Source organism: Nannobrachium achirus (genome assembly GCF_963921795.1).
Source record: "Nannobrachium achirus genome assembly, chromosome: 14".
Classification (NCBI taxonomy): domain Eukaryota; kingdom Metazoa; phylum Chordata; class Actinopteri; order Myctophiformes; family Myctophidae; genus Nannobrachium; species Nannobrachium achirus.
In genome coordinates, this window is record NC_137821.1 from 3765440 (window position 1) to 3907574 (window position 142135).

Consider the following 142135-nt stretch of genomic DNA (forward strand, 5'->3'; position numbering starts at 1 on the left):
GCCGGTTTGTCAATATACAATGTCCATGTATTTGGCAGATAATCACAGTGTTTACTTATTTTATCCATAATAATACATGTTTCCCTTAAAAACCTGCACCATCCACACCTTTCACACAGATTTAATTGCTTTACTAAATAGTTACTATATCGATTTTAAATCATTGAATCAAATCGTATTGTATCACCATGAATGAACCAATATCGTCCATGTATCGTATCGTCGTCCATGCATCGTGATATGTATCGAATCGCTATTAAAATGTATCGTTACACCCCTAGTGTCCAGTATTCTACATCCTGAAAGCATCAACAATCCTTACAAAACGAGTTCAATATTTCAATCATAAACACAAAGCTGATCATTGATCTACAGTATGTAATAATGATAAACATTCATATCTTACAGTCATAACATATCATTGATCTACAGCAGGGGTCTTCAACAGGGGGTCCGGGACCCCTAGGGGGTCCTCAGAGTTACTACAGGGGGGCCGCCAAATCTTTGGTGTGATAGGAACCTTTTTTCTTTCTTTTTTTACATTAACCCTAGCGTCCCTATTCCGAGGATAACTTTAGACAAAAATAGACAATAGACGTTGTGAGCTTGTAGATCGGCTATTTTAGGCAAAAAGGTTTGGTGTAGAGGGGAAAACGAGAACAGACAAAGTAAACAGTGAAAGTTTACCAAGTATTGACGGTTTAAAAGGTTGGATGTCTGAAAATACTGCTTAACACGAATACAACGTGACAGTGCTGTCAAACAAGTCTATATGAAACTATCCATGAAATCTATGTCAAAGTTTAACCCATTTAGGCCTAACCTATAGAATAGGGCTAAATCAGAAATTAGCCTACAAAACAAATATGTTGCTACATACTGTACATGTACTGTAAGCCCCTCCCAAACAGCAAAATGTGTTCCCGGCCTGAATGGGTTCAGCAAAACAATATTATATACACTAGTATACAGCATATAGTGGGGGTCCCTGCTTCATCTCTCTCTCAGCTTAGGGGTCCTTATAGAGCCCAACCGATGCCATATTTTTTGACCGATGCCGATGTTTGCAGATGGTGAGTGCTAGACCACAGATTGCCCATGTTTAACCGCTGTTTTGTAATAATATAAAATAATAATAAATAGCCTAAATTTCAAAAACTTCTTACCTTCAAAACCTTTTTTCCTTTTTTTAACCAATGATCCGGGGACCACCAGTGGTCCTTGAGGGGTTTCCAGGTGGTCCCCAGCAAAATGACGGAGATTTGGTAACCAAATAAACCCTTTATAAGATCTTTATCTCATGAATGTAAAATGAAACCCAATGGATCCTTACGGCCAACGACAATATATTCTAAGTTTTGGGTCTGAGTGGCTAAATGTCATCAAATACAGTCATAGAACACATCATCAGTGTCAGGTGGAAACCTTGTATGTCCAAAACCGTTGCTTTTCAGGAGAAGGGAAAAATAAAGGCTTCAAATGGATCCAATGTGGTTGTTAATTAATTCGTCTAGTGGAGATCTGGTTACTATTTTTCATTGATTCAACATTCAAGTCTGACTCACTTAACCAATTCAACTTTAACTCCAAAACATTTTTCAGAAACAGCGAGAATAGCCGATCTACAAGCTCACAACGCGCTGCGATGCGACGCGTTGTGAGCTTGTAGATCTGCTATTTCCGCTACTCTTTTGTTTCAGTGCAGCATGTGAGGAGGTAGAGCAGGGGTCTTCAACGTTTTCAGGCCAAGGACCCCTTAGTTGAGAGAGACATGAAGCAGGGACCCCCACAACCTGTTCATAGATTCCATATAGTTTCATCGTTTGACAGCAGAATCATCAGCGTATTTTGGATTCATGTCAATTCGTGTTTTCAGATATTTAACCACTTGAACTATCAATACTTATATAATAAAACTTGACCTTTCACTCTGTACTTAGTCTGCTCTTTTTCCCCTCTACACCAAAGCTCTTTGCCGAAAATAGCTCGCGCTGCGAGGCGTTTTGAGCTTGTAGATCTGCTATTTTTGGCTAAAGTTCTCAGAATATGGACACTAGGGTTCAAATGGTTAATATAAAAAAGGAGAAAAAAAAAGGTTTCTAGCACACAAAGATTTGGAGGACTCCCTGTAGTAGCTCTGTCTCTGAGGACCCCCTAGGGGTCCCGGACCCCCTGTTGAAGACCCCTGAAGTAGAGCATTAATTAAACAATGTTAAAGGTGTAAATATGGAGAGGTGAGGTTTGTGCCCGACAACAACAATATAACAGTATAAAATAAACATTCTTCCATGTCAAATCAAAGAGTTTGATGATTAGTCCACACGTATCAGGGTTCAACACACACACACACACACACACACACACACACACACACACACACACACACACACACACACACACACACACACAGGTGTGTCCCTACGTGCATGTCAGCATGGACAGTTGCTGAGTCATCTCATCATATAATGAATGAGGACAGACTGTATGAAGAGAGGGTTGAAAATGTCTGGAGTGCTCCTTTAACTTCAGCTGGGTTCACCTGTCAAAATGTCTGCTGGGAGAAGATGCATGTTGTTGATTGATTTCACATCAGACTGCAATAATGTACAGCCGTTGTTGTTGTTGTGTTTGTTTGGGTGCCCTTGTTGTTTCCATCTGACCCCCTGACCTCCCAAAGGTCTGTGTCTGATTACATCCCAGAGAGACGCGTCTCTACTGGACAGATTTTGATATCAGTGGTTTCAGCATCACCAGCCCTTCCAATAGAGAAATACGGGTAGAGTTTGTCAGTGAAAGTGTCTTTATGAGTGTAGATGTGAGTCATGTCTTCAGGGTCGTAGAAGGACACCTCCCCCCTGTCATAGTCCAGCTGGACTCTGATCCTCTCAGGGTTCCTCTGCAGTGGGATGGTTCCACCATGCCCATTAATATAGACACCATCCTTCTGCCTTAAACACCAGATTCCATATTCTGGTGAGGCATACGTCTTTCCCTTCCTGTCAACAGATTCTTTAGCCACACCTATAACCCAGCTAGGATAGTCTCCAACCAGCACTTCCCAGCTGTGTTTTCCTGAACTGAAAACTTCTGAACCCAGAATATCAGCAGTATCAGTGAACCTCTCTGGGTTGTCAGGAAGCTGCTGCCTTGTGTCTGCACGTCTCACACTGGTCAGGTCTTCAGACAGACAGAGACAATCAGCTGCTGTGTTTGGGTCCAGAATGACAGGAGTGAACATGACCTTCTCCTTCATCTTCTCCCAGACTGTGGAGGTCAGGTTTCCCAGGTGTTTGGCCACGTCTATCAGAGCTCCAGAGTCCAGCTGTGGATCTGACAGCGTACACTGGACTCTGGCGCTGGTCTGAGTGTGTTTATAACTGCTGAGAAATGACACGCTGTGTTTCTGCAGCTCTCGTTCTACAGCAGAGATGCTGTCTGAGAGAGAGGAGATCTGCTCCTGGATGATCTGAATGATCTGCTCCTTCTGCTCCTCTTCCTCCCTCAGAGCTGCCAGTCTGGCCTCCTCTTCGTCTGTCAGGATCTGGTGGAGTTTTTTAAACTCTGCTCTGATCTGCTTCTCTGCGGCCAAAACCTGCCTCTTGTTGTGTTGAACCACTTCATTATTGTGTCTAGTTTTAAAGTGTTTGTATTTGGTCCTCTTGTCCCTTAGAGTCCTGAGGTCAGACTTCAGTTGGTCCTTCAGGTTGTTGACTGCTTGTTCTATAGGAAGCAGCTTGTGACCAGGGTGGTGAGAGGAGTCACAGATACGACACACAGCTCTCTGTTCCTCCTCACAGAAACCTTTGTCCTTCTCTGGATGTTCACAACTCAACACCTTGACTTCCTCCTCAGATGACTGTGTGGATGGAGGGTTGTACCATGGCATTGTCTTCAGAGCAGGAAACTCGTCTGTTAGTTTTGTGTCTTGTAGCAGACGCAGGAACGAGCCGCACGTTGTTTCACCCTTGGAGATCATTTTGTCCACAAGTTCAGAGGCTGCCTTGGATGGCGGAGAGATGCTTTTCAGGTCGTTGTACTCACGGAGCGTCACTAGATGTTTTTCAAAAACACACTCACTGACATAGTTAATGTTTGGCATTAGAATAAGTTGAAGTTTTGTCTTGTTCTGTGTGATGATGTCTGTAGCCTCCATGTTGATCCCTGGAAGAGAAGAAGGAACATTGTCTGTGAACCATTTCCCCCCTTTTGTAATTCTTAACCACTATTTTCAACGTCCCCATTTTGGATATCGTCACTGTCTGGCCAAAACCTCTTAACTCCATTTTTGTGTTTGAGATGTTTTGGCATAAATCAGGGCTATTGAACACCCTTTACATCTGATTGTTGGTTCAAATAATATTGAACCATGGAAAGTAGCTAAAAAGTGCTTGGGACAAAACCTCCTAACTCCACATTTTCTGCCAAACCAGCAAACTCCACCCAATTGGCCCTCTCAATTTTTTCATAAATATGTGCTATTGAACACCCTTTACGTCTGTGTGTTGGTTAAAATAATATTGATCCAATGAAAAGTAGTCGAAAACCCTTTGGTCAAAACCTCCTAACTCCACTTGAGCTCATTTTCCTGAAAATGAACATTTTGGAGTTAGGTTTCGGCCCGACAGCAGAGATATGCTAGGCATGATAAGAAAATATTCCAAATTTTAAAAAAGGCCAGTAAGCACCACAGATTGTCTCATCTTAGCGCACTGTGAGATTGTAAATGTTTTTTTTTTTTTTTTATAAAAATTTCTATTGTCACATGACAAAGTAGCCTACTTAGGGATGGTTAAGAGTTACCAAACATTGTATAATATAATATAATATAATATAGTATAGTATAGTATATAGTATAATATAATATAATATAATATAGTATAGTATAGTATAGTATAGTATAGTATAGTATAATATAATATAATATAGTATAGTATAGTATAGTATAGTATAGTATAGTATAATATAATATAATATAGTATAGTATAGTATAGTATAGTATAGTATAGTATAATATAATATAATATAATATAATATAAGGGGAAAGCGGGATAAACTGAGACACCGGGTAAACTGAGACACCCCCTGTATCTTGGCAATGGAACACATTTGTGGTCATGTGACCATTATATTTTCAAGCCCATTGAACTTGCCCCTTGCCATGAAGAGAGTGCTGTAGAAAACATGCTTTTTTCACAAAAATATGTTTTTTTGCATGTAAAAGTATGTTTTCTTGCTGTCAACATAATCAGCTGTTGGGTCAAAGCAAATTGATGCAGGGAGAACATTTTATATCATACCAACTTATAAATCCATGTGATTGATGCTAGCTGAAGATTAACCTGAATTGATAAAAGATGTCCTTTTTTCCCAAAATGTGTCTGTGGGGCAAAGTGAGACAATTGCTTCGGGGTAAAGTGAGACACTATCTCAGGCCTAATAAAAAAAAACTTTGGGTTCCGGTTGGCTGTCATTTTAGGGCTGAGTAGGTAGGGAATTTATTTTATTTTATTTTTTATTTTTATTTTTTTGTGGGCATGATGGGTAGCAAGGAATTTTATTTTATTTCCTCATGGGAAGGATGGGTAGGTAGTTTTTTTTTTTTTTTTTTTTTATTTGGATTTTTAATTTACAGTTTTAATGAATTATACAAATGAAAACATATTTCAATGTCTTCAGCCATACTCTTATTCTGAAGAGATTAAGAAGTCGACCACCGTCTGGAAGTATAATTGCATTACGAAACGACCACCATCTGGAAGTCTTATTGCTGCTAGGCAACATATCTTATTCTGAAGAGATCGGCCACCGGAAGTGTTAGATTTTCCAGCTTAGATTCGACAAAGGAACACAGCTTGGCGAGCGAGCGAGCAGTGATAGTCGCAGACGCACCGTAACCCAGGCAGAGAGACACATGGGGGTCCGCAACACAAGCACTGTTGCCGCGCAGTCTTTCAGAGGAATGCCACGCTGTCATAAATGTTTAGTCTCCATATCACGTCTCTCTGTGGCTGTGCAGGGCTGAGCTGTACTGGTGTCTGAGCTGCTAATGTTGTTAGCATCGCTAACACTGAGTGGCACTCAGTCTGCCCCCCGATTGTGTGTGCGCGTGTGTGTCTGTGTGTGTTTGGAGGAATACACGTTGTCACGTAAACTCGCGTTAGTTTAGCCTCGGTAACCGGGGGCAGGTAAACTTTGCGAATGTGGTCGCACCAAATATATTTTTTGTAAGACGTTTTTGATCGACTCGGTCGGATTTTGACTTAATTGTATTTATTTTTTTATTTTCACTCCAAATGCCAATAAAATCATCTGGGTCGCACGTATTTAATAGGGTCGGTCGCCAACCGGAACCCAACGTATTTTTTTGTTAGGCCTCACATTACCCCAACATGACAGAAAATGTAAAAAGTGTCTCAGTTTACCCCGCTCTCCCCAATATACATTAAATGTGTTGTATTTACTTTGAATCCTAAGTAGGCTATACATTGTTCCATTTCGTAGTGGAATCAAACAGTGTTCAGTCTCTTACAACAGAAGCTGTGAGACAGGAAGTGCTAACGTCGTCGTCTGTGAACACAGGAAATATTTAAACATCATAGATGAGATTATAAAAACCACTTCCTTTGGAATGTAAAGAATGTTTAAATATCAACACTCACCAATTCACTTTAAAGTTTAAACTCCAACTCTCTGTTGATGATAATCCTGTCTATGTATCGCTCTGTACGGAGAAACAACACCCTGTAATGGAGACACAACGGCTTTCAACTGTCAAAATGTACTTTCAGTTCCCCTTTAAGTTTCAGAGAGAGTGGGTGTCAAGGAGTATATTGAAGAAGGAGAGGTCACAGTGTAATTAATCATAAATCTTCCTTGACCGTTTTATTTTCAATAAACTAAATTAAAGCTGTACTGTGGAAGCTGCTCAACTAGTGGTCAGTAGCGGTATTGCTTTTTTCGGCCGGAGTCGCCGCGGACCACCGGAACGGGGGTCCGTGGACCACCGCGGCCGTCGCGAGCACCTCCGCCTCGCCGATACGATTCCGTAGAGCCGCCCATCATTTTTAGACCAGGATTGAGGGAGTAGCAAGCAATATTCCTTCACCAATGTAAACACAGTTGCTGAGGGAAGCTACTTCCTTTAGAGACAGCAAGACTCGCTGTGATTGGCCGGTGGTGTATGATCGGCACTGTGATTGGCCGGTAGTGTATCATGTGGGAGATGACATCATTTTGCCGGGAAATTCTCCCCCCCTCACAACTCATAGAAAACATTTAAAGAGAAGGCTTTAGAAGCTGAAAATAACAGAGTGGGTGTTCTAAAACTTTAGCGATTTAACAGTTAGGACAATTTTAAGATTTGTTTTATAAAAGAAGTTACATGGTATAACTTTAAATATTGTTTCTGATAAACACTTGTCCATGTGGTTCTGGTTGTTTTCAATGGATTCCATGATTTCCATCAAACCTCCCAGTGCAGTTTAGAACGACGACAACATGTCTGCTCCTTCTTCACACCTCCTTCTGTAAATTAATTAAACACGGAACTGAACGTTCCTATGATTGGCCGCTGGTTGTGCTGTTCTGCTACCAGAAGCAACATGTTCTCCATAGGATTGCATTCATTTCCCCCCAACTTTTACATTTGATTTTCTTACCTTAATAAACATTGTCATGAATACTCTATGGTTCCCGTCGCTATAGTTTAAAGCCTCGTTTCAATCACCATGATATGCGTTTTGTGAGAATATGGTCCAATCTATGTTATAATTGATGTTAAAGCAGGGTATGCTGTAGGGCAGGGGTGGGCAACTTTGATGATGGTGAGGGCCACTATATTTCCACCTTCACTCCAGAGGACCACTATATTTCCACCTTCACTCCAGAGGGCCACTATATTTCCACCTTCACTCCAGAGGGCCACTATATTTCCACCTTCACTCCAGAGGGCCACTATATTTCCACCTTCACTCCAGAGGACCACTATATTTCCACCTTCACTCCAGAGGGCCACTATATTTCCACCTTCACTCCAGAGGGCCACTATATTTCCACCTTCACTCCAGAGGGCCACTATATTTCCACCTTCACTCCAGAGGGCCACTATATTTCCACCTTCACTCCAGAGGGCCACTATATTTCCACCTTCACTCCAGAGGGCCACTATATTTCCACCTTCACTCCAGAGGGCCACTATATTTCCACCTTCACTCCAGAGGGCCACTATATTTCCACCTTCACTCCAGAGGGCCACTATATTTCCACCTTCACTCCAGAGGGCCACTATATTTCCACCTTCACTCCAGAGGGCCACTATATTTCCACCTTCACTCCAGAGGGCCACTATATTTCCACCTTCACTCCAGAGGGCCACTATATTTCCACCTTCACTCCAGAGGGGCACTATATTTCCACCTTCACTCCAGAGGGCCACTATATTTCCACCTTCACTCCAGAGGGCCACTATATTTCCACCTTCACTCCAGAGGGCCACTATATTTCCACCTTCACTCCAGAGGGCCACTATATTTCCACCTTCACTCCAGAGGGCCACTATATTTCCACCTTCACTCCAGAGGGCCACTATATTTCCACCTTCACTCCAGAGGGCCACTATATTTCCACCTTCACTCCAGAGGGCCACTATATTTCCACCTTCACTCCAGAGGGCCACTATATTTCCACCTTCACTCCAGAGGGCCACTATATTTCCACCTTCACTCCAGAGGGCCACTATATTTCCACCTCCACTCCAGAGGGCCACTATATTTCCACCTTCACTCCAGAGGGCCACTATATTTCCACCTTCACTCCAGAGGGCCACTATATTTCCACCTTCACTCCAGAGGGCAACTATATTTCCACCTTCACTCCAGAGGGCCACTATATTTCCACCTTCACTCCAGAGGGCCACATTGCATATTGCTACGTCCTACTTTGTCATTCTAGTATCTCATACAAAAGAAGCAAAAATAGCAGATCTACAAGCTCAAAACGCATCACGCTGCATACGTTTTGAACTTGTAGATCGTCTATTATTGTTTCTTTTAAATTGGAATCCAGATTTTTTTTTTCTTTTTTTAATTGGAATCCTCAAATATAACATTTTGATTTAATGTCATTGTAGTTATATACACACGTTAACTTTATGAACCTAAATACAAAAACAATGGACATAAAAAATTCATTTTAATACTACTATACTAGTCATTAAGCTACTAATATAGACTGACCGAATTAAAGCAGATCATGGTTGTAATTGTAACAGCTGAAATCAATAATATATCAGTATTCTGGTATTAACCTGCGGGCCGCATTAAGTGAAGGTGGGGGCCGCATGTGCCAGTTGCCCATGTATGCTCTAGTCTAGGAGGAATACAGGTCACGTCGCCAAAATTCCAAGTCGCCAAATCAACTTTCTAGGACACCTTGCCAACTTGCGTGGACACGCTTTTTTAGAAAAGCACGTTTTTTTTAGAAACCTTTTTTTTTTCTTTACGGATTATATTGTTTTTTCTAGATAGATATTCAATTGCATTTGTTGTATTGCTGTTGATGTACTGACATTTAATCTTGTTTATTATTGGGATGTTTTATCTGCTTATTGTAAGTCGCTTTGGATTAAAAGCGTCTGCTAAATGCCAAATGGGTTAGGACGACTAGCCAAATGCTCCAAAGTCAGGTCGCCAACCAACTTGGACGGCTCTCCCCTAAACCACGGACTGTGATGTAAACTAATTATAATCAGGCTACATACGACTGAATATCCGCTCAGGGACATCAGCATTATTATAACCATTAGTCTACTTACTATTATAGCATACTACACCACTACCAAACGTCCCCAACTCACATGTCTGTCCCAAAATATTATAGCCTACCTCGCTTCTAGCCGGCTACATATAGGCTGTATAGGCCTAATATCATTACATGTTGTTATGGCCAGTGTTGAGAGGAGGTGGTTTGAACAGTTTATTTATTTGTACTTTACTTGAGTATTTTCTTGAGTATTGTACTTTTACTTTTATGATTAGAACACTTTAGTTTCTTTGCAGATATAAATTATAATATTGTAAAACCACTTTAGCCCTATTTTATACCTAACAAGCTCATTGCATTGATGGTGCATTTATTATAAGACCAAATGAATAGATAGGCCTGTGTGTGTCTAATGTGTTTGGCGACTCGTCCAGCGAATTTTGCTAGATGTCCACGACTGGTTGGCGACCTGACTTTTGCGAGTTGTCCGACTTTGAAATTTAGCGAGTCGACCTGATACCTGTAAGAGGGGCTTGTGATCATGGTAGCCAGATAAGACGACCTCTTTTCAAGTCGACCTTAGTCGCAGAAAAGTCACTCGGGAAGTGTCGACCCCCAGTCTAGGAAATCACGACCTAAAAAAATGGAAGTGTCACCCCCAGTATAGGGAATCCCCGACCTCAAGAAAATCAAGAAAATTGGAAATCTCATCCCCCATTATGAAATCCCGACCGGTTATAATATTTTCTCTTTCAACAGAGAACGCCTAAACTCCTGTGTCTCTCTCCCCCTCTCTGTCCGCGGGGGGGGGGGGCAGAACGCATTCCCACCTAAACGATCAGATGCTTATTCAACGTAATCATGCAGCTATGAGCTTTTACCTGTGGTCAAAGTGCGTGGAAACTAACCTTGGAGGTGCCTAAATGTATTTCCTTTCAAGCAGGCAAAAATGATGACAATGATGAGTCCACGTAGGATATTCCTCTATAAATGCACCATGCGTTTGGGTGTCTCTCTCTTTCTGCACAAATAGCCTCGAGCAGCTGCGATCACTTCTCTAACGACCTATTTGTCGACGTGCAGGGGTGTTGCGCAATGAATGTATGTGATGTTGCCTACTGGCAGCAGAGAAGATCTATAGATCATATCTATCTATCTATATGTATATATATATTTGTTTTTCTTTTTTTTATCATAGATGCCTATGTCTTGTATAAGGCAGTCTCTCTTTGAGTTCCAGTAACATTGTTTAACTATGAATTTCTCAAATTAGCCTTTCATTATGTTCTGGCCTGCCAGATCATGGCTAAGAAACAAATTGGCCCGAGGCCAAATCTAATTGCAGACCCCTGGCCTATGTTACTATCAGTGGTTCTCAAACCTTTTCATGTCAAGGACCCCCAGATTGATATGTATGGAATAATCAAAAGTATTCAAAAATATGGTTAAAAATATAACAAAGTTTGTTCATTTTGGGGAGCCATGAACTTTAGTTCAAAATGTGGAATTATGAACTATGAATATAGTGATTGATGGCAAGATTATGTTGATTTGAGCAGCTGTAGTGACTACTGTGTATTTCAGTACAAACAATTCTGATAGTATCAAAAATGTAACCACATGAACACATTTAGGCACCTCCAAGGTTAGTTTCCACGCACTTTGACCACAGGTAAAAGCTCATAGCTGCATGATTACGTTGAATAAGCATCTGATCGTTTGGGGGAGCCCGGGATCCAACTGAGAACCCTTCAGGAACCCTCCGTGTTCTAATGACGGTTTCTCTACCCCTGAGCCACTGCCGCCCCTGTTGTTGTTCTTATTATAGCGTCTCTTCATCAACGGTAGGCTCCAAACGTTACCACAAGTAAACTAACTCTTAGCATAAATTGGCGTGCAGACTTTTATTTTCCTATTTGTACTTTTGTCCAGCACCCAGCCTGTACTGGCCTTGGATGTGCTTGCCTTTTGGCTGTTTTGCAGTCTAGCCCATTTTCCACTGGCCCAACTCCACATCACTCCACACCACACCGCCCACTTGTGCCAGGTTTTCCACTACAAGGACCTGGGTAGAGTGGTGTGAAAGTGGTACTAAACAGGGTACTAAAAAGTATCCACTCTAGAGTAGGTCTGAGCTAGGCCAAACAGGGCCAAACACTTCATAATGACTGATCACTCACTGACTTTTCATTTAGACCACCAGGATATAGTTGTTACACATGATAATAGATTCTATTGTGTTATAACCACTATTATAATCTGTTATAGTGTATTTTCATTATCATGGTAATACATTAATACTTTATAATGTATTATAATCACAGTTATAATCCATTACAGTGCATTATAATTAGGATAGTTGTAATACAAATTTATATTGTATTATAATCACAGTTAAAGGGGTCAATTTGTTTCTTATCGATAGGGGTACTTTTTTGTAATGGAAAATGTAGATATTTTTATGTGGTGTGGTGCGGTGTGGTGTGGTGTGGTGTGGTGCTAAAACTGCAGTCGAAAATGGGCTTTTGTTGTTATTCTTATTATTACATGCAGTCTCTTTGTTATGTTATTCTTATTATTACATGCATTCTCTTTGTTATGTTGTTCTTATTATTACATGCAGTCTCTTTGTTATGTTGTTCTTATTATTACATGCAGTCTCTTTGTTATGTTGTTCTTATTATTACATGCAGTCTCTTTGTTATGTTATTCTTATTATTACATGCAGTCTCTTTGTTATGTTATTCTTATTATTACATGCAGTCTCTTTGTTATGTTGTTCTTATTATTACATGCAGTCTCTTTGTTATGTTGTTCTTATTATTACCCGCAGTCTCTTTGTTATGTTGTTCTTATTATTACATGCAGTCTCTTTGTTATGTTATTCTTATTATTACATGCAGTCTCTTTGTTATGTTATTCTTATTATTACATGCAGTCTCTTTGTTATGTTATTCTTATTATTACATGCAGTCTCTTTGTTATGTTATTCTTATTATTACATGCAGTCTCTTTGTTATGTTATTCTTATTATTACATGCAGTCTCTTTGTTATGTTGTTCTTATTATTACATGCAGTCTCTTTGTTATGTTATTCTTATTATTACATGCAGTCTCTTTGTTATGTTATTCTTATTATTACATGCAGTCTCTTTGTTATGTTGTTCTTATTATTACATGCAGTCTCTTTGTTATGTTATTCTTATTATTACATGCAGTCTCTTTGTTATGTTATTCTTATTATTACATGCAGTCTCTTTGTTATGTTGTTCTTATTATTACATGCAGTCTCTTTGTTATGTTATTCTTATTATTACATGCAGTCTCTTTGTTATGTTGTTCTTATTATTACATGCAGTCTCTTTGTTATGTTATTCTTATTATTACATGCAGTCTCTTTGTTATGTTATTCTTATTATTACATGCAGTCTCTTTGTTATGTTATTCTTATTATTACATGCAGTCTCTTTGTTATGTTATTCTTATTATTACATGCAGTCTCTTTGTTATGTTATTCTTATTATTACATGCAGTCTCTTTGTTATGTTATTCTTATTATTACATGCAGTCTCTTTGTTATGTTATTCTTATTTTTACATGCATTTGCTATGTTTTTTTGTGTGCAGGCAAAAGCAGCACTGGCGCCGCTAAAGAAGAAAGCAGACAGTAAGTGTTGTTGTACTTTATTGTCCCAAGGGGGGAAATCAGTTGCCCAGAGGCAGCACAGCAGTTTTAAGGTTACAAGTTACAACCAAGTAAGAAAAAAGAAGAACTACTGTTGTGAACAGTCCAAAAAAAGTAAGGAACAATACAAAAAGAATATATACATAAAGTGTTAAAAAAGCTATCATAATAAAAGAAGAGTATATACATAAAGTGTCCAAAGTGTCCACACAAAATGCAATACTTGCAGCGCCTAAAACAAAATATATTTTAGTATTCCAGCATTTTGCATCATCAGTGATGCGTTTTGCATGATGCAAAAAGCATCACTAGTACAGTACATGCTGAAATACTAAAATATCTCAAAAAAACAGATTGAACACAAAAAAATAACTCAGGATTGTGTTGATCGTGTCCCAAACAACAATAAAATAAGATAGGGTTGTCCCAGAGGTGAAATGGCCCTTTAATACTACCAACACAACCCGATAGTGCAGAGCCAAACAATAAAGCCCGTATCAGAGTGTACGGTGGAGAGCTATTCACCGCAAATTTGTGGTGGAAAGCTTTCCACCTCAAGTCAGAAAATAAGTGCAGGACATCATAGTCACTCACGGTGGAGTCCTGTACACCGTGACTGACTGGTCTAGATCGACCAATCAGTGAACGGGGTGTAGAGCCTGTCTGTCTGATAGTAAAAACAGAGAGATGTGTTGGGACTTGCGGTGTAAAGCTCTCCACCGCGAGGAATGATGTAACGTTGTAGTTTCATGACTCAAAAAGACTCGAAAAGACTACACCGCCTTCCACCGCCCAGGCGACTATGATGCCGGCTTAAGTGTCCATAGTCAGTGCAAATAAATCAAGAATAAAAAAAAGCAAGAAAGACTGACACAGCAAGACACCACAAGCAACCCTCCCTGGGAGACAGGGCATCCGTGAGTGACAGTTATTTCAGGCTCTTAACCCATTCAGAACGGGTACACATTATTGTGTATCATTATTTTATGCTTTAACTATTGAAAAATAGCAGATATACAAGCTCACAGCGCGGCAATCGGTGCCGCGCTGTGAGCTGGTAGATATGCTATTTTTTGACCCGATTCTATAAGTGTCTTTTGAATCCTTATAAGGTTTTTTTTGAAAAACCCTATGTTTCTATGTCAGCAATCTGGCCAGCCATCGTCAAAGAAAAGGTCCTTTTCACTTCAACTGGAGCTCAGTTAGTCTGTTCTTGAGAGACTACTATGTCAGTGGGTTCTCAAACCTTTTCATGTGAAGGACCCCCAAAATGATATTTATTTGGCCACGGACCCCCATCTCAAAATACCGTATCTAGTTCCAGGGACCACTTATTCACTCTCGCAGGCACAAACATTTCTCTTGCACTGCACCGTCTTGACCTTTTGCTATGTTTACATGTTGGAGAATGAGAGGTACAGTAGGCCAATTATTGTACAGAATGACTCGTATACGGGCATGAAAAGGATGTCACGTGACATCACTTCCTGTACTGACAGTCAGACAAGCTACAAGATTTTTCAGGATATAAAAGTCCATTATATGGTCATTCCCAGAAAAAGAAAAAAAAAACTTTTATGCCCATACATGGAGATTTCTGATGACGTACGTTTTATGCCCATATATGGAGATTACAATATTGTCAATATTAAGGATATTATGTTATCAATATTAAGGACAGTTTTGAGTTTGCATGTTCTCCCTGTCTCCTAGGGTTGATACCCTCACAAAAACATGAAAAACTCCCCCCAGAATGACAACAACTAGAATCGTCAGAGAAACGCTGTGGTTGGCCAGATGGCCAAGAATTGGCGCGACCTCGCCCTAAGCATGTCACCCTGAGGTGTCTTAAGCCCTTATCAGAGTCTGCAGTGAAGAGCCTATCACCGCAGATTTTAGGTGATCAGCTTTCCACCTAAAGTGAGAAAACAAGTCACGGTCAGTGGTGCTTTGGGATTTTTTTTTCGGGCGGACGGTCATTTATTGACGTCACGTGCACGCGCGTGCACGCGCCTCTAGAGGCTATTTAGATAGAAAGGATGTCAGCAGATCTAATGGTGGGAAAACAATAGTTTTCTAGTCTTAATTAGATTTGCATTGTTACTTAAGATTTTATGTTCTACTTTCTTTAAATTCATTTAGAAAATACAGCGCTGCAGGATAGAGAAACAAAGTTTGCCTTGAACGAATCTCAAACACTAAATACCACAGTAATGGATGAGGACACACACACATCGACACATGCACATGCAGTCACAGCTGGAAACCTAAGTAGGCTATATATCCATATGAATAGAGGCTTGAGGACGCTCACACATTCACCACTAGAAACCTGTTATGCATAGTAGTAGCCACTGATTAAAGTATTGCTTGTAGTTATCGCGGATTTGCGGGGTGGGGGGTTGTCGCGGCTCTCGCGGGGGGGTATGCACGCATTAACACGGTTGTGCACCGTTCGGTGCCGTCCGTGCGCGTGCATGTTGGGAAATATTTCCGGCCACACGGCGTCCGGTCGCTTCCGGCCCCTAAAGCACTACTGGTCACGGTGAAGTCCTATCACTATGACTGACTGGTCTAGATCAACCAATCAGTGAACAGGGTGATGGGTCGATCTGTGTCGGGGTTCGCGGTGGAAAGCTCTTCACCGCAAGTAATGACGTAATGTTGTAGTTTTATGACTTAAAAAGACTACACCGCAGTGGACAGCTTATCACTGCGGTGCCTACTATGATAGGGGCTTTACTAGTTAATAAACCATTTAATATGACTGTCTGTCTCTCTCTCTCTCTCTCTCTCTCTCTCTCTCTCTCTCTCTCTCTCTCTCTCTCTCTCTCAGAGCGGTGATGGTGGTGGGGGGAGGGGGTGCTTCTCACAGGAAGATGTCAACACAACCAAACCAAACACGGATGTACAGATGCTGCTTTTATTCTGACACACCTGTCTCCATTCATACTTTTATTCTGACACACCCTGTCTCCATTCATACTTTTATTCTGACACACCCTGTCTCCATTCATACTTTTATTCTGACACACCCTGTCTCCATTCATACTTTTACTCTGACACATTCTGTCTTCATTCCATTCATTGAAAGGATCATTGGCTAATAATCCATATATGCCTTAATTCAATTTTCAATTCAAAGGAGCTTTATTGGCATGAGAAAACATACGTTTACATTGCCAAAGCGAGTGTCACAAATAGAAATAAAAACAGTTGAAAATGGGGAACATAATATACAGTTGGAGGGGGTACAGCATTGTGCCCCCTCATTATAACGGTCCTATGCAACTAAAATTTAAATGAAAAACAACTTAGATATTTGATTTATTTTTAAAATAGTTTAGTCTTTCACTCAATAGGGACCGCTCCTGTCGCAAGTTTATGATGTCCATGTGTGGCCTGTAATAATGATAATGGATGCATTTACTGTATATAGCGTTTTTCTAAGAAGGTTGTGAACTCAAAGCGCTTTACATTGGTCCATTCATTTATACATGGGTCCATTCATTTATACATGGGTCCATTCATTTATACATGGGTCCATTCATTTATACATGGGTCCATTCATTTATACATGGGTCCATTCATTTATACATGGGTCCATTCATTTATACATGGGTCCATTCATTTATACATGGGTCCATTCATTTATACATGGGTCCATTCATTTATACATGGGTCCATTCATTCATACATGGGTCCATTCATTTATACATGGGTCCATTCATTTATACATGGGTCCATTCATTTATACATGGGTCCATTCATTTATACATGGGTCCATTCATTTATACATGGGTCCATTCATTTATACATGGGTCCATTCATTCATACATCATTTATACATGGGTCCATTCATTTATACATGGGTCCATTCATTTATACATGGGTCCATTCATTTATACATGGGTCCATTCATTTATACATGGGTCCATTCATTTATACATGGGTCCATTCATTTATACATGGGTCCATTCATTTATACATGGGTCCATTCATTTATACATGGGTCCATTCATTTATACATGGGTCCATTCATTTATACATGGGTCCATTCATTTATACATGGGTCCATTCATTTATACATGGGTCCATTCATTTATACATGGGTCCATTCATTTATACATGGGTCCATTCATTCATACATGGGTCCATTCATTTATACATGGGTCCATTCATTTATACATGGGTCCATTCATTTATACATGGGTCCATTCATTCATACATGGGTCCATTCATTCATACATGGGTCCATTCATTCATACATGGGTCCATTCATTTATACATGGGTCCATTCATTTATACATGGGTCCATTCATTTATACATGGGTCCATTCATTTATACATGGGTCCATTCATTTATACATGGGTCCATTCATTTATACATGGGTCCATTCATTTATACATGGGTCCATTCATTTATACATGGGTCCATTCATTTATACATGGGTCCATTCATTTATACATGGGTCCATTCATTTATACATGGGTCCATTCATTTATACATGGGTCCATTCTGCCTTACAGTGTATGGAATGCATGTGCAAAAAAAAATCTCTGTGTGCCCTTTGATGCGTTGTACAGTAAACTATACCGTACTGTAGCTACTGTACTGTAGCTACCGTACTGTAGCTACTGTACTGTAGCTACCGTACTGTAGCTACTGTACTGTAGCTACTGTACTAGGCTACCGCTGTGACGAAAAACATTTCCCATAATGCTGAGCGCGACCGGGAAGTGCTGTCTCCCTAATAGACATGCATGCACGCTGCTGCAGAAAAGGCCGTTACAAAAGCACTGTGGGCCCGCGATTGTTTAAAAACGGTCCTGACTGAAAGAAAATACTATCGAGATAAACAGGACATACTTGGATTGAATTTACTCTGATTACTTTTTTGCCAGTACCTCAAAGGTAGGTAAAATGGCAGGTTGCCATGGGCACCTGCCGATTAAATGTTACATTATCCTGGGCACCCGATGTGTTAAATAGGCTACTTTTTATCACCACATGCATTCCATGCGTTCCATATGGCTGGAACAAAATGACATCATCAACTTGTGACGGGAGTTGTCCCTATGGAGCAAATGATGAACTATTTATCACATAAATAAAATATTCAAGGTGTTTTTTTATTTCAACCCACTTGGATCTGAGGCCGATTTAAAAAAAAAAAAATCCTTCTAAATCCTGACCTAAGTTTTCTGGAAAAACTTTTATTTATATGTATTCAAAAATAACAAAAATAAAATGTGTTGATTTATACTGTGCATAGCAGTAAGAAGAACCCCAAAAGGGGTTCCTGTCTTGAAAGTTAGTAGAGTTACAAAAAGAAAAGGTGTAAATGGGTTCAATGTTATAGATAGCAATTGTGATGTATTAAGGCATAAGGCTTATTGTCCATGAATCCTTTTAACACGTTTTTTTAACTCTCAAATACTTGGAATGCACCCGAGTCGCGTTAGATTTTAACCACTTTAACCATTATTTTATGCTTTAACTTTAGAAAAATAGCAGATATACAAGCTCACAGCGCGGCACCGAGTGCCGCGCTGCGAGCTTGTAGATCTGCTATTTTTGAAAAATCTTGATAATGTGTACAAGTCTTTGAATAATCTTTGACCCGATCTTTGACCCGACTTCTAAATCCTTCTTCTAAATCAGTGGTTCTCAAACTTTTTCATGTCAAGGACCCCCAAAATTACAGGTATTTGGCCACGGACCCCCATCTCAAAATATGTTGTTCCAGGGACCGCCCAGAAGCAAATATTGTAGTTACAAATGTTCGCTTTCAAATAGATATATTCAAAGACTTTAAAAGAAAAATCATGATTTTTCAAAAATAGCAGATCTACAAGCTCGCGGCGCGGCACTCGGTGCCGCGCTGTGAGCTTGTATATCTGCTATTTTTCACTGGTTAAAGCATTCAATAATCCTAGGCCTGAATGGGTTAAACCCGTATCTCCTTTAGTTTATTGTACCAAGTTCAGTGGTGGACAAGGTAAACTACAAGTAGGGCTGTCACCATTATGACATTTTACATGACCATTAATTGTCACTCAAATAATTGCGACTAACGATTTAATTGTGTTTCTGTCGTTGACAATTACATTTCTGTTTGGCTTGTAGGCTTTGAAGTTGCACATGGCAGATATGACACATGACCTAAATATACAAAGAAATGAAGGACAACTTTAAAAAGAACATTGATAGTGGAAATAGCTGATCTACAAGCTCGTTGTGAGCTTGTAGATCTGCTATTTCCACTATTTTTTTAAATGTTTGAACATATATAAACATTTTTCAACATGTAAACGATTATCCCGAAATAATTGTGATTATGTCAAATAATTGCAATTAGACGATTATGTAATAATTGTGACTAACTATAAGTATTCAAAATACAAATTAGTGGAAAAATAGCAGATCTACAAGCTCACAGCGGGTCACAGTTGCTGATAATCCTGCAAAGATGAAGTGTAGAAACAAGACAGGCTTCTAACAGACACCGTCCATGTGACGTCTCAGACGTCATCGTGGCACTTGTGACAAGTATTCACAAGTACAGATTACTTCTCCAGGACCCCAGGTGGGCCACTTTATAGAACATCTGATTTAACGTAACGTTTGGGACCTCCGGTTCGGTGGTCCTCCAGTTCGGGGGTCCTCCGGTTCGGTGGTCCGCAGCATGATCCAATTCCTTCTAAATTCCTGATCGACGAGACAATATTTAGGGTCGATTCCACAAATGTCTTCGAAAATCAGGGGTTCTCAAACTTTTTTCGTGCCAAGTAAAGTTAGAACCCCAAAAAACGATAGGTATTTGGATGCGCGCACGCAGTGCATACATGTTGTGAGCTTGCAGATCTGCCATTTTCAAACAATCTTTTTTTATTTTACATTTTTTTATTCCTGAAACATTTTATCGACTCTAATCTATGGGGGTCCCTGGCACTACAGGTATTTCAGACGGGGGTGTTTCGCAGCCAAACATATTAATTTGAGGACCACCTATTTATACGATAAACTAATGGAGATATGGTTTCAAAGTATACCTTTAACATACCACCACCATCTTGCAGCTTGTTTTTATGTGTCGTTTTTATTTGGCTATTTAAAAAGAAAATGAGTTCTTATTGATATGACGACCAGGTATTTATATATATATATAAAACAGTTTATAATGATGATTAAAATATTAAATATTTTATGAGTCCAGCCCTGTGTTGTGTTGTGTTGTGTTGTGTTGTACTGTATGTGCTGCAATGTTGTTTTTTACATCAAATTTTGATTTAGTTTTAGTCCTAGTCTTTTGAATAAAGTGTCATTTAGTTTTAGTCCTAGTCTTTTGAATAAAGTGTCATTTAGTTTTAGTCCTAGTCTTTTGAATAAAGTGTCATTTAGTTTTAGTCCTAGTCTTTTGAATAAAGTGTCATTTAGTTTTAGTCCTAGTCTTTTGAATAAAGTGTCATTTAGTTTTAGTCCTAGTCTTTTGAATAAAGTGTCATTTAGTTTTAGTCATAATTTAGTCACCTGAAAAGTATTAGTTTTAGTCTAATTTTAGTCGACTATCATAAGTTTTTTATGCCCATATATGGAGATCCCTGATGTCATCAATATTAAGCCCATATCTAACAGGACTTCATATGGGAATGCCCATATATATGGAGGAAGACAGCCCATATCTGTGTGGCTGGTTCAGACAGGGATCTCCATGTACAGTATGGGCATAAAAGGGATGTAATACAGTACATGGATCTCCATATATGGGTAACTGGTCCGATGTACATCACTGGCCAGATGTCCAAGAATTGGCGCTCGCATGTAAATATGATCTATGACCTCACACTGACAGCACAGCAGAACAGAAACACGTGGAAATCATTAAACGTTTAATAAAATAAAACATGAAATGACAACAATTATGGCACATGAATTATTATACATCAATAGCATGTTAACTATTGAATCATTATTTGTGTCATCTTGGTTGTCAGGTATGTTTGTACAAATACACATTAAATGTTTATAGGTTGTAGGGGTGCAACAATACTGACCCGAACCGGTAGAACGAACCGAATGGCCCTGTCCCGAACCCAACAGCCCATACCCAATGAACCGAATGGCCCTGTCCCGAACAGAACAGCCCATACCCAATGAACCGAATGGCCCTGTCCCGAACCCAACAGCCCATACCCAATGAACCGAATGGCCCTGTCCCGAACAGAACAGCCCATACCCAATGAACCGAATGGCCCTGTCCCGAACAGAACAGCCCATACCCAATGAACCGAATGGCCCTGTCCCGAACAGAACAGCCCATACCCAATGAACCGAATGGCCCTGTCCCGAACCGCACAGCCCATACCCAATGAACCGAATGGCCCTGTCCCGAACCGCACAGCCCATACCCAATGAACCGAATGGCCCTGTCCCGAACCCAACAGCCCATATACCCAATGAACCGAATGGCCCTGTCCCGAACAGAACAGCCCATACCCAATGAACCGAATTTCTTTATTTTTTTTAGGGTGTGCTCACATAAAAACATAATTTTAACTCTTTCTGTACACTTTTTTTCTTCCTAGTTTAATCATAATACCTGATTATCATGTTTTAGGGTGGGGGGGGGGGCAACACACACACACACACACACACACACACACACACACACACACACACACACTCAGGTGTGTCCCTACGTGCATGTCAGCATGGACAGTTGCTGAGTCATCTCATCATAATGAATGAGGACAGACTGTATGAAGAGAGGGTTGCAAATGGGTGGAGTGCTCCTTTAACTTCAGCTGGGTTCACCTGTCAAAATGTCTGCTGGGAGAAGATGCACGTTGTTGATTGATTTCACATCAGACTACATTTGTTCACAGGCTGTTGTGTTTGTTTGGGTGCCCTTGTTGTTTCCATCTGACCCCCTGACCTCCCAACAGTCTGTGCCTGATCTGGACAGATTTTGATATCAGTGGTTTCAGCATCACCAGCATTTCCAATAGAGAAAAACGGGTAGAGTTTGTCAGTGAAAGTGTCTTTATGAGTGTAGATGTGAGTCATGTCTTCAGCGTCGTAGAAGGACACCTCCCCCCTGTCATAGTCCAGCTGGACTCTGATCCTCTCAGGGTTCCTCTGCAGTGGGATGGTTTCACCACTCCCATTACTATAGCGACCATCCTTCTGACATAAACACCAGATTCCATAGTCTGGTGAGGCATGTATCTTTCCCTTCCTGTCAACAGATTCTTTAGCCACACCTATAGTCCACCCAGGATGGTCTCCAACCTGCACTTCCCAGCTGTGTTTTCCTGAACTGTAACCCTCTGAACCCAGGACACTAGCATCATTAGTGAACCTCTCTGGGTTGTCAGGAAGCTGCTGCAATGTGTCTGTGTCTCTCACACTGGTCAGGTCTTCAGACAGACAGAGATAGGGGTGTGCTGTGTTTGGGTCCAGAATGACAGGAGTGAACGTGACCTTCTCCTTCATCTTCTCCCAGACTGTGGAGGTCAGGTCTCCCAGGTGTTTGGCCACGTCTATCAGAGCTCCAGAGTCCAGCTGTGGATCTGACAGCGTACACTGGACTCTGGCGCTGGTCTGAGTGTGTTTATAACTGCTGAGAAATGACACGCTGTGTTTCTGCAGCTCTCGTTCTACAGCAGAGATGCTGTCTGAGAGAGAGGAGATCTGCTCCTGGATGATCTGAATGATCTCCTCCTTCTGCTCCTCTTCCTCCCTCAGAGCTGCCAGTCTGGCCTCCTCTTCGTCTGTCAGGATCTGGTGGAGTTTTCTAAACTCTGCTCTGATCATCTTCTCTGCGGCCAAAACCTGCTTCTTGTTGTGTGGAATAACATCCTTATTGTGTCTATTTTTCATGTGTTTGTATTTGGTCTTCTTGTCCCTTAGAGTCCTGAGGTCAGACTTCAGTTGGTCCTTCAGGTTGTTGACTGCTTGTTCTATAGGAAGCAGCTTGTGACCAGTGTGGTGAGAGGAGTCACAGATACGACACACAGCTCTCTGTTCCTCCTCACAGAAACCTTTATCCTTCTCTGGATGTTCACAACTCAACACCTTGACTTCCTCCTCAGATGACTGTGTGGATGGAGGGTTGTACCATGGCATTGTCTTCAGAGCAGGAAACTCGTCTGTTAGTCTTGTGTCTTGTAGCAGACGCAGGAACGAGCCGCACGTTGTTTCACCCTTGAAGATCATTTTGTCCACAAGTTCAGAGGCTGCCTTGGATGGCGGAGAGACGCTTTTCAGGTCGGCGTACTCACGGCCCGTCACTAGCTTTTCTTCAAAAACACACTCACGGGCAAAGTGAATGTTTGGCATTAGAATGTGTTGGAGTTTTGTCTTGTTCTGCGTGATAATGTCTGTAGCCTCCATGTTGATCCCTGGAAGAGAAGAAGGAACATTGTCTGTGAACCATTTCCTCCCTTTTGTAATTCTTAACCACTATTTTCAACGTCCCCATTTTGGATATCGTCACTGTCTGGCCAAAACCTACATTTTTTTTGTTTCGATTTTCTGGCATGAATCCATCTGACATCTTACATCTGGTTGTTGGTTAAAATAATATTGAACCAATGGAAAGTAGTAAAAAGTGGTTGGGACAAAACCTCCTAACTCCACATTTTCTGCCAAACCAGCTAACTCCACCCGATTGGCCCTCTCTTTTTTTCATAAACATGTGCTATTGAACACCCTTTACGTCTGTGTGTTGGTTAAAATAATATTGATCCAATGAAAAGTAGTCGAAAACCCTTCGGTCAAAACCTTCTAACCATTTTGGAGTTAGGAGGTTTCGGCCCGACAGCAGAGATATGCTAGGCATGATAAGAAAATATTCCAATTTTTAAAAAAAAGCCAATCTACAAGCACCACAGAGTGTCTCATCTTAGCGCACTGTGAGATTGTAAATGTTTTTTTTTTTCCAATAGAAATGTCTATTGTCACATGACAAAGTAGCCTACTTAGGGATGGTTAAGAGTTACCAAACATTGTATAATATAATATAATATAATATAATATAGTATAGTATAGTATAGTATAATATAATATAATATAATATAATATAATATAATATAATATTATTATATTATATTATAAGGGGAAAGCGGGGTAAACTGAGACAACGGGTAAACTGAGACACCCCCTGTATCTTGGCAATGGAACACATTTGTGGTCATGTGACCATTACATTTTCAAGCCCCTTGAATTTCCCCCTTGCCATGAAGAGAGAGACCTGATAGTGCTGTGGAAAACATGCTTTTTTCACAAAAATACTTTTTTTTGCATGTAAAAGTAAGTTTTCTTGCTGTCAACATAATCAGCTGTTGGGTCAGAGCAAATTGATGCAGGGAGAACATTTTTTATCATACATGTTGATGAACTACCAACGTATAAATCCATGTGATAGATGCTAGCTGAAGATTAACCTGAATTGATAAAAGATGTCCTTTTTTCCCAAAATGTGGCTGTGGGGCAAAGTGAGACAATTGCTCCGGGGTAAAGTGAGACACTATCTCACATTACCCCAACATGACAGAACATGTAAAAAGTGTCTCAGTTTACCCCGCTCTCCCCAATATACATTAAAGACCCAATGAAATGACTATTTTGGGTATTTTATTTTGAAGTTTCAGTTTGAAAAGGAAGCCTGTGTGTTTCTTAACCTATCCGAGGGGACCAGCCCTTCAGGCGATGGGATTTAAAATCTGAGTAATGGGAGTAATGGGAGCCAGCAATGGGAAACAAACAGGTGAATGTAATCGAGGGTTCATTTATATTCAAAAACTCTATCTATGTCATCACTTTTTGAATTTCTGTTCACAGGAAGTAATTAAGAATGCTGAGGAAGGCCGAAGGGCCGAAACGCGTCCGTACACTGTCCATTGAGGTAAATAAAATCATGTAAAAAGGATATTCCTTGAGTGCTGGCGACTACTTCTTTCTCAGTAATTAAGAATGGCCTATTTAGGGACCTTTGATATATAATATACACAAAAATTGTTTGCCATCTAGTGTTTAGGTATGGCCATATTATCACTACAGATATGCTCTAAAAGTGTAATGTGTTGTATTTACTTTGAATCCTAAGTAGGCTATAAATTGTTCCATTTCGTAGTGGAATCAAACAGAGTTCAGTCTCTTACAACAGAAGCTGTGAGACAGGAAGTGCTAACGTCTGTGAACAGGAAAACATTGACAGGAAACATTTAAACATTACAGATGAGATTATAAAAACCACTTCCTTTGGAATGTAAAGAATGTTTAAATATCAACACTCACCAATTCACTTTAAAGTTTAAACTCCAACTCTCTGTTGATGATAATCCTGTCTATGTATCGCTCTGTACGGAGAAACAACACCCTGTAATGGAGACACAACGGTTTTCAACTGTCAAAATGTACTTTCAGTTTTAGAGTTTTTCAAGGAGTATATTAAAGAAGGAGAGGTCACAGTGTAATTAATCACAAATCTTCCTGGACCGTTTTATTTTCAATAAACTAAATTGAATATAGTTTCAGTAACACTTGTCCATGTGGCTCTCGTTGTTTTCAATGGATTCCATCAAACCTCCCAGTGCAGTTTAGAACGATGACAACATGTCTGCTCCTTCTTCACCCAGCCTTGAGAGGAGGAGACTAGACTGGAGCAGAGTCGTCTAATCAGAGAGTCCTGCCACTGCGGGGTCAGAAACAGCGCTGGTCACGTGGTTCATTGTCACTTTACACCTCATATACTTCAATGCATTTTGTAAACTTCCGGTTCGCCGTTTGTCACTATACTCCAATAGATGTGTGCGTAGAAGACCTGGCCCCATGAAGTGAACGGGAGTGACGCAACTCTCCGTAGGTAGAAGCAGAGTGTATATAAGAGAGTTACGTCACGCTTTGAACTCGCCGCAGACCGGAAGTGGCGTCGCATGGAGCCTGTTCTCATTCTTATCGAGGCTCTGCTGCTCTCCTGCCCGTCCGCCCCCACTATAGCCGAGGTATTTTCAATCACTGGTAAGTAGACGAAATCACGTCTTTTTCACCCTTTTAACGCATTCACGGGCCTCTCGTGAATGTGTGAATGCGTGAATGCGTTAAAAGGGTGAAAAAGACGTGATTTCGTCTACTTACCAGTGATTGAAAATACCTCGGCTATAGTGGGGGCGGACGGGCTGAAGAGCAGCAGAGGCTAGCTAGGAATGAGAACAGGCTCCATGCGTGCGCAAGTGCGCATGCGTAAGCTTCCCACCATAGAGTAAATAGGCTTTCCACGCTTACTATGGGAGTCGACGTAAGTGACGTAACTCTCTTATATACACTCTGGGTAGAAGGCTCTGGACTGGAGTAAATTCAATCAGGAGTTTGCATATCCGGTTCAGAGCGGATACGGAAAAGGATGGTGTTTGTTTATGTAATTGCGTGGTGGAAATGAACGGATACAACAGTAGGCGGGCTCTAGACAGGATTAAGAAGTGATCTACAAACTCACTGACTGATGTTGTTAGTTTGTAGATCACTTCTAGTCGGTAAGACACTGTCATACTGCAAAGTATAAATGCAGGGCTGGTATTTAAGTAAAACTACTCTTGATACTTTAATGAACAAATTGACCCTTTTAACTGTGATTATAATACAATATAAATTTGTATTGCAACTATCCTAAATTATAATACACTATAATGGATTAATGTATCACTATGATAATTATAACACTATAATAGATTATAATAGTGGTTATAACACAATAGAATCTATTATCATGTATTACAACTATATCCTGGTGGTCTAAATGGAAAGTCAGTGAGTGATCAGTCATGAAGTGTTTGACCCTGTTTGGCCTAGCTCAGACCTACTCTAGATTGGATACTTTTTAGTACCACGTTTAGTACCACTTTCACACCACTCTACCCAGGTCCTTGTAGTGGAAAACCTGTCACAAGTGGGCGGTGTGGTGTGGTGTGGTGTGGTGTTGGGCCAGTGGAAAGGGGGCTATAGTAGACCTTGTATCTGAACTGTACTGTACTTTTCCTATGTGAACTGCTAATAAAGTAATCAATCAAATAGACCCCACATTGATTGATAACAGAATTCTAGAAGTGTTTATACCTTAACACTATGGGGTTTATTTAGATTAAATTACATTATATTTATCACATAATTCTATAACTGACTATACTTACTGTAACACTATGAGATTTATTTGTATTAAATTACATCATATTTATCACATAATTCTACAGATTCTTCAGCTGGGGAGATTTTCTGCTGACTACTAATTCTTATCAGTGGTGTAAGAAGAAGGATTATTAATCAAGCAGCCTGAATAGAAATCTCACAATATAGAAATACTCTGTTACAAGTTAAAGTACTGTATTCACAACCTTACTTGTGTGAAAGTACAAAAACATTGCTATCACAATACAGACTATACTTAAAAAACACCAGATATAAAAGTACTTTCAGACATTTTACAAAACTGACTATTTCCAAGCTCACAATGTGACAATAATAACCACATTATAAAATAAGGTTTTAGATTTGTAATAAACTCTTCTTCTTCTATCCCATAACCCCGGAGGGTCGTTGAGGCACCACAGACGATCTGTTGACCAGCTCTCTCCATCCCTCTCTGTCCTCGGCAGCTCTCATTGCCTCACTGAGTTTCAAGTGAGTCCATTCTCCGATGTTATCTTCCCATCTTTTCTTTTGCCTCCCTCGTCTCCTGCCACCTTGTACGGTGCCTTGCAGGATGGTCTTTGCAAGGCCTGAGGATCTGGTGATGTGTCCGTACCACCTCAGTTTCCTCTTTATGACAGTGGAGTGTAATAAACTATCTCTACAAAGTACATATCTTGTGACTAAACTTTTAAAATAATTGTAGGTTTTGGAAAGCCTGGTCAGATTTGGCATCACAGTTTGGTTTGGTAATCTCTCAGTGCAACTGAGGTCCAAACTGCTCAGATTGGTTCAGACTGCAGGGAAGATCATAGGAGCAAGACAGCTCCCCTCTCTGCAGTCCATTTATGAGCAGACCACACTAAGACAGGCTCAAAGAATAGTTAGCGATGCTACCCATGTTTTACATGGAGAATGTGTACTCCTGCCCTCTGGCAGAAGTTATAGTGAGCCTACATGGAACTATGTTAGGTTTAAAAAATACTTTGTACCAGCATCAACTCAAATGTTGAACGAGGCTCTGAAACAGCATTGATAGTGAGATTAGATCAACTACCATGTTGTGCACTGTGTAATGTTGTGTCCCCTCTGTATGTATTTCTATTATGTCTTTTGTCATTGATGTTTTATGTGTGGCTGCAGCAGGGTGAAAGCCAAAGCAACATTTCCCTTGTGGACAATAAAGTTGACCTTACCTTTAATACCTTAAAAAAAAAGAAGTACACTATTTATTACTGTACCTCTGAGATGTAGTGGAGTAGAAGTATTAATGTTTAAAGGAGTAGTTCACCCACAAAATTACTTTTTTTTTCTTCTATTGATTACTCACGCCAGTTCAATAATTGAGTTCAATAATATTTTTTTGCATTCCTAAGACAAAAACATATGTAGTAAATTTGCCCCAATTGATTCCAGATACCATCCGGAACCGATGGGGTAAATTTACTATAATCGATTTTTTGTCTTATGTGACAGATACCAAACAATATCGATGAATTCAATTCTCCATGGCGTGAGTAATCAATAGAAAAAAATACATTTTTAAGTACTACTCTTTTAAGTAAAGTAGTTGAGTAAATATACTCTTTCTTATAGGTTATGTCACTGGGTCAAAGGTGTAGCCAGTGAAATTAAATTAAATGATATTATAAATTAAATTAAATTATATTATAAAATAAATGTAATGATATTATAAATGATACACAAACTAAACTGTATTAAATATGATCTATGACCTCACACTGACAGCACAGCAGAACAGAAACACGTGGAAATCATTAAACGTTTAATAAAATAATAAAACATGAAATCAAATGTCCACACTGTATTCTCCCAGTGTTCAAATGACAACAATTATGATACAATTATACATCAATATCATGTTACCACGGTAACAATACAATTATACAGCAATAGCATGTTACCATTGATTGATTGATTGATTGATTGATTGAAGAATGTATTAGAAGTTTGCAATAGAAAGAATTACAGTTTCATGACAGTACAAATCACTGATACACATCAACGGTCAACTAAAAGGAGATCCTAGAAAGTCGAGGCTTATTTCCACAGGAACCACCCTTTAAGTATCTCATATAACATTGAAAGACAGACGGATAGAACATAGTACTTCATCTAGGATAATATCAATTTCAAAAGCAGAAAAAAGCATAACATCAAATACAAAGGCAGAAAAAAGGGGTGGGGGGATTATGGGGGCTTAGTCTATTTACAAGTCACGGGTAGCAGCTGCCTGAAGGTGACTTTTCATACCGATTTTGAAGGAGGCTGGGGATTTGCTCTCCTTTAAGGCTTGTGGGAGGGCCATGGTAACTATAACATCATTATTTGTGTCATCTTGGTTGACAGGTATGTTTGTACAAATACACATTAAATGTTTATAGGTTGTAAGGCATGTACTGTATGTAAAGACATCAACATTAAATCATAATTTGTGTCATTTAAGGCTGTTCAAGTATTCAACATCCTCACCAACAATCCTTACACAACGAGTTCCATTCCAGATCAATATTTCAATCATAAACACAAAGCTGATCATTGATCAGTATATAATAATGATAAACATTCATATCTTACAGTCATAACATATCATTGATCTACAGCAGGGGTCTTCAACAGGGGGTCCGGGACCCCTAGGGGGTCCTCAGAGTTACTACAGGGGGGCCGCCAAATCTTTGGTGTGATTGGAACCTTTTTTTCTTTTTTTTTTACATTAACTTTAGCACCCCTATTTTGAGAAGAACTTTAGACAAAAATAGCAGATCTACAAGCTCACAACGCCTCGCGTTTGCGAGGCGTTGTGAGCTTGTAGATCGGCTATTTTCGGCAAAGAGGTTTGGTGTAGAGGGGAAAACGAGAGCAGATTAAGTAAACAGTGAAAGTTTACCAAGTATTGACGGTTTAAAAGGTTCGATGTCTGAAAATACTGCTTAACACGAATACAACGTGACAGTGCTGTCAAACAAGTCTATATGAAACTATCCATGAAATCTATGTCAAAGTTTAATCAGCAAAACAATATTATACACTAGTATACAGTATATAGTGGGGGGTCCCTGCTTCATCTCTCTCTCAGCTTAGGGGTCCTTGGCCTGAAAAACGTTGAGGACCCCTGGTCTACAGTACATATAGAATGATGGAGGACATTAATATCTTATACAGTCATAGAACACATCATCAGTGTCAGGTGGAAACCTTGTATGTCCAAAACCGTTGCTTTTCAGGAGAAGGGAAAAATAAAGGCTTCAAATGGATCCAATGTGTATGAATTAATTAGTCTAGTGGAGATCTGGTTGATACTTTCATTGATTCAAGTTTGACTCACTTAACCAATTCAACTTTAACTACAAAACATTTTTCAGAAATAGCGAGAATAGCCGATCTACAAGCTCACAACGCACCGCGATGCGACGCGTTGTGAGCTTGTAGATCTGCTATTTCCGCTACTCTTGTGTTACAGTGCAGCATGTGAGGAAGTAGAGCATTAATTAATTAAACAATGTTAAAGGTGTAAATATGGAGACATGAGGTTTCTGCCAGACAACAACAATATGTATAAAATAAACATTCTTCCATGTCAAATCAAAGAGAGTTTGATGATTAGTCCACACGTATCAGGGTACAACAGCAACGCACACACGCGCGCGCACGCACACACACACAGGTGTGTCCCTACGTGCATGTCAGCATGGACAGTTGCTGTGTGTGTGTGTCATCTCTTTAGCGACTTTAACCTCGACGATTTTCAGGGCGGCAACGCCAGGCGGAGTACGGCTGCTATGACGTAATCACCATGGCGGTCAGAATCGTTGGGTCCCACCCCTTTTACTGAACGCTTTGGTTCCCATGGCGACGCGTCTACGCAGCAGACGTTGTAGACGCTACGTGGGAAGGGAGCTTCTGGCGTTGTAGAGACGGCTGCGATGGCGGCAGGTTGATCTATCGAGCGATGATCATTTCCGGTTAGCGTTGTCATCTGCCGTAGCCGTCCATTGCTTAAAATCTCTAATATATAATGAATGAGGACAGACTGTATGAAGAGAGGGTTGAAAATGGCTGGAGTGCTCCTTTAACTTCAGCTGGGTTCACCTGTCAAAATGTCTGCTGGGAGAAGATGCATGTTGTTGATTGATTTCACATCTGCCTACATTTTTGTTTTGTTTGGGGACCGACATTTGTTTTTTCATCTGACCCCCTGACCTCCCAACAGTCTGTGCACGATTACATCCCAGAGAGACTTGTCTCTACTGGACAGATTTGGATATCAGTGGTTTCAGCATCACCAGCCTTTCCAATATAGAAATACGGGTAGAGTTTGTCAGTGAAAGTGTCTTTATGAGTGTAGATGTGAGTCATGTCTTCAGGGTCGTAGAAGGACACCTCCCCCCTGTCATAGTCCAGCTGGACTCTGATCCTCTCAGGGTACCTCTGCAGTGGGATGGTTTCATTACACCCATTAGTATAGCGACCATCCTTCTGCCATAAACACCAGATTCCATATTCTGGTGAGGCAAGTTTCTTTCCCTTCCTGTCAACAGATTCTTTAGCCACACCTATAGTCCAGCTAGGTTGGTCTCCAACCAGCACTTCCCAGCTGTGTTTTCCTGAACTGTAACCCTCTGAACCCAGAACATTAGCAGCATTAGTGAACCTCTCTGGGTTGTCAGGAAGCTGCTGCTTTGTGTCTGTATTTCTCACACTGGTCAGGTCTTCAGACAGACAGAGCCAGGGCCATGCTGTGTTTGGGTCCAGAATGACAGGAGTGAACGTGACCTTCTCCTTCATCTTCTCCCAGACTGTGGAGGTCAGGTTTCCCAGGTGTTTGGCCACGTCTATCAGAGCTCCAGAGTCCAGCTGTGGATCTGACCGCGTACACTGGACTCTGGCTCTGGTCTGAGTGTGTTTATAACTGCTGAGAAATGACACGCTGTGTTTCTGCAGCTCTCGTTCTACAGCAGAGATGCTGTCTGAGAGAGAGGAGATCTGCTCCTGGATGATCTGAATGATCTCCTCCTTCTGCTCCTCTTCCTCGCTCAGAGCTGCCAGTCTGGCCTCCTCTTCGTCTGTCAGGATCTGGTGGAGTTTTTTAAACTCTGCTCGGATCCGCTTCTCTGCGGCCAAAACCTGCTTCTTGTTGTGTTGAACCACTTCATTATTATATCTAGTTTTAAAGTGTTTGTATTTGGTCCTCTTGTCCCTTAGAGTCCTGAGGTCAGACTTCAGTTGGTCCTTCAGGTTGTTGACTGCTTGTTCTATAGGAAGCAGCTTGTGACCAGGGTGGTGAGAGGAGTCACAGATACGACACACAGCTCTCTGTTCCTCCTCACAGAAACCTTTATCCTTCTCTGGATGTTCACAACTCAACACCTTGACTTCCTCCTCAGATGACTGTGTGGATGGAGGGTTGTACCATGGCATTGTCTTCAGAGCAGGAATCTCCTCTGTTAGTTTTGTGTCTTGTAGCAGACGCAGGAACGAGACGCACGTCGTTTCACCCTTGAAGATCATTTTGTCCACAAGTTCAGAGGCTGCCTTGGATGGCGGAGAGATGCTTTTCAGGTCGGCGTACTCACGGCCTGTCACTAGCTTTTCTTCAAAAACACACTCTCTGGCAAAGTGAATGTTTGGCATTAGAATGTGTTGAAGTGTTGTCTTGTTCTGTGTGATAATGTCTGTAGCCTCCATGTTGATCCCTGGAAGAGAAGAAGGAACACTGTTTATCAACAAACATTGTAGTTTGCCTATTTTGGGAAAGCCATTATAGGTGTCATCCTCCAAAAAATAGTGAAAATAGCAGATCTACAAGCTCACAATGCTTCACAACGTGATGTAAATCAGCTATTTCCACGGTTGGCTGAGACAGAAAGAACACTGTTTATGAACCATGTCCTCTGTTATATTTAATACTGAACCATTTTCAACCTGGTGTCCATATTTTATTTAAATTTTTGTTTTCGGTATAGAGGAAAAAAAATATTTTTTATAGTATTGAGTGCACCAACTTGCGCCTTGTGCACTCGTGGCCATAATATATGACCTACGTGTGCACCAGCAGAGTGTGCAAGGACTGCGATGGGTGCTGTTGGGTGCTGTCTGTATGTTTGTGGGCGGGCAGGTTGGCACTCTGTTGAGGTGCCAACCTGTGCCTTTTTCATCAGGTCACCCTTGCTGTTGGTGACGTCACCATGTGTTTTTTCAGGGCTTTTCCCATTGGATGACGTAAACACTGACGCAGGGGACTCACAGGGACACCAAACTCACTTGATTTGCACACTCAAAAAATACAAAAACAAAAAAAAGCATACAAATGAATGTATAGTGGACTCCTAATGTGACAAAGTGTCACACATTTTAAACCAATAGTATTTCTGCAACCAATGATCAGCTTAACCACAAATACATTAAAAACATTTGTGATTCATGCAGATCTACTAGCTCGCTCGGCGGCGCCCTCTACAGGGGAGGGGTCTGCAGGTAAACAGTCTATAGTGGCAACAACTGGCATTAAATGCAGCTTGGTCCAAGTCTATTCACTAGTACTGACTGGTAGGAGATTTAAGCACACAACACTTGTTTTAGCTAGCCTCGTAAACCACACCCATTTACGGAAATTGCAAATGCGATTTCCGGAAGGGGGTTGGTTTACAAGGTTATGCTTTGCTTTAGAGTTCTCAAAGAGGCCTGGAAATTAAGGTCCGGGCCCTAACTGGGCAGGCCCTAGGCCCTACCCGGCCCTACTAGTTAGCATACATTTTAGGCCCTACCCTACCCTATACTGTATGTCGGTTGGGTTCGGGTATGGTCGGGTTCGGGCAGAATTTGAGAACTCTACTTAGCTTTAGCTGCACTTCACTGTCTCCTTCAGGTTTGGATATATATTTTTTACCACTAACCGTTTAAGCTCTGAATGGTCTGAATAAAGTTAATTGTTGTATACAGTAAGGGCATACTGGCAGGTGGCATTAATGCAGCATGGTCCAAGTGGGATTCACTAGTTGGGTCTCATCAGTCCAGACAGGTTACATATTTATGCCAAAGGAATAATTAGCTGCAAAGGTCACGTTTATATAGGTTGCATTATTATGATTATTATACAGACTGGCTTTTCAGAGGACATATGAGGTGAGCAGGGAGATCAAGTTCTATACCAGCTAAACTAGTTTGATGTTTGGCAAGGCAGCGTGAATAGTTGTGGTTTCCACTAAGATGAACAGATACGGGCCGGGCTGCCAGCGTGGCGGTTCCGGGCACCCTATAGGCTGCTATGCCAGCTGACAGCGTGGTGGTTCCGGGCACCCTATAGGCTGCTATGCCAGCTGACAGCGTGGTGGTTCCGGGCACCCTATAGGCTGCTATGCCAGCTGACAGCGTGGTGGTTCCGGGCACCCTATAGGCTGCTATGCCAGCTGACAGCGTGGTGGTTCCGGGCACCCTATAGGCTGCTATGCCAGCCTGACAGCGTGGTGGTTCCGGGCACCCTATAGGCTGCTATGCCAGCTGGTGGGTGAGTGGGTGTGGGTGTCAAGTAAGCCAGGGACGTGCAGAGAATGTTAGAGAGGCAGGGGCTTGCATTTCTAAAAGGGCCTTTTGGTGAAAATATCGAAAATAGTCGACCTCCAAGCCCACAACGCGTCGCGCTGCGACGCGTTGTGAGCTTGGAGGTCGACTATTTTCTAGGCTTGATTTCTACACAGAGAGGGCAGTTCTTTCAACATAAGATGTTGTATTCAAGTTCAGGAGAGTTTGGACAAGGCAATTCTCTTGAACGCTGCCTTCAGGTATGGCATGGAAAGAGAGCATTTGGATTTCTTTCACCATAGTAAAAACTGCATTCATGGTCTGGAGAGGACACTTTTTACAGATGGATAAAAGGGAAAGGGCTCAAGCCCCCTTTGATGTCTATATGTGCACGTGCCTAAATGCACTCGAGAGTCAAAACCGACGCACACATGATGAGTGATTAGATAATGAAGGGATGACAGCGTTTAAAGGAATGCAGTCACAACGAGGTCTTATCTTTGATCAGAGATGAGAAAATGTTATGTTGGAGGTCTTTTTTAAATGTTTTATTTAATTTCTTTATTGCTTTTTGACATGAGTAGCCTACAATACACAATAGTAGTTCATAGGGTGTCAAGAAGTTTTTTTTTCTTTTTTAAGAAAAAAAAACCGTTATGTTGGAGGTCTGACGGTGATCGTGGACCCCCACACTGTGGATGGAGGGATTATTATTATTATTATTATAATTATTTTTAATATTTTCGCGCACCATTTCCACTGTGCTCACTCACACACTCTCGATGTTAATGGTCTCATTGTCTGACCACATCTCACACACTCCATTAATGCGTTGTCTTTCATAAAAAGGTACACAACGTTTTTCTCCTACGATGAATTCAAAGTGTGTTTTGACATTTTCAGGGAATCAAGGCAGATATTAATACATTTTACCATAGCAATCTCCTCACCTGTACAGTAAGTACAGTAAGTACAGTTACCACCGTACCACAAGTCTTGTGCAACATATTAATGAGCACAGTGGAGGGAAAGGTACTCAAATGTTTTACTTAAGTAAATGTATCAATGTTGCAATATAGAAATGATCTGGTACAAGTAAAAGTACAACATTTGGATCTGAGATAAAAGTAAAAGTACTGAAAATGTGAAATACTCCAGTAAAGTAAAAGTACTTCAAAATTGTACTTCAGTACAGTACTTAAGTAAATGTACTTAGTTACTTTACAGCACTGAATGTACGCGTCATCCTCACACTTTACTAGAATCATTCCAACACATTCTTAAAGGGAGTTCATCCCCCAATGTTACATTTTTCTATTGATTACTCACACCATGGACGCTTGAGTTCAATAATATTTGTTGTTTGTTTTTTGTCACATTCCTAAGACAAAAAAATTACATTTATAATAATAAATGTACCTCCGGATGGGGACCCAAATGCATTTGGGGCCCTGCTCACAGCAGTCGGTTCCTATCTGTCTATAAAAGACGACGCAGTCTCATTTTGATTGGTTTAGAACAGGTCACGTGAGTCAGGTGTATTCAGGTAAACGTGACTCATGGAGGTGTGTGTGTGTGTGTGTGTGTGTGTGTGTGTGTGTGTGTGTGTGTGTGTGTGTGTGTGTGTGTGTGTGTGTGTGTGTGTGTGTGTGTGTGTGTGTGTGTGTGTGTGTGTGTGTGTGTGTGTGTGTGCGCGCCAGCGTGTGTGTCTGCACGTGGGCGCATCAAGCAGGTATAGATGATCTTGATCTAACTGTATAGACTCAGGGGGTCCCTGCCTGGGGCTTGACTGTATCACTATATGTATGTACAGCAGGGGTCTTCAACAGGGGGCCCGGCACCCCTAGTGGGTCCTCAGGGTTACTACAGGGGGTCCTTAAAATCTTTGTGTGATAGAACCTTTTTTTCTCCTTTTTATATTAACCACTTGAACCCTAGTGTCCAAATTCGGAGAACTTTAGCCGAAAATAGCCGATCTACAACCTCATCTACAAGCTACAAGCCGATCTACTAATTGTAGATCGGCTATTTTCGGCAAAGAGGTTTGGTGTAGAGGGGAAAAAGAGCAGACAAATACAGACTGAAAGGTCTGGAATCTATGAACAAGTTGTGGGGGTCCCTGCTTCGTCTCTCTCTCAACTAAGGGGTCCTTGGCCTGAAAACGTTGAAGACCCCTGATGTACAGTATATGTATACAAGTTTCATCTTGGAATTTGCCAATATTAGGCACCAAGACAGGACAGCCAGTCAAAGCAAAGACTGGCCAATCACAGCGTGTCCTTGCGAGTCTCTGCTGCTTGCAGAGACTCTTGGGTAATGAAGTCAAAAAGGTTTGGCTGCCATGTTGTTTGTGTCCAAACTACACAGTGCTGCTCTAAGTTGTTCAGTCACATAGATGTGTGTTTGTGTTGTGTCTTCTCACACAGACAGTATGTATAGAATGCGGTTGAACCAGCAGTGTCTTGTTGCTTGTTACTTACACCATTGTATCAGTGATACTTTCTACCGCCATGCGTGCTGTAGTGAAACTATTATACAGGCTGGCTGCTATGATGAGGATCAAAACCAGCTGAACCTGTTTTCACTTATGATTCATTTAAGCTTCCAGTCACGCAGTGTGGTTTAGATAGAGTTTAGACCACTGGTTCCCTAAAGGTGTCTCCACACCAAACAGCCTACAGGAGACTCCTTCTGACTGTACACAAACTGCAAAGAACTGCAAAAAACTAAGCACTTTAATATTTATTTTTTCAGACGACGCCGACTGTAGTTACTGTATGGCAGTGGTGCCAGGTCTGCTCGTTATAAGCAACGTTGATCCTGTTTTCCTATAATGTTGCTAGTTGTGGGTTGCTTTTGTTTGGGCTTGTTTCTGAAGTGTAGTTGCTTATTTGGCCTTGCTTTCAACATTATTTTACAAAACTACTGTAATAGAGCTCAATAGGTGAAACTGGTCGCTGCTTTTGGGCTTATTTTCATAGACCTGGTCGCTTATTTCACTCACAGAATCTGGCACCGGAGGCACTCAGTGTTCTCTGTGCAGAGAAAAAAAAATCACACCCGTGTGAAGTGGAGCTGTGTGTGTGTGTGTGTGTGTGTGTGTGTGTGTGTGTGTGTGTGTGTGTGTGTGTGTGTGTGTGTGTGTGTGTGCAGTGTTGGGAAAGTTCACTTTAAAAACGAACTAGTTCAAGTTCAAGTTCAGAACTTCTAAAATGAACTAGTTCATTTCATAGTTCATAATTCTATATTTTGAACTAAGTTCATGGTTCCCCAAAATGAACTAACTTAGTTCTTTTTCGTTCTTTTTTTAAGCATAATTTTAAAAAGAAGAAAAAATATATATAGGTCTATATATATATTATATAAATGTTTAGACGTTGCTGCATGCTATTATTTGTCAAAATGATTGACACAGCCCATATAGAACCACACACAGCAATTATGTCATCCAACTTAACATTGAGGTGCCCACAATATTTATGTGCCCACTGCCTAGTTCCCAGTCTTCCTGTACCCTTATTGTGAAGGGCTGAATGAAATAACCATGTTATTGTCTCATTGTGTGAAATATCATAATATTCAAAACAAATATTTGACTCCAATTGATTCCCCACACAGTATTGACTTGATATAGCAATAAAAATATATATATATTACACAGCAGTTGTGGGAAAACTAAGACATTGTTCAAAAAACACAATTCCGATTTTGGTCATTTTGGAAATAGGGCAAATAATATATTTTTCTTCAATCCACTGTCTTGACACTCGAACCAAAATTGTTCTATAGACCATAATCTACACACTGGAAGTGAAAAATAAACTTTAACACACATTTGAAATGAAAACAAAAAATTACATGTACAAGGAACCCCACTAGAAGGCAACAAAAAATTACATGTACAAGGAACCCCACTAGAAGGGATACGTTTCCAAACCTCGCGCACAGCATGTTTCCGCGTTGGTTAAAATAGCTGATCTACAAGCTCACGTTGTCTCGTGGATGCGACGCGTTGTGAGCTTGCAGATCAGCTATTTTCGCCGTGCAACACACATAGGACAAAGTATATAGTCAGGCTTGCGAGACACGTAACGAGGAGGAGATTCACAGTGCAGGTGCAGAGTGCAGACAGCACCGCATATTAACGTTCACGAGGAGCTTTGCACAGTGCGTGCTATTGGAGCATGTGAATGAAAAGAGAGAGGAGAGGACAGACGACCGCGGAGGCGCCGACCGCCGCATGAACGGCCGACGAACGCAGACGAACTCCGTTCACGTGCGTCAGAATGACCGCGTTCGACAATATCGTTCATCAAGCGAAAACAATTACGTTCAGTTCACGTTCGCCCAAAATATGAACGTGTTCATGAACGATCGTTCTTTGAACGCGTTCGGGTACACACTGTGTGTGTGTGTGTGTGTGTGTGTGTGTGTGTGTGTGTGTGTGTGTGTGTAGATCATGTGTACCGATTTTTGTGACATTTGAAGAAAATATGTAGGAAAAGGAGCAAAAAGTGTGTTTTGGAGAAAATTCAAGATGGCGGAAAATCTATCCTGGCGCAAATGGGCGTGGCCTATATGGGGAGATGCGTCTTGACCCAAGGAATCCAGGGAAAAAAGAATTTTAATTTTCCGATCTACGGTTCAAGAGTTACGGGGCAAAACGTGAAGTGGGCCGTTATAGCGCCACCATGAGGCCGAGTGATGTAATTATTTTGCGATTCATTCTTAAAATCATTATGAATCTCCTCTCCGAGGTTTGAAACTGTAGCTCCTATGGTTTACGAGAGAAAAATACTTGAAAGTGATTTCTTGCATTGTCCCATTATAAGTCAATGGGGACAATTAAGCGTTGTTTTTTGCCGATTACGTCGGCATGGTAAGGCGGATCGGAACGAAAGGTAATAGAACACCATTCCCGGCCGAGCCGCACATTTTGATGTATATATTGCGCGAGTGGCGTAAATGGTGCGGCACTAGTTACGCGCCGAAGTCAGGCTACATACACACAGACACACAGACAGACACACACACACACACAGACCCACACAGCCACGTATAGGGAGCTGCACACAGCTCCAAAAAACAACACGGGTTGCTTCAGCAGCAGCACTATTGATAGCCTACTAGCTTTGCTTTGGATCAGATGGGAATAGGATTTGAGAGTTGAGAATATGGTATTTAGTAAAAATATGCGACAGGAAAATGTCTCTGGCTTATTTTGACTTGGTTTAGCAGCTGTAGCAAACTAATGGTCCATTCTACAACTCCCTCAATCCTACCGACGGCCAGGGACGACTCAACAAAACTGAGCAGGTCCAGTTTTCCAGTTTTCCGTCGATACTGGTCGATAGCGTTCCCGACCCGCTGCCGAAAACCTGCCGATGATCACGCTATCGGCAACGGACGCTTTCCGCCGCCGATTCGTGGCCGAATCGGTTTGGTTAAAAGTGCACTTAACACTGGGTCACAGTGTGGTTTGATAGAGTTTAGACCACTGGTTCTCTATGGGTCACATGGTTTAGATAGAGTTTAGACCACTGGTTCTCTATGGGTCACAGTGTGGTTTAGATATAGTTTAGACCACTGGTTCTCTATGGGTCACAGTGTGGTTTAGATATAGTTTAGACCACTGGTTCTCTATGGGTCACAGTGTGGTTTAGATAGAGTTTAGACCACTGGTTCTCTATGGGTCACAGTGTGGTTTAGATAGAGTTTAGACCACTGGTTCTCTATGGGTCACAGTGTGGTCTAGATAGAGTTTAGACCACTGGTTCTCTATGGGTCACAGTGTGGTTTAGATATAGTTTAGACCACTGGTCCTCTTTGGGTCACAGTGTGGTTTAGATAGAGTTTAGACCACTGGTTCTCTATGGGTCACAGTGTGGTCTAGATAGAGTTTAGACCACTGGTTCTCTATGGGTCACAGTGTGTTTTGATAGAGTTTAGACCACTGGTTCTCTATGGGTCACAGTGTGGTTTAGATAGAGTTTAGACCACTGGTTCTCTATGGGTCACAGTGTGGTTTGATAGAGTTTAGACCACTGGTTCTCTATGGGTCACAGTGTGGTTTAGATAGAGTTTAGACCACTGGTTCTCTATGGGTCACAGTGTGGTCTAGATAGAGTTTAGACCACTGGTTCTCTATGGGTCACAGTGTGGTTTGATAGAGTTTAGACCACTGGTTCTCTATGGGTCACAGTGTGGTCTAGATAGAGTTTAGACCACTGGTTCTCTATGGGTCACAAGTGTGGTCTAGATAGAGTTTAGACCACTGGTTCTCTATGGGTCACAGTGTGGTTTAGATAGAGTTTAGACCACTGGTTCTCTATGGGTCACAGTGTGGTCTAGATAGAGTTTAGACCACTGGTTCTCTATGGGTCACAGTGTGGTTTGATAGAGTTTAGACCACTGGTTCTCTATGGGTCACAGTGTGGTCTAGATAGAGTTTAGACCACTGGTTCTCTATGGGTCACAGTGTGGTCTAGATAGAGTTTAGAACACTGGTTCTCTATGGGTCACAGTGTGGTTTAGATAGAGTTTAGACCACTGGTTCTCTATGGGTCACAGTGTGGTTTAGATAGAGTTTAGACCACTGGTTCTCTATGGGTCACAGTGTGGTTTAGATAGAGTTTAGACCACTGGTTCTCTATGGGTCACAGTGTGGTTTAGATAGAGTTTAGACCACTGGTTCTCTAACACTGGGTCGCGGACACATTTTTATGGGTCCCTTCTCCCGTGAATTAAAACAACTAATTCAAAGAAGGTTTTATTATTCAAAGATTTATTTATCATTTATTAGCCATTTTAGCCATTTTGATTTCAGTGGGCGACCACATGGCCAAATATGTCTATTGTTGTTGCGAGTTGGGACCAAAGGTTGCAGTATACCATGAGAAATGTTGCAGCTTGTCACTGTCTGTCAGTCTGTCTGTCTGTCTGTCTGTCTGTCTGTCTGTCTGTCTGTCTGTCTGTCTGTCTGTCTGTCTGTCTGTCCTTCCTTCAGTCAGTACACATTTTTACAGTTTATTGGTTCCCTTGTCACTGTGACATCACTCTGACATCATGCTCTGATGTCACTGTGGTGTCGGGGGAACCATTCTTAACAGAATGGGTTTGCTGCTCTGACATCACACTCTGGCTTCATGTCCCTTTTATGCCCATATATTTTATGCCCATATATAGTCGACAATGTGATGTCAGAACATGCCCATACATGGCCATTCCCAGATCACACTTGCAAATTAATGACATCCTTGTCCGTTCTATGCCCATGTATGGAGATCCCTGTCCCGATGTCATCAATATTAAATGCATATCTGGGAATGCCCATATATGGGCATGTTCTGACATGCCCATATATATGGCCATTCCCAGATCACACTTGCAAATTAATTACATCCTTGTCCGTTTTAAGCCCATGTATGGAGATCCAGGGCATATCTGGGAATGCCCATATTTGGGGATGCCTATATATGGGCATGTTCTGCCAATCTCAACAGGCACTGTTGAGATTGGGTAACTGGTCCGATAAACATCACTGGCCAGATAGCCAAGAATTTTGGCCATCTTGCCCTTTATGTCGCCCTGAGGCATCTTACTAATGTCTAAAAAGACATGTTAAGCCACTTGTTCGCCCACTGAAATCCAAATCCCTAAAATGTCTAAAACGATATAGAAAGCAGTAAATGAAGACGTTTTAACACCCGTCTTTTCTTTTCTCTCTTTACATCAGGGGTGTCCAAACTTCTAGGGGCCCACATAAGAATATATTAAAACACCAAGGGCCGACTACATCTCCTGACAAAATGTACTTTCGGTCCATGACCATAACAAATTCACATACATTATGCATTGCAATTACAATGTTTTATATAACTATCATCATCAATATTTAATATCAATGGTCTTTTGTCAGGTGTGCTCTGAACACAAATAACTCACATTACCAAATGTAACCAGACGTGAAAGGTAAAATATATATATATTTATACAATAAAACAGCCTTTCTTTGACCCCTTCAGAATGAGACGACAGGGACCCAGGAATCCTGACAAAATGACACTATAACATATTCTTATTTGGCGGTGCTGGCAATTTAGGAATGAAGTCAATGAAGTCCGTATAAAAATTGTCTCCTGGACGCATTTAGCCCCCGGGCCGCACTTTGGATACCCCTGAATTACATCTTACAATCTAAAAAATGAACCCTTCTGGTAAAAAAAAAAAGAGGGAAAAAAAATAAAAAAAATTGTCCTTTAATGACAGTACTGTGGTCAACACACCGTATACCAAATCCCACTGTCAGTATACCATGTGACCATGGTATACTGACAGTGTCATGTGACCATGGTATACTGACAGTGACACTGTCAGTATACCATGGTCACTGTAGACCATGCACCTCCCACTGTCATACCATGGTCAACACACCTATATCTGCCTCTTAATCTCCCTGTAGAACACACTCACAACCTGTATATTTTAAATTAACTGGTCAAATAAAGCTTTAATAATGAAAAATAAATACATGTTATACAATATACAGGCTAATAATAGTCTCCATGTGTGTGTTGACACACTCCTATTCACAGATATGTTGCATGGAATAGATCAGTGTAGTTCCAGTAGTATTTGTTATGCTGTTTATGTCAGATGCTTGTAGATAGGAACTACAACTCCCAAGAAGCCCTGCTGGTTTACTCTCTGCTTATTCCAGTGATGCTCTTTAAATCACCCTGGAGGAGAGCATCTGATAAATGCACAGATTGTAAATTATACACAAACTAAAGTTGTGTTGGAATCTTTACCCGAATTGCACGATTGTATCTTCTTTCTGAGGAATGACTGAGGACAGGAGAACATCATTCATTCAATGTTGAATGGCTTCAACTGGAGATGAAAACTTGATCTATTGTGACCCCTAGTGGTTGGTTTTTTTAACTGATTTACTAGTCTGGGATAATTAGGGGCTTTTAAGCCGTGACATCATTTTGTAGTCAGACCTCCAAGGAGATTTATTGTTAATATCTGTTCCTCGCTGTTTCAACAGATCCGAGACAAAAATAACGACTAAAGTATAATTCTAACACTTTCCTTTCAACAACAAAGAGAAGAAAAATGTGTAAATAGTAAAAATAGTAAAAAGATTCACGGGCACTGGGGGCAGAGTTCTCCTCTGCCTACAAAATTATGTCAGACTTAACAGCCCCTATCTGGGACCCGCCCCCCTAATCTAGACTGAGTGGTAAAACATTGAGCAGCATGGAGCATTGGAGTTTGGAAGTGCTTGTTGCAAATCACTCAACGGCCCTGCATACCACCTGTTTCTAAATGGCACATAATGCAGGAGGCAGCAGGATGTTGTGTTGTTGAAAACGAGTGCTTCCAAACTCTGTCACTTGGAAAAAATAAAAACCTGCACAGAATGTCTTGACAGAAAGTAGCTCATAACATGCCTATGGTGGATTTTTATGAAGCAAAAACTTTGCAGATAGAAAGAGGATAATTAAAGCTTTCAGTACAGCCGCAATGTTGGTGAGTTAACTTTGTTTAATACAATCAGATATGACTTTTCTGTTTGGATGTATGGGCTGTCAATGGCAGAAATTAGTGTTTTGCCACTCAGTAGGCGTGTTCCCACATAAGTTCCAGCAACAATGATGTCACGCTTATATACCCTCTATTGTTGAATCAAATGGGACTTTATTTTTTCCCACACCTGATTTTATTTAGCCTAGTAAACTAGACTCCTCCTGCCTTCTGATTTACGAGGCTAGATTCTATTGATGACAGTGCAATCCATATATTCATGAACATTGGCAACAACTCAGGCAAAGACACAAAGCAAAGAAACTGGGCCTTGAGGTTAACTTTCTCTATTGAGTTGAAAGAGATGAAGAATTAGATTGTCTGGGGATGAGTGTCTATTGTAAAAAAATAACATCTTTAAAATGATACCAACATGGGTAGCATACAAACAACAATATTTTGATAGACATAAACTCTTTCTACCATTTCTAAGTAAACTAAATATGAAACTATCAAATCATTTATACAGTCCATACTCAAAGGAGGGTTGTTTTTGTAACTTTTATTAAAGTATATTTTATTTTTTTTGCCATCTAAATCATCTTGGCAGTATGGATTGGACACAAAACAAACGTTTCAATTGTTTACCAAAAGTTCATCAATATCAGAATGACACACCAATAACACCATATGAAATTTGTTATTTACAATGTTTTCCCAAATGAAAATACAAGCTGAGAAGTGAAATGCATCAGACAATGCAGTCAGTGAAACATTTAACACTCGCATGACTAACGGGTCATTTTGACCTGTTTTTGAGATTTAGAAATGGAATTAGAATGCTCAGGAAACACTCAAAACATTTTATTTCATATACAAAACGTCTCAAATGGCAGAGAAAAAACAAGACTTTGCTTGTATGATAAGGAAAAATCATGAAAAGGGACATTTTCTCAGTTTCCTTAGCAAAACCAAACCACCTCGAAATCTCAAAATCAGCTGCAGGTTGAGTCATGCGAGCGTTAAATGCCCTCACATGACAACAAAGAAACAAAGAAAAGAACGTAAGTTACAGTGCGTGCTAAATACCGATAGCAAACCTTGAGGCTGGACTCACACATGCGTGAAACATCTTCGTATTGTCTGAGAATGGCCACTGGGAACGCCGTACTAATGCATTGTCAATGGAAGGTTGTTTGGTGTTTTGTCGTTGCCGTGTCTCTAGCTCAACCACAGCCTGTCTTTTGGCCAAGAGACACGGCAACGACAAAACACCGAACAACCTTCCATTGACAATGCATTAGTACGGCGGCCGTTCTCAGACGATACGGAGATGTTTCATGCATATGTGTGTGGGGCGCCTAAGACGTGCATTATGTAAGCATCACAATGTCTGTTTACATATAGAATATCTCATTGTACATTATCCCTATTATTCTATGGCTACTTGCATCTCAATGTACAGTATGCATGATTTCACTGTAAGATTCTGCTTCCCACAGAAACATAAACTGAGGCAAAATACTAAAATAAAATAAAATACTGTCCTGAATCAATAATCAGTCAGTCTGTCAATCTGTGCCATGCCTCACTGCTCACACTGTCCAGGATCTTTCTCATGAGTTACTACAGGGGGTCCTCAGAGTTACTACAGGCTACAGGGGGTCCTCAGAGTTACTACAGGCTACAGGGGGTCCTCAGAGTTACTACAGGGGGTCCTCAGAGTTACTACAGGGGGTCCTCAGAGTTACTACAGGCTACAGGGGGTCCTCAGAGTTACTACAGGCTACAGGGGGTCCTCAGAGTTACTACAGGGGGTCCTCAGAGTTACTACAGGCTACAGGGGGTCCTCAGAGTTACTACAGGCTACAGGGGGTCCTCAGAGTTACTACAGGGGGTCCTCAGAGTTACTACAGGGGGTCCTCAGAGTTACTACAGGGGGTCCTCAGAGTTACTATAGGGGGTCCTCAGAGTTACTACAGGGGGTCCTCAGAGTTACTACAGGGGGTCCTCAGAGTTACTACAGGCTACAGGGGGTCCTCAGAGTTACTACAGGGGGTCCTCAGAGTTACTACAGGGGGTCCTCAGAGTTACTACAGGGTTACTACAGGGGGTCCTCAGAGTTACTACAGGGGGTCCTCAGAGTTACTACAGGGGGTCCTCAGAGTTACTACATGGGGTCCTCAGAGTTACTACAGGCTACAGGGGGTCCTCAGAGTTACTACAGGGGGTCCTCAGAGTTACTACAGGGGGTCCTCAGAGTTACTACAGGCTACAGGGGGTCCTCAGAGTTACTACAGGCTACAGGGGGTCCTCAGAGTTACTACAGGGGGTCCTCAGAGTTACTACAGGGGGTCCTCATGAGTTACTACAGGGGGTCCTCAGAGTTACTACAGGGGGTCCTCATGAGTTACTACAGGGGGTCCTCAGAGTTACTACAGGGGGTCCTCATGAGTTACTACAGGGGGTCCTCAGAGTTTCTACAGGGGGTCCTCAGAGTTACTACAGGGGGTCCTCAGAGTTACTATAGGGGGTCCTCAGAGTTACTACAGGGGGTCCTCAGAGTTACTACAGGGGGTCCTCAGAGTTACTACAGGGGGTCCTCAGAGTTACTACAGGCTACAGGGGGTCCTCAGAGTTACTACAGGCTACAGGGGGTCCTCAGAGTTACTACAGGCTACAGGGGGTCCTCAGAGTTACTACAGGGGGTCCTCATGAGTTACTACAGGGGGTCCTCAGAGTTACTACAGGGGGTCCTCATGAGTTACTACAGGGGGTCCTCAGAGTTACTACAGGGGGTCCTCATGAGTTACTACAGGGGGTCCTCAGAGTTTCTACAGGGGGTCCTCAGAGTTACTACAGGGGGTCCTCAGAGTTACTATAGGGGGTCCTCAGAGTTACTACAGGGGGTCCTCAGAGTTACTACAGGGGGTCCTCAGAGTTACTACAGGGGGTCCTCAGAGTTACTACAGGGGGTCCTCAGAGTTACTACAGGCTACAGGGGGTCCTCAGAGTTACTACAGGCTACAGGGGGTCCTCAGAGTTACTACAGGCTACAGGGGGTCCTCAGAGTTACTACAGGGGGTCCTCAGAGTTACTACAGGGGGTCCTCAGAGTTACTACAGGGGGTCCTCATGAGTTACTACAGGGGGTCCTCAGAGTTACTACAGGGGGTCCTCAGAGTTACTACAGGGGGTCCTCCAAAATCTTTGATTGGAACTTTTTTCTTTCTTTTTTTTTACATGAACCCTAGCATCCCTATTGTGAGAAGAAGTTTAGACAAAAATAGCAGATCTACAAGCTCACAACGCCTTGCGCTGCGAGTCGTTGTGAGCTTGTAGATCTGCTATATTCGGCAAAAAGGTTTGGTGTAGAGGGGAAAATAAGAGCAGATTAGTAAACAGTGAAAGTTTACCAAGTATTGACGGTTTAAAAGGTTAGATGTCTGAAAATACTGCAGAGTTACTGGGTCCTCAGAGTTACTATAGGGGGTCCTCAGAGTTACTACAGGGGGTCCTCAGAGTTACTACAGGGGGTCCTCAGAGTTACTACAGGGGGTCCTCAGAGTTACTACAGGCTACAGGGGGTCCTCAGAGTTACTACAGGCTACAGGGGGTCCTCAGAGTTACTACAGGCTACAGGGGGTCCTCAGAGTTACTACAGGGGGTCCTCATGAGTTACTACAGGGGGTCCTCAGAGTTACTACAGGGGGTCCTCATGAGTTACTACAGGGGGTCCTCAGAGTTACTACAGGGGGTCCTCATGAGTTACTACAGGGGGTCCTCAGAGTTTCTACAGGGGGTCCTCAGAGTTACTACAGGGGGTCCTCAGAGTTACTATAGGGGGTCCTCAGAGTTACTACAGGGGGTCCTCAGAGTTACTACAGGGGGTCCTCAGAGTTACTACAGGGGGTCCTCAGAGTTACTACAGGGGGTCCTCAGAGTTACTACAGGCTACAGGGGGTCCTCAGAGTTACTACAGGCTACAGGGGGTCCTCAGAGTTACTACAGGCTACAGGGGGTCCTCAGAGTTACTACAGGGGGTCCTCAGAGTTACTACAGGGGGTCCTCAGAGTTACTACAGGGGGTCCTCATGAGTTACTACAGGGGGTCCTCAGAGTTACTACAGGGGGTCCTCAGAGTTACTACAGGGGGTCCTCCAAAATCTTTGATTGGAACTTTTTTCTTTCTTTTTTTTTACATGAACCCTAGCATCCCTATTGTGAGAAGAAGTTTAGACAAAAATAGCAGATCTACAAGCTCACAACGCCTTGCGCTGCGAGTCGTTGTGAGCTTGTAGATCTGCTATATTCGGCAAAAAGGTTTGGTGTAGAGGGGAAAATAAGAGCAGATTAGTAAACAGTGAAAGTTTACCAAGTATTGACGGTTTAAAAGGTTAGATGTCTGAAAATACTGCTTAACACGAATACAACGTGACAGTGCTGTCAAACAAGTCTATATGAAACTATCCATGAAATCTATGTCAAAGTTTAATCAGCAAAACAATATTATATACTAGTATACAGCATAGAGGGTCCCTGCTTCATCTCTCTCTCAGCTTAGGGGTCCTTGGCCTGAAAAACGTTGAGGACCCCTGGTCTACAGTACATATAGAATGATGGAGGACATTAATATCTTATACAGTCATAGAACACATCATCAGTGTCAGGTGGAAACCTTGTATGTCCAAAACTGTTGCTTTTCAGGAGAAGGGAAAGATAAAGGCTTCAAATGGATCCAATGTGGTTATGAATTAATTAGTCTAGTGGAGATCTGGTTCATACTTTTCATTGTTTCAAGTCTGACACACTTAAAGACAAAAAAACATGTTTTTCACACTTTTAGAGCATATCTGTAGTGATAATGGCCATACCTAACACTAGATGCCAAAAATAAATAGAAAATATAAATTTTGTGAGTATATTTATATCAAAGGTCCCTAAATAGACCATTCTTAATTACTTCCTGTGAACAGAAATTCAAAAAGTGATGACATTTTTGAATATAAATGAACCTTTGATTACATTCACCTGTTTGTTTCCCATTGCTGGCTCCCATTACTCCCATTACTCAGATTTTAAATCCCATCGCCTGAAGGGCTGGCCCCCTCGGATTGGTTCAGAAACACACAGGCTTCCTTTTCAAACTGAAACTTCAAAATAAAATACCCGAAATTGTCATGTCATTGGGTCTTTAACCAATTCAACTTTAACTCCAAAACATTTTTCAGAAATAGCGGAATAGCCGATCTACAAGCTCACAACGCGCTGCGATGTGATGCGTTGTGAGCTTGTAGATCTGCTATTTCCGCTACTCTTGTGTTCCAGTGCAGCATGTGAGGAGGTAGAGCAGGGGTCTTCAACGTTTTCAGGCCAAGGACCCCTTAGTTGAGAGAGAGATGAAGCAGGGACCCCCACAACCTGTTCATAGATTCCATATAGTTTCATTGTTTGACAGCACAATCATCAGTGTATTTTGGATTCATGTCCATTAGTGTTTTCAGATTTAACCACTTGAACCATCAATACTTATATAATAAAACGTGTACTTAGTCTGCTCTTTTTCCCCTCTACACCAAAGCTCTTTGCCGAAAATAGCCGATCTACAAGCTCGCAACGCCTTGTGCTGCGTTTTGGCTAAAGTTCCCAGAATATGGACTCTAGGGTTCAAATGGTTAATATAAAAAAGGAGAAAAAAAAGGTTTCTAGCACACAAAGATTTGGAGGACCCCCTGTAGTAACTCTGTCTCTGAGGACCCCCTAGGGGTCCCAGACCCCCTGTTGAAGACCCCTGAAGTAGAGCATTAATTAAACAATGTTAAAGGTGTAAATATGGAGACGTGAGGTTTGTGCCTGACAACAACAATATAACAGTATAAAATAAACATTCTTCCATGTCAAATCAAAGAGAGTTTGATGATTAGTCCACACGTATCAGGGTTCAACCGCAACACACACACACACACACACACACACACACACACACACACACACACACGCATACACACACACACACACACACACACACACACACACACAGGTGTGTCCCTATACGTGCATGTCAGCATGGACAGTTGCTGAGTCATCTCATCATATAATGAATGAGGACAGACTGTATGAAGAGAGGGTTGAAAATGGCTGGAGTGCTCCTTTAACTTCAGCTTGGTTCACCTGTCAAAATGTCTGCTGGGGGAAGATTTGTTCTTGATTGATTTCACATCAGACTGCATTTGTTCACAGCTGTTGTTGTTGTTGTTGTGTTTGTTTGGGTGCCCTTGTTGTTTCCATCTGACCCCCTGACCTCCCAAAGGTCTGTGCCCGATAACATCCCAGAGAGACGCGTCTCTACTGGACAGATTTGGATATCAGTGGTTTCAGCATCACCAGCCGGTCCAATAGAGAAATACGCGTAGAGTTTGTCAGTGAAAGTGTCTTTATGAGTGTAGATGTGAGTCATGTCTTCAGGGTCGTAGAAGGACACCTCCCCCCTGTCATAGTCTAGCTGGACTCTGATCCTCTCAGGGTTCCTCTGCAGTGGGATGGTTTTACCACACCCATTACTATAGCGACCATCCTTCTGCCATAAACACCAGATTCCATATCTTGGTGTGCCATATTTCTCTCCCTTCCTGTCAACAGATTCTTTAGCCACACCTATAATCCAGTCAGGATGGTCTCCAACCAGCACTTCCCAGCTGCGTTTTCCTGAACTGTAACCCTCTGAACCCAGAACCTCAGCATTATTAGTGAACCTCTCTGGGTTGTCAGGAAGCTGCTGCTTTGTGACTGTATATCTCACACTGGTCAGGTCTTCAGACAGACAGAGACAATCGGCTGCTGTGTTTGGGTCCAGAATGACAGGAGTGAACGTGACCTTCTCCTTCATCTTCTCCCAGACTGTGGAGGTCAGGTTTCTCAGGTGTTTGGCCACGTCTATCAGAGCTCCAGAGTCCAGCTGTGGATCTGACAGCGTACACTGGACTCTGGCTCTGGTCTGAGTGTGTTTATAACTGCTGAGAAATGACACGCTGTGTTTCTGCAGCTCTCGTTCTACAGCAGAGATGATGTCTGAGAGAGAGGAGATCTGCTCCTGGATGATCTGAATGATATCCTCCTTCTGCTCCTCTTCCTCCCTCAGAGCTGCCAGTCTGGCCTCCTCTTCGTCTGTCAGGATCTGGTGGAGTTTTTTAAACTCTGATCTGATCATCTTCTCTGCGACCAAAACCTGCTTCTTGTTGTGTGGAATAACATTATTATTGTGTCTAGTTTTAAAGTGTTTGCATTTGGTCCTCTTGTCCCTTAGAGTCCTGAGGTCAGACTTCAGTTGGTCCTTCAGGTTGTTGACTGCTTGTTCTATAGGAAGCAGCTTGTGACCAGGGTGGTGAGAGGAGTCACAGATACGACACACAGCTCTCTGTTCCTCCTCACAGAAACCTTTATCCTTCTCTGGATGTTCACAACTCAACACCTTGACTTCCTCCTCAGATGACTGTGTGGATGGAGGGTTGTACCATGGCATTGTCTTCAGAGCAGGAAACTCCTCTGTTAGTTTTGTGTCTTGTAGCAGACGCAGGAACGAGACGCACGTTATTTTACCCTTGAAGATCATTTTGTCCACAAGTGCAGAGGCTGCCTTGGATGGCAGAGAGATGCTTTTCAGGTCGGCGTACTCACGTTTCGTCACTAGCTTTTTTTCAAAAACACAATCACAGGCAAAGTGAATGTTTGGCATTAGAATGTGTTGAAGTTTTATCTTGTTCTGTGTGATGATGTCTGTAGCCTCCATGTTGATCCCTGGAAGAGAAGAAGGAACATTGTTTATTAAACTTTTCCCTCGTTGCAGTAATACTTCAGTCACTTTCAACATGGAGTCCATATTTTGGGCATGACATCATTATATGTGAAAGGTTTAGAAATCTTTCTAACCATTCCCAAAAATGTAAACATTTTCATAAATATTTAAATTACGTAGCTGAGATCTACAAGCTGACAACAAGCCACGCAGAGATCCCCCACATCTGCTATTTTTGCTATTTGTCGCACATTTTTAGGGCTTTAAGTGAACCTTTTATCTCCAATTTCTTTTACGTTGAACTTAATCACACACGTGTAAATTAAAATAGTAACTAAGTAACCTAGTGAAAATAGCCCACCAAGCTCACAACATGTTGCCATGCGACGTGTTGTGAACTATATCTGTGTTTTCTTTTTTTTTATTATTATTTTTTTTTTCTTTTTTTTAACAGCTTTGGACATACAAGGTTTCCACCCGACAGCAACAACAATAGATTGTCTTGATAATTATTCTCATGTGCTTTTTATGTTTGAATGTTGAATTTATTTAGATAAGTATAACATCCTTGCTGTCAGGCAGAAGCCAACTATGTCCACAATGTTAGGAGTCATTCAGACCAAAACACATATAGGGTTAAATCTGCCTTTTATCATATCCCTTCATACCTGCTTTAGTCGATGTTCTTCATAGCTGCCCCTGTTGCTAGATTTCGGCTGCCCCTGTTGCCCCCCCCCCCAGGCTAGTCTCAACAGCACCCTCTTACCCACCAACCCCCCCCCCCCCCCCCCCCCTTCCCCCCTGTGTGTGTGTGTGTGTGCGTGTGTGTGTGTGTGTGTGTGTGTGTGTGTGCCTGGTCTGGCCTGGCCTGAAAACAGCGCCCCTCCCTTAACATGTGTGGTCAGAAAAGGTACTACACCCCAGGCTTGAGGCTACATACGGACCCACCCACCCACCCACCCACATACCTACACACACGGGCTATGGAGACGGTGTGACCACCGCTCAAAAACATTAAAGAAAGAACAACACAGTAGCCTACTGCCTCATTCAAGTTGCTATTGTCAGATACTTGAATGTGTTCTTATATTATCACCACTTTAAATCCAGCTAAAGTGGAATTATTATTTTCTTTTTTTACCATAATGTGGACATACAGTATCCAATGTAAATGGAGTTAGGGGGCTTAGTCAGAAGTGCTTTTTAATACAGTGGTTTTCATTGGTTCAATATTTGTAAATAGCACAGACAGAAGTCTAGCACTGATTTATTTAAAGAAAATTAAGAAAATACAAAGTTTAAATGAGGAGACAGGAGCTTGTGCCTGACAACGGTGATATATTGAATTCCCTCGTAGAATCAAACAATGAGAAATATTTCAGACTCTTACGACGGAAGCTGTGAGACGCAGTAAGTGTGAACACTAGACTAGACAGTAGACACCTAGGAAACATTTAAAAAGTATTGATGAGATTTTCACAACCATTTCCTTTGGAATGTAAAGAAGGTTTAAACATCAACACTCACCAATTCACCTTAAACTCCAACTCTCTGATGATGATGATGATGATAATGCTCTCTAAGTGTCGTTCTGTAGAGAAAAACAACACCCTGTAATGGAGACATAGGACGTGTCAAGACTGACCTTCAGCTTCTAAAATCATACACGAGTAGATGATTACTAGAGTACAGTAAGTACTGGTATCAGCATACATTATCACACGTGACAAACTTTATAGGTTCATAGGTTCAATATTTGTAGTTCGCTCCCCATCCAGTTATTACATTAATGGACCCCAGAGAAAGATAAATTATACCTTACAGTGTTTTACAATGCTTCTTTTAAATTACTTTATGTAATTAAAGTAGATAAACTTAGCTGGAAAGAAAATGAAAAGCAATAGCAGAAATTATAAACAACACTTGAAGGAGTTACACGAGTGATTGTGAATAGGGTGATGTTGGTTAATATTTAATAGTATGATTAGAAAACTATAAAACTTAGATTGCTCTGGACAGGTTCAAAGTTCAACGGTTTTAAATGTTTTAGACACCATTCATATCTTTATTTGAGAACAAAGAGAAGTCACAGATCTAAATCATCCTGGCAGTATGGATTGGACACAAAACAAAAGTTTCAATTATTTACCAAAAGTTCATTACAATATCAGAATGACACACCATATCACATTTTGTCTTTACAAAATGTTTGGCGCTATATGGGACAGATCCATGTTGATGAGATGAGTGTAGACATATTGTGTACCAATTTGCGTGATTTTAGGGCAAAATCTGTAGGAGCAGTGTCCAAGAATCTGTTTTAAAAAAATCAGCTTGAAGGTGGCGCTAAACGGGACAGATCCATGTTGATGACATGAGTGTAGAGAAAGTGTGTACAGATTTGCGTGATTTTAGGGTAAAATTTGTAGGAGCAGTGTCCAAAAATGTGTTTTGCAGGAATCGGCCTATTGGTGGCGCTAGAAGAGGGCCACGTGAGAATTGGGTGGAGGTTGTGGTTTGGCAGGCAAGGAGTGTGTGTGCAAAATGAATTTAGGCAACAATCAATAATGAATAGAACTAATATGACCACGGAGATTCTCACGCTCATGGGTATGAATAACACAGCTCAGATCATTGGCTACAGGCTCTGAGAGGTTTCCTAACAACGCAAAACTACCTTTGGTTTAGTGAGTAGTGAAGTTTAGTTTAGTTTATTTTGACTAAAGTTGAGCCCTCGTAAGGATAGAGACATTTTAGTCAGCGCCTGTCAGAGCGTCACTTAACCAGAGAGAGATTTCCATAAGGAGTGTTTGTAGTGAGAGCTAGTGTAGTCAGGGGATATCTTCAGAAATATTGTCAAATCCTACCAAAACCTTCCGTCACAAATGTGTTTGTAAAGATGTCTAGTAACACACCTCACAAAGACTGAAATTCAGTTTCCCTAGGAGAATCCTTGACAGCTCACGTGTCGCATCATGACGCATGGTGAGATTGTAGATGGGCTATTTTCACCATTCATTCTTGTGTTAAGACTTAAAGTTATACCATGTAACTTTTTTTATAAAACAAATCTTAAAATTGTCCTAACTGTTAAATCGCTAAAGTTTTAGAACACCCACTCCGTTATTTTCAGTTTCTAAAGCCTTCTCTTTATATGTTTTCTATGATCCTGACCGGGCCCCGGTTTTCGCGGAAAAATTACGTCATCATACACTACCGGCCAATCACAGCGAGGGTTATACACTGCCGGCCAATCACAGCACATCTTGAAGTGGGGTCGCTATCACAATAGGGCGGCCATATTTGTAGGCGCCCGTGTGTCTATACTCGGGTGAAGCATGGGTGAAGGAGTCCGTTTCTCCGGAATGCCTGAACGCACAGGAACCAGGGACCCCTCTAAAGATAGATCTCGGCGAGGTGGAGGCAGACGCGGGGGTGTGAGGCCCGGTCCGCGGCGAAAAACAGCCGAAGGACGCGGACACGACCGCGGTTTGCTATAGAGCTACTGACCACTAGTTGAGCAACTTACACAGTATAGCTTTAAAAAAATACTATTTTATTTGGTAACTTAAAAGAGTTACCAAATAAAAATAATGATAATTTTATTATTAATATACTAGGACTAGTATTACCAAACAATGAGAATAGTTTCAGACACGTAAAGCAAGCAGGAGTGTTAAACCTAATGAAGACACATGACCGCTCAGGAAACGTTTAAAAAGTAAACGATGATATTTCCACAACCATTTCCTTTGGAATGTTAAGAATGTTTAAACATCAACACTCACCAATTCACCTTAAACTCCAACTCTCTGATGATGATGATAATGCTCTCTAAGTGTCGTTCTGTAGAGAAAAACAACACCCTGTAATGGAGACACAGGACTTGTGACTCATACTGTACATGAGTAGATGATTACTAGAGTAAAGTAAGTACTGGTAGATCATCAGCATACAGTATCACACGTGACAAACTTTATAGGTTCATAGGTTCAATATTTGTAGTTCCCTCCCCATCCAGTTATTACATTAATGGACCCCTGAGAAAGATAAATTATACCTTACAGTGTTTTACAATGCTTCTTTTAAATTCCTTTATGTAATTAAAGTAGTTGAACTTAGCCGGAAATAAAATAAAAAAGGAATAGCATAAATTATAAACAACACTTGGAGGAGTTACACAAGTGATTGTGAATAGGGTGATGTTGGTTAATATTTAATAGTATGATTAGAAAACTATAAAAGTTAGATTGCTCTGGACAGGTTCAAAGTTCAACGGTTTTAAATGTTTTAGACACCATTCATATCTTTATTTGGGATCAAAGAGAAGCCACAGATCTAAATTATCCTGGCAGTATGTATTGGACACAAAACAAAAGTTTCAATTGTTTACCAAAAGTTCATTACAATATCAGAATGACACACCATATCACATTTTGTCTTGGCGCTATATGGGACAGATCCATGTTGATGAGATGAGTGTACACATATACTCTGTAGCAATTTGTGTGATTTTTGGGCAAAATCTGTAGGAGCAGTGTCCAAAAATCTGTTTTAAAAAAATCAGCTTGAAGGTGGCGCTAAATAGGACAGATCCATGTTGATGACATGAGTGTAGAGAAAGTGTGTACCGTTTTGCGTGTGTAAAATGTGTAGGAGCAGTGTCCAAAAATGTGTTTTGCAACAATCGGCCTCATGCTATCTTTTTTTAGAGTGGGGGCAAATGAATTTAGGCAACAATCAATAATGAATAATACTAATATGACCACTGAGATTCTCACGCTCATGGGTATGAATAACTGAACAGCTCAGATCATTGGCTACAAGCTCTGAGAGGTTTCCCAACAACGCAAAACTACCTTTGGTTATAGTCAGGGAAGATTATCAGAATACCTGTCAAATCTGGGAATAAATTCCTTACCAAACAATTTCTTCACCAATGTGTTGGTAACGGTGTCTTGTAACATATCTAACAAAGATTGAAATTCAACATCCCTAGGAAAATCTTTGACAGCTAGGGTAATTCTGGGTCTCATTCACTTACTATACTCTGTACTATAACAGAAAAAATCACTCCCAAGAAAATGCTTTAAGTGGGATGTGAGGGGTCTAACTAGGTGTTTTTAATTATTCTGAATCCATTAAAAGCATTTGTTTTGCACAAAAAACATCCCTTGGGCTAAAAATGGACCCCCATACCACTGTGAAAAGTGATGACTCATCACTAAACCATAATTTTTATGGGCTGTTTTTAGCCCAATGAATGTTTTTCGTGCAAAAGAAATGCTTGCAATGGATTCAGAATAATTAAAAAACACCTACTTAGACCCCTCACATCCCACTTAAAGCATTTTTTTGGGAGTCATTTTTTCCCTTATAGTACAGTGTACAGTAAGTGAATGAGATCCAGAATTACCCTAGCTGTCAAAGATTCTCCTAGGGATAGCCTAGGGGGGGTGGGGCGGGTGGGTGGAAGGGGTTGTTTGTATGTGATGTTGATGTTGAAAATTTTGAAAATTGAAAAATAAAGTCTTAAAAAAAAAAAAAAAGATTCTCCTAGGGATGTTGAATTTCAATCTTTGTTAGATATGTTAGACACCTTTACCAATACATTGGTGAAATTCCCAGGTTTTTATTACATTTCCTGACTATTACTGTAGGTGAGCGAAGTAGTTTAGTTTATTTTGACTAAAGTTGAGCCCTCGTAAGGATAGAGAAGTTTTAGTCAGCGCCTGTCAGAGCGTCACTTAACCAGAGAGAGATTTCCATAAGGAGTGTTTGTAGTGAGAGCTAGTGTAGTCAGGGGATATCTTCAGAAATATTGTCAAATCCTGGAATAAATTCCTTACCAAAACCTTCCGTCACAAAATGTGTTTGTAAAGGTGTCTAGTAACACACCTCACAATGACTGAAATTCAGTTTCCCTAGGAGAATCCTTGACAGCTGCTGAAAGTTGGGGTTCTATTAACTTAACTATACATACAGGATAAAACACATCAAAATAATGGTTTAGTAATGAGCCATCACTTTTCACAGTTTTGTGGGAGCCGCCTTTAAACCAAGGAATATTTTTAGCGCAAAACAAATACATGCAATGGATTCAGAATCATTAAAAACCCCTAGTTTGATCCCTCACATGCTACTTAAAGCATATTTATTTTGGTGTGTTTAATCCTGTATAGTTAATTTAATGGGACCCCAACTTTCAGCAGCTGTAACAGATTCTCCTAGGGAAACTGAATCTCAGTCTTTGTGAGATGTGTTACTAGACACCTTTACTTTACAAACACATTGGTGAAGAAATTCTTTGGTAAGGAATTTATTCCAGGACTTTTAAAGATATCCCCTGACCAGTGTAGCGGGTGTTCATTCCCACGGTCCACCCTCCGCCCACTCATCAGTGGGCTGATTGCTACCAGGATAGGCCTCACAACTCCTCTCAGAGTCAGCCGTCTGTCTCTGCTCACCTGGTGCCACGCTTGTCGTGTCGTGTGTATCCTGCAAACACTAGCTGTGTCCTCTAAAAGCAACGCTGGCCGTGGGGCAGCACAGCAGTGCTTCCATCTTGCTCAGTGCCGCTATGTTGTCTCCGTCTTGCTGCTTAACCCTTAGATGCATGAGTGGGGTCAAAAATGACCCCAGGGGTTGTTATTCTTCAATATCTTTAAAAGTAAAAGTGTTAATATTTTCATATTCCAGGTATTCCTCATGAAACATGTTTGTGACATGAGGGCATTTGCATTTTTATTTATTCTTTCATTAATTTTGAGCAAATGCAGTTTTTGTATCACTACCCCACTCTTCCATGAGTGGGGTCAAAAATGACCCCAATTAAAATCAATGCATTTTTGCAATAAACTACTCTGCTCTCACTCATAACTCTGCCATACTTTTGCCTAGCAACGTGATTTCAACTTTAAAACGCTCACACGACTTGAGCCTTGTTTCTGCCAATAGGGACGAGCTGTAATTGTTGAAGCCCCGCCCCCTCTGTCTACTAAACGCATGCAGCAGCTGTCACACTTTGCTGTCACACTTTGCTCTCACATGTAACTCTGGCATACTTTTGCGTAGCAACGTGATTTCAACTTTAAAACGCTCACACGACATGGCACTTTTCTGGCCAATAGGGACGAGCTGTAATTGTTGAAGCCCCGCCCCCTGTCTTCCTATTGGCTGGGCTTTAATCATCCATAACTCCAGTTCGCAGCATGGTACCGTCTCAAATCTTGGTGTCTGGACTTAGACCACCATAGGGATGAGCTGCAATTGTTGAAGCCCCGCCCTCTCTTAAAAGTCTGTTGTTTCCGCCTGCCCTGACGCTCGCTTCTTGCCCTTAGGGTGTCTTACTGGTAATAGTAGTAATAGTAATATTAGTAGTAGTAATATTAGTAATAGTAGTAATAGTAGTAATGGTAGTAATAGTAATATTAGTAGTAATAGTAATAGTAATAGTAATAGTAATATTAGTAATAGTAGTAATTGTAGTAATAGTAGTAATAGTAGTAATAGTAGTAATAATAATATTAGTAATATTAGTAATAGTAGTAATAGTAGTAATATTAGTAATAGTAGTAATAGTAGTAATAGTAATATTAGTAATAGTAGGAATAGTAGTAATACTAGCTGTGACCGTAGGTCGCAAGTTTATATGTGAACGGTCACAGCTTGTCCATATGTATGTATGTATCTCTGTCACGCCTGAGACTGGGGTTCTATGGTTTTGTCGCTCTGACATCATGCTCTGATGTCACTGTGATGTCAGGGGAACCACTCTAACTGAATGTGTTTGCCGCTCTGACAACACGCTCTGTTTTATGCCCATACATGGAGTTCCCTCAAACTTCCCTGTCATTAATATTAATATGTATATGGCCAAGACAGCGCATATCTGTGTGGCTGGTTCTACAGACAGGGATCTCTATGTATGGGCATAAAAGGGATTCTGTTAGTGTGACATCACAGTGAGGCCAGAGTGTGATGTCAGAGCAGCAAACCCATTTTGTTAGTGGTTCCCCTGACATCACAGTGACATCAGAGCATGATGTCAGAGCAGCAAACCCATTGAACCACAGTGTCAGGCGTGACAGAGATACATACATACATACATACGGACAAGCTGTGACCGTTCACATACTAAACTTGCGACCTATGGTCGCAACTATTATTACTATTATTACTACTATTACTATATTATTACTACTACTATCACTACTATTACCAGTAAGACGCCCTAAGGGCGAGAAGCAACCGTCAGGGCGGGCGGAAACAACAGACTTGTAAGAGAAGGCGGGGCTTCAACAATTACAGCTCATCCATATTGGCCGTCTAAGTCCAGACACCAAGTTTCGAGACGGTACCATGCTGCAAACTGGAGTTATGGATGTTTAAAGCCCAGCCAATAGGAAGACAGGGGGGCGGGGCTTCAACAATTATAGCTCTTCCCTATTGGCCGGAAAAAGTGCCAAGTTGTGTGAGCGTTTTAAAGTTGAAATCACGTTGATATGCAAAAGTATGCCAGAGTTAGGTGTGAGAGCAAAGTGTGACAGCAAAGTGTGACGGCTGCTGCGCGCGTTTAGTGGACAGAGGGGGCGGGGCTTCAACAATTACAGCTCGTCCCTATTGGCGGAAAAAAGGCCCAAGTTGTGTGAGCGTTTTAAAGTTGAAATCACGTTTCTAGGCAAAAGTATGGCAGAGTTATGTGTGAGAGCAAAGTAGTTTATTGCAAAAACGCATTGATTTTAATTGGGGTCATTTTTGACCCCACTCATGGAAGAGTGTAGGTATTGGTTGGTCATGCATCCAAGGGTTAAGCAATGGCCAGAATATGCTGCGTAGTGTAGGCCTACTTGTCTTTGCCAGGTGACCGTGTGTTGTCTTTTTAGCTTTGATGCTACAAACGCTTTTTGGGGAGCTTCCTGCTCTGTTGTGCAGTGATCTGTCGCCACGCACATTAGGTATGTTGGCAGTATTCCCTCTCCGCTATACGTGTTGGTTTGGTGTTTCCATTATATTTCCAGTTTACTAACTTCCTCCCGGGGGCTGCGGCGCGGACGGACATAAAAGTAAAGTGGATAAAGTGGTAAGTTGTGCATCTCTCCATTCCTTGTTCTGTGAACTTTAATTTAGTGTAACTTGTAAACTGATATGGCCACTTGTTTCAGGGCCAGTGGCACTGCTGCTTTGCTGTCCGGGAGGTGACCAGTCATTAAGAAAGATCAACAACTCTTCCTCCATTCCTACAGTATTTTGCCTCCGGTCAGAGAGAGGACACAGCGCTCATGTGGTTCCATACTGTACATAACAGCCGCCCTCACCAGCGGTTCATGGCCTCCGGCTTACGGCCAACATTTATGTTTCGTTATGTTGCTTTCTTGTTTATTGCTTTATTTTTTGGAGTTTGTTTGATTTAGTTTGAGTTTGATTTATTCATGGCACATCTATCTGGCACGAGGCCATCAAGCAGATGGCATTCTCTTAAATAGAACTGTCCATATTCCACTGAGTCAGACTCAGACTATCAGACTCACCTCACTGCTACTCACCAGTTAAGAGTGGGGTGGCTCAGAGTAGATGACAGAGTACAGCAACTTACACTACACCACTATGATACCCATGTACCTGACTAAATACTGGTGTACAAGATACACTACACCACTAAGATACCCATGTACCTGACTAAATACTGGTGTACAAGATACACTACACCACTAAGATACCCATGTACCTGACTAAATACTGGTGTACAAGATACACTACACCACTAAGATACCCATGTACCTGACTAAATACTGGTGTACAAGATACACTACACCACTAAGATACCCATGTACCTGACTAAATACTGGTGTACAAGATACACTACACCACTAAGATACCCATGTACCTGACTAAATACTGGTGTACAAGATACACTACACCACTAAGATACCCATGTACCTGACTAAATACTGGTGTACAAGATACACTACACCACTAAGATACCCATGTACCTGACTAAATACTGGTGTACAAGATACACTACACCACTAAGATACCCATGTACCTGACTAAATACTGGTGTACAAGATACACTACACCACTAAGATACCCATGTACCTGACTAAATACTGGTGTACAAGATACACTACACCACTAAGATACCCATGTACCTGACTAAATACTGGTGTACAAGATACACTACACCACTAAGATACCCATGTACCTGGCAAAATACTTATAAAGGTTAAGGATGTCCACAATTACAGCACCAGAGGCAGTGCCACAGATCACCTCAAAGAAACATGTTCTTCTGCTATACCACAACAATGTGGAACGCCTTACCAAAGGCCTTAAAGGCCTAGCATCCTTTAAAATCGCCCTGAAAAACCACTTGCAGGCAGCAGCCATTCGCAACTGGTAAAACCAAACATAGCCCAGCCCTACCCTCCCCTGACCCCTCTTACTATTTAACCTACTCTGTTTTTATTATTTTATTTTTAAATCATTTTCCCCTTTTTTTCCTGACTATATCTTCTATCCGTCTGTCATTCAGTGTTATATGAGATACTTAAATGGCATTGCTTAGTCTTTTCTAGGATCTCCTTTTAGTAGACCTTGTACCAATGAACTGTACCGTCATGAAACTGTACTTTTTCCTATGCAAACTTCTAATAAAGTCTTCAATCAATCAAGTCTTTGTAACACTGTGTTTCTATTCCAGGCCATGGTGCTGGGGCCCTACATTTGGGACAGGGACAGCCGTCCAGGGTTGTGGTAATCCCCCATTTTTGCCGTGTTTGATTTGCCCTTTTGGTTTACTTTGAGAAGGCCACTTCCCTGGGTCAGTCGACCTGTCCCTCCTAACCCTGCCTTTTGCACCGGCCCATAGATATTAGTTATTGTTTACTCATTAAGTACACCGTTCCCCCTTTCACTGTATTCCAGTTTCATTATTAAATGATATGATGATGACTAAGTGCCATGATGCTGTTGAAATAATCTGCTTAAGTTAAATAAAATACTGTTTTTGTACTTTGGTTTCTGCCTGCCTTCTTGTAAAACGAACTTGTGTGCTCCTTTGTAAATCAAGGTGTTTAAAATGAGTAATTCTATAATAGAACTATTTCCGGGGGCGCGACTCTCCCGGTGGCGTTGTCTGGCAATTGGTTTAAATTATACCACTATAGAACAGTGAAGTCATGATGTCACTCGCTCATCCCCCGGTTCCACAGAAGTAATTCTCTATGGAGAATAACATTGAGTCATCTTAAATCGTCTCATATAAGCATTGTGGTCCAAAAATAAACAAACGGTCTTTGCGATATTATCGGCGAGGTGGCTCTGTATGGTTTATGACAGGGGTGGGCAGCATTTATTTCCAGAGGGCCATACTGACTTCCATAGAGTGAGTGAAGGGCCACACATTGTACAATTGAATTGAAACTTGAAACACACAGTGCTGAATTATGTTAAAACGGCATGAATTTGGTAGACATGCCAGACTACTTTACAATAAGTTAGGCTACTTGTTTTCACAACTTAAAATTAAAACTGAAATGTTTTCAGCTGTACTGTGTAGGCGCTACTGTATCACTCTGGTGTACTCTGACCTTATACAATAAAAGGATGGCTTGCATCCTTTTATTCTTCAATGCTGTATCAACGACTATGAGCCTATACATTTACACAGTATCTTGTGTGATAGGTCACTGATAAAACACATTGCATTATGTTATAAACATGGACTGTCTCACTTTTATTATGATCTAAACATAACACTTTGAGTACATACGGATGGAGGAATGCAGGTAAAGTAATCAAATGGAAAATACGAATTACGGAACTATTAATTGGAGTCGAGTTAATTTATATTTTCTCAAAACCATTAAAATACGGCAACATGTACATTTTGTTTTTCTTTGAGGACTTGACGGGCCGGATTGAGATGGCCAAAGGGCCGGGTCTGGCCCCCGGGCCGTATGTTGCTCATGTGTGGTTTATGATATTTTTGATAAAGCCTGTTTCTAGCAAAAATGTAACTAATTAGGCGACAGTAACATTAGCGTTTTCTCACCATCAGTTGATTCTTCATATCCATATGAGTCAAACCGCTGAGATAATTTGTTTATGATTGGAACACGGTTCTTATATGACGCCATATGAAAAAGGTCTATGGGAATTCGGAATGGAGGAAGAAAAACCGCGAACCAGGTAGGATTTGTAAATTACGTCACACTTCACTACTCTATGGCACACTAGGAAGACAACCAGTGCCACGGTCAGGTTAAAGTTCAAGTTCACAACATTACCCATACAGGTGATTGCACAATCAAACCCAGGGAAACGATACCTTCACAGAGCAAGACACCAATGTAGATGAAGCACCAAAAGTAAAAGTACTTTCAGACCTTTTACAAAACTGACGATCTATTTACAAGCTCACAATGTGACAATAACCAAATTATAAAACAGGGCTTTAGGTTTGTAATAATCTATCTCTAAAAACTATACATCTTGTGACTAAACTTTTAAAATAATTGTAGTGGAGTAAAAAAAAGAAGTACCGGTACACTTTTTATTACTGTACCTCAGAGATGTAGTGGAGTAGAAGTATTAATGTTTAAAGGAGTAGTTCACCCACAAAATTACTTTTTTTCTTGATTACTCACGCCATGGAGACTTGAGTTCAATAATATTTTTGTATTCCTAAGACAAAAAATATCAATTATAGTAAATTTACCCCCATTGATTCCAGATGGGGACCCAAATGTATTTGGGTCCCCATCCGGAATCAATGGGGGTAAATTTACTATAATCGTTTTTTTGTCTTTATGTGACAGATACCAATAAATATCCATGAATTCAATTCTCCATGGCGTGAGTAATCAATAGAAAAAAAGTCATTTTTAAGTACTACTCTTTTAAGCAAAGTACTTGAATAAATACTCTTTCTTATAGATTCTCTCACTGGGTCAAAGGTCTAGCCAGTGAAATTAAATTAAATGATATTATAAATTAAATTAAATGATATTATAAATTAAATTAAATGATATTATAAATTAAATGTAATGATATTATAAATTAAATTAAATATTATAAATGATACACAAACTAAACTGTAACCTCTGTACTAAATATGATCTATGACCTCACACTGACAGCACAGCAGAACAGAAACATGTGGAAATCATTAAACGTTTAATAAAATAATAAAACATGAAATCAAACGTCCACACTGTATTCTCCCAGTGTTCAAATGACAAGTGGTACAATTATACATCAATATCATGTTACCACGGTAACAATACAATTACACATCAATAGCATGTTACCATTGATTGATTGATTAATTGATTGATTGAAAAATGTATTAGAAGTTTGCAATAGAAAAAATTACAGTTTCATGACAGTACAAATCACTGGTACACATCACAGGTCAACTAAAAGGAGATCCTAGAAAGTCGAGGCTTATTTCCACAGGAACCACCCTTTAAGTATCTCATATAACATTGAAAGACAGGCGGATAGAACATAGTACTTCATCTAGGATAATATCAATTTCAAAAGCAGAAAAAAGCATAACATCAAATACAAAGGCAGAAAAAAGGGGAGGGGGGAGCATGGGGGCTTAGTCTATTTACAAGTCACGGGTGGCAGCCGCCTGAAGGTGACTTTTCATACCGATTTTGAAGGAGGCTGGGGAATTGCTCTCCTTTAAGGCTTATGGGAGGGCCATGGTAACTATAACATCATTATGTGTGTCATCTTGGTTGTCAGGTATGTTTGTACAAATACACATTAAATGTTTATAGGTTGTAAGGCATGTACTGTATGTAAAAACATCAACATTAAATCATAATTTGTGTCATTTAAGGCTGTTCAAGTATTCAACATCCTCACCAACAATCCTTACACAACGAGTTCCACTCCAGATCAATATTTCAATCATAAACACAAAGCTGATCATTGATCTACAGTATATAATAATGATAAACATTCATATCTTACAGTCATAACATATCATTGATCTACAGCAGGGGTCTTCAACAGGGGGTCCGGGACCCCTAGGGGGTCCTCAGAGTTACTAAAGGGGGGCCGCCAAATCTTTGGTGTGATAGGAACCTTTTTTCTTTCTTTTTTTACATTAATCTGCTCTCGTTTTCCCCTCTACACCAAACCTCTTTGCTGAAAATAGTCGATCTACAAGCTCACAACGCCTCGCAGCGCAAGGCCTTGTGAGCTTTTAGATCTGCTATTTTTGTCTAAAGTTATCCTCGGAATAGGGATACTAACATTAAGTAAACAGTGAAAGTTTACCAAGTATTGACGGTTTAAAAGGTTAGATGTCTGAAAATACTGCTTAACACGAATACAACGTGACAGTGCTCTCAAACAAGTCTATATGAAACTATCCATGAAATCTATGTCAAAGTTTAATCAGCAAAACAATATTATACACTAGTATACAGCATATAGTGGGGGGTCCCTGCTTCATCTCTCTCTCAGCTTAGGGGTCCTTGGCCTGAAAAAAACATTGAGGACCCCTGGTCTACAGTACATATAGAATGATGGAGGACATTAATATCTTATACAGTCATAGAACACATCATCAGTGTCAGGTGGAAACCTTGTATGTCCAAAACCGTTGCTTTTCAGGAGAAGGGAAAAATAAAGGCTTCAAATGGATCCAATGTGGTTGTTAATTAATTAGTCTAGTGGAGATCTGGTTAATTAATTAATTAGTCTAGTGGAGATCTGGTTAATACTTTCATTGTTTCAAGTTTGACACACTTAAAGACAGGGTGAAATCAAAAACATTTTTTCACACTTTTAGAGCATATCTGTAGTGATAATATGGCCATACCTAACACTAGATACCCCCCCAAAAAAAAGGAAAAAAAAAACATTTTTTTGTGTATATTTATATCAAAGGTCCCTAAATAGGCCATTCTTAATTACTTCCTGTGAACAGAAATTCAAAAAGTGATGACATAGACTTTATAAATATAAATGAACCTTTGATTACATTCACCTGTTTGTTTCCCATTGGCTGGCTCCCATTACTTCCATTACTCAGATTTTAAATCCCATCGCCTGAAGGGCTGGTCCCCTCGGATTGGTTCAGAAACACACAGGCTTCCTTTTCAAACTGAAACTTCAAAATAAAATACCCCAAATTAACCAATTCAACTTTAACTCCAAAACATTTTTCAGAAATAGCGGAAATAGCCGATCTACAAGCTCACAGCGCGTCGCGATGCAACACGTTGTGAGCTTGTAGATCTGCTATTTCCGCTACTCTTGTGTTCCAGTGCAGCATGTGAGGAGGTAGAGCAGGGGTGTTCAACGTTTTCAGGCCAAGGACCCCTTAGTTGAGAGAGAGATGAAGCAGGGACCCCCACAACCTGTTCATAGATTCCATATAGTTTCATCGTTTGACAGCACAATCATCAGTGTATTTTGGATTCATGTCAATTTGTGTTTTCAGATATTTAACCACTTGAACCATCAATACTTATATAATAAAACTTGGCCTTTCACTCTGTACTTAGTCTGCTCTTTTTCCCCTCTACACCAAAGCTCTTTGCTGGAAATAGCCGATCTACAAGCTCACAACGCCTCGCGCTGCGTTTTGGCTAAAGTTCTCAGAATATGGACACTAGGGTTCAAATGGTTAATATAAAAAAGGAGAAAAAAAGGTTTCTAGCACACAAAGATTTGGAGGACCCCCTGTAGTAACGCTGTCTCTGAGGACCCCCTAGGGGTCCCGGACCCCCTGTTGAAGACCCCTGAAGTAGAGCATTAATTAAACAATGTTAAAGGTGTAAATATGGAGACGTGAGGTTTGTGCCTGACAACAACAATATAACAGTATAAAATAAACATTCTTCCATGTCAAATCAAAGAGAGTTTGATGATTAGTCCACACGTATCAGGGTTCAACCGCAACACACACACACACACACACACACACACACACACACACACACACACACACACACACACACACACACACACACACACACACTCAGGTGTGTCCCTACGTGCATGTCAGCATGGACAGTTGCTGAGTCATCTCATCATATAATGAATGAGGACAGATTGTATGAAGAGAGGGTTGAAAATGTCTGGAGTGCTCATTTAACTTCAGCTGGGTTCACCTGTCAAAATGTCTGCTGGGAGAAGATGCATGTTGTTGATTGATTTCACATCTGCCTACATTTTTGTTTTGTTTTGTTTGTTTTTTGATCAGACCCCCGGCCCGATAACATCCCAGAGAGACGCGTCTCTACTGGACAGATTTTGATATCAGTGGTTTCAGCATCACGAGCCTTATCAATACCGAAATACGGGTAGAGTTTTTCTGTGAAAGTGTCTTTGTGAGTGTAGATGTGAGTCATGTCTTCAGGGTCGTAGAAGGACACCTCCCCCCTGTCATAGTCCAGGTGGACTCTGATCCTCTCAGGGTTCCTCTGCAGTGGGATGGTTTCATTACACCCATTATCATAGACACCATCCTTCTGCATTAAACACCAGATTCCATATTCTGGTGTGACATATTTCTTTCCTTTCCTGTCAACAGATTCTTTAGCCACTCCTATCAACCAGTCAGGATGGTCTCCAACCAGCACTTCCCAGCTGTGTTTTCCTGAACTGTAACCCTCTGAACCCAGAACATTAGCATCATTAGTGAACCTCTCTGGGATGTCAGGAAGCTGCTGCTTTGTGTCTAGCTTTCTCACACTGGTCAGGTCTTCAGACAGACAGAGGGACTTGGCTGCTGTGTTTGGGTCCAGAATGACAGGAGTGAACGTGACCTTCTCCTTCATCTTCTCCCAGACTGTGGAGGTCAGGTTTCCCAGGTGTTTGGCCACGTCTATCAGAGCTCCAGAGTCCAGCTGTGGATGTGACAGCGTACACTGGTCTCTGGCGCTGGTCTGAGTGTGTTTATAACTGCTGAGAAATGACACGCTGTGTTTCTGCAGCTCTCGTTCTACAGCAGAGATGCTGTCTGAGAGAGAGGAGATCTGCTCCTGGATGATCTGAATGATCTCCTCCTTCTGCTCCTCTTCCTCCCTCAGAGCTGCCAGTCTGGCCTCCTCTTCGTCTGTCAGGATCTGGTGGAGTTTTTTAAACTCTGCTCGGATCATCTTCTCTGCGGCCAAAACCTGCTTCTTGTTGTGTGGAATAACATTATTATTGTGTCTATTTTTTATGTGTTTGCATTTGGTCCTCTTGTCCCTTAGAGTCCTGAGGTCAGACTTCAGTTGGTCCTTCAGGTTGTTGACTGCTTGTTCTATAGGAAGCAGCTTGTGACCAGGGTGGTGAGAGGAGTCACAGATACGACACACAGCTCTCTGTTCCTCCTCACAGAAACCTTTATCCTTCTCTGGATGTTCACAACTCAACACCTTGACCTCCTCCTCAGATGACTGTGTGGATGGAGGGTTGTACCATGGCATTGTCTTCAGAGCAGGAAATTCGTCTGTTAGTCTTGTGTCTTGTAGCAGACGCAGGAACGAGACGCACGTTGTTTCACCCTTGAAGATCATTTTGTCCACAAGTTCAGAGGCTGCCTTGGATGGCGGAGAGACGCTTTTCAGGTCGGCGTACTCACGGCTCGTCACTAGCTTTTCTTCAAAAACACACTCACGGGCAAAGTGAATGTTTGGCATTAGAATGTGTTGGAGTTTTGTCTTGTTCTGTGTGATGATGTCTGTAGCCTCCATGTTGATCCCTGGAAGAGAAGAAGGAACATTGTTTATTAAACTATTCCCCCGTTGCAGTAATACTTCAGTCACTTTCAACATGGAGTCCTTATTTTGGGTATGACATGATGATAGGTGAAAGGTTTAGAAATCTTTCTAACCATTCCCAAAAATGTAAACATTTTCATAAATATTTATATTACGTAGCTGAGATTGAAAGCTGACAACATGCCACGCAGAGATCCCCCACATCTGCTATGTTTGCTATTTGTCGCACAACACGTTTTTAGGGCTTTAAGTGAACCTTTTATCTCCAATCTCTTTTTCATAAATGAACGCTGAACATAATCACACAAGCGTAAATTAAACTAGTAACTAAGTAAACTAGTGAAAATAGCCGACCAAGCACACAACATGTTGCGATACGAAGTGTTGTGAAGTGTTGTCTTTTTTTTTCACAGCTTTGGTCATACAAGGTTTCCACATGACAGCAACAATAATAGATTGTCTTGAATCTCTTGATAATTATTCTCATGTGCCTTTGATAAGATATAACATCTCTTCTGTCAGGCAGTATCCAACTATGTCCAAAATGCTATAAAAAAAACATTAAAGAAAAAACTTTAATATTTTTAGAACAACACAGTAGCCTAACTGCCTCATCAAAGTTGCTATTGTCAGATACTTTAATGTGTTCTTATATTATCACCACTTTAAATCCAGCTGTGGAATTATTAATATTATTTGTTTTACCATAATGTGGACGTACAGTATCCAATGTCAATGGAGTTAGGAGGTTTAGTCAGAAGTGTTTTAATACAGTGGTTTTCATTGGTTCAATATTTGTAAATAGCACAGACAGAAGTCTAGCACTGATTTATTTAAAGAAAATACAAAGTTTAAATGAGATAGGAGCTCGTGCCTGACCACGGTGATATATTGAATTCCCTCGTAGAATCAAACAATGAGAAATATTTCAGACTCTTACGACGGAAGCTGTGAGACGCAGTAAGTGTGAACACTAGACTAGACAGTAGACACCTAGGAAACATTTAAAAAGTATTGATGAGATTTTCACAACCATTTCCTTTGGAATGTTAAGAAGGTTTAAATATCAACACTCACCAGTTCACCTTAAACTCCAACTCTCTGATGATGATGATAATGCTCTCTAAGTGTCGTTCTGTAGAGAAAAACAACACCCTGTAATGGAGACACAGGACGTGTCAAGACTGACCTTCAGCTTCTAAAATCATACACGAGTAGATGATTACTAGAGTACAGTAAGTACTGGTATCAGCATACAGTATCAAACTTTATAGGTTCATAGGTTCAATATTTGTAGTTCGCTCCCCATCCAGTTATTACTAGGGGTGTAACGATACATTTTAATAGCGATTCGATACATATCACGATACATGGTTAACGATACGATACATGGACGATATTGGTTCATTCATGGTGATACGATACGATTCGATTCATTGATTTAAAATCGATATAGTATCTATTTAGCAAAGAAATTAAATCTGTGTGAAAGGTGTGGATAGTGCAGGTTTTTAAGGGAAACATGTATTATTATGGATATAAATAAGTAAACACTGTGAATATCTGGCAAATACATGAACATTATATTTGAACACATATGGACAAACCTGCACATTGACATGAACACAGAGATTACACACATTTATCGATAGACCAGTGTAGCTGAAAGGAAAAGTATTTAAACACCTCCTTCTCATTTTTTCTTCTTAAAAATGCTAAATACAATGCCCAAGTAGGTAGTATCGATACAATCGATTCTTTGCACTGCCGATTCGATACGATACAAAATAATACGATACGATTCGATTTTAGCTGTTTTCATTTCGATATACTTCGATTTTTTAAGTTAAAAACAATATTTCGATACAGTTACTATATCGTTACACCCCTAGTTATTACACTACTGGACCCCAGAGAAAGATAAATTATACCTTTCAGTGATTTACAATGCTTCTTTTAAATTCCTTTAAGTAGATGAACTTAGCCGAAAAAAGAAAAAAAAAGGAATAGCATAAATTATAAACAACACTTGAAGGAGTTACACAAGTGATTGTGAATAGGGTGATGTTGTTTAATATTTAATAGTATGATTAGAAAACTATAAAACTTAGATTGCTCTGGACAGGTTCAAAGTTCAACGGTTTTAAATGTTTTAGACACCATTCATATCTTTATTTGGGATCAAAGAGAAGTCACAGATCTAAATTATCCTGGCAGTATGGATTGGACACAAAACAAAAGTTTCAATTATTTACCAAAAGTTCATTACAATATCAGAATGACACACCATATCACATTTTGTCTTTACAAAATGTTTGGCGCTATATGGGACAGATCCATGTTGATGAGATGAGTGTAGACATATTGTGTACCGATTTGCGTGATTTTAGGGCAAAATCTGTAGGAGCAGTGTCCAAAAATCTGTTTTAAAAAAATCAGCTTGAAGGTGGCGCTAAATGGGACAGATCCATGTTGATGACATGAGTGTAGAGAAAGTGTGTACAGATTTGCGTGATTTTAGGGTAAAATTTGTAGGAGCAGTGTCCAAAAATGTGTTTTGCAGGAATCGGCCTATTGGTGGCGCTAGAAGAGGGCCACGTGAGAATTGGGTGGAGGTTGTGGTTTGGCAGGCAAGGAGTGTGTGTGCAAAATGAATTTAGGCAACAATCAATAATGAATAGAACTAATATGACCACAGAGATTCTCACGCTCATGGGTATGAATAACACAGCTCAGATCATTGGCTACAAGCTCTGAGAGGTTTCCTAACAACGCAAAACTACATTTGGTTTAGTGAGTAGTGAAGTTTAGTTTAGTTTATTTTGACTGAAGTTGAGCCCTCGTAAGGATAGAGACATTTTAGTCAGCGCCTGTCAGAGCGTCACTTAACCAGAGAGAGATCTCCATAAGGAGTGTTTGTAGTGAGAGCTAGTGTAGTCAGGGGATATCTTCAGAAATATTGTCAAATCCTACCAAAACCTTCCGTCACAAATGTGTTTGTAAAGATGTCTAGTAACACACCTCACAAAGACTGAAATTCAGTTTCCCTAGGAGAATCCTTTACAGCTCACGTGTCGCATCATGACGCATGGTGAGATTGTAGATGGGCTATTTTCACCATTCATTCTTGTGTTAAGACTTAAAGTTATACCATGTAACTTTCTTTATAAAACAAATCTTAAAATTGTCCTAACTGTTAAATCGCTAAAGTTTTAGAACACCCACTCCGTTATTTTCAGTTTCTAAAGCCTTCTCGAAATTACGTCATCATACACTACCGGCCAATCACAGCGAGGGTTATACACTGCCGGCCAATCACAGCACATCTTGAAGTGGGGTCGCTATCACAATAGGGCGGCCATATTTGTAGGCGCCCGTGTGTCTATACTCGGGTGAAGCATGGGTGAAGGAGTCCGTTTCTCCGGAATGCCTGAACGCACAGGAACCAGGGACCCCTCTAAAGATAGATCTCGGCGAGGTGGAGGCAGACGCGGGGGTGTGAGGCCCGGTCCGCGGCGAAAAACGGCCGAAGGACGCGGACACGACCGCGGTTTGCTATAGAGCTACTGACCACTAGTTGAGCAACTTACACAGTATAGCTTTAAAAAAATACTATTTTATTTGGTAACTTAAAAGAGTTACCAAATAAAAATAATGATAATTTTATTATGAATATACTAGGACTAGTATTACCAAACAATGAGAATAGTTTCAGACACGTAAAGCAAGCAGGAGTGTTAAACCTAATGAAGACACATGACCGCTCAGGAAACGTTTAAAAAGTAAACAATGATATTTTCACAACCATTTCCTTTGGAATGTTAAGAATGTTTAAACATCAACACTCACCAATTCACCTTAAACTCCAACTCTCTGATGATGATGATAATGCTCTCTAAGTGTCGTTCTGTAGAGAAAAACAACACCCTGTAATGGAGACACAGGACTTGTGACTCATACATGAGTAGATGATTACTAGAGTAAAGTAAGTACTGGTAGATCATCAGCATACAGTATCACACGTGACAAACTTTATAGGTTCATAGGTTCAATATTTGTAGTTCCCTCCCCATCCAGTTATTACATTAATGGACCCCTGAGAAAGATAAATTATACCTTACAGTGTTTTACAATGCTTCTTTTAAATTCCTTTATGTAATTAAAGTAGTTGAACTTAGCCGGAAATAAAATAAAAAAGGAATAGCATAAATTATAAACAACACTTGGAGGAGTTACACAAGTGATTGTGAATAGGGTGATGTTGGTTAATATTAATAGTATGATTAGAAAACTATAAAAGTTAGATTGCTCTGGACAGGTTCAAAGTTCAACGGTTTTAAATGTTTTAGACACCATTCATATCTTTATTTGGGATCAAAGAGAAGCCACAGATCTAAATTATCCTGGCAGTATGGATTGGACACAAAACAAAAGTTCCAATTGTTTACCAAAAGTTCATTACAATATCAGAATGACACACCATATCACATTTTGTCTTTACAAAATGTTTGGCGCTATATGGGACAGATCCATGTTGATGAGATGAGTGTACACATATACTCTGTAGCAATTTGTGTGATTTTTGGGCAAAATCTGTAGGAGCAGTGTCCAAAAATCTGTTTTAAAAAAATCAGCTTGAAGGTGGCGCTAAATGGGACAGATCCATGTTGATGACATGAGTGTAGAGAAAGTGTGTACGTACTACCGTTTTGCGTGATTTTAGGGTAAAATGTGTAGGAGCAGTGTCCAAAAATGTGTTTTGCAAGAATCGGCCTCATGCTATCTTTTTTTAGAGTGGGGGCAAATGAATTTAGGCAACAATCAATAATGAATAATACTAATATGACCACTGAGATTCTCACGCTCATGGGTATGAATAACTGAACAGCTCAGATCATTGGCTACAAGCTCTGAGAGGTTTCCCAACAACGCAAAACTACCTTTGGTTATAGTCAGGGAAGATTATCAGAATACCTGTCAAATCTGGGAATAAATTCCTTACCAAACAATTTCTTCACCAATGTGTTGGTAACGGTGTCTTGTAACATATCTAACAAAGATTGAAATTCAACATCCCTAGGAAAATCTTTGACAGCTAGGGTAATTCTGGGTCTCATTCACTTACTATACTCTGTACTATAACAGAAAAAATCACTCCCAAGAAAATGCTTTAAGTGGGATGTGAGGGGTCTAACTAGGTGTTTTTAATTATTCTGAATCCATTAAAAGCATTTGTTTTGCACAAAAAACATTCCTTGGGCTAAAAATGGACCCCCATACCACTGTGAAAAGTGATGACTCATCACTAAACCATAATTTTTATGGGCTGTTTTTAGCCCAATGAATGTTTTTCGTGCAAAAGAAATGCTTGCAATGGATTCAGAATAATTAAAAAACACCTACTTAGACCCCTCACATCCCACTTAAAGCATTATTTTGGGAGTCATTTTTTCCCTTATAGTACAGTGTACAGTAAGTGAATGAGATCCAGAATTACCCTAGCTGTCAAAGATTCTCCTAGGGATAGCCTAGGGGGGGTGGGGCGGGTGGGTGGAAGGGGTTGTTTGTATGTGATGTTGATGTTGAAAATTTTGAAAATTGAAAAATAAAGTCTTAAAAAAAAAAAAAAGATTCTCCTAGGGATGTTGAATTTCAATCTTTGTTAGATATGTTAGACACCTTTACCAATACATTGGTGAAATTCCCAGGTTTTTATTACATTTCCTGACTATTACTGTAGGTGAGCGAAGTAGTTTAGTTTATTTTGACTAAAGTTGAGCCCTCGTAAGGATAGAGAAGTTTTAGTCAGCGCCTGTCAGAGCGTCACTTAACCAGAGAGAGATTTCCATAAGGAGTGTTTGTAGTGAGAGCTAGTGTAGTCAGGGGATATCTTCAGAAATATTGTCAAATCCTGGAATAAATTCCTTACCAAAACCTTCCGTCACAAAATGTGTTTGTAAAGGTGTCTAGTAACACACCTCACAATGACTGAAATTCAGTTTCCCTAGGAGAATCCTTGACAGCTGCTGAAAGTTGGGGTTCTATTAACTTAACTATACATACAGGATAAAACACATCAAAATAATGGTTTAGTAATGAGCCATCACTTTTCACAGTTTTGTGGGAGCCGCCTTTAAACCAAGGAATATTTTTAGCGCAAAACAAATACATGCAATGGATTCAGAATCATTAAAAACCCCTAGTTTGATCCCTCACATGCTACTTAAAGCATATTTATTTTGGTGTGTTTAATCCTGTATAGTTAATTTAATGGGACCCCAACTTTCAGCAGCTGTAACAGATTCTCCTAGGGAAACTGAATCTCAGTCTTTGTGAGATGTGTTACTAGACACCTTTACTTTACAAACACATTGGTGAAGAAATTCTTTGGTAAGGAATTTATTCCAGGACTTTTAAAGATATCCCCTGACCAGTGTAGCGGGTGTTCATTCCCACGGTCCACCCTCCGCCCACTCATCAGTGGGCTGATTGCTACCAGGATAGGCCTCACAACTCCTCTCAGAGTCAGCCGTCTGTCTCTGCTCACCTGGTGCCACGCTTGTCGTGTCGTGTGTATCCTGCAAACACTAGCTGTGTCCTCTAAAAGCAACGCTGGCCGTGGGGCAGCACAGCAGTGCTTCCATCTTGCTCAGTGCCGCTATGTTGTCTCCGTCTTGCTGCTTAAGCAATGGCCAGAATATGCTGCGTAGTGTAAGCCTACTTGTCTTTGCCAGGTGACCGTGTGTTGTCTTTTTAGCTTTGATGCTACAAACGCTTTTTCGGGAGCTTCCTGCTCTGTTGTGCAGTGATCTGTCGCCACGCACATTAGGTATGTTGGCAGTATTCCCTCTCCGCTATACGTGTTGGTTTGGTGTTTCCATTATATTTCCAGTTTACTAACTTCCTCCCGGGGGCTGCGGCGCGGACGGACATAAAAGTAAAGTGGATAAAGTGGTAAGTTGTGCATCTCTCCATTCCTTGTTCTGTGAACTTTAATTTAGTGTAACTTGTAAACTGATATGGCCACTTGTTGCCTGTTTCAGGGCCAGTGGCACTGCTGCTTTGCTGTCCGTGAGGTGACCAGTCATTAAGAAAAATCAACAACTCTTCCTCCATTCCTATTTTGCCTCCGGTCAGAGAGAGGACACAGCGCTCGTGTGGTTCCATACTGTACATACAGCCGCCCTCACCAGCGGTTCATGGCCTCCGGCTTACGGCCACCATTTATGTTTCGTTATGTTGCTTTCTTGTTTATTGCTTTATTGTTTTGGGTTTGTTTGATGTAGTTTGAGTTTGATTTATTCATGGCACATCGATCTGGCACAAGGCCATCAAGCAGACAGCATTCTCTTAAATAGAACTGTCCATATTCCACTGAGTCAGACTCGGACTATCAGGCTCACCTCACCGCTACTCACCAGTTAAGAGTGGGGTGGCTCAGAGTAGATGACAGAGTACAGCAACTTGCAATGGGCCTGGGGCCAGTTGCACCACCAGAGCGTAAGTTCTGCCCTAAGTTAGGGAGTAAAGTCCTTACTAGAGGCTTAGTAACTACTAGTTAGTTTGTAACTAAGTGAGTTACTAACAGGTGTTGCACCACGACTGCTTAAGGCATAACGTAACTAGTAATGCGTAGACTGTTCCTAAAGTAATGTATAGTCGCATAAAATGACGTCATAGCTCCCGAATCCAATGAAAACGAACTGTTTCTAGTATTAAAGGAAACAAAGCTTGTATCGTTTTGAAATAATGCTGTCTGCCACGTTTAGTAGTGTAGTTGCTCTACTCCCATAGATAGGTTACTTAGTAAAGACTTAGTGCGGCCCAAGGGGTGGTGTAAATATTTAGTTGTTACTTAGAGATACGTAAGAACAAATTTGTGTGGTGCAACACCTGACATTTTAGTAATGCGTAAGTCTTGACTTAGAAGCCATTTACGTTACAACTAGGCTACGTTATAACTTAGTAACTGCTGGTGCAACCCCGCCCTGGTGTACAAGATACACTACACCACTAAGATACCCTAGGCCTACCTGACTAAATACTGGTCTACAAGATACACTACACCACTAAGATACCCATGTACCTGACTAAATACTGGTCTACAAGATACACTACACCACTAAGATACCCATGTACCTGACTAAATACTGGTGTACAAGATACACTACACCACTAAGATACCCATGTACCTGACTAAATACTGGTGTACAAGATAAACTACACCACTAAGATACCCATGTACCTGACTAAATACTGGTCTACAAGATACACTACACCACTAAGATACCCATGTACCTGACTAAATACTGGTGTACAAGATACACTACGCCACTAAGATACCCATGTACCTGACTAAATACTGGTGTACAAGATACACTACACCACTAAGATACCCATGTACCTGACTAAATACTGGTGTACAAGATAAACTACACCACTAAGATACCCATGTACCTGACTAAATACTGGTCTACAAGATACACTACACCACTAAGATACCCATGTACCTGACTAAATACTGGTGTACAAGATACACTACGCCACTAAGATACCCATGTACCTGACTAAATACTGGTGTACAAGATACACTACACCACTAAGATACCCATGTACCTGACTAAATACTGGTGTACAAGATACACTACGCCACTAAGATACCCATGTACCTGGCAAAATACTTTATAAAGGTTAAGGATGTCCACAATTACAGCACCAGAGGCAGTGCCACAGATCACCTCAAAGAAAGGGTCAAACTTGTTCTTCTGCTATACCACAACAATGTGGAACACCTTACCAAAGGCCTTAAAGGCCTAGCATCCTTTAAAATCCACTTGCAGGCAGCAGCCATTCGCAACTGGTAAAACCAAACATAGCCCAGCCCTACCCTCCCCTGACCCCTCTTTGTATTTAACCTACTCTGTTTTTATTATTTTATTTTTAAATCGTTTTCCCCTTTTTTCCTGACTATATCTACTGCATAGTACTGTGTTCTATCCGTCTGTCATTCAGTGTTATATGAGATACTTAAATGGCATTGCTTAGTCTTTTCTAGGATCTCCTTTTACTAGACCTTGTAGCAGTGAACTGTACCGTCATGAAACTGTACCTTTTCCTATGCAAACTGACAATAAAGTCTTCAATCAATCAATCAAGTCTTTGTAACACTGTGTTTCTATTCCAGGCCATGGTGCTGGGGCCCTACGTTTGGGACAGGGACGGCTGCCCAGGGTTGTGGTAATCACCCATTTTTGCCGTGTTTGATTTGCCCTTTTGGTTTACTTTGATAAGGCCACTTCCCTGGGTCGGTCGACCTGTCCCTCCTTCCCCTGCCTTTTGCACCGGCCCATAGATATTAGTTATTGTTTACTCATCAATTACACCGTTCCCCCTTTCACTATATTCCAGTTTCATTATTATATGATATGATGATGACTAAGTGCCATGATGCTGTTGAAATAATCTGCTTAAGTTAAATTAAACGCTGTTTTTGTACTTTGGTTAAAACTCGTTTTCGCCTGCCTTCTTGTAAAACGAACTTGTGTGCTCCTTTGTAAACGCCAATGTAGATGAAGCACCAAAACTAAAAGTACTTTCAGACCTTTTACAAAACTGACCATCTATTTACAAGCTCACAATGTGACAATAACCACATTATAAAATAGGGCTTTAGGTTTGTAATAAACTATCTCTACAAACTACATATCTTGTGACTAAACTTTTAAAATAATTGTAGTGGAGTAAAAAAAAGAAGTACACTATTTACTGTACCTCTGAGATGTAGTGGAGTTGAAGTATTAATGTTTAAAGGAGTAGTTCACCCCAAAATGACTTTTATTTTTCTTCTATTGATTACTCACGCCATGGAGACTTGAGTTCAATAATATTTTTTTGCATTCCTAAGACAAAAACATATGTAGTAAATTTGCCCCAATTGATTCCAGATATCATCCGGAATCGATGGGGGTAAATGTACTATAATCGATTTTTTGTCTTATGTGACAGATACCAAAACATATCCATGCATTCAATTCTCCATGGCGTGAGTAATCAATAGAAAGAAAGTCATTTTTAAGTATGGATGGATGGATTGAATTTTATTTTGTCATTGAACACAAGTGTACAACGAAATTAATTTGATGGCATCAATCCAATGCAGTGAAAAAGTAGCAGCACATGTACCAATAAAAATACAGTCTTAAAAAGTCAGTATGTGGGTTCATTTGTCCTGGGAATGGAGGGAGGGATTAAGAGTTCAACAGAATGATAACTGAGGGAAAGAAGCTGTTTCTGGATCTGGCTGTTAATGTCTTGAGACATGTGTAGCCCTTTCGCCTCTGTGAACGGGAGGGGTGAAATAGTCTTAGCCGGGGATCCAGTCCCTCAAAATGGGAGAGGACCTGTGATGTTCTGCCATACTTTTTATTTCTGTTTTATCTATTCGTTTGGTCATTAAGGTCCACAGAATGAGAGGCCTGCTCTGCCGGAAACATCGTGAAAAAAAGGTTATGGCCATTTCACTGTCCCATTGACTCCACTACACAGGAATGGATATATATTATAAAAAAGAAAACATCTGCTTTAAGTAGCATGTGAGGGGTCAAACTGGAGGGCTTTCATGATTCTGAATCCATTGCAAGCATTTGTTTTGCACAAAAGATATTCCTTGGGCTAGAAAATGAACCAACAAAAGTGATGAGTCATCACTTTTTACAGTCATCACAGTGATGATAAAACAGAAATAAAAAGTGTGGCAGAACATCACAGGTTCAACCCTATTCCTTGAGCTTTTGGGCATGTGGATCCCCGACTATCTGTTGTTGGGGTGAGAGACATCCTTTATGATGCTTAGGGCCTTAGACCGGCAGCGTTGCTTGTGTATAGACTCAATAGATGGTAGTGACGAGCCTACAATACACTGGGCACTTTTGACCACCCTCTGAAGCAATTTCCGCTCCCTATCAGTACAATTTCCATACTACTAGCAGTACTACTCTTTTAAGTAAAGTACTTGAGTAAATGTACTCTTTCTTATAGGTTCTGTCACTGGGTCAAAGGTCTAGCCAGTGAAATTAAATTAAATTATATTATAAATTACATTAAATGATATTATAAATTAAATTAAATTATATTATAAATTAAATTAAATTATATTATAAATTAAATTAAATTATATTATAAATGATACACAAACTAAACTGTACTAAATATGATCTATGACCTCACACTGACAGCACAGCAGAACAGAAACATGTGGAAATCATTAAATGTTTAATAAAATAATAAAACATGAAATCAAATGTCCACACTGTATTCTCCCAGTGTTCAAATGACAACAATTATGATACAATTATACATCAATAGCATGTTACCATTGATTGATTGATTGATTGATTGATTCATTGAAGAATGTATTAGAAGTTTGCAATAGAAAGAAATACAGTTTCATGACAGTACAAATCACTGGTACACATCACAGGTCAACTAAAAGGAGATCCTAGAAAGTCGAGGCTTATTTCCACAGGAACCACCCTTTAAGTATGTCATATAACATTGAAAGACAGACGGATAGAACATATACTTCATCTAGGATAATATCAATTTTAAAAGCAGAAAAAAGCATAACATCAAATACAAAGGCAGAAAAAAGGGGTGGGGGGCATGGGGACTTAGTCTATTTACAAGTCACATGTAGCAGCCGCCTGAAGGTGACTTTTCATACCAATTTTGAAGGAGGCTGGGGATTTGCTCTCCTTTAAGGCTTGTGGGAGGGCCATGGTAACTATAACATCATTATTTGTGTCATCTTGGTTGACAGGTATGTTTGTACAAATACACATTAAATGTTTATAGGTTGTAAGGCATGTACTGTATGTAAAAACATCAACATTAAATCATAATTTGTGTCATTTAAGGCTGTTCAAGTATTCAACATCCTCACCAACAATCCTTACACAACGAGTTCCATTCCAGATCAATATTTCAATCATAAACACAAAGCTGATCATTGATCTACAGTATATAATAATGATAAACATTCATATCTTACAGTCATAACATATCATTGATCTACAGCAGGGGTCTTCAACAGGGGGTCCGGGACCCCTAGGGGGTCCTCAGAGTTACTACAGGGGGGCCGCCAAATCTTTGGTGTGATTGGAACCTTTTTTTCTTTTTTTTTACATTAACTTTAGCACCCCTATTTTGAGAAGAACTTTAGACAAAAATAGCAGATCTACAAGCTCACAACGCCTCGCGTTTGCGAGGCGTTGTGAGCTTGTAGATCGGCTATTTTCGGCAAAGAGGTTTGGTGTAGAGGGGAAAACGAGAGCAGATTAAGTAAACAGTGAAAGTTTACCAAGTATTGACGGTTTAAAAGGTTCGATGTCTGAAAATACTGCTTAACACGAATACAACGTGACAGTGCTGTCAAACAAGTCTATATGAAACTATCCATGAAATCTATGTCAAAGTTTAATCAGCAAAACAATATTATACACTAGTATACAGCATATGGTGGGGGGGTCCCTGCTTCATCTCTCTCTCAGCCTAGGGGTCCTTGGCCTGAAAAACGTTGAGGACCCTTGGTCTACAGTACATATAGAATGATGGAGGACATTAATATCTTATACAGTCATAGAACACATCATCAGTGTCAGGTGGAAACCTTGTATGTCCAAAACCGTTGCTTTTCAGGAGAAGGGAAAAATAAAGGCTTCAAATGGATCCAATGTGGTTATGAATTAATTAGTCTAGTGGAGATCTGGTTGATACTTTTCATTGATTCAAGTTTGACACACTTAACCAATTCAACTTTAACTCCAAATCATTTCTCAGAAATAGCTAAAATAGCCGATCTACAAGCTCACAACGCGTCGCATTGTGAGCTTGTAGATCTGCTATTTCCGCTACTCTTGTGTTACAGTGCAGCATGTGAGGAGGTAGAGCAGGGGTCCTCAACGTTTTCAGGCCAAGGACCCCTTAGTTGAGAGAGAGATGAAGCAGGGACCCCCACAACCTGTTCATAGATTCCATATAGTTTCATCGTTTGACAGCAGAATCATCAGCGTATTTTGGATTCATGTCAATTCGTGTTTTCAGATATTTAACCACTTGAACTATCAATACTTATATAATAAAACTTGACCTTTCACTCACTAGTACTTAGTCTGCTCTTTTCCCCCTCTACACCAAAGCTCTTTGCAGAAAATAGCCGATCAACAAGCTCACAACGCCTCGCGCTGCGTTTTGGCTAAAGTTCTCAGAATATGGACACTAGGGTTCAAATGGTTAATATAAAAAAGGAGAAAAAAAAGGTTTCTAGCACACAAAGATTTGGAGGACCCCCTGTAGTAGCTCTGTCTCTGAGGACCCCCTAGGGGTCCCGGACCCCCTGTTGAAGACCCCTGAAGTACAGCATTAATTAAACAATGTTAAAGGTGTACATATGGAGACGTGAGGTTTGTGCCCGACAACAACAATATAACAGTATAAAATAAACATTCTTCCATGTCAAATCAAAGAGAGTTTGATGATTAGTACACACGTATCAGGGTTCAACAGCAACACACACACACACACACACACACACACACACACACACACACACACACACACACACACACACACACACACACACACACACACACACAGGTGTGTCCCTACGTCACTACGTGCATGTCAGCATGGACAGTTGCTGAGTCATCTCATCATATAATGAATGAGGACAGACTGTATGAAGAGAGGGTTGAAAATGTCTGGAGTGCTCCTTTAACTTCAGCTGGGTTCACCTGTCAAAATGTCTGCTTTGAGAAGATGCATGTTGTTGATTGATTTCACATCAGACTGCAATAATGTACAGCCGTTGTTGTTGTTGTTGTGTTTGTTTGGGTGCCCTTGTTGTTTCCATCTGACCCCCTGACCTCCCAAAGGGCTGTGCCCGATTACATCCCAGAGAGACGCGTCTCTACTGGACAGATTTTGATATCAGTGGTTTCAGCATCACCAGCCTTTCCAATACCGAAATACGGGTAGAGTTTGTCAGTGAAAGTGTCTTTATAAGTGTAGATGTGAGTCATGTCTTCAGGGTCGTAGAAGGACACCTCCCCCCTGTCATAGTCCAGCTGGACTCTGATCCTCTCAGGGTTCCTCTGCAGTGAGATGGTGTAACTACACCCATTAGCATAGACACCATCCTTCTGCTTTAAACACCAGAATCCATATTCTGGTGAGGCAAGGTTCTCTCCCTTCCTGTCAACAGATTCTTTAGCCACACCTATCAACCAGTAAGGATGGTCTCCAACCAGCACTTCCCAGCTGTGTTTTCCTGAACTGTAACCCTCTGAACCCAGAACATCAGCAGCATAAGTGAACCTCTCTGGGTTGTCAGGAAGCTGCTGCCATGTGTCTGTCCATCTCACACTGGTCAGGTCTTCAGACAGACAGAGACGGGGGTTTGCTGTGTTTGGGTCCAGAATGACAGGAGTGAACGTGACCTTCTCCTTCATCTTCTCCCAGACTGTGGAGGTCAGGTTTCCCAGGTGTTTGGCCACGTCTATCAGAGCTCCAGAGTCCAGCTGTGGATCTGACCGCGTACACTGGACTCTGGCTCTGGTCTGAGTGTGTTTATAACTGCTGAGAAATGACACGCTGTGTTTCTGCAGCTCTCGTTCTACAGCAGAGATGCTGTCTGAGAGAGAGGAGATCTGCTCCTGGATGATCTGAATGATCTCCTCCTTCTGCTCCTCTTCCTCCCTCAGAGCTGCCAGTCTGGCCTCCTCTTCGTCTGTCAGGATCTGGTGGAGTTTTTTAAACTCTGCTCTGATCTGCTTCTCTGCGGCCAAAACCTGCTTCTTGTTTTGTGGAATAACATTATTATTGTGTCTATTTTTTATATGTTTGTATTTTTTATTTGTTTGTATTTGGTCCTCTTGTCCCTTAGAGTCCTGAGGTCAGACTTCAGTTGGTCCTTCAGGTTGTTGACTGCTTGTTCTATAGGAAGCAGCTTGTGACCAGGGTGGTGAGAGGAGTCACAGATACGACACACAGCTCTCTGTTCCTCCTCACAGAAACCTTTATCCTTCTCTGGATGTTCACAACTCAACACCTTGACTTCCTCCTCAGATGACTGTGTGGATGGAGGGTTGTACCATGGCATTGTCTTCAGAGCAGGAAACTCGTCTGTTAGTTTTGTGTCTTGTAGCAGACGCAGGAACGAGACGCACGTTGTTTCACCCTTGAAGATCATTTTGTCCACAAGTTCAGAGGCTGCCTTGGATGGCAGAGAGATGCTTTTCAGGTCGGTGTACTCACGGAGCGTCACTAGATGTTTTTCAAAAACACACTCACTGACAAAGTGAATGTTTGGCATTAGAATAAGTTGAATATTTATCTTGTTCTGTGTGATGATGTCTGTAGCCTCCATGTTGATCCCTGGAAGAGAAGAAGAGAAGAACGTTGTTAAACTTTCCCCCATTGCATTAATACTGTAATAAAACGAAGCACAAAAAGAAAGGAAACTTGACTTCGGTCCATTATATCTCTCCTTTAATAATACCAATTTGTATTGTTTTTATTAAGGGACAAACGTGGCATCTTTCCACCAGTGTTGCTGCTTGAAGAAACCAGAACCCATGCTCAGGTGCTGGGCACACACCAGTGACTGGCACACACCAGTGACTGGTACACACCAGTGACTGGCACACACCAGTGACTGGTACACACCTGTGACTGTCACACACCAGTGACTGGCACACACCAGTGACTGGTACACACCTGTGACTGGCACACACCAGTGACTGGCACACACCAGTGACTGGTACACACCAGTGACTGGTACACACCAGTGACTGGCACACACCAGTGACTGGTACACACCTGTGACTGGCACACACCAGTGACTGGCACACACCAGTGACTGGTACACACCAGTGACTGGTACACACCTGTGACTGGCACACACCAGTGACTGGTACACACCAGTGACTGGTACACACCTGTGACTGTCACACACCAGTGACTGTCACACACCAGTGACTGGCACACACCAGTGACTGGTACACACCAGTGACTGGCACACACCAGTGACTGGTACACACCAGTGACTGGCACACACCAGTGACTGGTACACACCAGTGACTGGTACACACCAGTGACTGGCACACACCAGTGACTGGTACACACCAGTGACTGGTACACACCTGTGACTGTCACACACCAGTGACTGGCACACACCAGTGACTGGTACACACCTGCCAGCACTTGAAGCCCAAAACGAGAGTGAATGCCAGCAGAACAGTATTACAGGCCATTTTGGCAATTTTTTGGTCGGCGCTACCCACATGTTTGAAGCTCATGCCTCGAATGCCCGATGCTTAGCAAGCTGTATCTCGTTGGAAAGGTGACGAATTATCGATAAAAAATGATCTAACACTATGAAAATGGTATTATTAAAGGGGAGATATAATGGACCGAAGTCAAGTTTCCTTTCTTTTTGTGCTTAGTTTTACTTTCAAGCCGATATACCCATTTTGCACAGGCCAGTATAGGTGCACGTTTTAAAAGATTGTCAAATAATTCAAAATAATTTAAACATTTTTTAAAAATGTAAATGTTTTTTTTAATAAATATCCCTGCCTTCAGGAAGGAGATATGTGTTCCAGCATACAATAAGGTTACTCTAAAAAGGTCCTTTGTCCATCAATCTCTTGTCTGTATTATCCTTATGTATGTAATCCTGTTTTGGTCCTTTGTGTCAAATGTTTGTATACCAGTATAATATACAGTATGTTTTGCATACATGGCTGCTGTCTCAAGACAGATTTCAGTTGTGAACTGACAATAAAGTACTATACCATATCATATCATATCATATCATATCATATCATATCATATCATATCATATCATATCATATCATATCATTCCTGTTGAAGGATACCAATGGATGCATATTTTAACCCATGTTTTAAACGTTGGACCACATGCAGTCATGGTTGCACACAGACATACCTGGAGCATCCAGAGAATGAGTCCAAGTCTGCAAGGAGCTGTTCTGCTCATCCGCTGCATTCTGCTGTGTTCTCCTCCTTTTAGCATCCATCATAGCATACTGTACACTGTAAACACACACAATGAACATAACCTTCAAACACTGTAAACACACACAATGAACATTACCTTCAAACACTGTAAACACACACAATGAACATTACCTTCAAACACTGTAAACACACACAATGAACATTACCTTCAAACACTGTAAACACACACAATGAACATTATCTTCAAACACTGTAAACACACACAATGAACATTATCTTCAAACACTGTAAACACACACAATGAACATTACCTTCAAACACTGTAAACACACACAATGAACATTACGTTCAAACGAGTCCAAAACATGGGGCAGAGTTTATTCATCAGTACACATCAGACATCAATCTCAATAATGTATTCATAATAATTGCAATATACACTTATCTTTCATTCTTAGGTTCTCCTTACAGAATGTAAAACTGGTTAATTATCTGTCTGTTTCACTCACTCGATCACTCACTCACTCACTCACTCACTCGCTCGCACGCGCGCACGCACACACACACACACACACACACTATTATTTACATCACTTGTGGGGACATTACATAGACTTCCATTCATCTTTATGCAAGTCCTGTGGCCTTACCCTAACCTCTATCCCTAAACCTAACCCCTAACCCTAACCGTTGTGGGGACCTACTATTTTGTCCCCACACTGTCACCCCTGCAGGTGACTGTGTGAACATGCGTTTAGTCCCCATAAGTATAGCTAGACAAACTCTCTCTCTCTCTCACACACACACACACACACACACACACACACACACACACACACACACAGCTCAAGGGTTTTAGACCATATCATGACGCATGGTGAGCTTGTTGATCGGCTATTTTCACCATTCATTCTCATTCATTCTTGTGTTAAGAATTAAAAACATATTATTTTATCTGGTAACTTAAAAGAGTTACCAAATAAAATAATGACCATTTAAGTATGAATAAGCTATTAGACTAGGACTAGTAGAACCAAACACACGCACAGCAAGCAGGAAGTGTTAGACTATCAAAAGACATGACAGTTAAGAAACGTTTAAAAAGTAAACTATTGACGAGAGTTTCACGACCATTTCCTTTGGAATGTAAATAATGTTTAAACATCAACACTCACCACTGATGATGATAATCCTCTCTATGTATCGTTCTGTAGAGAAACAACAAGCTGGGATGGAAGCAACGGTTTTCACGGTCAAAAGAACGTCCAGTTTCAGAGAGAGAGAGTGGACAGGAGTTAAAGAAGGAGAGGTCACGGTGTACCAAAGGGCACGTACCTTTTTGGCGAAGCCCGAACTGGCGAACAGGGGAAATGTCCCCTACCGTAGCGATCTGGCGAAAGAAAAAGGGAAAAAAAAACCTTCTGCATATTTTTCGTCTTTTTCGTTTAATCCTTCTGGACAGGGCGTTTATCGTGCGCTTGCCCAGGCCTTACGGCCTGGGCATAAATATAACGATTGCATTCACCACGGCTTCGTAACTGCGGCGCTCGGGGGCGAAGAGCAGGACCAAGGTCCGCTGGCCTTCGCGCCGCTTGCAGTGTCGTGGACAATCGAGCGGCTCCGCCTGGAGCTGCGGCGTCATTTACAATAACGCCACGGGCAACAGGCGAGACCAATGCGCCAAGCACTCAATAACTACGAAAAATGCCTTAAAACAGAGCCATGTTTAAGACAATAAAACGATTCGCCAGATCGCTACGGTAGGGGACATTTCCCCTGTTCGCCAGTTCGGGCTTCGCCAGATCAGGACTTTCCCGTACCAAATCACAAATCGTCCTGAACCGTTTTATTTGGCAAAGGTTTCAATAAACTAAATTAATTCCCCTGCCCCTTCTTTGTATATACTTTCTGTTTGTTTAGTCTTATGTTTTCTTTTTTTTTTTTTTTGTTCTTTCATTTTTTTTTCTCCTGACTACTGCATAGTACTGTGTTCTATTCGTCTGTCATTCAATGTTATATGAGATACTTAAATGGTTTCCTGTGGAAATAAGCTGTCTTTTCTAGGATCTCCTTTTAGTAGACCTTGTACCAGTGAACTGTACCGTCATGAAACTGTACCTTTTCCTATGCAAACTGACAATAAAGTCTTCAATCAATCAATCAATCAATCAATCAATCAATCAATCAATCAATTCTTGTTTCTGTAAACACTTGTCCATGTGGCTCCGGTTGTTTTCAATGGATTCCATCAAACCTCCCAGTGCAGTTTAGAACGATGACAACATGTCTGCTCCTTCTTCACCCAGCCTTGGGATGTGGAGGAGAGGACCAGGGGTGAGCGGGTGAGGTTGAAATTAAAATGAATTAAACACGGAACTGAAAGTTCCTATGATTGGCCGCTGGTTGTGCTGTTCTGCTACCAGAAGCAACATGTTTTCCCCCCAACTTTTACATTTGATTTTCTTACCTTCATAAACATTGTCATGAATACTTTATGGTTCCTTTTCGCTAGTTTAAAGCCTCGTTTCAATCACCATGATATGCGTTTTGTGAAAATAATATGTTCCAATCTATGTTATAAATGATAGTCTCCAATGTGTGTGTTGACACACTTCTATTCACAGATATGTTGCATGGAATAGAACAGTGTAGTTCCAGTAGTATTTGTTATGCTGTTTATGTCAGATGCTTGTAGACAGGAACTACAACTCCCAAGAAGCCCTGCTGGTTTACTCTCTGCTTATTCCAGTGATGCTCTTTAAAGCACCCTGGAGGAGAGCATCTGATAAATGCACAGATTGTAAATTATACACAAACTAAAGTTGTGTTTGAATCTTTACCCAAATTGCACGATTGTGTCTTCTATCTGAGGAATGACTGAGGACAGGAGAACATCATTCATTCAATGTTGAATGGCATCAACTGGAGATGAAAACTTGATCTATTGTGACCCCTAGTGGTTGGTTTTCTAACTGATTTACTAGTCTGGGATAATTAGGGGCTTTGTGACATCATTTTGTAGTCAGACCTCCAAGCAGATTTATTGTCAATATCTGTTCCTCGCTGTTTCAACAGATCCGAGACAAAAATAACGACTAAAGTATAATTCTAACACTTTCCTTTCAACAACAAAGAGAAGAAAAATATGTAAATAGTAAAAATAGTAAAAAGATTCACGGGCACTGGGGGCAAAAATTCTCCTCTGCCTACAAAATGATGTCAGACTTAACAGCCCCTATCTGGGACCCGCCCCCCTAATCTACTGAGTGGTAAAACATTGAGCAGCATGGAGCATTGGAGTTTGGAAGTGCTAGTTGCAAATCACTCAACGGCCCTGCATACCACCTGTTTCTAAATGGCACATAATGCAGGAGGCAGCAGGATGTTGTGTTGTTGAAAAAATAAAAACCTGCACAGAATGTCTTGACAGAAAGTAGCTCATAACATGCCTATGGTGGATTTTTATGAAACAAAAACGTAATTTGCAGATAGAAAGAGGATAATTAAAGCTTTCAGTACAGCCGCAATGTTGGTGAGTTTAACTTTGTTTAATACAATCAGATATGACTTTTATGTTTGGATGTATGGGCTGTCAATGGCAGAAATTAGTGTTTTGCCACTCAGTAGGCGTGTTCCCACATAAGATCCAGCAACAATGATGTCACGCCTATACCCTCTATTGTTGAATCAAATGGGACTTTATCTTTCCCCACACCTGATTTTATTTAGCCTAGTAAACTAGACTCCTCCTGCCTTCTGATTTACGAGGCTAGATTCTATTGATGACAGTGCAATCCATATATTCATGAACATTGGCAATAACTCAGGCAAAGACACAAAGCAAAGAAGCTGGGCCTTTGAGGTTAACTTTGTCTATTGAGTTGAAAGAGATGGAAGAATTAGATTGTCTGGGGATGAGTGTCTATTGTAAAAAAATAACATCTTTAAAATGATACCAACATGGGTACAAACAACAATATTTTGGTAGACATAAACTCTTTCTACCATTTCTAAGTAAACTAAATATGAAACTATCAAATCATTTATACAGTCCATACTCAAAGGAGGGTTGTTTTTGTAACTTTTATTAAAATATATTTTATTTTTTTTACCATCTAAATCATCCTGGTGTTATAGTTTATGAAGAGACCATTTCAAAATGAGACAGCGTCGGTCGTCGTCCTAGAAACGGCAGATGTTGGACATGGTGACAAAACGCGAGGCTGTCCGCGTCATAGCCCTAGAATGTCTCTTATTTTCGGTCGATTGACCCTTTGGGTAATCCCTCAAATAGAGCCATAGAACGCTCCCATGGCGCGGCGGTTAGCAAATAATCTGCGCGGCCCTAAAGTGCAGCGCGCTACTTGTGTACTCACCCAATAATGTATTCCTCAGCCTGGGAGAACGATATTGTCATGTAGTGTTATATCCATTTGAAAGTTCTGGCTGAAAACATGTACTTTGTAAAATATCACCACTTAACACGAGCCAACACGGACGACTTATACGACCGGGCGAGGGGATCGGAATGACTGCTGGACTGAATATATCATAACTTCCTTTGGGAAGCACAAAACGTACGGGGCAACACAATTGACAGGTGCTTGTGATTGACGTGGGGTGACTAATCACACCACCTGCGTGATTGTGTGCCCCGTACGTTTTGTGCTTCCCAAAGGAAGTTATGATATATTCAGTCCAGCAGTCATTCCGATCCCCTCGCCCGGTCGTATAAGTCGTCCGTGTTGGCTCGTGTTAAGTGGTGATATTTTACAAAGTACATGTTTTCAGCCAGAACTTTCAAATGGATATAACACTACATGACAATATCGTTCTCCCAGGCTGAGGAATACATTATTGGGTGAGTACACAAGTAGCGCGCTGCACTTTAGGGCCGCGCAGATTATTTGCTAACCGCCGCGCCATGGGAGCGTTCTATGGCTCTATTTGAGGGATTACCCAAAGGGTCAATCGACCGAAAATAAGAGACATTCTAGGGCTATCCGCGTCAGTGCCAATATTAAATTTTGTCAAAATACCGATCCGAATCTTGTTTAGATTAAGTTTGTAGACTCACGTTGTCGCGCTGTGGACCGTGGTGCTCCGTACTCCGTAGGTTGCTTTTTGTTATTGTTTGAAACAGGAAGACACTTCTTCCTGTCACTGTCTAACAATATATGTTTTATCAATAATTAAAACTATTTGCCATGAGTAAACGTGTCACGTAGAATACATTCATTATTCAGACCATTTAAAGCGTACAAATAAACGCATCACTAAATGAATGAATACAAATTAAAAATAAAAAGAGTCAACAGGATTCGATCTCCTCTCATTCTCGGCATAAAATCTCCGTGACTCCGTCCTAGAGCATGGACCTCTGCACCACGATGGACACAGAGAGTAGGATTTGTTCTAAAAAAAGAAAAAATAACAATAGGAGATATTTCCAAAGAAAAGGGGAGATAGGTAGCCTTAAGGTGGTTGCACACTGCTGCGTTTTTCGGGCCGAATATTGGAGTGAATTTCGGAAAAAAATCAAGCTCACTTTATGTCAGTCACGTTTGCACACTGCTGCCCGTTTCGCGCACCACTCTATCCCTTGCTCTCTCTATCTCTCTCTCTCTCTCCTTGCCCTGAAAAACGCATTTCGCAACGAAAAACGCAGCAGTGTGCAACCAGCTTTATGGCCTTAGTCTATATTTTGAAGGACGGTCAGGGGGAGGCTTTGTCATTTTTTATACCAGTTCGAGTTGTTCTAACTAGACTAACTTTATATCATGCGTCATATTTACTATTTCTAAGTAAACTGTATACCATGAAGACTAATCTGATGAATGATGGCGAGTGAGGTGTTGAGAGACAAATCGGTTGCCTATTAAACAGCCGAGTCGGAAATCAGTGTCAATGTCTCAAGTTAATCCAATGACCATGTCGTCTGTGTGTTTGGATAGCTGTTTGTCTTTACTATGTAACGGGATTATAATTCAGAGATGCTGTGGCTATCGTGGCGTTGCGGTCTATGCTTCAGAACGTTGGCTTTATGCCAAGAATGGGCGGAGATCGAACCCCGTCTTGACTCTTTATATTCTTATTTGTATTCATTCATTTAATGATGCGTTTATTTGTACGCTTTAAATGGTCTGAATAATGAATGTATTCTACGTGACACGTGTACTCATGGCAAATAGTTTTATTTATAAAACGTATATTGTTAGACAGTGACAGGAAGAAGTGGTTTGGTTTGTCTTCCTGTTTCAAACAACAACAACAAGTAGCCTACGGAGCACCACGGTCCACAGCGCGACAACGTGAGTGTCCTACGTTTCTTAATCTAAACAAGATTCGGAACAGTATTTTGACATGGTAATCGGAAACATTAGATATCGGCACTGACGCGGACAGCCTCGCGTTTTCTCGCCATGTCCAACATCTGCCGTTTCTAGGACGACGACTGACGCCGTCTGATCTTGAACCAGTCTCTTCAAAAACTATAACACTGGCAGTATGGATTGATCACACAAAGCAAAAGCTTCTAGTTACAAGTTTCAGTTGTACCAAAAGTTCATCAATATCAGAATGACACACCAATAACACCATATGAAATTTGTTATTTACACAATGTTTTCCCAAATGAAAATACAAGCTGAGAAGTGAAATGCATCAGACAATGCAGTCAGTGAAACATTTAACACTCACATGACTAACGGGTCATTTTGACCTGTTTTTGAGATTTAGAAATGGAATTAGAATGCTCAGGAAACACTCAAAACATTTTATTTCATATTTACAAAACGTCTCAAATGGCAGAGAAAAAACAAGACTTTGCTTGTATGATAAGGAAACATCATGAAAGGGAGATTTTCTCAGTTTCCTTAGCAAAACCAAACCACCTCAAAATCTCAAAATCAGCTGCAGGTTGAGTCATGCGAGCGTTAAATGCCCTGCACATGACAACAAAGAAACGAAGAAGAGAACATAAGTTACAGTGTGTGCTAAATATCGATAGCAAACCTTAAGACATGCATCATGTGAGCATCACAATGTCTGGGTTTACATATAGAATATCTCATTGTACATTATCCCTATTATTCCATGGCTACTTGCATCTCGATAAAGCAATAAGCCACAAGAGGCGAGTGGTTACCGGGGTAGTATACACCGGCTGAGAGGCGTTGGGAAACACGAGGCGTCAGCCGAGTGTTTCCGACCCTCTCAGCCGGTGTGTACTACCCCGGTAACCACAAGCCTTGTGTGGCTTATTGCTTTTCTAAAACGGTCACAATAGATGCCTTAATGGTCCACGTCACATTGATATAAACCAGTATGCGCACGCCGGTCGGCACCAAATGAACCCCACCGTTCATAGGATGCAATGGATGGCACTTGTGTTTAAAAATGCATTCCATCAAACTTTCAGATGCCGTTTTTCTCCCAGTGTGGAGGAAGAATGCTTAGGATTTTTACTGTAAATTCTCACTCTTGAAATTTATAATCCTTAGTTTCTGTTGATTGTAAACAATAATAGCGATTCAAAACATTTGTCCTTCAAACCCCACCTCTATTCACCGTCATCAGAACAGAGGGAGCGCTCCTCTTGATCACCCACCCGATCCACTGGATCACCAGAGCGTCTACTGCTCGCCCAGCTGCAGTCCATGAAGCCTAATTATGCTCCGTCCTGCGACGGTGTCGCGCGCAGAGCCGCAGACCTCCAAGCTCAGAAGGGTTGCATTGGTGACGCGATGTGAGTTTGTATATCAGCTACTCTTGACGTGGAACACCGTTGCACAATGAAGTATATGTCTCGATAAGGGCGCACCCATGGGCGCACCTCACTAGCACACAAGAGGAGGTTGAATAACCAGTGCTCCCCAAAACAACAGGTTTGGGGATCTGTTGGGAATTGATTACATGATACAGTCAGCTGTGCATTCAGTCTCAATGTTTGTAAACAAATAATTGGTCTATATTGCAACATGAAAATCATAGTCATGTACCAATTAAAACTGTTCTATTTCACTAATAATACACAATAAGGTCTGCTCTGCAAGAATGTATTTCCCGTCCAGGCAGCAGAAACGACACAGGTGCAGATAATTGGTGCACTGTGGAACACTGTGGAAAGAAATAACGCACCTGGGTTTGATATAAACTGATTCAAGTTGTGGGTTATAGTCTCAGATATACCACGGCAACCAGCCAATCAGAATCAAGGAATGGAACTAGCCGTTTTAGATTGTACAGTATGCATGATTTTACTGTAAGATTCTGCTTCCCACAGAAACATAAACTGAGGCAAAATACTAAAATAAAAAAAATACCGTCCTGAATCAATAATCAGTCAGTCTGTCAGTCTGTGCCATGCCTCGCTGCTCACACTGTCCAGGATCTTTCTCATGAGTTACTACAGGGGGTCCTCAGAGTTACTACAGGGGGTCCTCAGAGTTACTACAGGGGGTCCTCAGAGTTACTACAGGGGGTCCTCAGAGTTACTACAGGGGGTCCTCCGAATCTTTGATTGGAACCTTTTTTTTTTTTTTACATTAACCCTAGCATCCCTATTGTGAGAAGAACTTTAGCCAAAAATAGCAGATCTACAAGCTCACGCGAGGCGCTGTGAGCTTGTAGATCGGCTATTTTCAGCAAAGAGGTTTGGTGTAGAGGGAAAACAAGAGCAGATTAAGTAAACAGTGAAAGTTTACCAAGTATTGACGGTTTAAAAGGTTCGATGTCTGAAAATACTCCTTAAAGGAGTAGTTCACCCCCAAAATGACATTTTTTCTATTGATTACTCATGCCATGGAGAGTAGAGTTCAATAATATTTTTTGGTTTTTGTCACATTCCTAAGACAAAAATTTGATTTGAGTAAATTTACCCCCATTGATTCCGGATGGTGACCCGTTTCAAAACGGGTCACCATCCGAAATGAATGGGGGTAAATTTATTGTTATCACATTTATGTCTTAGGAATGTGACAAAAAACTAAAAATATTATTGAACTCTACTCTCCATGGCATGAGTAATCAATAGAAAAAAAGTCATTTTGGGGGTGAACTACTCCTTTAATACAAATACAACGTGACAGTGCTGTCAAACAAGTCTATATGAAACTATCCATGAAATCTATGTCAAAGTTTAATCAGCAAAACAATATTATACACTAGTATACAGTATATAGTGGGGGGTCCCTGCTTCATCTCTCTCTCAGCTTGGGGGTCCTTGGCCTGAAAAACGTTGAGGACCCCTGGTCTACAGTACATATAGAATGATGGAGGACATTAATATCTTATACAGTCATAGAACACATCATCAGTGTCAGGTGGAAACCTTGTATGTCCAAAAGCGCTGCTTTTCAGGAGAAGGGAAAAATAAAGGCTTCAAATGGATCCAATGTGGTTTAATTAATTAGTCTAGTGGAGATCTGGTTACTACTTTTCATTGGTTCAAGTCTGACACACTTAATTAATTCAACTTCAACTCCAAATCATTTTTCAGAAATAGCGAAAATAGCCGATCTACAAGCTCACAACGCGTCGCATTGTGAGCTTGTAGATCTGCTATTTCCGCTACTCTTGTGTTCCAGTGCAGCATGTGAGGAAGTAGAGCAGGGGTCTTCAACGTTTTCAGGCCAAGGACCCCTTAGTTGAGAGAGAGATGAAGCAGGGACCCCCACAACCTGTTCATAGATTCCATATAGTTTCATCGTTTGACAGCGCAATCGTCGGTGTATTTTGGATTCATGTCAATTTGTGTTTTCAGATATTTAACCACTTGAACCATCAATACTTAATAAACCTGACCTTTCACTCTGTACTTAGTCTGCTCTGTTTCCCCTCTACACCAAAACCCTTTGCCGAAAATAGCCGATCTACAAGCTCACAACGCCTCGTGCTGCGTTTTGGCTAAAGTTCTCAGAATATGGACACTAGGGTTCAAATGGTTAATATAAAAAAGGAGAAAAAAAGGTTTCTAGCACACAAAGATTTGGAGGACCCCCTGTAGTAACTCTGTCTCTGAGGACCCCCTAGGGGTCCCGGACCCCCTGTTGAAGACCCCTGAAGTAGAGCATTAATTAAACAATGTTAAAGGTGTAAATATGGAGAGGTGAGGTTTGTGCCCGACAACAACAATATAACAGTATAAAATAAACATTCTTCCATGTCAAATCAAAGAGTTTGATGATTAGTCCACACGTATCAGGGTTCAACAGGACACACACACGCACACACACACACACACACACACACACACACACACACACACACACACACACACACACACACACACACACAGGTGTGTCCCTATACGTGCATGTCAGCATGGACAGTTGCTGAGTCATCTCATCTCATATAATGAATGAGGACAGACTGTATGAAGAGAGGGTTGAAAGTGGCTGGAGTGCTCCTTTAACTTCAGCTGGGTTCACCTGTCAAAATGTCTGCTGGGAGAAGATGCATGTTGTTGATTGATTTCACATCAGACTGTGATAATGTACAGCCGTTGTTGTTGTTGTTGTGTTTGTTTGGGTGCCCTTGTTGTTTCCATCTGACCCCCTGACCTCCCAACAGTCTGTGTCTGATTACATCCCAGAGAGACGCGTCTCTACTGGACAGATTTGGATATCAGTGGTTTCAGCATCACCAGCCTTTCCAATAGTGAAAAACGGGTAGAGTTTGTCAGTGAAAGTGTCTTTGTGAGTGTAGATGTGAGTCATGTCTTCAGGGTCGTAGAAGGACACCTCCCCCCTGTCATAGTCCAGCTGGACTCTGATCCTCTCAGGGTTCCTCTGCAGTGGGATGGTTTCATTACACCCATTAGTATAGCGACCATCCTTCTGCCATAAACACCAGATTCCATATTCTGGTGCGGCACATTTCTTTCCCTTCCTGTCAACAGATTCTTTAGCCACACCTATATTCCAGTAAGGATGGTCTCCAACCAGCACTTCCCAGCTGTGTTTTCCTGAACTGTAACCCTCTGAACCCAGAACATCAGCAGTATTAGTGAACCTCTCTGGGTTGTCAGGAAGCTGCTGCATTGTGTCTGTCCATCTCACACTGGTCAGGTCTTCAGACAGACAGAGACCGGGGTATGCTGTGTTTGGGTCCAGAATGACAGGAGTGAACGTGACCTTCTCCTTCATCTTCTCCCAGACTGTGGAGGTCAGGTTTCCCAGGTGTTTGGCCGCGTCTATCAGAGGTCCAGAGTCCAGCTGTGGATCTGACAACGTACACTGGACTCTGGCTCTGGTCTGAGTGTGTTTATAACTGCTGAGAAATGACACGCTGTGTTTCTGCAGCTCTTCTTCTACAGCAGAGATGCTGTCTGAGAGAGAGGAGATCTGCTCCTGGATGATCTGAATGATCTCCTCCTTCTGCTCCTCTTCCTCCCTCAGAGCTGCCAGTCTGGCCTCCTCTTCGTCTGTCAGGATCTGGTGGAGTTTTTTAAACTCTGATCTGATCTGCTTCTCTGCAGCCAAAACCTGCTTCTTGTTGTGTTGAACAACATCATTATTGTGTCTATTTTTAAAGTGTTTGCATTTGGTCCTCTTGTCCCTTAGAGTCCTGAGGTCAGACTTCAGTTGGTCCTTCAGGTTGTTGACTGCTTGTTCTATAGGAAGCAGCTTGTGACCAGGGTGGTGAGAGGAGTCACAGATACGACACACAGCTCTCTGTTCCTCCTCACAGAAACCTTTATCCTTCTCTGGATGTTCACAACTCAACACCTTGACTTCCTCCTCAGATGACTGTGTGGATGGAGGGTTGTACCATGGCATTGTCTTCAGAGCAGGAAACTCCTCTGTTAGTTTTGTGTCTTGTAGCAGACGCAGGAACGAGACACACGTTGTTTCACCCTTGAAGATCATTTTGTCCACAAGTTCAGAGGCTGCCTTGGATGGCGGAGAGATGCTTTTCAGGTCGTTGTACTCACGGAGCGTCACTAGCCTTTCTTCAAAAACACACTCACGGGCAAAGTGAATGTTTGGCATTAGAATGTGTTGGAGTTTTGTCTTGTTCTGTGTGATAATGTCTGTAGCCTCCATGTTGATCCCTGGAAGAGAAGAAGGAACAATGTTTATTAAACTATTCCCCCGTTGCAGTAATACTTCAGTCACTTTCAACATGGAGTCCATATTTTGGGCATGACATGATAGGTGAAAGGTTTAGAAATCTTTCTAACCATTCCCAAAAATGTAAACATTTTCTTAAATATTTATATTATGTAGCTGAGATCGAAAGCTGACAACATGCCACGTAGAGATTCCCCACATCTGCTATTTTTGCTATTTGTCGCACATTTTTAGGGCTTTAAGTGAACCTTTTATCTCCAATCTCTTTTATGCTGAACTTAATCACACAAGCGTAAATTAAACTAGTAACTCACCTAGTGAAAATAGCCCACCAAGCTCACAACATGTTGCGATGCGACGTCTTGTGAACTAGATCTGTGTTTTTTTTTTCTTCTTCTTTTTTAACAGCTTTGGACATACAAGGTTTCCACCCGACAGCAACAATAATAGATTGTCTTGATAATTATTCTCATGTGCTTTTTATGTTTGAATGTTGAATTTATTTAGATAAGTATAACATCTCTGCTGTCAGGCAGAAGCCAACTATGTCCACAATGTTATTTAAAGGAGTCATTTAGACCAAAACACATATAGGATTAAATCTGCCTTTTATCATACCCCTTCATACCTGCTTTAGTCGATGTTTTTCATAGCTGCCCTTGTTGCTAGATTTCGGCTGCCCCTGTTGCTAGATTTCGCGGGCCCTCTCATAACTAACAGAGTAGATAGTCTTTATTCTAGTGCAGTTATTTCTTTAGCTTCAAAGTTAGAATGTTTTTATTGGATTGTGTTTACACAACGTCCTGAGAAGAAGAAAAAAAAAACATTAAAGAAAGAACAACACAGTAGCCTACTGCCTCATTGTGGGCTCGCCTGTAAGGCGAGCACACTTTAGATATTGTCATTATTTATTTATCTATCAGGCAATCAGTAGACGGGAACTTCGGTTCCTTTCTACTCCTACATACTTAGTGAGAAAATGAAAATAAAAACATCAATGTGTTCAGCTTACAGTGGCGAAGTGTGCTATTATTTTTTACAGCAATCGGCCAAATGGTGGCACTGTAGGAAGCCTTCGAAAGTGCGATCTTTGAACAGGTATAGCTCATGCTCTGTTATACGTACAGTCATGAAACCTGTATACACGTATGCGTCTCCTCGTGCCGAACAACTTTTACGCTCTGACTTTTGACCTCTGACATTTAGATCCCCCAGAATTTTGAATTATATGAAAAACAGTAAAACTCTATCTCCTCCTGGGATTTTTGTATTACGCGCACGAAACTTTTTTCACATGAACTTTGGACCAATACGGTCAAACTAGTCTGGTCAGATTTCTTTTAAAGTGAAATATATTTTTTTAATGCAAATTATTCTTCGGCCTCTAAATCATACATGCAAAGTTACACGTTCATGGCATTTGGCAAAGATGTAGAGGGTTAGTCAAAGTATCACTGAAACCAATTTTATTCCAATCGGCCAAAGGGGGGCGCTATACGAAGCGTTTGAAAATTCAAACTTCAAACGGGCATAAGTCATGACTCGTTTCGTTTGAAGACATGCAACTTGTTACACGTGTGCTTTGACTCAAGCGGAAGACATCTGTGTCGTTGTTAAGTAAGCTCCGCCCTTCGATTTTCTGCCATTTTGAGCAGTTTGTAAAACGCGTAAACCTGCTTTTATTCTGGAACTTTCGCGTCACATGCACAAAACTTTTTTTACGTGAACTTTGGACCAATATCTAAAGATCTGTCAGATCGGATTTCTTTAAAATTGAAACATGCTTTTTTTAATAATTCAATTAATATTGCAGTTTTATGCAAATTATTCTTCTGCCTCTAAATCATACATGCAAAGTAACATGTTCATGGCATTTGGCAAAGATGTAGAGTGTTAGTCCAAATATCACTAAAACCAATCTTACCCCAATTGGCCAAAGGGGGGGCGCTATATCATTTTGAGCATTTGTGAACGCTTAAACCCGTTTTTATTCTAGGATTTCTTTTTAGCAATTTGCAGGAAACATTCTACACGCAATCTAAGGACCTTTATCTAACATGCCTATGAAGTGCACACAAAAAAAAATAATAATAAATATAGCTGCAAGCAGCGATAAAGTTGCCAAAGCCAAAAACACCTCAAATCATGAACACAGCCTGCAATGTGCGTGAAATCTTGCAAGCACATTCCCAATAGGTCAAGGAACAGATGCCACCCTTCTCACATTGGCCTGTTATAGCGCCACCAGCGGGTCAACTTTTGCATAACACATTTTTTGAACAAAACTCCTCAAATCATGCATGCAGCGTCCGATTGCGTCAGTAACGTCAAAGAGAGCACTGCTTGCGATCTTCACATTTTGTCCTTTTATAGCCATTGTTTTCTGGCTTGAAGCGAGCCCACAATTGTTTCGAAGGAACAATATTTTCTAGTTCAAGTTGCTATTGTCAGATACTTGAATGTGTTCTTATATTATCACCACTTTAAATCCAGCTCAAGTGGAATTATTATTTTCTTTTTTACCATAATGTGGACATACAGTATCCAATGTTCAATGGAGTTAGGAGGTTTAGTCAGAAGTGCTTTTTAATACAGTGGTTTTCATTGGTTCAATATTTGTAATTAGCACAGACAGAAGTCTAGCACTGATTTATTTAAAGAAAATAAAGAAAATACAAAGTTTAAATGAGGAGATAGGAGCTCGTGCCTGACAACGGTGATATATTGAATTCCCTCGTAGAATCAAACAATGAGAAATATTTCAGACTCTTACGACGGAAGCTGTGAGACGTGTGAACACTAGACTAGACAGTAGATACCTAGGAAACATTTAAAAAGTATTGATGAGATTTTCACAACCATTTCCTTTGGAATGTAAAGAAGGTTTAAACATCAACACTCACCAATTCACCTTAAACTCCAACTCTCTGATGATGATGATAATGCTCTCTAAGTGTCGTTCTGTAGAGAAAAACAACACCCTGTAATGGAGACATAGGATGTGTCAAGACTGACCTTCAGCTTCTAAAATCATACATGAGTAGATGATTACTAGATTACATTAAGTACTGGTATCAGCATACATTATCACACGTGACAAACTTTATAGGTTCATAGGTTCAATATTTGTAGTTCACTCCCCATCCAGTTATTACATTAATGGACCCCAGAGAAAGAGAAATTATACCTTACAATGATTTGCAATGCGTCTTTTACATTCCTTTATGTAATTAAAGTAGCTAAACCTAGCTGGAAAGAAAATGAAAAGGAATAGCATAAATTATAAACAACATTTGAAGGAGTTACACAAGTGATTGTGAATAGGGTGATGTTGGTTAATATTTAATAGTATGATTAGAAAACTATAAAACTTAGATTGCTCTGGACAGGTTCAAAGTTCAACGGTTTTAAATGTTTTAGACACCATTCATATCTTTATTTGGGATCAAAGAGAAGTCACAGATCTAAATCATCCTGGCAGTATGGATTGGACACAAAACAAAAGTTTCAATTATTTACCAAAAGTTCATTACAATATCAGAATGACACACCATATCACATTTTGTCTTTACAAAATGTTTGGCGCTATATGGGACAGATCCATGTTGATGAGATGAGTGTAGACATATTGTGTACCGATTTGCGTGATTTTAGGGCAAAATCTGTAGGAGCAGTGTCCAAGAATCTGTTTTAAAAAAATCAGCTTGAAGGTGGCGCTAAACGGGACAGATCCATGTTGATGACATGAGTGTAGAGAAAGTGTGTACAGATTTGCGTGATTTTAGGGTAAAATTTGTAGGAGCAGTGTCCAAAAATGTGTTTTGCAGGAATCGGCCTATTGGTGGCGCTAGAAGAGGGCCACGTGAGAATTGGGTGGAGGTTGTGGTTTGGCAGGCAAGGAGTGTGTGTGCAAAATGAATTTAGGCAACAAAATCAATAATGAATAGAACTAATATGACCACGGAGATTCTCACGCTCATGGGTATGAATAACACAGCTCAGATCATTGGCTACAGGCTCTGAGAGGTTTCCTAACAACGCAAAACTACCTTTGGTTTAGTGAGTAGTGAAGTTTAGTTTAGTTTATTTTGACTGAAGTTGAGCCCTCGTAAGGATAGAGACATTTTAGTCAGCGCCTGTCAGAGCGTCACTTAACCAGAGAGAGATTTCCATAAGGAGTGTTTGTAGTGAGAGCTAGTGTAGTCAGGAGATATCTTCAGAAATATTGTCAAATCCTACCAAAACCTTCCGTCACAAATGTGTTTGTAAAGATGTCTAGTAACACACCTCACAAAGACTGAAATTCAGTTTCCCTAGGAGAATCCTTGACAGCTCACGTGTCGCATCATGACGCATGGTGAGATTGTAGATGGGCTATTTTCACCATTCATTCTTGTGTTAAGACTTAAAGTTATACCATGTAACTTTTTTTATAAAACAAATCTTAAAATTGTCCTAACTGTTAAATTGCTAAAGTTTTAGAACACCCACTCCGTTATTTTCAGTTTCTAAAGCCTTCTCTTTATATGTTTTCTATGATCCTGACCGGGCCCCGGTTTTCGCGGAAAAATTACGTCATCATACACTACCTGCCAATCACAGCGAGGGTTATACACTGCCGGCCAATCACAGCACATCTTGAAGTGGGGTCGCTATCACAATAGGGCGGCCATATTTGTAGGCGCCCGTGTGTCTATACTCGGGTGAAGCATGGGTGAAGGTGTCCGTTTCTCCGGAATGCCTGAACGCACAGGAACCAGGGACCCCTCTAAAGATAGATCTCGGCGAGGTGGAGGCAGACGCGGGGGTGTGAGGCCCGGTCCGCGGCGAAAAACGGCCGAAGGACGCGGACACGACCGCGGTTTGCTATAGAGCTACTGACCACTAGTTGAGCAACTTACACAGTATAGCTTTAAAAAAATACTATTTTATTTGGTAACTTAAAAGAGTTACCAAATAAAAAATAATGATAATTTTATTATTAATATACTAGGACTAGTATTACCAAACAATGAGAATAGTTTCAGACACGTAAAGCAAGCAGGAGTGTTAAACCTAATGAAGACACATGACCGCTCAGGAAACGTTTAAAAAGTAAACGATGATATTTTCACAACCATTTCCTTTGGAATGTTAAGAATGTTTAAACATCAACACTCACCAATTCACCTTAAACTCCAACTCTCTGATGATGATGATAATGCTCTCTAAGTGTCGTTCTGTAGAGAAAAACAACACCCTGTAATGGAGACACAGGACTTGTGACTCATACTGTACATGAGTAGATGATTACTAGAGTAAAGTAAGTACTGGTAGATCATCAGCATACAGTATCACACGTGACAAACTTTATAGGTTCATAGGTTCAATATTTGTAGTTCCCTCCCCATCCAGTTATTACATTAATGGACCCCTGAGAAAGATAAATTATACCTTACAGTGTTTTACAATGCTTCTTTTAAATTCCTTTATGTAATTAAAGTAGTTGAACTTAGCCGGAAATAAAATAAAAAAGGAATAGCATAAATTATAAACAACACTTGGAGGAGTTACACAAGTGATTGTGAATAGGGTGATGTTGGTTAATATTTAATAGTATGATTAGAAAACTATAAAAGTTAGATTGCTCTGGACAGGTTCAAAGTTCAACGGTTTTAAATGTTTTAGACACCATTCATATCTTTATTTGGGATCAAAGAGAAGCCACAGATCTAAATTATCCTGGCAGTATGTATTGGACACAAAACAAAAGTTTCAATTGTTTACCAAAAGTTCATTACAATATCAGAATGACACACCATATCACATTTTGTCTTGGCGCTATATGGGACAGATCCATGTTGATGAGATGAGTGTACACATATATACTCTGTAGCAATTTGTGTGATTTTTGGGCAAAATCTGTAGGAGCAGTGTCCAAAAATCTGTTTTAAAAAAATCAGCTTGAAGGTGGCGCTAAATAGGACAGATCCATGTTGATGACATGAGTGTAGAGAAAGTGTGTACCGTTTTGCGTGATTTTAGGGTAAAATGTGTAGGAGCAGTGTCCAAAAATGTGTTTTGCAACAATCGGCCTCATGCTATCTTTTTTTAGAGTGGGGGCAAATGAATTTAGGCAACAATCAATAATGAATAATACTAATATGACCACTGAGATTCTCACGCTCATGGGTATGAATAACTGAACAGCTCAGATCATTGGCTACAAGCTCTGAGAGGTTTCCCAACAACGCAAAACTACCTTTGGTTATAGTCAGGGAAGATTATCAGAATACCTGTCAAATCTGGGAATAAATTCCTTACCAAACAATTTCTTCACCAATGTGTTGGTAACGGTGTCTTGTAACATATCTAACAAAGATTGAAATTCAACATCCCTAGGAAAATCTTTGACAGCTAGGGTAATTCTGGGTCTCATTCACTTACTATACTCTGTACTATAACAGAAAAAATCACTCCCAAGAAAATGCTTTAAGTGGGATGTGAGGGGTCTAACTAGGTGTTTTTAATTATTCTGAATCCATTAAAAGCATTTGTTTTGCACAAAAAACATTCCTTGGGCTAAAAATGGACCCCCATACCACTGTGAAAAGTGATGACTCATCACTAAACCATAATTTTTATGGGCTGTTTTTAGCCCAATGAATGTTTTTCGTGCAAAAGAAATGCTTGCAATGGATTCAGAATAATTAAAAAACACCTACTTAGACCCCTCACATCCCACTTAAAGCATTTTTTTGGGAGTCATTTTTTCCCTTATAGTACAGTGTACAGTAAGTGAATGAGATCCAGAATTACCCTAGCTGTCAAAGATTCTCCTAGGGATAGCCTAGGGGGGGTGGGGCGGGTGGGTGGAAGGGGTTGTTTGTATGTGATGTTGATGTTGAAAATTTTGAAAATTGAAAAATAAAGTCTTAAAAAAAAAAAAAAAGATTCTCCTAGGGATGTTGAATTTCAATCTTTGTTAGATATGTTAGACACCTTTACCAATACATTGGTGAAATTCCCAGGTTTTTATTACATTTCCTGACTATTACTGTAGGTGAGCGAAGTAGTTTAGTTTATTTTGACTAAAGTTGAGCCCTCGTAAGGATAGAGAAGTTTTAGTCAGCGCCTGTCAGAGCGTCACTTAACCAGAGAGAGATCTCCATAAGGAGTGTTTGTAGTGAGAGCTAGTGTAGTCAGGGGATATCTTCAGAAATATTGTCAAATCCTGGAATAAATTCCTTACCAAAACCTTCCGTCACAAAATGTGTTTGTAAAGGTGTCTAGTAACACACCTCACAATGACTGAAATTCAGTTTCCCTGGAGAATCCTTGACAGCTGCTGAAAGTTGGGGTTCTATTAACTTAACTATACATACAGGATAAAACACATCAAAATAATGGTTTAGTAATGAGCCATCACTTTTCACAGTTTTGTGGGAGCCGCCTTTAAACCAAGGAATATTTTTAGCGCAAAACAAATACATGCAATGGATTCAGAATCATTAAAAACCCCTAGTTTGATCCCTCACATGCTACTTAAAGCATATTTATTTTGGTGTGTTTAATCCTGTATAGTTAATTTAATGGGACCCCAACTTTCAGCAGCTGTAACAGATTCTCCAAGGGAAACTGAATCTCAGTCTTTGTGAGATGTGTTACTAGACACCTTTACTTTACAAACACATTGGTGAAGAAATTCTTTGGTAAGGAATTTATTCCAGGACTTTTAAAGATATCCCCTGACCAGTGTAGCGGGTGTTCATTCCCACGGTCCACCCTCCGCCCACTCATCAGTGGGCTGATTGCTACCAGTATAGGCCTCACAACTCCTCTCAGAGTCAGCCATCTGTCTCTGCTCACCTGCTGCCATGCTTGTCGTGTCGTGTGTATCCTGCAAACACTAGCTGTGTCCTCTAAAAGCAACGCTGGCCGTGGGGCAGCACAGCAGTGCTTCCGTCTTGCTCAGTGCTGGTATGTTGTCTCCGTCTTGCTGCTTAAGCAATGGCCAGAATATGCTGCGTAGTGTAAGCCTACTTGTCTTTGCCAGGTGACCGTGTGTTGTCTTTTTAGCTTTGATGCTACAAACGCTTTTTCGGGAGCTTCCTGCTCTGTTGTGCAGTGATCTGTCGCCACGCACATTAGGTATGTTGGCAGTATTCCCTCTCCGCTATACGTGTTGGTTTGGTGTTTCCATTATATTTCCAGTTTACTAACTTCCTCCCGGGGGCTGCGGCGCGGACGGACATAAAAGTAAAGTGGATAAAGTGGTAAGTTGTGCATCTCTCCATTCCTTGTTCTGTGAACTTTAATTTAGTGTAACTTGTAAACTGATATGGCCACTTGTTGCCTGTTTCAGGGCCAGTGGCACTGCTGCTTTGCTGTCCATGAGGTGACCAGTCATTAAGAAAAATCAACAACTCTTCCTCCATTCCTATTTTGCCTCCGGTCAGAGAGAGGACACAGCGCTCGTGTGGTTCCATACTGTACATACAGCCGCCCTCACCAGCGGTTCATGGCCTCCGGCTTACGGCCACCATTTATGTTTCGTTATGTTGCTTTCTTGTTTATTGCTTTATTGTTTTGGGTTTGTTTGATGTAGTTTGAGTTTGATTTATTCATGGCACATCGATCTGGCACAAGGCCATCAAGCAGACAGCATTCTCTTAAATAGAACTGTCCATATTCCACTGAGTCAGACTCGGACTATCAGGCTCACCTCACCGCTACTCACCAGTTAAGAGTGGGGTGGCTCAGAGTAGATGACAGAGTACAGCAACTTGCAATGGGCCTGGGGCCAGTTGCACCACCAGAGCGTAAGTTCTGCCCTAAGTTAGGGAGTAAAGTCCTTACTAGAGGCTTAGTAACTACTAGTTAGTTTGTAACTAAGTGAGTTACTAACAGGTGTTGCACCACGACTGCTTAAGGCATAACGTAACTAGTAATGCGTAGACTGTTCCTAAAGTAATGTATAGTCGCATAAAATGACGTCATAGCTCCCGAATCCAATGAAAACGAACTGTTTCTAGTATTAAAGGAAACAAAGCTTGTATCGTTTTGAAATAATGCTGTCTGCCACGTTTAGTAGTGTAGTTGCTCTACTCCCATAGATAGGTTACTTAGTAAAGACTTAGTGCTGCCCAAGGGGTGGTGTAAATATTTAGTTGTTACTTAGAGATACGTAAGAACAAATTTGTGTGGTGCAACACCTGACATTTTAGTAATGCGTAAGTCTTGACTTAGAAGCCATTTACGTTACAACTAGGCTACGTTATAACTTAGTAACTGCTGGTGCAACCCCGCCCTGGTGTACAAGATACACTACACCACTAAGATACCCTAGGCCTACCTGACTAAATACTGGTCTACAAGATACACTACACCACTAAGATACCCATGTACCTGACTAAATACTGGTGTACAAGATACACTACACCACTAAGATACCCATGTACCTGACTAAATACTGGTGTACAAGATAAACTACACCACTAAGATACCCATGTACCTGACTAAATACTGGTCTACAAGATACACTACACCACTAAGATACCCATGTACCTGACTAAATACTGGTGTACAAGATACACTACACCACTAAGATACCCATGTACCTGACTAAATACTGGTGTACAAGATAAACTACACCACTAAGATACCCATGTACCTGACTAAATACTGGTGTACAAGATACACTACACCACTAAGATACCCATGTACCTGGCAAAATACTTTATAAAGGTTAAGGATGTCCACAATTACAGCACCAGAGGCAGTGCCACAGATCACCTCAAAGAAAGGGTCAAACTTGTTCTTCTGCTATACCACAACAATGTGGAACACCTTACCAAAGGCCTTAAAGGCCTAGCATCCTTTGACATCCACTTGCAGGCAGCAGCCATTCGCAACTGGTAAAACCAAACATAGCCCAGCCCTACCCTCCCCTGACCCCTCTTTGTATTTAACCTACTCTGTTTTTATTATTTTATTTTTAAATCGTTTCCCCTTTTTTCCTGACTATATCTTCTATCCGTCTGTCATTCAGTGTTATATTAGATACTTAAATGGCATTGCTTAGTCTTTTCTAGGATCTCCTTTTAGTAGACCTTGTAGCAGTGAACTGTACCGTCATGAAACTGTACCTTTTCCTATGCAAACTGACAATAAAGTCTTCAATCAATCAATCAATCAATCAAGTCTTTGTAACACTGTGTTTCTATTCCAGGCCATGGTGCTGGGGCCCTACGTTTGGGACAGGGACGGCTGCCCAGGGTTGTGGTAATCCCCCATTTTTGCCGTGTTTGATTTGCCCTTTTGGTTTACTTTGATAAGGCCACTTCCCTGGGTCGGTCGACCTGTCCCTCCTTCCCCTGCCTTTTGCACCGGCCCATAGATATTAGTTATTGTTTACTCATCAATTACACCGTTCCCCCTTTCACTATATTCCAGTTTCATTATTATATGATATGATGATGACTAAGTGCCATGATGCTGTTGAAATAATCTGCTTAAGTTAAATTAAACGCTGTTTTTGTACTTTGGTTAAAACACGTTTTCGCCTGCCTTCTTGTAAAACGAACTTGTGTGCTCCTTTGTAAACGCCAATGTAGATGAAGCACCAAAACTAAAAGTACTTTCAGACCTTTTACAAAACTGACCATCTATTTACAAGCTCACAATGTGACAATAACCACATTATAAAATAGGGCTTTAGGTTTGTAATAAACTATCTCTACAAACTACATATCTTGTGACTAAACTTTTAAAATAATTGTAGTGGAGTAAAAAAAAGAAGTACACTATTTACTGTACCTCTGAGATGTAGTGGAGTTGAAGTATTAATGTTTAAAGGAGTAGTTCACCCCAAAATGACTTTTATTTTTCTTCTATTGATTACTCACGCCATGGAGACTTGAGTTCAATAATATTTTTTTGCATTCCTAAGACAAAAACATATGTAGTAAATTTGCCCCAATTGATTCCAGATATCATCCGGAATCGATGGGGGTAAATGTACTATAATCGATTTTTTGTCTTATGTGACAGATACCAAAACATATCCATGCATTCAATTCTCCATGGCGTGAGTAATCAATAGAAAGAAAGTCATTTTTAAGTATGGAAGGATGGATTGAATTTTATTTTGTCATTGAACACAAGTGTACAACGAAATTAATTTGATGGCATCAATCCAATGCAGTGAAAAAGTAGCAGCACATGACATGTACCAATAAAAATACAGTCTTAAAAAGTCAGTATGTGGGTTCATTTGTCCTGGGAATGGAGGGAGGGATTAAGAGTTCAACAGAATGATAACTGAGGGAAAGAAGCTTTTTCTGGATCTGGCTGTTAATGTCTTGAGACATGTGTAGCCCTTTCGCCTCTGTGAACGGGAGGGGTGAAATAGTCTTAGCCGGGGATCCAGTCCCTCAAAATGGGAGAGGACCTGTGATGTTCTGCCATACTTTTTATTTCTGTTTTATCTATTCGTTTGGTCATTAAGGTCCACAGAATGAGAGGCCTGCTCTGCCGGAAACATCGTGAAAAAAAGGTTATGGCCATTTGTATATTCACTGTCCCATTGACTCCACTACACAGGAATGGATATATATTATAAAAAAGAAAAAATCTGCTTTAAGTAGCATGTGAGGGGTCAAACTGGAGGGCTTTCATGATTCTGAATCCATTGCAAGCATTTGTTTTGCACAAAAGATATTCCTTGGGCTAGAAAATGAACCAACAAAAGTGTGAAAAGTGATGAGTCATCACTTTTTACAGTCATCACAGTGATGATAAAACAGAAATAAAAAGTGCGGCAGAACATCACAGGTTCAACCCTATTCCTTGAGCTTTTGGGCATGTGGATCCCCGACTATCTGTTGTTGGGGTGAGAGACATCCTTTATGATGCTTAGGGCCTTAGACCGGCAGCGTTGCTTGTGTATAGACTCAATAGATGGTAGTGACGAGCCTACAATACACTGGGCACTTTTGACCACCCTCTGAAGCAATTTCCGCTCCCTATCAGTACAATTTCCATACTACTAGCAGTACTACTCTTTTAAGTAAAGTACTTGAGTAAATGTACTCTTTCTTATAGGTTCTGTCACTGGGTCAAAGGTCTAGCCAGTGAAATTAAATTAAATGATATTATAAATTAAATTAAATTATATTATAAATTAAATTAAATTATATTATAAATTAAATTAAATTATATTATAAATTAAATTAAATTATATTATAAATGATACACAAACTAAACTGTACTAAATATGATCTATGACCTCACACTGACAGCACAGCAGAACAGAAACATGTGGAAATCATTAAATGTTTAATAAAATAATAAAACATGAAATCAAATGTCCACACTGTATTCTCCCAGTGTTCAAATGAAAACAATTATGATACAATTATACATCAATAGCATGTTACCATTGATTGATTGATTGATTGATTGATTCATTGAAGAATGTATTAGAAGTTTGCAATAGAAAGAAATACAGTTTCATGACAGTACAAATCACTGGTACACATCACAGGTCAACTAAAAGGAGATCCTAGAAAGTCGAGGCTTATTTCCACAGGAACCACCCTTTAAGTATGTCATATAACATTGAAAGACAGACGGATAGAACATATACTTCATCTAGGATAATATCAATTTTAAAAGCAGAAAAAAGCATAACATCAAATACAAAGGCAGAAAAAAGGGGTGGGGGGCATGGGGACTTAGTCTATTTACAAGTCACATGTAGCAGCCGCCTGAAGGTGACTTTTCATACCAATTTTGAAGGAGGCTGGGGATTTGCTCTCCTTTAAGGCTTGTGGGAGGGCCATGGTAACTATAACATCATTATGTGTGTCATCTTGGTTGTCAGGTATGTTTGTACAAATACACATTAAATGTTTATAGGTTGTAAGGCATGTACTGTATGTAAAAACATCAACATTAAATCATAATTTGTGTCATTTAAGGCTGTTCAAGTATTCAACATCCTCACCAACAATCCTTACACAACGAGTTCCATTCCAGATCAATATTTCAATCATAAACACAAAGCTGATCATTGATCTACAGTATATAATAATGATAAACATTCATATCTTACAGTCATAACATATCATTGATCTACAGCAGGGGTCTTCAACAGGGTGTCCGGGACCCCTAGGGGGTCCTGAGAGTTACTACAGGGGGGCCGCCAAATCTTTGGTGTGATTGGAACCTTTTTTCTTTCTTTTTTTACATTAACCCTAGCGTCCCTATTCCGAGGATAACTTTAGACAAAAATAGCAGATCTACAAGCTCACAACGCCTCGCGTTGCGAGGCGTTGTGAGCTTGTAGATCGTCTATTTTCGGCAAAGAGGTTTGGTGTAGAGGGGAAAACGAGAGCAGATTAAGTAAACAGTTAAGGTTTACCAAGTATTGACGGTTTATGTGGTTAGATGTCTGAAAATACTCCTTAACACGAATACAACGTGACTGTGCTGTCAAACAAGTCTATATGAAACTATCCATGAAATCTATGTCAAAGTTTAATCAGCAAAACAATATTATACACTAGTATACAGCATATGGTGGGGGGTCCCTGCTTCATCTCTCTCTCAGCTTAGGGGTCCTTGGCCTGAAAAAACGTTGAGGACCCCTGGTCTACAGTACATATAGAATGATGGAGGACATTAATATCTTATACAGTGATAGAACACATCATCAGTGTCAGGTGGAAACCTTGTATGTCCAAAACCGTTGCTTTTCAGGAGAAGGGAAAAATAAAGGCTTCAAATGGATCCAATGTGGTTGTTAATTAATTAGTCTAGTGGAGATCTGGTTAATACTTTTGATTGATTCAAGTTTGATACACTTAACCAATTCAACTTTAACTCCAAACCCCTTTTCAGAAATAGCAGATCTACAAGCTCACAATGCGCCGCGATGCGACACATTGTGAGCTTGTAGATCCACTATTTCTGCTACTCTTGTGTTCCAGTGCAGCATGTGAGGAGGTAGAGCATTAATTAAACAATGTTAAAGGTGTAAATATGGAGACATGAGGTTTGTGCCCGACAACAACAATATAACAGTATAAAATAAACATTCTTCCATGTCAAATCAAAGAGAGTTTGATGATTAGTCCACACGTATCAGGGTTCAACAGCAACACACACACACACACACACACACACACACACACACACACACACACACACACACACACACACACACACACACACACACACACACACACACAGGTGTGTCCCTACGTGCATGTCAGCATGGACAGTTGCTGAGTCATCTCATCATATAATGAATGAGGACAGACTGTATGAAGAGAGGGTTGAAAATGTCTGGAGTGCTCCTTTAACTTCAGCTGGGTTCACCTGTCAAAATGTCTGCTGGGAGAAGATGCATGTTGTTGATTGATTTCACATCAGACTGCAATAATGTACCGCTGTTGTTGTTGTTGTTGTGTTTGTTTGGGTGCCCTTGTTGTTTCCATCTGACCCCCTGACCTCAGTGTGCCCGATTACATCCCAGAGAGACACGTCTCTACTGGACAGATTTGGATATCAGTGGTTTCAGCATCACCAGCCATTCCAATAGAGAAAAATGGGTAGAGTTTTTCAGTGAAAGTGTCTTTATGAGTGTAGATGTGAGTCATGTCTTCGGGGTCGTAGAAGGACACCTCCCCCCTGTCATAGTCCAGCTGGACTCTGATCCTCTCAGGGTTCCTCTGCAGTGGGATGGTTTCACTATACCCATTATCATAGACACCATCCTTCTGCCTTAAACACCAGAATCCATATTCTGGTGTGGCATAGTTCTCTCCCTTCCTGTCAACAGATTCTTTAGCCACACCTATAGTCCAGTCAGGATGGTCTCCAACCAGCACTTCCCAGCTGTGTTTTCCTGAACTGTAACCCTCTGAACCCAGAACATCAGCAGCATAAGTGAACCTCTCTGGGTTGTCAGGAAGCTGCTGCATTGTGTCTGTCCATCTCACACTGGTCAGGTCTTCAGACAGACAGAGACCGGGGTGTGCTGTGTTTGGGTCCAGAATGACAGGGGTGAACGTGACCTTCTCCTTCATCTTCTCCCAGACTGTGGAGGTCAGGTTTCCCAGGTGTTTGGCCACGTCTATCAGAGCTCCAGAGTCCAGCTGTGGATCTGACAGCGTACACTGGACTCTGGCGCTGGTCTGAGTGTGTTTATAACTGCTGAGAAATGACACGCTGTGTTTCTGCAGCTCTCGTTCTACAGCAGAGATGCTGTCTGAGAGAGAGGAGATCTGCTCCTGGATGATCTGAATGATCTCCTCCTTCTGCTCCTCTTCCTCCCTCAGAGCTGCCAGTCTGGCCTCCTCTTCGTCTGTCAGGATCTGGTGGAGTTTTTTAAACTCTGCTCGGATCCGCTTCTCTGCGGCCAAAACCAGCTTCTTGTTGTGTGGAATACCATCATTATAGTGTCTAGTTTTAAAGTGTTTGTATTTGGTCCTCTTGTCCCTTAGAGTCCTGAGGTCAGACTTCAGTTGGTCCTTCAGGTTGTTGACTGCTTGTTCTATAGGAAGCAGCTTGTGACCAGGGTGGTGAGAGGAGTCACAGATACGACACACAGCTCTCTGTTCCTCCTCACAGAAACCTTTATCCTTCTCTGGATGTTCACAACTCAACACCTTGACTTCCTCCTCAGATGACTGTGTGGATGGAGGGTTGTACCATGGCATTGTCTTCAGAGCAGGAAACTCGTCTGTTAGTCTTGTGTCTTGTAGCAGACGCAGGAACGAGACGCACGTTGTTTCACCCTTGAAGATCATTTTGTCCACAAGGTCAGAGGCTGCCTTGGATGGAGGAGAGATGCTTTTCAGGTCGGTGTACTCACGGCTCGTCACTAGCTCTTTTTCAAAAACACACCCACTGACAAAGTGAATGTTTGGCATTAGAATAAGTTGAAGTGTTGTCTTGTTCTGTGTGATGATTTTTGTAGCCTCCATGTTGATCCCTGGAAGAGAAGAAGGAACATTGTTTATTAAACTTTCCCCCATTGCATTACTACTGTAATAAAACTAAGCACAAAAAGAAAGGAAACTTGACTTTGGTCCATTGAACCTCCCCTTTAATAATACCAATTTATATATTTTTTTATTAAAGGGGAAGACCACCCATTTTCAATATTGAACTATGCCATTAATATACCTTAGAGGAGTTGTGTGGAAATAGAAAAAAAGTTCCCCCCCTTCTGTGTTGCCTAGAACTGGAGGATTGACTTTGGGGTTTGTATTGTAAATTACAACTTGATGACATCACACATTGTACTTTACAATACAAACCCCAAAATCAATCCTCCAGTTCTAGGCAACACAGAAGGGGGGGAACTTTTTTTTTCTATTTCCACACAACTCCTCTAAGGTATATTAATGACATATTTCAATATTGAAAATGGGTGGTCTTCCCCTTTAAGGGACAAACGTGAAATCTTTCCACCAGTGTTGCTGCTTGAACAAACTAGAACCCATGCTCATAGCCGGGGAGCCACAGGCCCAAAATTTGAGAGGACCTGTGATGTCATAACATACTTTTTATTTTTGTTTTTTCTATTAATTTGGTCAATAAGGTACACAGAATGAGAGGCCTGCTCTGCCGGAAACATTGCAAAAAAAATGTCCCATCGATGTCACTATACAGGAAAATAATACAAAAAATAAATCTGCTTTAAGTAGTATGTGAGGGGTCAAACTAGGGGTTCTTCATGATTCTAAATCCATTGCAAGCATTTGTTTTGCATGAAAAACATTCCTTAGGCTAGATTTCAGCCCCACAAAACGGTGAAAAGTGATGAGTCATCAAAAGTCAGTTTTGAGAGGCCGAAATCTAGCCCAAGGAATGTTTTTCATGCAAAACAAATGCTTTCAATGGATTCAGAATCATGAAGAATCCCTAGTTTGTCCCCTCACATGCTACTTAAAGCAGATTTATTTTGCTGTATAGTGAAGTCGATGGGACAGTGATACAAATGGCCATAACTTTTTTTTTCAATGTTTCCGGCAGAGCAGGCCTCTCATTCTGTGTACCTTAATGACCAAATGAATAGAAAAAACAAAAATAAAAAGTATGTCATGACATCACAGGTAAAACCCTATTCTTTGAGCTTTTGGGCCTGTGGCTCCCAGACTATCAGGTGCTAAGCACACATCTGTGACTGTCATTCACCAGTGACTGGCACACAACTGCCAGCACTTGAAGCCCAAAACAAGAGTGAATGCCAGCAGAACAGTATTACAGGCCATTTTGGCAAATTTTTGGTCAGTGCTACCCACATGTTTGACTGTGTAGCTCATGCCTCGAATGCCCAATGCTTAGCAAGCTGTATTTCGTTGGAAAGGTGACAAATCATCGATACAAAATTATACAAAACACTATAAAAATTGTATTATTAAAGGAGAGATATAATGGACCGAAGTCAAGTTTCCTTTCTTTTTGTGCTTAGTTTCACTTTCAAGCCGATGTACACGTTTTGCGCAGGCCAGTATAGGTGCACGTTTTAAAAGTCAAATAATTCAAAATAATTTAAACATTTTCAAAAATGTAAATGTTTTTTAAAATAAATATCCCTGCCTTCAGGAAGGAGATACGGTGTTCCAGCATACAATAAGGTCAGACTAAATAGGTCCTTTTAGTCGGGGGCGTTAGGGAGATGACATGGTAATTTCGTGCTAATTAGTCTAAAAGCGCCAAATTTTGCACAGATGTAGCCCAGGGCATGCTCTAATGATCTAGCTAGGGCGCCCAAGTCTGCGACATTCGGGGTCGCCACAGTGGCCAAATCAAGTTGGGCTCCCATCGACTTTCAATACAGGAGGAAAATACCCAGAAAAACACTTTTTTTTCTGGGTATTTAAGTAGGATGTAAGGGGTCTAACTAGGGGTTTGTCATGATGCTGAATCCATTGCAAGCATTTGTTTTGCACAAAAAAACATTTTTTGGGCTATAAATGGCCCCAGAAAATGATCCCCTCCCCTGCCCCTTCTTTGTTGCGACCGTCAGGTCGCAGTTTAGTATCAAAACCTCCACCGGCCGTCCGTCGGTCGGTCGGTCACACGTCACACGTCACACCTTTGCCCTGCTCATATCTCCGCATCAGTATGACATCACACTGCTTGGTGTGTGCCGTCAGGGTCATTTGTGTACGGTGTGATGTCATACTGATGTCAGCAGTGTGATGTCATACTGATGTCAGCAGCTATGTCTCTATATATGGAGTTATATGTTGTTCGTGTCCAAATATGGGGCTTGTGAGGTCAGACTTAGTGAGATTCGTCGGTTATCTCCATATATTGAGTGATGTGTTGGTTATCTCCATATCTGGAGATTCAACCTTCAACGATTTTGACATCTTGTTACTAATCTGTCGGTAGATAATGCCGGTCTTATATAAGGGTCATTTGTGTACGGTGTGATGTCATACTGATGTCAGCAGTGTGACAGGAGATAAGCGACCAACGGTCGCTTATCTCCCGATTAGGGAGTCTTACTGGTATATACTTACTGTTTGTTTAGACTTACTGTTTTCTTTTTGGTTTTTCTTTACATATCTACTGCATAGTACTGTGTTCTATTTGTCTGTCATTCAATGTTATATGAGATAGTTTAATGGTTTCCTGTGGAAATAAGCTTAGTCTTTTCATGGATCTCCTTTTAGTAGACCTTGTACCAGTGAACTGTACCGTCATGAAACTGTACCTTTTCCAATGCAAACTTCTAATAAAGTCTTCAATCAATCAATCAATCAATGGTTTAGTGATGAAAAGTGATGAGTCATCACTTTTAAGAGTTTTGTGGGTGTTTTCTGGGGCTGTGGCGACCCCGGCGCCCTAGCTAAATCATTAGAGCATGACCTGAGCTACATCCCTTTTTTTTTTTTAGATTAGTTTTTTTGCTTTTTATGCCTTTATTTGATAGGATAGTAGACTGACCGGAAATTGGGAGAGAGATGGGGAATGACGTGTGGCAAAGGTCCGGATCGGGAATCGATCGGGAATCGAACCGGCAACGCCAGTATGTAGCGGGCGCCCCAAATTTGGTGCTTTTAGACTGATTAGCACGAGAAAAAAAAACCCTAAGGCCTCCAACTAACATGAATGCTCACCCATACATGCATCGTTTTCTATGTTGATAGCCCACGGAATATTTTTTGTGCAAAACAAATGCTTGCAATGGATTCAGCATCATGACAAACCCATAGTTGGACCCCTCAGATCCTACTTAAATACCCAGAAAAAAAAATCTGTGTATTTCTGTATAGAAAGTCAATGGGAGCCCAACTTGATTTGGCCACTGTGGCGACACCGAAGGTCGCCGACTTGGGCGCCCTAGCTAAATCATTAGAGCATGCCTTGAGCTACATCTGTGCAAAATTTGGCACTTTTAGACTGATTAGCGCAAAATATCCCTAACGCCCCCGACTATTTGGACATCAGTCGACTTTAAAGCCTAAACGAGTAGGTAACTTTTTTCTATTGATTACTCACACCATGGAGACTTGAGTTCAATAATATTTGTTGGAGAAAAAATGTATTATAAGTACATTTACCCTGATGGTTTCCCCACCCAGGGCCATGCATTCGGGTCCCCATCCGGAATCAATGGGGTAAATTCACTATAATCAATTGTTTTGTCTTAGGAATGCGACAAATACAAAATAATATTGAACTCAAGTCTCCAAGGCATGAGTAATCAATAAAAAAAAATGTTTTTGGTGGTGAACTACTCCTTTAATCAGGAGTTTGGCCAAAGTAGGCTAGGTGTTGGACATTGCTCTTGTCTGTATTATCCTTACGTATGTAATCCTGTTTTTGTTCCTTTGTGTCAAATATGTGTATATGTTTCGCATACATGGCTGCTGTGTGGCAAGACAAATGTCAGTTGTGAACTGACAATAAAGTAATATATATCATATGATCCAATGAATGCATATTTTAACCCATGTTTAAAACGTTGGCCCTCACAGTCATGGTTGCACACAGAGACATACCTGGAGTCCAACTCTGCAAGGAGCTGTTCTGGTCATCTGCTGCATTCTGCTGTGTTCTCCTCCTTTTAGCATCCATCCTAGCCTGTATACTGTACACTGTAAACACACACAATGAACATTACCTTCAAACACTGTAAACACACACAATGAACATTACCTTCAAACAAGTCCAAAACATGGTGCAGACTTTATTTATCAGTACACATCAGACACCAATCTCAATTATTTATTCATAATAATTGCAATATACACTTGTCTTTCATTCTGAGGTTCTCCTTATTATCTGTCTGTTTCACTCCTTCACACACACACACACGCACGCGCACGCACGCACGCACGCACGCACGCACGCACACACACACACACACACACACACACACACACACACACAAGGAGACGCTCCATTCAGCTCAAGGGTTTATCCTACCAATAAAGGTCATATTTAGACCAACAAGCTGACGTCATGACACATGGAGCTTGTAGATCGTCTATTTTCACCTTTCATTCTTGTGTTAAGACTTAAAAATGTATTGTTTTATTTGGTGACTTAAAAGAGTTACCAAATAAAATAATGACCATTTAATTATGAATAGGCTATTAGACTAGGACTAGTAGAACCAAACAATGAGAATGGTTTCAGACACGCACAGCAAGCAGGAAGTGTTAGACTATGAACAGACATGACTGACATTTCAGTTTAACAAGTAAACTATTGACGAGACGAGATTTTCACGACCATTTCCATTGGAATGTAAAGAATGTTTAAACGTCAACACTCACCACTGATGATGATAATCCTTTCTATGTATCGTTCTGTAGAGAAACAACAAGCTGGTATGGAAACAACGGTTTTCAACTGTCAAAAAGTACTTTCACTTTCAGAGAGAGTGGGTGGAAAGGAGTATATTAAAGAAGGAGAGGTCACGGTGTAATTAATCACAAATCCTCCTGAACCATTTTATTTGGCAAAGATTTCAATAAACTAAATTAAACATTGTTTCTGTAAACACTTCCCACTGAGCAATAGTCGGATATTACATGACTAGTTATTTTTTAGCCATCATTTCAACCAGCTAGAATCCGGTTATATTCACACCGAAAATATACTTTGCAATTTATTCCATAATTCGATAACTATTTATTAAAAAAACAACAGTAGGGTGCTTAACTGATCTCCTAATATTGGACTAACATAATTATAATATCCGTTGATCATTATTAAGTATAGTTTAGATCTAGCCGAGATTTAGCCGACTAAGTATAGTCGGCGTATCTACGTTTATATTTAGACAGAATTTAGACAATTGAAGTTAATCCCTGTTTTAATAAATATTTATTTAAAAAACAACTGCACATTGCAGAACTGATAGCCAAATATTGGTGTAAAATTATTTTAATAGCCATTCATCACTATAAGGATTACGTCTGGACGGTCTGGGTGTAGTCGTTTTAAATACAGCATTTCAACGACTATCTTTAGACCATGTAAAAGTTATCCTTGGTACTAAGGCGCGGTAAGCCGGTAGAGTGTTAATTAATTACCGTGATTCCATGTGGTTCTGGTTGTTTTCAATGGATTCCATCAAACCTCCAGTGCAGTTTAGAACGACGACAACATGTCTGCTCCTTCTTCACACAGTCTTGAGATGAGGAGAATAGACTGGAGTAAATTCACTCAGGAGTTTGCATATCCGGTTCAGAGCGGATACGGAAAAGGATGGTGTTTGTTTATGTAATTGCGTGGTGGAAATGAGCGGATACAGTAGGCGGGCTCTAGACAGGATGTGCTCACTGAACAGGAAATAGAAAGCAGTCTTTCCGCTTCTCTCAGAGACGGCAGGTTTACCCTGCAAGGCCCGAATTAATTTCTACTGGCCAAAAAAAAAAAAGAAAAAAAATCAGATGGTGTTGTAGGAGTCCTAATCACAGGAAAATGTAATGTTTTGTAAGGTTTTATAGCCATAAATCATAAATCATGCTCTAATTTGCATATTGGGGATATTTTTCACAATATTAACATATACACGTGTTCTAGACATTCTAATGATCACGAAAAAAATATTACAGGCATTTTACTTATGTTTTAGTGAGGAATAGCTTCAGTTAAAAAGTGAGATGTTGTTCGTCCAGACGCTGGAATTTCAACTTCTCTGGGAGGTGTGAATGTCAGTCTCTGTGGGGGGTATTTATATCGTGGCCAATGGCATTGTAATACTAAACAATAGGATTTAATGGTGATGTTAATGTGAAAAAATAACAGGAAAACTAATTATAACATTTTTAAAAAAATGATTTAAAAAACGTTGCCAAAAAGCAACACCCCACTGAGCATTTTGAGGTTTATTAGTTGCCTAATAGTGGTGTTTTTATCTTCTACACCACGCGTTGAAAATCAGTGTTCTAAAGGTCTAGATTTGCAATTTTTTGCTAGTTGTTTAGTCGGCTATATTTACACGGGTTGCTACACTAGACCACTATTAGTCGGATAGAAAAAGTCTACATTTCGCCGTTAGCGGCCGTCGAAAGTAGTGAAAAGTAGGGCGATGGTGAGATTCGATCCAGTAATCTCTGGCACTCAAGTCAGCGACGCTATCCACTCGGCCATCAATGCTGATATGATAGTATAGACTCTCTGGCCGTATTAAAAGGTGACATTGCCCACCTGTGTTCATTTTAGGGTAGTGCACATTGTTGAGGAAACTAAATGTATTGGGCGCCTAATAAGCCTATAGCGATTACAATTATTTTGTTTAAAGGAGCTACTAGTGATGCTGCAGTTTAGCACCTAGGACCTAACAGCCTTAGCATGTGTGTGTGTGTGTGTGTGTGTGTGTGTGTGTGTGTGTGTGTGTGTGTGTGTGTGTGTGTGTGTGTGTGTGTGTGTGTGTGTGTGTGTGGCCGCTGCGGCGCCGCGGCTGTGTTTGACTGTGTGTGTTGCTGTCAGAAATGTAATTCAGAGTAGCATGCTGTCTGGACGTATTTCCACTTTACAGTGAGTGACTACACAATCACGGTAATTAATTAACACTCTACCGGCTTACCGCGCCTTAGTACCAAGGATAACTTTTACATGGTCTAAAGATAGTCGTTGAAATGCTGTATTTAAAACGACTACACCCAGACCGTCCAGACGTGTACCTTATAGTGATGAATGGCTATTTTACACCAATATTTGGCTATCAGTTCTGCAACGTGCAGTTGCTTTTTAAATAAATATTTATTAAAACAGGGATTAACTTCAATTGTCTAAATGCTGTCTAAATATAAACGTAGATATACGCCGACTATACTTAGTCGGCTAAATCTCGGCTAGATCTAAACTATACTTAATAATGATCAACGGATATTATAATTATGTTAGTCCAATATTAGGAGATCAGTTAAGCACCTTACTGTTGTTTTTTTAATAAATAGTTATCGAATTATGGAATAAATTGCAAAGTATATTTTCGGTGTGAATATAACCGGATTCTAGCTGGTTGAAATGATGGCTAAAAAATAACTAGTCGTGTAATATCCGACTATTGCTCAGTGGGCACAATCACGGTAATTAATTAACACTCTACCGGCTTACCGCGCCTTAGTACCAAGGATAACCTTTACATAGTCTAAAGATAGTCGTTGAAATGCTGTATTTAAAACGACTACACCCAGACCGTCCAGACGTAATCCTTATAGTGATGAATGGCTATTAAAATAATTTTACACCAATATTTGGCTATCAGTTCTGCAATGTGCAGTTGTTTTTTAAATAAATATTTATTAAAACAGGGATTAACTTCAATTGTCTAAATTCTGTCTAAATATAAACGTAGATACGCCGACTATACTTAGTCGGCTAAATCTCGGCTAGATCTAAACTATACTTAATAATGATCAACGGATATTATAATTATGTTAGTCCAATATTAGGAGATCAGTTAAGCACCCTACTGTTGTTTTTTTAATAAATAGTTATCGAATTATGGAATAAATTGCAAAGTATATTTTCGGTGTGAATATAACCGGATTCTAGCTGGTTGAAATGATGGCTAAAAAATAACTAGTCGTGTAATATCCGACTATTGCTCAGTGGGACTGGGCCTTGCAGGGTTAAGAAGTGATCTACAAACTCACTGACTGATGTTGTTAGTTTGTAGATCACTTCTAGTCGGTAAGACACTGTCATACTGCAGAGTATAAATGCAGGGCTGCTATTTAAGTAAAACTACTCTTGATACTTTAATGAAATATTTATTTATGGATGATCTGCTTGGTTTATTTCAATTTAGGGGAGGAATCCTGAAATGATACTTATTAGACCACAGACCCTCAAATGAATTTTATACCACAGTGCTCAATGAATTGAGCACAAAGGACTCCAATGTACCACACCGCACCACATAAAAATATCTACATGTTCCATTACACAAAAGTATCCCTACCGGTAAGAAACAAATTGACCCTTTTAACTGTGATTAATAATAATCCATTATAGTGTATTATAATTTAGGATAGTTGTAATACAAATAATAAATTTGTATTACAACTATCCTAAATTATAATACACTATAATGGATTATAACTGTGATTATAATACAATATAAATGTGTATTACAACTATCCTAAATTATAATACACTATAATGGATTAATGTATCACTATGATAATTATAACACTATAATAGATTATAATAGTGGTTATAACACAATAGAATCTATTATCATGTATTACAACTATATCCTGGTGGTCTAAATGGAAGTCAGTGAGTGATCAGTCATTATGAAGTGTTTGACCCTGTTTGGCCTAGCTCAGACCTACTCTAGATTGGATACTTTTTAGTACCACGTTTAGTACCACTTTCACACCACTCTACCCAGGTCCTTGTAGTGGAAAACCTGTCACAAGTGGGCGGTGTGGTGTGGGGTGGTGTGGTGTTGGGCCAGTGGAAAAGGGGCTATAGTAGACCTTGTATCTGAACTGTACTGTACTTTTCCTATGTGAACTGCTAATAAAGTAATCAATCAAATAGACCCCACATTGATTGATAACAGAATTCTAGAAGTGTTTATACCTTAACACTATGGGGTTTATTTAGATTAAATTACATTATATTTATCACATAATTCTATAACTGACTATATTTGCTGTAACACTATGAGGTTTATTTGTATTAAATTACATCATATTTATCATATAATTCTACAGATTCTTCAGCTGGGGAGATTTTCTGCTGATTGCTAATTCTTATCAGTGGTGTAAGAAGAAGGATTATTAATTAAGCATTCTGAATAGAAATATCACAATATAGAAATACTCTGTTACAAGTTAAAGTACTGTATTCACAACCTTACTTACTTGTGTGAAAGTACAAAAACATTGCTATCACAAAACAGACTATACTTAAAAAACACCAAAAATAAAAGTACTTTCAGACATTTTACAAAACTGACTATCTATTTTCAAGCTCACAATGTGACAATAACCACATTATAAAATACGGTTTTAGATTTGTAATAAACTATCTCTACAAAGTACATATCTTGTGACTAAACTTTTAAAATAATTGTAGGTTTTGGAAAGCCTGGTCAGATTTGGCATCACAGTTTGGTTTGGTAATCTCTCAGTGCAACTGAGGTCCAAACTGCTCAGATTGGTTCAGACTGCAGGGAAGATCATAGGAGCAAGACAGCTCCCCTCTCTGCAGTCCATTTATGAGCAGACCACACTAAGACAGGCTCAAAGAATAGTTAGCGATGCTACCCATGTTTTACATGGAGAATGTGTACTCCTGCCCTCTGGCAGAAGTTATAGTGAGCCTACATGGAACTATGTTAGGTTTAAAAAATACTTTGTACCAGCATCAACTCAAATGTTGAACGAGGCTCTGAAACAGCATTGATAGTGAGATTAGATCAACTACCATGTTGTGCACTGTGTAATGTTGTGTCCCCTCTGTATGTATTTCTATTATGTCTTTTGTCATTGATGTTTTATGTGTGGCTGCAGCAGGGTGAAAGCTAATAAATAAATTATGGATCTCTAAATCCATAGTTAAAATAAGAAGAGACGAGCCAAAGGACTGATCTTAGATTGCTGTATTGAGGAGAGACAGACAAAGAAGACAGACAGTGAGCATACCATCCTGGTGGCAGCGTTCTAAATCTCTCCCCACCACTAGTGGCAGGTCGAGCATTCTCTCTCTCAAAATGGAAGTTTAACATGTATATAAAGAGTACAGTTATGACAGTAAGAAGTCGTGGGACTCATTCATTTGTTCCCAAATCAAAACAAGGAAGTAACAGGAAGAAAGGGACACGTATGTTGGTAATTTTCCACAGACATACAGTATATCATGATTTCGTAGCCAGGGCAACCAAAGTTACTATGACCTGTAATCAGTTTAGCCTGAACCTACAGTATCCGACCAAAATGTGGTCTCTTATATACTGTACGTTCAGTTCATATTATGCCTTTATATGGTCATATGAGACTCATACACCAATAACATAATTATGTATCATAATTTATCCTAACAATCTATCCTTTTCATATTTGTATGAGGTTCATATGACCTCCATATTAAACATTTTATCAGGGTAATAATAATAATAACAATATGAAGACTTTAATAATATTTAGAAATTCAAATTTTCAAAAAGGACTGTAATATATTTTTTTAAAGGGAACTGTAATAAATCCTTAAAGTTAAAGAAATATGACACCAAATAAAAATATTTCATCGTTTTTTACAGATGAATGAAGACAGAATTAAAATTGAATAAACAGATAAAAATAAAGAATGAAAAATGAAAACCTGTAATAAAAGATGAATTAAAAAAAAGGTCCATAAGTCCAGTGATCGGATGATGATGGCGATGATGATGATGATGATGATGATGATGATGATGATGATGGTGATGATGATGATGACGACGTGGTGGGGCATTGTAGAGACGTGAGGGAGGAGGACGCAGGATGCAGTTGATGTGGGGTTGCTTCTGGGTCTCTTCTCAGGTAGTTCCTATACGGGGCAGAGGACTTGGCCAGTTTACTGTTTCCAAAACAATTTAGTTCATCATGATAGTGTTTGTACTACACATGGCTTCAACAACAGTGCAACATAACTCACCGACAAGGCACGATTTTTACATCGTGCCACTGCGGTTGATTTGGCATGCACTGCTGGCCTGGCCTGGCCTTAGGTTGTGGTTCGTCTGCCCCATCTCAGTCGTGGTTGTCTTCAGTTGACCCGATTCCTCCTTCCCCACACTGCGGTCCTCCTCTCTCACCGTCAGCCCATGTAAACAGAAATATTTCAAATTAAGTTTCAAATAAATCTTAAATCAATGAAAAACCAAATTAAATAAATTAAAATCAAATCAAATTTAAAATCAAATTAATCCTTACTCCCCCCTTTTTTACAACAAGTTGTAAAAGTTAAATAAAATAATTTAAATTATTTAAATCAATGAAAAGAGCACTATACAGTACCAGTCGGGAATGGGGAGAGTTGCTAGACACTGTGTCTAGTACCAGTAATACGCCCAAGGCGAAAAGAAGGGGAAGTGATTTTGTCCTTCCCAGCAATGGAATTTAAAGGTTGTTATGGTAACCAGGGAACAGGAAGTTCGAAAACAAGAGATTTATGGGTAATGGAGTTTTTCTAAAATGTATTCATAACAAGACAGGATAGAACTTAAACAAAATACCATAGACAGTAAACAGTCAGAATGTTGTTGAAAATGGAAGAGACAGAGACACTTGTTCCCAAAACAATTCTCTCACACACAGACCATCTGACCTTGAAGGCTGCAGATGTCTCCCAGGCACACAGGCACACATACGCACACACCTCAACAGGCATGAATCATAGTCACATGCACGCTCACGCACACACTCACACAAGAGTGATGGAGAGGGAGTGGAACAGATAAGGGGTTAAAGCGACATTTACGCACACACAGGCGCATGCCCGCACTCACACATAGAGTATTGGAACACACACACAAGTGCACGCACGCACGCACACGCACTCATGCTCACAGAGATGGGAGTCAGAGAGGGGGGGGTTTACTGAAGCAGCACCCACACGCAAATCTTCTGCTCGCACACACATACAGTACGGTAAATTCATTCTCACAGAAAAGTCATCAAATAAATGAAATTATAGTATAATACACAGCCAGAAGCCTCTAGCAGGTTTTAAATCTTAACGTTACAACAGTTTAAATGAATTTAGGCTAGTTCCTGACTCCCCCACCTGTGTCGACTACAGCGAGGGAGTGAGGGACAGATAAGAGTAAACAGGAATTATCAATACTGTAAACGACCATAATCCTATGGAGGGCTCTAAAATCTTAAAGTTACAACAGTTTAAATTAATTTAGGCATCAATAATTTGAGTTAGTTATTCTTAGTCTTAAATCTTAACTTTAATTTCTCAGAGACATTTTAAAACGTCTTAAAAGTACTTAATATTACAGAAAACAGAACTGGTCAGTAACATAGTCAAAGATAAAAATATTGTTTCTCAATTTCCGATGGCTGGGCCAAGCCATGAAAGTGAGAGACCTAAATAAACACAGTATTATCGGTACAGTGAACATAACAGTAACAAACTGACAAATACTGACCCTTCATAGGGTCCAGACATAACAGTTAAAAGCTATAACCGCAACTGACTAGAAGTACTCGTTAAATTCAGGCCGACTAGAAGTACTTGCCCTAGGTTATAAGCCAAACATATAATGACCATTCATAGGGTCCAGACAAAAGACAACGACATGACTGTACCGAAAAAGTTAAAAGTCTGAAAATATTTGTCTCTCCTCATGTCAATGAGAGGCAGAGACCAGAGAAATAGATCAAAAAAATAGAATAGGGAGTTTGTACACACTTCCCTGAAACTTTGTAAGATGAAACAAAGAAATTTACGAGTACGACCATTCTGAATCTAGTAGATAAGGGTTAATTTACGATGCGTGTCAAACCAAAACATTATTAGACTCCTCCAGACAGAGGGAGAACATCATTCATATTCAATTAATTATCATCACATTAACATCGTTAATTCAAAATTCAACGACACGACACGTTACGGGGACTAAGTAAATATGTACTTATCTTAATCAACTTAGGAATTTGCCAGGCGTAGAGATCCAGGTGCAGACAGGGACCGGGGGAGTATCCAACCTCTTGTGTCCGATGGTCCAACACGGTCCGCTGCTCCCGGATGTCCACGCAGGTTCCACATTAATCCAAAACTCAGATAACACTGTTGTCCAAATAAAAACCTTTGTCTGAAAATACAGAAATGTAGGATTCCAGCTTTGGCTGGTTCTTTTAAAGCGTGTCGGAGCGCTTTGGCCAGCAAACAAGGAAGTAACAGGAAGAAAGGGACACGTATGTTGGTAATTTTCCACAGACATACAGTATATCATGATTTCGTAGCCAGGGCAACCAAAGTTACTATGACCTGTAATCAGTTTAGCCTGAACCTACAGTATCCGACCAAAATGTGGTCTCTTATATATTGTACGTTCAGTTCATATTATGCCTTTATATGGTCATATGAGACTCATACACCAATAACATAATTATGTATCATAATTTATCCTAACAAAAGCCAAAGCAACATTTCCCTTGTGGACAATAAAGTTTACCTTACCTTTAATACCTTAAAAAAAAAAGAAGTACACTATTTATTACTGTACCTCTGAGATGTAGTGGAGTAGAAGTATTAATGTTTAAAGGAGTAGTTCACCCACAAAATTACTTTTTTTTTTTTTCTATTGATTACTCACGCCAGTTCAATAATTGAGTTCAATAATATTTTTTTGCATTCCTAAGACAAAAACATATGTAGTAAATTTGCCCCAATTGATTCCAGATACCATCCGGAACCGATGGGGGTAAATTTACTATAATCGATTTTTTTGTCTTATGTGACAGATACCAAACAATATCGATGAATTCAATTCTCCATGGCGTGAGTAATCAATAGAAAAAAAGACATTTTTAAGTACTACTCTTTTAAGTAAAGTAGTTGAGTAAATATACTCTTTCTTATAGGTTATGTCACTGGGTCAAAGGTGTAGCCAGTGAAATTAAATTAAATGATATTATAAATTAAATTAAATGATATTATAAAATAAATGTAATGATATTATAAATGATACACAAACTAAACTGTATTAAATATGATCTATGACCTCACACTGACAGCACAGCAGAACAGAAACACGTGGAAATCATTAAACGTTTAATAAAATAATAAAACATGAAATCAAATGTCCACACTGTATTCTCCCAGTGTTCAAATGACAACAATTATGATACAATTATACATCAATATCATGTTACCACGGTAACAATACAATTATACAGCAATAGCATGTTACCATTGATTGATTGATTGATTGATTGAAGAATGTATTAGAAGTTTGCAATAGAAAGAATTACAGTTTCATGACAGTACAAATCACTGATACACATCAACGGTCAACTAAAAGGAGATCCTAGAAAGTCGAGGCTTATTTCCACAGGAACCACCCTTTAAGTATCTCATATAACATTGAAAGACAGACGGATAGAACATAGTACTTCATCTAGGATAATATCAATTTCAAAAGCAGAAAAAAGCATAACATCAAATACAAAGGCAGAAAAAAAGGGGTGGGGGGATTATGGGGGCTTAGTCTATTTACAAGTCACGGGTAGCAGCTGCCTGAAGGTGACTTTTCATACCGATTTTGAAGGAGGCTAGGGATTTGCTCTCCTTCAAGGCTTGTGGGAGGGCCATGGTAACTATAACATCATTATTTGTGTCATCTTGGTTGTCAGGTATGTTTGTAAAAATACACATTAAATGTTTATAGTTTGTAAGGCATGTACTGTATGTAAAAACATCAACATTAAATCATAATTTGTGTCATTTAAGGCTGTTCAAGTATTCAACATCCTCACCAACAATCCTTACACAACGAGTTCCATTCCAGATCAATATTTCAATCATAAACACAAAGCTGATCATTGATCTACAGTATATAATAATGATAAACATTCATATCTTACAGTCATAACATATCATTGATCTACAGCAGGGGTCTTCAACAGGGGGTCCGGGACCCCTAGGGGGTCCTCAGAGTTACTACAGGGGGGCCACCAAATCTTTGGTGTGATAGGAACCTTTTTTCTTTTTTTCTTTTTTACATTAACCCTAGCATCCCTATTCAGAGGATAACTTTAGCTAAAAATAGCCGATCTACAAGCTCACAACGCCTCGCGCTGCAAGGCGTTGTGAGCTTGTAGATCGTCTATTTTCGGCAAAGAGGTTTGGTGTAGAGGTGAAAACGAGAGCAGACTAAGTAAACAGTGAAAGTTTACCAAGTATTGACGGTTTAAAAGGTTGGATGTCTGAAAATACTGCTTAACACGAATACAACGTGACAGTGCTGTCAAACAAGTCTATATGAAACTATCCATGAAATCTATGTCAAAGTTTAATCAGCAAAACAATATTATATACATTAGTATACAGCATATAGTGGGGGGTCCCTGCTTCATCTCTCTCTCTCAGCTTAGGGGTCCTTGGCCTGAAAAACGTTGAGGACCCCTGGTCTACAGTACATATAGAATGATGGAGGACATTAATATCTTATACAGTCATAGAACACATCATCAGTGTCAGGTGGAAACCTTGTATGTCCAAAACCGTTGCTTTTCAGGAGAAGGGGAAAATAAAGGCTTCAAATGGATCCAATGTGGTTATGAATTAATTAGTCTAGTGGAGATCTGGTTGATTCTTTTCATTGGTTCAAGTCTGACACACTTAACCAATTCAACTTTAACTCCAAAACATTTTTCAGAAATAACGAAAATAGCCGATCTACAAGCTCACAACGCGCCGCGATGCGACGCGTTGTGAGCTTGTAGATCTGCTATTTCCGCTACTCTTGTGTTACAGTGCAGCATGTGAGGAAGTAGAGCAGGGGTCTTCAACGTTTTCAGGCCAAGGACCCTTTAGTTGAGAGAGAGATGAAGCAGGGACCCCCACAACCTGTTCATAGATTCCATATAGTTTCATTGTTTGACAGCACAATCGTCGGTGTATTTTGGATTCATGTCAATTTGTGTTTTCAGATATTTAACCACTTGAACCATCAATACTTATATAATAAAACTTGACCTTTCACTCTGTACTTAGTCTGCTCTTTTTCCCCTCTACACCAAAGCTCTTTGCCGAAAATAGCCGATCTACAAGCTCACAACGCCTCGCTCTGTGTTTTGGCTAAAGTTCTCAGAATATCGACACTAGGGTTCAAATGGTTAATATAAAAAGGAGAAAAAAAGGTTTCTAGCACACAAAGATTTGGAGGACCCCTGTAGTAACTCTGTCTCTGAGGACCCCCTAGGGGTCCCGGACCCCCTGTTGAAGACCCCTGAAGTAGAGCATTAATGAAACAATGTTAAAGGTGTAAATATGGACACGTGAGGTTTCTGCCCGACAACAACAATATAACAGTATAAAATAAACATTCTTCCATGTCAAATCAAAGAGAGTTTGATGATTAGTCCACACATATCAGGGTTCAACAGGACACACACACACACACACACGCACGCACACACACACACACACACACACACACACGCACACGCACACGCACACACACACACACAGGTGTGTCCCTACGTGCATGTCAGCATGGACAGTTGCTGAGTCATCTCATCATATAATGAATGAGGACAGACTGTATGAAGAGAGGGTTGAAAATGTCTGGAATGCTCCTTTAACTTCAGCTGGGTTCACCTGTCAAAATGTCTGCTGGGAGAAGATGCATGTTGTTGATTGATTTCACATCAGACTACATTTCTTCACAGTTGTTGTGTTTGTTTGGGTGCCCTTGTTGTTTCCATCTGACCCCCTGACCTCCCAACAGTCTGTGCCTGATAACATCCCAGAGAGACGCGTCTCTACTGGACAGATTTTGATATCAGTGGTTTCAGCATCACCAGCCTTTCCAATAGAGAAATAGGGGTAGAGTTTGTCAGTGAAAGTGTCTTTATGAGTGTAGATGTGAGTCATGTCTTCAGGGTCGTAGAAGGACACCTCCCCCCTGTCATAGTCCAGCTGGACTCTGATCCTCTCAGGGTTCCTCTGCAGTGGGATGGTTTTACCACACCCATTAGTATAGCGACCATCCTTCTGCCATAAACACCAGATTCCATATTCTGGTGAGGCAAGTTTCTTTCCCTTCCTGTCAACAGATTCTTTAGCCACACCTATATTCCAGCTAGGATGGTCTCCAACCAGCACTTCCCAGCTGTGTTTTCCTGAACTGTAACCCTCTGAACCCAGAACCTCAGCAGCATCAGTGAACCTCTCTGGGTTGTCAGGAAGCTGCTGCTTTGTGTCTAGCTTTCTCACACTGGTCAGGTCTTCAGACAGACAGAGGGACTTGGCTGCTGTGTTTGGGTCCAGAATGACAGGAGTGAACGTGACCTTCTCCTTCATCTTCTCCCAGACTGTGGAGGTCAGGTTTCCCAGGTGTTTGGCCACGTCTATCAGAGCTCCAGAGTCCAGCTGTGGATCTGACAGCGTACACTGGACTCTGGCGCTGGTCTGAGTGTGTTTATAACTGCTGAGAAATGACACGCTGTGTTTCTGCAGCTCTCGTTCTACAGCAGAGATGCTGTCTGAGAGAGAGGAGATCTGCTCCTGGATGATCTGAATGATCTCCTCCTTCTGCTCCTCTTCCTCCCTCAGAGCTGCCAGTCTGGCCTCCTCTTCGTCTGTCAGGATCTGGTGGAGTTTTTTAAACTCTGCTCGGATCATCTTCTCTGCGCCCAAAACCTGCTTCTTGTTGTGTGGAACCACTTCATTATTGTGTCTAGTTTTAAAGTGTTTGTATTTGGTCTTCTTGTCCCTTAGAGTCCTGAGGTCAGACTTCAGTTGGTCCTTCAGGTTGTTGACTGCTTGTTCTATAGGAAGCAGCTTGTGACCAGGGTGGTGAGAGGAGTCACAGATACGACACACAGCTCTCTGTTCCTCCTCACAGAAACCTTTATCCTTCTCTGGATGTTCACAACTCAACACCTTGACTTCCTCCTCAGATGACTGTGTGGATGGAGGGTTGTACCATGGCATTGTCTTCAGAGCAGGAAACTCCTCTGTTAGTTTTGTGTCTTGTAGCAGACGCAGGAACGAGACGCACGTTGTTTCACCCTTGAAGATCATTTTGTCCACAAGTTCAGAGGCTGCCTTGGATGGCGGAGAGATGCTTTTCAGGTCGGCGTACTCACGGCCCGTCACTAGCTTTTCTTCAAAAACACACTCACGGGCAAAGTGAATGTTTGGCATTAGAATGTGTTGAAGTTTTGTCTTGTTCTGTGTGATGATGTCTGTAGCCTCCATGTTGATCCCTGGAAGAGAAGAAGGAACAATGTTTATTAACAAACATTGTAGTAGCAATACTGAACCACCTCAAGCTGGTTTGCCTATTTTGGGAATTCCGTTATAGGCGACATTTTCTGAAAAAGGTGAAAATAGCAGATCTACAAGCTCATAATGCTTCACAACACAATGTAAATCAGCTATTTCCACAGTTGGCTGAGACAGAAGGAATATTGTTCATGAACCATGTCCTCTGTTATATTAATACTGAACCACTTTCAACCTGGTGTCCATATTTTATTGTTCCGTATGTCGGAGGAAAAATAAATAGTATTGAGTGCACCAACTTGCGCCTTGTGCACTCGTGGCCATAATATATGACCTACGTGTGCACCAGCAGAGCGTGCAAGGACTGCGATGGGTGCTGTTGGGTGCTGTCTGTATGTTTGTGGGCGGGCAGGATGGCACTCTGTTGAGGTGCCAACCTGTGCCTTTTTCATCAGGTCACCCTTGCTGTTGGTGACGTCACCATGTGTTTTTTTCAGGGCTTTTCCCATTGGATGACGTAAACACTGACGCAGGGGACTCACAGGGACACCAAACTCACTTGATTTGCACACTCAAAAAACACAAAAACAAAAAAAAGCATACAAATGAATGTATAGTGGACTCCTAATGTGACAAAGTGTCACACATTTTAAACCAATAGTTTTTCTGCAACCAATGATCAGCTTAACCACAAATACATTAAAAACATTTGTGATTCATGCAGATCTACAAGCTCGCTCGGCGGCGCCCTCTACAGGGGAGGGGTCTGCAGGTAAACAGTCTATAGTGGCAACAACTGGCATTAAATGCAGCTTCTACCACTTTTTCGAGTCACGTGTTCAAATACTGGATTCTGATTGGCTAAATTCCGGAGGTTATGAGAGGACAACTGCCGCAAAGTTGTGTGTCCGAGATCAATGCGCCTCAGTGTACATCCGGGGACTTCAGGAGGTCCTTTCCCCCAACCAACAAATGACGGTGGCAACGGTCCTATGTTTACTAACGTGCATGCTATAGTCGCCGATTTATTTGGATCCAATGCAATCCGCCAACTTTAAAGCCCCTTTTCTCTGAACCTATGCCTTTCTGGAAGCGAACAGCCTCTATTTACGGCCGGAACGGTACTTCTAACTGACGTTAGCTTAGCTGTAAGCTAGACGCATGGATTAGTATGGAGTTGGCGCCATCTGTTGGTGAGTAGAAGATGTTGTTTGTGGAACTATCTGCTGTCTCGCGGAAGTTTTATAGGCAATAATGATTGTAACTTAAGATCCTTGCAAGTTACAACTATGTGTTTTCTTTCATGTATACGGGAAAAAGTGGTAGAAAAGCTATTTACCACTCGGGGTCGGACATTATGCTCTCATAATGTCCTGAGTGATGGTGTTATCGGACTCGGCTGCGCCTCGTCCGATAACACCCTCACTGCGGACATTATGAGAGCATAATGTCCTCTCACTCGGGGTAAATTGCTTACTTGGTCCAAGTCTATTCACTAGTACTGACTGGTAGGAGATTTAAGCACACAACACTTGTTTTAGCTAGCCTCGTAAACCACACCCATTTACGGAAATTGCAAATGCGATTTCCGGAAGGGGGTTGGTTTACAAGGTTATGCTTTGCTTTAGAGTTCTCAAAGAGGCCTGGAAATTAAGGTCCGGGCCCTAACTGCAGGCCCTAGGCCCTACCCGGCCCTACTAGTTAGCATACATTTTAGGCCCTACCCTACCCTACTGTATGTCGGTTGGGTTCGGGTATGGTCGGGTTCGGGCAGAATTTGAGAACTCTACTTTGCTTTAGCTGCACTTAATGGTCTATAGCCCGCTCCTAGCTATGCTTATAATATTGCCTTACAGATAAAGTTAATTATTATATACAGTAAGGGCATACTGGCAGGTGGCATTAATGCAGCATGGTCCAAGTCTATTCTGTGTTTGGGGATTCACTAGTTGGGTCTCATCAGTCCAGACAGTGTTTCCATCACAGGTTACATATTTATGCCAAAGGAATAATTAGCTGCAAAGGTCACGTTTTTATAGGTTGCATTATTATGATTATTATACAGACTGGCTTTTCAGAGGACATATGAGGTGAGCAGGGAGATCAAGTTCTATACCAGCTAAACTAGTTTGATGTTTGGCAAGGTAGCTTAGTTGAATAGTTGTGGTTTCCACTAAGATGAAAAGATACGGGCCGGGCTGCCAGCGTGGCGGTTCCGGGCACCCTATAGGCTGCTATGCCAGCTGACAGTGTGGTGGTTCCAGGCACCCTATAGGCTGCTATGCCAGCTGACAGCGTGGTGGGTGAGTGGGTGTGGGTGTCAAGTAAGGCAGGGACGTGCAGAGAATGTTAGAGAGGCAGGGGCTTGCATTTCTAAAAGGGCCTTTTGGTGAAAATATCGAAAATAGTCGACCTCCAAGCTCACAACGCGTCGCGCTGCGACGCGTTGTGAGCTTGGAGGTCGGCTATTTTCAAGGCTTGATTTCTACACAGAGAGGGCAGTTTTTTCAACATAAGATGCTGCATTCAAGTTTAGGAGAGTTTGGACAAGGCAATTCTCTTGAACGCTGCCTTCAGGTATGGCATGGAAAAGAGGGGGCATTTGGATTTCTTTCACCATAGTAAAAACTGCATTCATGGTCTGGAGAGGACACTTTTTACAGATGGATAAAAGGGCAGGGGCTCAAGCCCCCTTTGATGTCTATGTGTGCACGTGCCTGCAGTAAGGTCTGCCAACAAATGCACTTGAGAGTCAAAACCGACGCACACACATGATGAGTGATTAGATAATGAAGGGATGACAGCGTTTAAAGGAATGCAGTCACAACGAGGTCTTATCTTTGATCAGAGATGAGAAAATGTTATGTTGGAGGTCTTTTTTTTTTTTTTTTATATAATTTCTTTATTGCTTTTTGACATGAGTAGCCTACAATACACAATAGTAGTTCATAGGGTGTCAAGAAGTTTTTTTTTTTCTTTTTTAAGAAAAAAAGAACGTTATGTTGGAGGTCTGACGGTGATCGTGGACCCCCACACTGTGGATGGAGGGATTATTATTATTATTATAATTATTTTAAATATTTTCGCGCACCATTTCCACTGTGCTCACTCACACACTCTCGATGTTAATGGTCTCATTGTCTGACCACATCTCACACACTCCATTAATGCGTTGTCTTTCATAAAAAGGTACACAAAGCTTTTCTCCTACAATGAATTCAAAGTGTGTTTTGACATTTTCAGGGAATCAAGGCAGATATTAATACATTTTACCATAGCAATCTCCTCACCTGTACAGTAAGTACAGTAAGTACAGTTACCACCGTACCACAAGTCTTGTGCAACATATTAATGAGCACAGTGGAGGGAAAGGTACTCAAATGTTTTACCCAAGTAAATGTATCAATGTTGCAATATAGAAATAATCTGTTACAAGTAAAAGTACATTATTTGGATCTGAGATAAAAGCAAAAGTACTGAAAATGTGAAATACTCCAGTAAAGTAAAAGTACTTCAAGATTGTACTTCAGTACAGTACATAAGTAAATGTACTTAGTTACTTTACAGCACTGAATGTACACGTCATCCTCACACTTTATGAGTCACTAGAATCATTCTAACACATTCTTAAAGGGAGTTCATCCCCCAATGTTACATTTTTCTATTGATTACTCACACCATGGACGCTTGAGTTCAATAATATTTGTTGTTTGTTTTTTGTCACATTCCTAAGACAAAAAAAAAAACATTTATAATAGTAAATGGATGGGGACCCAAATGCATTTGGGGCCCCATCCGGAATCAATGGGGGTGAAAATATTGTAATCAAATGATTGTATTAGGAATGCAGCAAAAAACTAAAAGATATTATTGAACTCAAGTCTCCATTGCATAATCAATAGGAGAATACAAGTCATTTTGGGGGTGAACTACTCCTTTAAGTAGGCTATAGCCACCCATAAGTCAATCTAAACAACATGTGAGCCAGGTTGAATGAAAATATAATCCTGTTGTAAGTCTTACCTGCAGTGCTTCTGTGGTTCGAGGGCCGTAACGAGCAGTGAACGCTAACAGCTCTCTGTAGATCTCACAGCAGCAGTAAACACTAACAGCTCTCTGTACTGTAGATCTCACTGCAGCAGTGAACGCTAACAGCACTCCGTACTGTAGATCTCACAGCAGTCGGTTCCTATCTGTCTATAAAAGACGACGCAGTCTCATTTTGATTGGTTTAGAACAGGTCAGGTGAGTCAGGTGTATTCAGGTAAACGTGACTCATGGAGAAGTGTGTGTGTGTGTGTGTGTGTGTGTGTGTGTGTGTGTGTGTGTGTGTGTGTGTGTGTGTGTGTGTGTGTGTGTGTGTGTGTGTGTGTGTGTGTGTGTGTGTGTGTGTGTGTGTGTGTGTGTGTGTCTGCACGTGCACGTGTGCATCAAGCAGGTATGATCTTGATCTAACTGTATAGACTCAGGGGGTCCCTGCCTGGGGCTTGACTGTATCACTATATGTATGTACAGCAGGGGTCTTCAACAGGGGGCCCGGCACCCTTAGTGGGTCCTCAGGGTTACTACAGGGGGTCCTTAAAATCTTTGTGTGATAGAACCTTTTTTTCTCCTTTTTATATTAACCACTTGAACCCTAGTGTCCAAATTCTGAGAACTTTAGCCGAAAATAGCCGATCTACAACCTCATCTACAAGCTACAAGCCGATCTACAGTACTTGTAGATCGGCTATTTTCGGCAAAGAGGTTTGGTGTAGAGGGTAAAAAGAGCAGACAAATACAGACTGAAAGGTCTGGAATCTATGAACAGGTTGTGGGGGTCCCTGCTTCGTCTCTCTCTCAACTAAGGGGTCCTTGGCCTGAAAACGTTGAAGACCCCTGATGTACAGTATATGTATACAAGTTTCATCTTGGAATTTGCCAATATTAGGCACCAAGACAGGACAGCCAGTCAAAGCAAAGACTGGCCAATCACAGCGTGTCCTTGCAAGTCTCTGCTGCTTGCAGAGACTCTTGGGTAATGAAGTCAAAAAGGTTTGGCTGCCATGTTGTTTGTGTCCAAACTACACAGTGCTGCTCTAAGTTGTTCAGTCACATAGATGTGTGTTTGTGTTGTGTCTTCTCACACAGACAGTATGTATAGAATGCGGTTGAACCAGCAGTGTCTTGTTGCTTGTTACTTACACCATTGTATCAGTGATACGCCATGCGTGCTGTAGTGAAACTATTATACAGGCTGGCTGCTATGATGAGGATCAAAACCAGCTGAACCTGTTTTCACTTATGATTCATTTAAGCTTCCAGTCACGCAGTGTGGTTTAGATAGAGTTTAGACCACTGGTTCCCTAAAGGTGTCTCCACACCAAACAGCCTACAGGAGACTCCTTCTGACTGTACACAAACTGCAAAGAACTGCAAAAAACTAAGCACTTTAATATTTATTTTTTCAGACGACGCCGACTGTAGTTACTGTATGGCAGTGGTGCCAGGTCTGCTCGTTATAAGCAACGTTGATCCTGTTTTCCTATAATGTTGCTAGTTGTGGGTTGCTTTTGTTTGGGCTTGTTTCTGAAGTGTAGTTGCTTATTTGGCCTTGCTTTCAACATTATTTTACAAAACTACTGTAATAGAGCTCAATAGGTGAAACTGGTCGCTGCTTTTGGACTTATTTTCATAGACCTGGTCGCTTATTTCACTCACAGAATCTGGCACCGGAGGCACTCAGTGTTCTCTGTGCAGAGAAAAAAAAATCACACCCGTGTGAAGTGGAGCTGTGTGTGTGTGTGTGTGTGTGTGTGTGTGTGTGTGTGTGTGTGTGTGTGTGTGTGTGTGTGTGTGTGTGTGTGTGTGTGTGTGTGTGTGTGTGTGTGTGTGTGTGTAGATCATGTGTACCGATTTTTGTGACATTTGAAGAAAATATGTAGGAAAAGGAGCAAAAAGTGTGTTTTGGAGAAAATTCAAGATGGCGGAAATCTATCCTGGCGCAAATGGGCGTGGCCTATATGGGGAGATGCGTCTTGACCCAAGGAATCCAGGGAAAAAAGAATTTTAATTTTCCGATCTACGGTTCAAGAGTTACGGGGCAAAACGTGAAGTGGGCCGTTATAGCGCCACCATGAGGCCGAGTGATGTAATTATTTTGCGATTCATTCTTAAAATCATTATGAATCTCCTCTCCGAGGTTTGAAACTGTAGCTCCTATGGTTTACGAGAGAAAAATACTTGAAAGTGATTTCTTGCATTGTCCCATTATAAGTCAATGGGGACAATTAAGCGTTGTTTTTTGCCGATTACGTCGGCATGGTAAGGCGGATCGGAACGAAAGGTAATTCCCGGTCGAGCCGCACATTTTGATGTATATATTGCGCGAGTGGCGTAAATGGTGCGGCACTAGTTACGCGCCGAAGTCAGGCTACATACACACAGACACACAGACAGACACACACACACACAGACCCACACAGCCACGTATAGGGAGCTGCACACAGCTCCAAAAAACAACACGGGTTGCTTCAGCAGCAGCACTATTGATAGCCTACTAGCTTTGCTTTGGATCAGATGGGAATAGGATTTGAGAGTTGAGAATATGGTATTTAGTAAAAATATGCGACAGGAAAATGTCTCTGGCTTATTTTGACTTGGTTTAGCAGCTGTAGCAAACTAATGGTCCATTCTACAACTCCCTCAATCCTACCGACGGCCAGGGACGACTCAACAAAACTGAGCAGGTCCAGTTTTCCAGTTTTCCGTCGATACTGGTCGATAGCGTTCCCGACCCACTGCCGAAAACCTGCCGATGATCACGCTATCGGCAACGGACGCTTTCCGCCGCCGATTCGTGGCCGAATCGGTTTGGTTAAAAGTGCACTTAACACTGGGTCACAGTGTGGTTTGATAGAGTTTAGACCACTGGTTCTCTATGGGTCACATGGTTTAGATAGAGTTTAGACCACTGGTTCTCTATGGGTCACAGTGTGGTTTAGATATAGTTTAGACCACTGGTTCTCTATGGGTCACAGTGTGGTTTAGATATAGTTTAGACCACTGGTCCTCTTTGGGTCACAGTGTGGTTTAGATAGAGTTTAGACCACTGGTTCTCTATGGGTCACAGTGTGGTTTAGATAGAGTTTAGACCACTGGTTCTCTATGGGTCACAGTGTGGTCTAGATAGAGTTTAGACTACTGGTTCTCTATGGGTCACAGTGTGGTTTGATAGAGTTTAGACCACTGGTTCTCTATGGGTCACAGTGTGGTTTAGATAGAGTTTAGACCACTGGTTCTCTATGGGTCACAGTGTGGTTTGATAGAGTTTAGACCACTGGTTCTCTATGGGTCACAGTGTGGTTTAGATAGAGTTTAGACCACTGGTTCTCTATGGGTCACAGTGTGGTCTAGATAGAGTTTAGACCACTTGTTCTCTATGGGTCACAGTGTGGTTTGATAGAGTTTAGACCACTGGTTCTCTATGGGTCACAGTGTGGTCTAGATAGAGTTTAGACCACTGGTTCTCTATGGGTCACAAGTGTGGTCTAGATAGAGTTTAGACCACTGGTTCTCTATGGGTCACAGTGTGGTTTAGATAGAGTTTAGACCACTGGTTCTCTATGGGTCACATGGTTTAGATAGAGTTTAGACCACTGGTTCTCTATGGGTCACAGTGTGGTTTAGATAGAGTTTAGACCACTGGTCCTCTATGGGTCACATGGTTTAGATAGAGTTTAGACCACTGGTTCTCTATGGGTCACAGTGTGGTTTAGATAGAGTTTAGACCACTGGTTCTCTATGGGTCACAGTGTGGTTTAGATAGAGTTTAGACCACTGGTTCTCTATGGGTCACAGTGTGGTTTAGATAGAGTTTAGACCACTGGTTCTCTAACACTGGGTCGCGGACACATTTGTATGGGTCCCTTCTCCCGTGAATTAAAACAACTAATTCAAAGAAGGTTTTATTATTCAAAGATTTATTTATCATTTATTAGCCATTTTAGCCATTTTGATTTCAGTGGGCGACCATATGGCCAAATATGTCTATTGTTGTTGCGAGTTGGGACCAAAGGTTGCAGTATACCATGAGAAATGTTGCAGCTTGTCACTGTCTGTCAGTCTGTCTGTCTGTCTGTCTGTCTGTCTGTCTGTCTGTCTGTCTGTCTGTCTGTCTGTCTGTCTGTCTGTCAGTCCTTCCTTCAGTCAGTACACATTTTTACAGTTTATTGGTTCCCTTGTCACTGTGACATCACTCTGACATCATGCTCTGATGTCACTGTGATGTCGGGGGAACCATTCTTAACAGAATGGGTTTGCTGCTCTGACATCACACTCTGGCTTCATGTCCCTTTTATGCCCATATATTTTATG

At 40.7% G+C, this 142135-nt stretch overlaps 8 protein-coding genes and 1 pseudogene across 9 annotated transcripts; all 9 read right to left on the reverse strand.

The window, feature by feature from the left end:
- Positions 1–2689: 2689 nt before the first annotated feature.
- LOC308298663 (zinc-binding protein A33-like) lies at positions 2690–4153 on the reverse strand (the record flags this gene model as incomplete). The annotated part of the gene is made up of 1 exon (XM_080742306.1): positions 2690–4153. The coding sequence occupies one exon, from the start codon at positions 4151–4153 to the stop codon at positions 2690–2692; it is 1464 nt and encodes a 487-aa protein (XP_080598432.1).
- An 18153-nt stretch (positions 4154–22306) lies between these two features.
- LOC308298664 (zinc-binding protein A33-like) lies at positions 22307–23842 on the reverse strand (the record flags this gene model as incomplete). Its single annotated transcript, XM_080742307.1, has 1 exon — positions 22307–23842. The coding sequence occupies one exon, from the start codon at positions 23840–23842 to the stop codon at positions 22307–22309; it is 1536 nt and encodes a 511-aa protein (XP_080598433.1).
- Positions 23843–31873: 8031 nt separating this feature from the next.
- On the reverse strand, positions 31874–33337 carry LOC308298665 (zinc-binding protein A33-like; the record flags this gene model as incomplete). The annotated part of the gene is made up of 1 exon (XM_080742308.1): positions 31874–33337. The coding sequence occupies one exon, from the start codon at positions 33335–33337 to the stop codon at positions 31874–31876; it is 1464 nt and encodes a 487-aa protein (XP_080598434.1).
- A 17576-nt stretch (positions 33338–50913) lies between these two features.
- On the reverse strand, positions 50914–52485 carry LOC308298666 (zinc-binding protein A33-like; the record flags this gene model as incomplete). Its single annotated transcript, XM_080742309.1, has 1 exon — positions 50914–52485. One exon carries the CDS (start codon positions 52483–52485, stop codon positions 50914–50916), a length of 1572 nt encoding a protein of 523 aa, XP_080598435.1.
- Positions 52486–53877: 1392 nt separating this feature from the next.
- On the reverse strand, positions 53878–79478 carry LOC308298667 (E3 ubiquitin-protein ligase TRIM39-like; the record flags this gene model as incomplete). Its single annotated transcript, XM_080742310.1, has 8 exons — positions 53878–53889; positions 54027–54102; positions 56280–56337; positions 68756–70210; positions 71170–71222; positions 71307–71384; positions 74079–74156; positions 79435–79478. The coding sequence occupies 8 exons, from the start codon at positions 79476–79478 to the stop codon at positions 53878–53880; spliced, it is 1854 nt and encodes a 617-aa protein (XP_080598436.1).
- A 4694-nt stretch (positions 79479–84172) lies between these two features.
- Positions 84173–87328, reverse strand: LOC308298668 (zinc-binding protein A33-like; annotated as a pseudogene). Its single transcript has 2 exons — positions 87238–87328; positions 84173–85661 (listed from the first exon to the last, which is right to left on the reverse strand). The product of its transcript is annotated as a zinc-binding protein A33-like (transcript).
- Positions 87329–97852: 10524 nt separating this feature from the next.
- On the reverse strand, positions 97853–107201 carry LOC308298670 (zinc-binding protein A33-like; the record flags this gene model as incomplete). Its single annotated transcript, XM_080742312.1, has 5 exons — positions 97853–99324; positions 102117–102124; positions 102247–102324; positions 104505–104562; positions 107192–107201. 5 exons carry the CDS (start codon positions 107199–107201, stop codon positions 97853–97855), a joined length of 1626 nt encoding a protein of 541 aa, XP_080598438.1.
- Positions 107202–113853: 6652 nt separating this feature from the next.
- LOC308298671 (zinc-binding protein A33-like) lies at positions 113854–119431 on the reverse strand (the record flags this gene model as incomplete). Its single annotated transcript, XM_080742313.1, has 2 exons — positions 113854–115325; positions 119356–119431. 2 exons carry the CDS (start codon positions 119429–119431, stop codon positions 113854–113856), a joined length of 1548 nt encoding a protein of 515 aa, XP_080598439.1.
- Positions 119432–132193: 12762 nt separating this feature from the next.
- On the reverse strand, positions 132194–133753 carry LOC308298672 (zinc-binding protein A33-like; the record flags this gene model as incomplete). The annotated part of the gene is made up of 1 exon (XM_080742314.1): positions 132194–133753. The coding sequence occupies one exon, from the start codon at positions 133751–133753 to the stop codon at positions 132194–132196; it is 1560 nt and encodes a 519-aa protein (XP_080598440.1).
- Between the last annotated feature and the right edge of the window lie 8382 nt (positions 133754–142135).